Source organism: Peromyscus californicus, unplaced genomic scaffold, assembly GCF_007827085.1.
Source record: "Peromyscus californicus insignis strain IS unplaced genomic scaffold, ASM782708v3 Scaffold_14__1_contigs__length_90479793_seg_1, whole genome shotgun sequence".
NCBI classification, from domain to species: domain Eukaryota; kingdom Metazoa; phylum Chordata; class Mammalia; order Rodentia; family Cricetidae; genus Peromyscus; species Peromyscus californicus.
In genome coordinates, this window is record NW_026294435.1 from 6,548,352 (window position 1) to 6,692,530 (window position 144,179).

At 42.4% G+C, this 144,179-nt stretch overlaps 2 protein-coding genes across 12 annotated transcripts; both read right to left on the reverse strand.

Moving 5' to 3' along the window:
- Positions 1-65,169: 65,169 nt before the first annotated feature.
- Zcchc2 (zinc finger CCHC-type containing 2) lies at positions 65,170-115,841 on the reverse strand. 11 transcript variants are annotated; one of them, XM_052736470.1, is made up of 16 exons: positions 114,801-115,841; positions 104,303-104,411; positions 101,004-101,080; positions 99,119-99,190; positions 92,267-92,379; positions 87,606-87,700; positions 85,074-85,157; positions 83,561-83,618; positions 81,359-81,491; positions 79,870-79,934; positions 79,350-79,444; positions 75,721-75,864; positions 71,821-73,308; positions 67,559-70,959; positions 66,994-67,102; positions 65,170-66,855 (listed from the first exon to the last, which is right to left on the reverse strand). In XM_052736470.1, exons 1-14 carry the CDS (start codon positions 115,731-115,733, stop codon positions 70,892-70,894), a joined length of 3,534 nt encoding a protein of 1,177 aa, XP_052592430.1. In that variant the 5' UTR covers positions 115,734-115,841; the 3' UTR covers positions 65,170-66,855; positions 66,994-67,102; positions 67,559-70,891. The 11 variants fall into 11 exon arrangements, with proteins under 11 accessions (XP_052592430.1, XP_052592433.1, XP_052592431.1 ...); XM_052736473.1 differs by having other exon boundaries at positions 66,994-70,959; positions 75,721-75,849; positions 81,359-81,488; XM_052736471.1 differs by having other exon boundaries at positions 66,994-70,959; positions 81,359-81,488.
- Positions 115,842-123,327: 7,486 nt separating this feature from the next.
- On the reverse strand, positions 123,328-133,186 carry LOC128109261 (uncharacterized). The gene is made up of 3 exons (XM_052736422.1): positions 132,653-133,186; positions 128,885-130,670; positions 123,328-124,574 (listed from the first exon to the last, which is right to left on the reverse strand). Exons 1-3 carry the CDS (start codon positions 133,184-133,186, stop codon positions 124,504-124,506), a joined length of 2,391 nt encoding a protein of 796 aa, XP_052592382.1. The 3' UTR covers positions 123,328-124,503.
- Between the last annotated feature and the right edge of the window lie 10,993 nt (positions 133,187-144,179).

Consider the following 144,179-nt stretch of genomic DNA (forward strand, 5'->3'; position numbering starts at 1 on the left):
CTCATCCATGAAACACTCTCCTGACAGCTGATTAGAACAGTTGGCTGGCACAGAAGTGACCTGATCCAGACAGCAGGCAAGATGATCACTGGGTCATGTGAATTGTAACACCAACACCCCCCTCCCACCCCATGCTGAAGCTGTAATCCATAAAGTCTGTGAGCAGGACTTCATCTGAAAATGGGAAAAATTCCTCTACAGCTCTCAAAGGGAGTTTGCCCAAGGTGATCCTTTATCTTGGACCTCCAGCCTCCAAAACTGGGGGACTTTACACTTGTTTTTCAGTAAAATAAAGATCATTTAATAAATGGTGTTGTAGCAATGGGGTACAACAAGGAGCTACGTAGAACATTCTATATGTACCAAATTAAATGCTAGACAACTAAGTTAACATTAAAGAATGCCACCTTGGAAAACTTTAAAGTTTTTTTTAATTAATTTATTTATTTTACATCCTGGTCATAGTTTCCCCTCGTTCCTCTCCTCCCAATTCCTCCCCCCACTCCCCTTTATTCCCACCCCCCCACTCCACTCCTCCTTCATTTCTGTTCAGGAAAGGGAAGGTCTCCTGTATAATAAATAAATAAAACAGGGCATATCAAGTTGTAGTAAGGCTAAGCACCTCGCCTTACAATAAGGCCGGGCAAGGCAGCCCAGTATGAGGAGTAGAGTTCCAAAAGCCGGTAAAGGAGTCACAGACAGCCCTGCTCCCACTGTTAGGAGCCCCACAAGAAGACCAGGCTACACAACCCTCACATCTATGCAGAGGGCCTGGGTCAGGCCCATGTGGGCTCCCTGGTTGTCAGTTCAGTTTCTCTGAGCCCCTATGAGCCCAGGTTAGTTATTCTCCGGGTTTTCCTGTGGTGTCCTTGACCCATCTGGCTCTTACAGTCCTTTCTCCCCTTCTTTAAAACAAAACAAAACAAAAAAACAAAACTTTTTATTGATTCTTTTTGGATTTCACATCATGCATCCTGATTCCACTCATCTTCTGTGCCCTCATTCTACCCTCTGCCATTGCAAACTCCCCAGAAAGCAAACACAAAATTTAAAAATAAAACCAAAACAAACAAAAGTTTCTCAGCATGGAAGCTGTAGTGTGGCCTACTGAGTTCCACACTTCTTAGTCCATACTTCTTAGCTTGTGAGTGCTCGTTGCCATGAGTCATTGGTCTGGTTCAAGGCCTCTGGCTTCTGCTACACTGTTGATGCTGGGTGCTCACTGGGACTCCTCTTGGTTATCCTGTTGTTGCCTTGTGTTGTGGAGATCCTGCAGCCCTGGGTCCACAGAACTGACCTGCCCCCCACCTCCTACCCCCGTGCTCCAGCAGATCACAGATGGGGTGGATGTTGAGGTGGGCCAACACATAACCCTGATTCTGGGCCTGAGTAGTTGCTGGGTTGGTCAGCCTACCAGCTCTCCCTTGTCCTCACCACCGAGGTGAGCTCTCCTGCATTGCTCTGGTGAGTTCACCCCTTGCAGCAGTCCTCAGGGTGGGATCTCACACACCTACACCTTCAGGGTCAGCTCTACTGTGTTGCCCAGGCGTGGCATAGGTGCCACTCTCCCGAATGCTGCAGCCAATGAGGGGCAGAACTAACTCTTCTGCTCTCATGACCTCAGGCGTTGATGGGATGGTGGGGAGCTCTTTCCCCTGCCTGTGTTGCCACATGACAGATGTGTAAGGTTTTGGTCCTTATTTACGTCCTTTAATTACGTCATCAGCCTTCGCCGGCTTCCCAGCCTAAAAAGCGGTTGAGCCCTCTGTGGGCTCTCTCTCTGTCCCCTCTCCTTTGCGCTCCTTCCCCCCCCCCCCGTCGGTCCCCCTCTCTCTCTCTCCCCCCTTCTCTCTCTCTCTCTCTCTCTCTCTCTCTCTTTCTTTGTCCCCCCCCCTCCCCCCGCAATAAAGCTCTAAAAAGGTAACCATGGCTAAGATTCTTTCAATCAGCACGCTCCTCCGCGGGCACGCTCCTCCGCGGGCATGGCCGCCGCGGGCGGTGACCAGCCACGAGGGGCAGCTCGGTGGCATAACCAACAAGATGAGTAACAGCTCTCCTGTGCTCACAACTTCAGGGCTGGCTCCGCCAATGGGTTGGCTCTATTGTGCTGCTCATCCAGGTGCAGGGCCTGCTCTCCTGAGCACACTCCTGTTTTAAGCCACTGAGTCTGTTGTAATTTGTTCTAGAAGTCCAGGGGAATGAAAAGAGCCACCCCAAAAAGCAAGCTGATTCCAGAAGTTGGGTTAGAACTGTTATGAGTTTAACTGTATCCCACAAGTTCCTACATAGATGTTATAACTCCTATTTGAGGGTTATTACAGGTGCAGTATGAATGTAGTCCTTACAAAAAAGCAAATCTCAACTTGTAGACAGAGACAGAGGGACAATGGCATGAGAAGAATTCAGCAGTTTAGATTCACAAGGAAAGAATGGGGTAAGATTGTGGACAGATCGTCAAAAACTAGGAAAGAGGCCCAGTGTGGAGTCCCCCCCCACCCTACTGCCATCTAATTATTATTTATCTATTAGTTAGTTAGTATGTCATGTTCCGCCTGTATGTTTGTCTGCAGGCCCGAAGAGGGCACAGGATCTCTTTACGAATGGTTGTGAGCCACCATGCAGTTGCTGGGAACTGAACTCAGGACCTCTGGAAGAGCAGCCAGTGCTCTTAACTGCTGAGCCATCTTGCCAGCCCTCCCCCTCCCTCCCCCAACACACACACACTGCCATCTTGATCTTGGATTTTCCAGCTTCTAAAACTCAGAAACAACACACTCCTTTTGTTTAACCCATCCTGTGTGTGTAACTCTGCTGTCTGGCTAGAGGAGCCAGGAAATGCCATGAGAATAAAGCAGATCAAGGTGGATGGAGAGCCCTTGAGGTTGCGGTATGCAGAGTGTGGAGAGCAGCAGCGTCTCAGCTGGGCTGAGCAAGAGGATGAGGTGAGCTACTTCCCTGACTCCTCAGGGAAAAGTGGCTGCCATCAGGCTGCAGAACCCTCAGCATGACCTGACAGTGTGCTGCTCTGGCTGTCAGTCATCATGGGATCCACAAAGTGCACCTCCCTTTTTGGAGAAACTTTATGTGTCGACTTTGAGCTGGGGATGTAGCTCAGTTTATAGTTACGTTCTGCATGAACTGGCAGTGGTGCCGGGTGCTTTATAATCTCAAGAGGGTCAAAGTCATTCTTAACTACATAGTCAGTTTGAGACCAGTCTGGGATATAAGAGACTTTGTCTTTAAAAAGATGCTGACTTCAAAAGGGGTGCAACTGGAGTAAATAATTCTGACTAAATTGGCATAAAAATGATAATAATCTATGTGGAACAGGAGTCTGGTGATACAGCAACTGCCCAGGAATTGGGCTTTCTGTGTTGTTATAACAGGAGAGTCCTGGAGTCTTAGCATATCAGCCTAGGACACGCTGCACAAAGGACTGACATGGGTACTCCTCAGCCTTGTCACTACCAGTAAAATCAGGAAAGCATTTATTGCGGCTTCTATCCAGAGAGTTTCCAAGGTGACAGAGGGAGGAAGAAGAGAAGAATAAAGACGGCGTTTCCTTCTCAGGCAAAGACTAAAGCTGGGAATGAGGGCTGGACCTCACCAGCATAAAATGAAAAGAGTGTCATGCTTGTGTGAGCTGGAGAAAGGGCACTTCTGCTGGGGGCAAAGTCAAGGTTCTGTTAGCTATCCCCATGGGATGTTTGCTGCAAGACTTCCCAGAGACCCCTGGAACCTCCTAGAGCCCCACTTCCTTGTTCTAGGGAATCTCATCACATAGCAACTCCAGGACCAGGTGCTGCAGAGAAGGGCACAGAGCTTACAGCAGATGCTAGTCTGGAAGGGAGGGGGCCCAGTCCTGAGGTCCCCATTTTCAAGCCTTTGGGAAGGTTAGGAATTAGGGGTGACACGAAGAGATCTGAGTTTCCTAGGAGCTCAAGTTGGGTGGTCTGGTGTTTTGACACAAGGTGGAGGTGATAAAACCCTAATGGCACCTATTCTTAAGGGCAAGGCACTCCAGAATGTGCCACATTCCTCTGGAATGAGAAAGAGAACAGGAGGAAAGCAAGACAGAGTCACTGATTGATGGCAACTGCCTGTTGCCATAGTGACAGATAATTGTCCTTGGAGCTCTGTTTCACTTAGACCACTTCCTTTCTTCTCTGTTAGCAGGCCTAAGCAAGGACTAGTATTTGAGGGTGTTTGTGCATGTAGAGAGTAGAAAAAGAGCCAAGGAGTCCTTGCTGTGGCCATCCTGTATAAGTTGGGGCAGGGCAGAAGTACCAGATCTATCTCAGACCAGGCCTGGGTTTTAGGACTTACGTTAGGTATGTACAGAAGAGGAGCCTGTGGGAGTGTCCCAGACAGAGCTAAATAACTGGATTGATGATGCTCTTCTCAAAGGCTTATTAGCAGGCAAGGAATATGTGCTTTGAGGAGCCCTAAGGAGGAACTGGATAGCACATAGTCAGGCCACATCCTGGCTCCTCTGGGGACCTGGCTCTGATTGGTTTTGCTGCTCTTTCCCTGGAGTGGGAATGCATTGCAGGGTATGAACTGGAGACTCTGCTGCCACCTGCTGAAGTCTGTGCCAGTGGTGAGAGCCCACAGTGGTGAGAGCCCACAGTGGTGAGAGCCCACAGTGGTGAGGGCCCACAGTGGTGAGGGCCCACAGTGGTGAGAGCCCACAGTGGTGAGAGAGAGCCCACAGTGGTGAGAGAGAGCCCACAGTGGTGAGAGAGAGCCCACAGTGGTGAGAGAGAGCCCACAGTGGTGAGAGAGAGCCCACAGTGGTGAGAGAGAGCCCACAGTGGTGAGAGAGAGCCCACAGTGGTGAGAGAGAGCCCACAGTGGTGAGGAGGCAAACACTGTCATCAAAGGCATCAAAGATGGCAAGCTGTCTTGTGAGATAGCAAAACTTTGGTAACACTGTTTTCTGTGATTACTCTAGGGGTGGACCATAGGCCTGCTGAGCAGTGGAGTCCAGGTGGTGAATAGGATGGAAGAAAAAAATAAGAAAAATATTGTGGTTGTCATAGCAATATTTGACCAGTTGTTAGAAGAGCAAGCCAGGAGGGATGACCCTGCTGTACAGGAGCACCCAGGAGGGATGAGCCTGCCATACAGGAGCACCCAGGAGGGATGAGCCTGCCATACAGGAGCACCCAGGAGGGATGAGTCTGTCCTACAGGAGCACCCATGAGGGATGAGCCTGCCATACAGGAGCACCCATGAGGGATGAGCCTGCCATACAGGAGCACCCATGAGGGATGAGCCTGCCATACAGGAGCACCCATGAGGGATGAGCCTGCCATACAGGAGCACCCAGGAGGGATGAGCCTGCCATACAGGAGCACCCAGGAGGGATGAGCCTGCCATACAGGAGCACCCAGGAGGGATGAGCCTGCTGTACAGGAGCACCCAGGAGGGATGAGCCTGCCGTACAGGAGCACCCAGGAGGGATGAGCCTGTTATATGCAGAAATGGGAAGAAGAAGCTTGAGAGACTTGGAGCTGCGGCATTAGCCAGGTTGGAAAAGCCTTCGGCTTCTGTATCCAAAGGAGACTGAAATGAGTGTTGATTGGGCCTGGAACTCGGCTCAGTGGTAGGAGTACTTACTCATGGTGTACAAGGTACTGGGCTCCACTCCTAAAAAGAAGGAAAGTTGTGTATAAAAAATAAATTTGAATGGCAAAGTTCAGGGAGACTTCTTTTTCCAAGACAGGGTTTCTCTGTGTAGCCTTGGTTGTTCTGGAACTAGCTCTGTAAACCAGGCTGGCCTTGAACTCGCATAAATCCACCTGCCCCTGCCTTGCAAGTGCTGGGATTAAAGGCATGTACTGCCACCACCTGGCTCTCTGGAAGACCTCTTAATTGGGCACTGATGTTAAGCCCTGGTGGCTGGCTATGCAGCTTAGTCGGTAGAGTGCTTACTTGGCATGCTTGAAGCCCTAGGTTGGATCCCAGCACCTTAACTACTTGGTGTTATTATTCCTAGCCACTTCTGGAGTCACATGACTGTGCATGTGCTGCCAGCAGTCAGCCAACATGCTTAGTCACTCCAGGGCCTTATGTTCTATGTAATCAGTGTACAGCATGGTCACATAATCTGCACGCAGTGTGATCACATAATCTATGAGCATGTGTGGCTTAGCTCCGTAAGCCCTTATACACATGTGCAAGGTAACCCATGAAAGCAGGCTCTACCACTCCCCACCCTCTCTCACTCTTGCCAGTGTAGCATCTCTCTCTCTCTCTCTCTCTCTCTCTCTCTCTCTCTCTCTCTCTCTCTCTCTCTCTCCCTCCCTCCCTCCCAAACATACCTTGCTTTTCAGTAGGCCTACCCACCTCTACCTTTTCCCTTCCCTAATAAAACTTTTATAGTGGGTTCCATTGTACCTTGTGTTTTCTCATGCCCAGGAAATAATGTCACCAAATAAATAACATTGGTGCCATGATCAAACAGGCCCTCCTGGCACTCTGTGCTGGGATCCTGAACCAAGGTTGGTTCATGTGCAACTGCCCACTTTTCATCTGCCCAGCTGCCAGATCACTTTGGACAACACCAGCTACTTCGATTGGTTGAGTTTTCCTGTACCAGTCAGCATAAACAGTCCCCTGGACCCATGGGAATGACTGTCAATCATCCAGTGTCCCTCTGGTGTCCTTGGAACTGGGGGTACCCCTGTCCATGGTCTTTAGTGGCTACGGTTGGCCCCCACTGCTGACTATCACTCTTAGCCGTTCCCCATGAATGTGGTCTGAGGCCTCATTTTCATTCATTTCTCATCTCTCAGACCCTCGTCCTCAGGCTACCGCCCCAGCCCTCGCTCTTTGCTCGATGGAACACTGAGTGACTTGTGTCATTATTAATCCTCGCTTCATCTCTGGGGTGCCTGAGACATTATAGCCATTGGATCTTGTTTATTCTATTTTCTTTTTTTCTCTCTGCCACAGTCATGGAAAATAAGGCCTCCAACCCCATAAGCCCCACCATTCCTCTGGGATGCCTTTTAGAAACCCTAAAACCTCTCAGCTTAATGCCCTACTTACAGACTTCTAAGCTTATCCACCTCTGCACAAAAAAAAGCCTAAATAACCCTTAGATAACAATAAAATATGGCCACCTCATGGCTTGCTGGACCCTGATACTTTACAGGAGTTATCTAACTTCTGCCAGTGAGTGGCAAGTGGAAAGTTACCTTATATCCAGGCTTTATTCTATCTCAGCTCCAAACCCGCTCTCCTTGATTCATACTCATCTGCCCATGTGTTCCTAGCTATGCAACCCGAACCAGAGGAATCTCTCACTGCTACTCTAGACCCTGCTAATGGGCCCCGCCTTTCCGACCTCCCACTCCTTCTCTCCAGTGACTGTTCCTTCAGCTCCTCCAGCCCCTTCCTCCTCTTCAATACCAGGCCGCTCCAACTGCCCCACTCTGGCTCCCACCTCTACTCCTCCTGTCACGTGTTCTCGAGCTGCTAAGGGACGCCATCCTAGTCACACCAACCCAGCAACCATCCTCCCTTTGTGAGAGGTAGCCAGGGTGGATGGACTGGTGAAGGTACATGTCCCTTTCTCACTGGCAGAACTCTCTCAGATAGAAAAGAAACTGGGTTCTTACACATCAAACCCACTTCTTTTATTAAACAATTCCAGTATATCACCTAATCCTATAGTTTCGCCTTTCATGACATACACAAGGTCCTTACTAACCACCTACTTCCTGAGGAGCGCAGACAAGTCTGGGAACAGGCTGGGATACATGCAGATGAGGTCCACCAGACTAATAATGCAGCACATCCTCCTGGAGCTGAGGCGGTCCCCAGTTGGGATCCATGGTAGGATTATAACACCCCAGGTGGCTCCCTAGCTAGGGATCAGTTTATGCCCTGTCCCCTAGCAGGTCTTTGTAAGGCTGCCCTCAAACCAGTAAACTATGAAAAGCTTTAAGACATAGTTCAGGACAGGCAAGAGAATCCATCTCAATTTCTAGAATGATTTACAAAGGCCCTCTTACAGTATACTAATCTAGGTCCTGAGAGCCCAGAGGGAACACAGCACCTTATGAGCCATTTCTTTTTGCAGAACTTCCCCAACATTAGGGCCAAACTTAAGTGTTTGGAGAGAGGGCCTCTGACCCCACAGGCAGAAGTCTTAGCACTGGCTTTGAAGGTGTACCATGGGAGAGTTGAGAAAGCCCATAAATAGGAATACCAAATGCTGGCCAAGGCCAACCAACTGGCCACCCAAGGTTCCCCAGGTCCTTGTTTTAAATGTGGTCAAGAAGGCCATTGGGCATATACTTGCCCTGCCCCATGTGGGCCACTGGGACCATGTCCAAAGTGCCACCAAGAAGGACATTGGTCAGTTGCCTGCCTCCGTGCACCTTATGGCATAGGGACATCAAATGCAGACCACCCTCAAGCCAACCTTCTAGGCTTGGCCATGGATGATTGAAGATGCCCAGCCTCTGGCCTGACAACTGTCATCTCCCACAGGGAGCCTCGGGTAGCCATTACAGTATGGGGTGATCAATTTCCTTCCTTGTGGATGACAGGGCCACTTACTCAGTCCTGAGGGAGTTTTGGGGTCCCACCTCTCCTTCTCTTCTCCCTATTGTTAGGGTAGGGGGACAGCCTTACCTACCTCACCAGACCTCACCACTTAATTGTATTTTCAGGGGTATCCCTTTTACCCACACATTTTTGGTCATGCTAACTTGCCCTGTGCCCCTAATGGGAAGAGATTTTTTTAGCCAAGGTAAGAGCTTCCATTTCATTTGCTCCCCCCATTCGCCTCACCCTTGTCAGCAATTCCTCTTCTCCTCCTCCTAGCCTTTTACCCCATCCCCAACCCAGGGGAATTCCTCCTCATACATGGTAACACAAACAGGTTCCCGCTTTCTTAAGTTCCAGAGGACACTGAGATCAACTGCCTGTCTCCAATTCCAGAAGAATAAAGTTTTATCCCACAACCATACTCAATCCCACTGGATTAGGAACCCCATATGTTTTTCTTCCTGACTCCCCCTCCAAATTCTTCTCTCTCTACCAACCACATTCTGCTTCATCAGTTTCCTTCTGTGTCTCTAACAACACATCCAAATTTTTAATTAACTACTCAGTTAACTGTTACAGGACCACCATCAGCCATACAGCTGGAGGCACAAGGACTATCAAATATACCCAGGTGGTAAGAAGCAGTAACGCTCCAGAGGTATTCATACCCCCAGACTCAATAGGGTCTGGACTCTGCAAAAACAGACTTCAATATAATCGTTTATTACTGTTAAATGCCCTCAGCAATCAATCACCTGTGTCTCCTGAATGCTGAAGTGATACTGAGATACTAAAAGGAAACAGGTGCCTTACGTTTTGTCTCTGGTGAGGATAAGAAGCCTAATTGATAATAACACAAAAAAAGAAAGCATGTTCCAGATTTCTCTCTCTCTCCCTCTTGCTATATGACTCCATAATTTTAACACTAACCAATAAAATTTTGATAGCAGAGTACTAAACACTATAATATCATAGCTACCAGCTCAGGATTTTAAATTCCCTTTGGTTGCTTCTTAATATGTCAAAATTTGTCTCCTTCATAAACTTAAAAATTCTTCTGAGCTCCAGGGAGTTGGCTTGGACCCACCTGACAGGTCAGATCCACTTCAGCTTGTTGGATTCCAGCTGTCAGATACAATCAGTGCTGGATGATTCCACAGGGCTCAAAAGAGCAGCAAAGACAATCAGCTACCTCAGAACATCTGGCTACCTCAAGAAAAGCCCTTCCCCACCCCACAAAAAATTAACCAACACCCACCAAATCAGCTGGAAGCAGTTCTAAGATACACAGAGCCCCCATTCCTGTTCGCCGAAACCCCTAACCCCTTACTTTTTATAACAAAAAGGGTAGAATAGTATTATTCCTAGCCACTTCTGGAATCACATGACCACACATGCACTGTCAGCAGTCAGGCAAAATGCTTAGTCACTCCAGAGCCTTACATCCTATGTAATCCATGCGCAGCATTGTCATGTACTTGGCTCACAGCATGGTCATGTAATCTGCATGCAGCATGATCATGTAATCTATGAGCATGCATGGCTTAGCTACGTAAGCCCTTATATGCATGCATGAGGTGACCTATAAAAGCAGACTCTACCACTCGCCACTCTCTCCCTATCACCAGAGGTAGCTCACACCTCTCTCTCTCTCCTTCTCTGTTTCTCTCCCCTCCCCACCCCCACACCTTTCTTTTTGGTAGGCCTACCCACCTCCACCCTTTCCCTTCCCTAATAAAAACTCTTATAGTGGATTCCATCATACTTTGTGGGTTTTTTTTTTGTACCCAGGAAATAATGTCAACAAATAAATAACACTTGGTGTGATAGCATGTGCCTGTAAATATAGCACCAGTTAGGTAGCAACAGGAGGAGCAGGAGTTCAAGATCATACTCAGCCTTGTTTGCAGCCAGTGTAGGCTACATGAGATCTTGTCTTTAAAAATAAACAACTGCCTTTTCAGTAGCTTATACCCTTATAGCCTCAAGGTGTCTCACTGAAGTGAGAGCAGATGATATTCAATGAAAAAATTAAAAAAATCTACATCTAAAGAAGAATTTTTTGTAATATGTATTTATGTGTATGGATGTATGTCTGAGTATCTGCAGAGCCAAGAGGAGGGCTTCAGGTTCCTTCGAGCTGGAGTTACAGGTGGTTGTGAGCTGCCTGATGTGGATTCTGGGAATCAAACTTGGATCTTCTAGAACAGTAAGCTCTCTTAGCCACTGAGCCATTGCTTCAGCTTCTAGTGGAAAATTTGCACATGGCTAGTGGCAAGGAGCCTGGCCAGAAACAAACACATAAGAAGCTTAACGAATTTCTGTGAAAATTATTGCTAGAGAAACCACAAAGTTGACCTTACCCTTCTCAAATCTTTGACTGAGTCAGGCTTAACAAGACCCTTTGGATTCAACACCCAGGAAGGAAGTTCACAGACCTAGAATGTGCTAAGGAGAAATTTGTGCCCAGGAAGAGTTCAGAGAAAAACCAAGGCTGTGCAGGAAATTGAGGTGGGGTGCCTGAGGCAGACAGGTCACAGAGAACTTCGGCTGTTGAAAATGTACTGGCAGGAGTAGGATTTTCTAGAGGCACTGTAAGGATTATGTCCTTATTATGTCACCAGCCTGTGACAGCATCCCAGCCTAAAAAGTAGGCATCTCCTCTCCCCGTATTCCCTCTGTCCTCCACGTGCTCTCTCTCTCTCTCTCTCTCTCTCTCCTAATAAAGCTCTAGAAAGGTAACCATGGCTCGGGATTCTTCCGTTGGCATGGCTGCCGCAGGTGGCAGCCAGCCATGAGCGCCACCGCTTAACCAACAGTCACCTGTGCCCATAGTCCTTTGACTGTCAGACTCCTGAAACAGCAGATCCCAAGGAGTGCAAATTCCTCCAAGTATGTCACGCAGGGGAAAGGGAAAGGCTGAATCCCGGCACCAGCCAGAGGAGGAACTTGCCCCTCAAACCCCAGGAAGAGATTCTTCAGAGTTCTGACAACTTATTAGACCACCTTGTAGGACAGACCAAGGGCAGAAAATGACGAGTCGATGATGGGCAGGGCTACCTGGCCCAGCACTGCTTAGCTTTTTGGTTCTATTTAAACTAAACCTTAGCTCTGTTACCCCAGACACAGTTCTCAGGATCACCCCTAGAGCTACAACAGGACCCCAGCTGCAGCCTCCCTCCCCTTTGTCCATGCCTCCTGTGGATCCCCCAGGCCATTTCCCCCTGGCCTCCCCTCCCCCAGCCTCCAATACCAGCAAGCATTCTTATGAACACACCAGGCCAGTAAAACAGGCAACATTCAGCCAACACACTCTCTGAAAATCCAGAGAGGAAAGAGAAATCAAGGAACAAAACACCCACCCCACCAAGACAAACCCAGAAATCAACACCTAATCTTATAATCACCCAAACCCAGATGCCTAGACACCAGTATAAGAACACAATGAGTAACAGCCAGGGCAATATGTCTCCAGTAGAGTCCAGCTACCCTATCACATCAGGCCCTGAATATCCCAACATAGCTGAAGCACAAGAAAAAGATTATAAAATCAACTACATGAAAATGATAGAGGTCCTTAAAGAAGAAATCAATAAATCCTTAAAGAAATCAAGGAAAACATAAACAAACAATTGGAAATGAATAAGTCCCTCAAAGAAATGCAGGAAAACAAACAACTGGAGGAAATAAATAAATCCCTTAGAGAAAGCCAAGAAAAAACAAACAAACAAATATAGAAGGAAGCAAATAAAACTGTTCAAGATCTGAAAATAGAAAGAGAAGCAATAAAGAAACACAAATGGAGGGAATCCTGGAAATGAAAAATGTAGGGATGGGAGCAGGCACTGCAGAGACAGCTTCACCAACAGAACACGAGAGATGAAAAAGAGGCTCTCAGGCGTGTGATATGATAGAAGACGTGACAGAAGAAATGGATACATTGGTCAAAGAAAATGTTAAATCTAAAAAATTCCTGACACGAAACATCCAGGAAATCTGAGACACTATGAAAGGACCAACCCTACAACTAATAGGAATGAAGGATGGCAAACACAAGCTCAACGGCCTAGAAAATATCTTCAACAAAACCATAGAAAAAAATTTTCTTAGCCTAAAGAAGGACATGCGTATAAAGGTACAAGAAGCTTACAGAACACCAAATAGTTTAAAACAAAAAGAAAGTCCCTTCACCACATAATACTCAAAACACTAAACATACAGAACAAAGAAAGAAAGCTGCAAGAGAAAAAGACGAAGCAACATACAAAGGCAGACCTATTAGAATTACACCTGACTTCTCAATGGAGACTCTCAAAGCCAGAAGGGCTTGAAGAGATGTGCTGCAGACTCTAAGAGATCACAAATGCCAGCCCAGAATACTATACTCAGCAAAATTTTCAATTACCATAGATGGAGAAAATAAGATATTCCATGATAAAGTCAAATTAGATATTGTTTAATATTGTAGATAGATACTGTAAACAGTACAATAAAGTCAAATTTAAACAATATCTATCTATAAATCTAGCCCTAAAGAAGGTGCTAGAAGGAAAAATCCAAATGAAGGAGGTTAACTACACCCATGAAAACACAGGAAATAAGTCAGGCGGTGGTGACTATTCCCAAAGAGGCAGGCAGATCTCTGAGTTCAGGGCTAGCGTGATCTACAGAGCAAGTTACAGGACAGCCAAGGTTACACAGAGAAACTATATCTTGAAAAATCAAAACAAACAAACAAACACACAAAAAATACAGGAATAAATAATTTCACATCATCAAAACCAAAAGAAGGGAAGCTCTCCTCTCTCTCTCTCTCTCTCTCTCTCTCTCTCTCTCTCTCTCTCTCTCTCTCTCTCTCTTTCTCTCTTTCTCTCTCTCTGTCTTTGTCTCTCTCTCATACACACACACATACACACCACCACTAGCAACAAAATAACAGGAATTAACAATCACTGGTCATTGATATCTCTCAATATCAATGGCCTCAATCCCCCAATAAAAAGACACAGACTAACAGAATGAATATGAAAACATCCTTTTACTGCATACAAGAAACATACCTTAACATGAAGTATAGATAATACCTCCAGGCAAAGAGTTGGACAAAGATATCCCAAGCAAATGGACCTAAGAAGCAAGTTGAAGTAGCCATTTTAATATCTAACAAAATAGACTTCAAACCAAAATTAATCAAAAGAGGTAGAGAAGGACACTATATATTCATCAAAGGAAAAAATTCACTAAGATGACATTTAAATTGTTTACATCTATGCTCCAAACACAAGAGCACCCACTTTTGTAAAAGAAACACTAATACAGCTTGAGTCACATATTGACCCACACACTGACAGTGGGAGACTTCAGTACCTTACTCTCATCAGTGGATGGGTCATCCAGACAAAAACTAAACAAAAGTGCTGGAGCTAACTGACATTATAAACCAAATGAACATAACAGACATCTACAGAACATTTCACCCAAACACAAGAGAATATACCTTCTTCTCAGCACCTCATGGAACTTTCTCCAAAATTGACTACATACTTGGACACAAAGAAATTCTCAGTAGATACAAGAAAACTGAAGTAACTCCTGGCATCCTATCAGACCACCACAGATTAAACTTGGATTTCAAAAATAACAGAAACAACAGAAAGCCCACAAACTCGTGGAAACTGAACAACACTCAACTGAATCACTGCTGGGTCAAGGAAGAAATAAAGAAAGAAATTAAATACTTTCTAGAATTCAATGAAAATGAATGCACAACATACCTAAACTTATGAGACACAATGAAAGCTGTGCTAAGAGGAAAGTTCATAGCACTATGTGTCTCCATAAAGAAATTAAAGAGATTTCATACTAGCTACTTAACAGCACACCTGAAAGCTCTAGAACAAAAAGAAGTGAACACATGCAAGAGGAGTAGACAGCAGGAAATATTCAAACTGAGGGCTGAAATCAATAAAATAGAAACAAAGAGAACAATACAAAGAATCAATGAAACAAAGAGTTTGTTCTTGGAGAAAACCAACAAGATAGGCAAACCCTTATCCAAACTAACCAAGAGACACAGAGTGAATATCCAAATTAACAAAATCATAAACAAAAAAAGGGGACATAACAGCAGACACTGAGGAAATCCAGAGAATTATAAGGATATACATTAAAAACCTGTAATACACCAAAATGAAAAATCTAAAAGAAATAGATAATTTGGTACCACTTACCAAAGTTAAATCAAGATCAGATAAACCAATTAATTAGACCTATAATCACTAGTGAAGTAGAAGCAGACATTAAAAGTCAACCAGCCAACAAAAGCCCAGGGCCAGATGGTTTTAGTGCAGAATTCTACCAGACTTTCAAAGAAGAGTTAATGCCAAGACTCCTCAAATTATTCCACAAAATAGAAACAGATGAACATTGCCGAATTCATTTTATGAAACCACAGTTACCCTGATACCCAAACCACACAAAAACTCAACAAAGAAAGAGAGTTACAGGCCAATTTCCCTCATGACCATCGATGCAAAAATACTCAATAAAATGTTCACAAACTGAACCCAAGAACACAACAAAAAGATCACCCCCCATAATCAAGTGGGCTTTATCCGAGAGATGCAGGGATGGTTCAATATATAAAAATATGTCAGTGTAATCCACCATATAAACAAACTGAAAGAAAAAAAACACTATCATCTCATTAGATGCTAAAAAAGTCTTTGACAAAATCCAACACCCCTTCATGATAAAAAGTCTTGGAGAGATCAGGGATACAAGGAACATGCCTAAACATAATAAAAAGCAATATACAACACCCTGATAAACCAACATCAAATTAAATGGAAAGAAACTCAAAGCAATTCCTAAAATCAGGAACAAGATAAGGCTGTCCACTCTCTCCACATCTATTCAATGTAATACTTGAAGTTCTAGCTAGAGCAATAAGACAACTAAAGGAGATCAAGGGGATACAAACTGGAAAAGAAGAAGTCAAAGTATTTCTATTTGCAGATGGTATTCTAGTATAGATAAGCAAACCCCAAAATTCTACCAGGGAACTCCTACAGCTGATATACACCTTCAGAAAAGTGACTGCATACAAGATTAACTAAAAAAAATCAGTAATCCTCCTACATACAAACAACAAATGAGATAAGAAATCAATCAGAGAAACAACACCCTTTACAAAAGCCACAAATAATATAAAATAGTTTGGTGCAACTCTAACCAAGCAAGTGAAAGACCTGTATGATTAAAAGATTCCAGTCTTTGAAGAAAGAAATTGTAGAAGATATCAGAAGATGAAAAGATCTCCTATGTTTATGGATTGGTAGGATTAGCATAGTAAAAATGGCCATCTTACCAAAAGCAATCTACAGATTCATTGCAATCCCCATCAAAATTCCAACACAATTCTTTACAGACCTTGAAATAACAATATTCAATTTCATATGAAAAAAACAAAAAGCCCATGTAGCTAGAGTTTTCCTGCCTGGCCCACAGTCAGGACAAATCTCTGTCACCCGCCAGTCCCACAGCCGCTCAGACCCAACCAAGTAAACACAGAGTCTTACATTGCTTACAAACTGTATGACCGTGGCAGGCTTCTTGCTAACTGTTCTTATATCTTAAATTAATCAATTTCTATAAATCTATACCTTGCCACGTGGCTCATAGCTTACCAGCATCTTCACATGCGGCTTGTCATGGTGGCGGCTGGCAGTGTCTCTTTCCGCCTTCCTGTTCTCTCAATTCTCCTCTCTGTTAGTCCTGCCTATACTTTCTGCCTGGCCACTGGCTAATCAGTGTTTTATTTATTGACCAATCAGAGCAACAGATTTGACATACAGACCATCCCACAGCAAACCCAGAATGGTTAAAACAATTCTGAACAATAAAAGAACTTTGGGAAGTATCACTATCCCTGAATTCAAGCTGTATTACAGAGCTATACTGATAAAAACCACATAGTATTGGCATATGCTGATCAATGGAGACCCAGATATAAATCCACACATCTATGGACACTTGAGGATTTTTTAAAAAACAAAAAAGGAAATTCACATTGGAAAAAAGAAAGCATCTTCAATAATGATGCTGTTCAAACTGGTTGTCTGCATGTAGAAGAATGCAAATAGATCCATATCTGTTACCCTGCACAAAACTCAAGTCCAAGTGGGTCAAAGATCTCAGTACAAATCCAGATACACTGAACCCAATAGAAGAGAAAGTGGGAAGTAGCTTTGAGCGAATGGGCACTGGAGTCAACTTCCTGAACAGAACACTGATAGCACAAGCACTAAGATCAACAATTAACAAATGGGACTTTATGAACTTGAAAGGCTTTTGTAAGGCAAAGGACACCATCAATAGGACAAAGAGCAGCCTACAGAATTCCACATCCAACAGATGGCTAATATCCAAAATACGGAAAGATCTTAAGAAATTGGACATCACCAAATCAAATAACCTGATTTAAAAAATGGGGTACAGCTCTAAACAGAAAATTCTCAATAGAGGAATTGCAAATGGCTGAGACACACTTAAAGATAATTTTCAACATCGTTAGCCATCAGGGAAATGCAAATCAAAATGACTTTGAGATTCCATTTTGCACCTGTCAGAATGGCTAAAATCAAAAATACAAGTGACAGCTCATACTGGGAAGGATGTGGAACAAGGGGAACATTCCTCCATTGCTGGTGGGTGTGCAAACTTGAAGAGCCACTATGGAAACCAATATGGGAAACCAATGGAAATCAATTTCAGAAAATTGGGAATTGATCTACCTCAAGACCCAGCCATACCACTCTTGACTATATACCCAAAGGATGCTCCATCCTATCACAAGGACACGTGCTCAACTCTGTTCATAGCAGCTTTACAGAAACAACCTAGACGCCTCTCAATGAAGAATGGATAAATAAAATGTGGTACATTTACACAATGGAGTATTACTTAGCTGTTGTTGCTTGTTTTTGCTCTTTTTTTGGGGACCCACCACACAGCTCCCAAATAAATCACACACAGGGGCTTATTTTTATTATGATTGCCCAGCCTTAGTTTGGCTTAGTTTCTAGTCAGCTTTCCTTAACTTATCCCATCTATTTCTTGCCTCTGGGCTTTTCCCATTCTCTTACTTCTGTGACTCTTACTCTTACTCTGTGGCTTGCTGTGTAGCTGGGTGGCTGACCCCTGGAGTCAACTTCCTTCCCTGGCTACTTCTTTCTTTACTCCATCTCTTTTCTTCCCAGATTTCTCCTTCTATATATTTTTCTCTGCCTGCCAGCCTCACCTCTCCTCTCTCCTGCCTTGCTATTGGCCATTCAGTTCTTTATTAGACCATCAGGTGTTTTAGACAGGAGAAGTAACACTGCTTCATAGAGTTAAACAAATGCAAGATAAACAAAACTAACACACCTTAAAATAATATTCTACAACATTTCCTCCTTTTTGTCTAAATAAAAGAAAGGTTTTAACTTTAACATAGCAAAACTACATACAACAAAAACAATTATCAAGTAGGAATTACATTTACAATATTATGTCCATTTGTAGTTAGCATATTCAAGGAAAATAATGCATTATCTATCCTATTATTTACCTTAAAGTAATAGTCTACAACACTCAGCTATTAAAAAAATGACATCATGCAATTTACAGGCAAATGGATAGAACTAGAAAAAAATTATCCTGAATGAGATAACCCACACCCTGAAAGACAAACATTGCATGTACTCACTTTTAAGTGGATATTAGCTGTTAACTAAATGATAATTAAGCTACAATCCACAGACCTAGATTGGTTAGGTAAAGAGGAGAGCTCTAGAAAGGACACATGGACCTTCTTGGGAAGGGGAACTAGAATAATTTTTGCAGGTGGACTGGGAGCAGGTGGGGATGGAAGTGAGAAGGATTAGCTGAGGGGTGGAGGAAGGAATGGAGGAATACAATGCAAAGAGAGACAGCTGGAATAGGGGAGCATTTTGGGAGTGGTGTGGAAACTTCCTGAATTTTATGAGGGTGACCATAGAGAGGACTCCTAATAATGAAGGATGCAGAGTCTGAACTGGCCATCTTTTGTACCCAGGCAAGGCTCCCAGGGGTGGGACTGGGTTACATTTCTTTGAGCTGTTGGCTTAGGGGGTCCTGTGTAGAACCCCAAACAATCCAGGCTGGTGTTAGGACAAAGGGTCACTCTCTGAAGACTGAAAGTGGGGCCCCATTGCCAAGGATAATATCCACACAGCTCATGGAACAGAGAAGTGGAGCTGGTGCCTGCATGGAGCCTTCACCCCTATGTTCTAGTCTCTTCAGTGTGAGAAGATACTCTGCAGGCTATGGAAACCTGGACACCAGCGTAGCCACAAAACCCTAGACCTACAACACTCTGTCCTGCCTGCAAGATGTGCTGGGGCAATGGTGGCACAGAACTTGTAGGCATGTCCCAACAAATGTTTTATATAACTTGAGGCCCACATCATGAGAGGGAGCCCATGCCCTACACTGCCTAGATGGCCAGGAACTGGAGACTGGATAGCTGAGTGACCTAGGGTAGGACCAAAATGACTGATCAAAAAGAAAGAAAGAAAGAAAGAAAGAGAGAGAGAGAGAGAGAGGGAGGGAGGGAGGGAGGGAGGGAGGAAGGAAGGGAGGGAGGCAGAAAAGAAAGAAAATTCAGTGAAAATGATTCCTAATGATATTCTGCTATACTTATAGATCAGTGCCTTCTCTAGTCATCATTAAAAAGGTTTCTTCTGGCAACGGATGGAGCAGGTGCAGAGACACACAGCTGGACGTTATTCAGACAAAGAGTCTAAATTGGAAGTCTGCATCAGTTCCTTCCCTTGGAGATCTGGAAACACCATTGAAGAGGGGGAGGAAGAGTGTGGGAATAAGAGGGGATGGAGGACATCAGGATAACATGACCCATCCAATCAACTAGTCAGGGCTCATGTGGACTCACAGAGACTGAATTCAGCAAGCACGGGGCCTGCACGCGTCTGTACCAGGTCCTCTGCATCTATGTTATGGCTGTTAGCTTGGTGTTTTTGTGAGACTCCTAACAGAGGAATGGGTGTTTCTCTACCTCTTTTGTCTGCTCTGGGACTCTTCCTCCTGCTGGGTTGCTTTGTCCATCCTCAGTAGAAGAGCATTTGCCTAGTCTTATCATATCTCATTTTGTCCCGTCTGGCATTGTCTCTTGGAGGCTTGCTCTTTTCTCATGGAAGAGGGAGGGGGTGAATCTGGGGGAGAGATGAGATAGTGGGAAGCTGGAATGAGGGAGAGCAAACTGTGGTTGGGATGTATTGCATGAAAGAATTTCTATTTTCAATAAAAATAGAATATAACACACCTCATGTCAGGACCCTGAAAACCCACTTGGAAGGTCACTGGTCTTATGTCCATCTCTTCCTAATGTGGCTATACAAATACATCTCCTTTCTCTGCTTCCCAGTATTCCAGAGATAACAAATAGCCATGAGCCTATGAAAATATGTCTGACAGCAGTGACCATTAGGGAAATACAAATCAAAGCACAGTGTATATTCAGGAAGATGGCCATTATTGAGAAACAGACATTAATAAAGAATAAAAATTGGCAAAGATGTGAAGAAATTGGAACCCTTGTGAACTGCTGGTGGAAACGTAAAATAGTGCAGTAACTATAGAAAAGAGTATGGCAACTCCTCAAAAGTCACAGGACCAGTTACTGTAGGGGTACAACTCCACCTCCTCCAAGAGGCACCCCAAACTGATGGGGGGGTCTTGAAAAAGGTATTTACAGTTCAACATTCATGACAATATTTTACTGCAAGTCAAAAGGCAGGAGCAACTCAAATGTCTGTTCATGGATGAACTGATAAGTAAAATATGAGACATACATGCAGTGGGGTCTAAGACAGTCTCAAAAGAGAAATCCTGGCATATATCACAAATATATCATATAAATGTACTCTGAGGACACTTCATTTTGCTAAATGAAATAAGCTAGTTTCAAAAAAGTAAATTCTGTATGATTCTACTAGTCCAGAGTATCATGAGTAGTGAAATTCAGACAGAGCACACAGATGGTGGGGGCTGGCAAGATGGCTTAGGGGTAAAGGGACTTACTATATAAGCTTGGCAGCCTGGTTCAACTCCTGGATCCTGTCTGGTGGAGAGAGAACAGACTCCTGAAGCTGCCCTCTGACCTCCACAAGTGCACTGTGACATGTGGTGCACCCTCCACACTAAAAATTAATAAAATATTTTTTAAAAATGAAATAGCCCAGGCCTGGTTACCTTTAATCCCTGGACTCAGGAGGCTGAGACAAGTAGATCTCTGAGGTGGAGGCCATAATTAATTTTTAATTAAAAAAGTAACATGTATATCATTAAAACATGACAAAGTATAGAGGAAGTTAAAAAATCATCCCCCAGAAGCCCAGTAACATTCTTTGTCACATAGTCAAAGTAGACTTCCATTATAAAGCATTCTCAGGGGCTGGGGCTGGACTTCACATAGTACAGTGTTCGCCTAGCATGCATGAGGCCCTTGCCTCCCTGTCACTGCTGTGTGGGGACACATGCTGTAATCCCAAGAGTGGGAGGCTAAGACAAGCATGTGTACCTTAATGTTTGACTGTTACACCTTAATAAACGGAAAATACCCCTTCTCAAAAAAAAAAAACATAGGAAAGGGGAGTAAGCCCCCCAACCAGGTGCAAGGAATAAGCTCCAGGGCCTGTGGGGAACAGTTTGGAACAGCAGGAGACCCACACATGGAGTGCAGGAGGTGAGTTATCCCCAGGAGAGAACATTTTAGCATTTTAATATTTAACTCTATCAAAATACTGTTATGAGCATGCCATGTTTTATGTGTTACATTTAAAAATAAATAAGGAAGCCATCTGTTTTTCTTTTCAGAAAGTCCTTCCTGCCCTTCCCACCCTGTGTTAAAGGAAATCTAAGAGCTTTGAAGGTCCTTTTCTTGCCTCAAGTAGGAAAAGCTGGCTCACAGATCTCCTGTAGACCCCCATAATTCCATCTCATAAGAGATGTCGTTCTCAAACATCCACTAGGAATGAACGCCATTTCATTTTTTAAAATTCTTTTTTAATTTAATTTAATTTTTCAAACAAGGTTTCTCTGAGTAACCTTGGCTGTCCTGGAACTCATTCTGTAGACCAAGCAGGCCTCAAACTTGGAGATCCACCTGCCTCTGCATCCTGAGTGCTGGGATTAAAGGTGCGCGCATGCCACCACTTCCTGGCAACCATTTCATTTGAAAAATATTTATTTAATTATTTTAAATTATATGCATGGGGGGAGGTCTGTGGACATGAGTGCCAATGTCCATAGAGGTTAGAGGCCTTGGATCTCCTGGAGCCGAGTTACAGGTGGTTGTGAACTTACTGATGTAGGTGAGGAGAGCTGAACTCCAGTTCTCCAGAAGAGCAATGCACTCACCTTTAGAGAGCCTAGAGAGGTGCTCCGCAGTTAGAGCATTGCTGGTCCCCCAGAAGGCCAGGGTTAGATTCCCAGCACCTTCTTGGCAGCTCATAGTCATCTACAGTCCTCCGGCATCCACAGACGTTACACAAGTACAGTGCATAGACTGCACACAGGCAAAATACCTATGCACATTGTCTTAGGGTTTCTGTTGCTGTGAAGAGACACCACAGCTACAGCAACTCTTCTAAAGGTGGCTTACATTTTCAGAGGTTTAGACCATGGTGTCATGCAGGCAGACATGGTGCTGGAGAAGTAGCTGAGTGTCCTACATCTTGGCTTGCAGGCAAGAAGTGGTCTGAAACACTGGGCATGGCTTGAGCATATATGAGACCTCAAGCCCACACCCACAGTGACATACTTCTCCAACAAGGCCACACCTCCTAATAGTGTCACTCCCTTTGGGGGCCCTTTACTTCCAAACCACCACACCAATAAAACTTTATTTATTTATTTATTTATTTATTTATTTATTTATTTATTTATTTATTTCACGTTCTGGCCACAGTTTCCACCTCCTCCTCTCCTCTCATTCCCCCCTTGAGCCTTCCTTGTTACTTAGCTTTTCTGGGTTTGTTGATTGTAGCATGGTTTTCCTTTACTTTACAGCTAATATCCATTTATAAGTGAGTACATACCATGTTTGTCTTTCTGGGTCTGGGTTACCTCACTCAGGATGATCTTTTCTAGTTTCATTCATTTGCCAGCAAATTTCATGATAACATTTTCAGTCATCAGGGAAATGCAAACCAAAAGACTCTGAGATCCCATCTCATACCTGTCAGAATGGCTAAGATCAAAAGCACAAGTGACAGGTCATGCTGGTAAGGATGTGGAGCAAGGGAAACACTCCTCCACTGCTGGTGGGAATGCAAATTTGTACAGCTGTTGGGGTCCACAGAGGTTCCTAGTGAGACCTGAGCTTGCTTTACACAGCAGGGCTGTATTAGGGGATGACTTGAACATGTGCAAGGTCACCAGGTGGCTGGAATGTTCTGCACTTGGCTGTACTGGGGGGAGATATTTTGCTCTACCTCTTAGCATTCATTTAAAAGCCCTTTGGAAGAGACAGTCAGGCCCTGATGGATTAGGATCCAGGCCTTCCTGGGGCTATTCTGTGTTTCTGTCTCTCTCTCTGTCTCTCTCTATATATACATATATACATATACATATATATATATATATATGTATATATATATATTCTGCTTCTCCTACTCAAGAGCACCCTGGGGGAAAGTGGGGGTGAGATGGCCCCCCACAGATGGCACCAGTGTACAGGGAAAAAGAAAAAGACAAAAAGACAAAAAGAAATCAGGTACTAGGCAAAAATAGGAGTTTGGCCCTGCCAGAAAGCAGTTGGACCAGTCCAGTTTTGTAGTGAACAAAAGATAAATGAGGCAGGGGGTTTTATCCTCAGGAGAAAAAGAAAAAGGGACTGAAAGGATGTCCAAAAGAAGGCTGCAGATTAGAATCTTCTCTATTAAGGTTTCTTTTTCTCTCCACTCTATCTTTCTATCTTAAGGAAAAAAATGTAAAGTAGTATAGAAAAAATTAAGAAAAGTATGACATAGGAATATAGGGTAAGAAAAAATATGAAATAGAGTTTCTGTAGGGTTAATATAGTATAGAAAAACTGAGAGAAATAGAATATAGGAATATAACATAAAGAAAACTTAGAATATGATAAGCAACATGACAGAGAAACTATGTCCTTGATTTTCTAACTATGGGGCTGTGAACACAAACTGGAAAAGATCATAGGAAAACTTAGTGGTCTTTCTCAAAAACTGAAAGCTTCCTTGGGAAAAAACTTAATCTCTCTCTCTAAAAATCTAATAGCCTTTCAGAACTTTCTTTCACAGTTTCTCTTTCTGTAAGGACAAAATTAGATTCACCTGGACCTCTGTGGGAAAATCACCTGTGGTTCACTCTAAGAAAAAACAAATCTCTTTAAACAGGGCAAAAACTCTCTGCTAAGTTCTGTCTTTCTTTCAAGCCAGGAAAAACAACAGTCAGAATGCCCTGAGGCTAGCTAGAACTTAGCCATAGAGCTTGAAAGAGTGCAGGTAGAAAACGGAGCAGGCACAGATTCCTCCCCAAAAGGTGCAGGCCCTGGGGAAAGCTGCTAGAGTTAAAAAAAAAAAAAAAAAAGGCAGGGCTTAAGTTCCAAGTGGTGGCTGCAATGGCAGTGCAGGAAAAGCTGAGGCAGATTCGGGGAGAGAAATCCCTACCTCCAGAAACAGTTAGCAGAGGAACAAAGCTGCAGTCTGAGACATCTGAGGCTCTGCATCTGGGGGAAGGAGCAAGTGGGATGAGATAAAGGTCTATCAGGGAAAAAGTCTCTCTGAAAGGGCTGTGAAAAAGCTTTGTTTCAAGTACTTTCATTTTTTCACTAACCCAGTAACGGGGAAGAGCAAGCTCCAAGGGAATTTTGGTACCAGGGGTACCTGTCTCTATGTGCACTAATGGGTGGGTACAACTCTGATCTGGGGCCAGTATTGGATGAAAGAAAAACTCCTGTTAATGCCAGCTCAGGGAGAACAGAAATCTTTTGACTCAAGAAACCTCCTGTAGTGAAGAAAAAAGCTCGTTGGTTCTTTATTTTCAATACGAGAACAAGCCTGGTAAACAGAACTGGAAGTTGACTCTTTGACCCAAAAAGAATTCTGGGAAATAGAGTCCAAAAGGTAGCTCATAACAGTGGGGCAATATCGAAAAGAGAATTATGGGAGATGTACTTTTCTGCTAGAAATGGCAGTACTGCCCAAAACTTGTTTTTTTCAACTCAAAATGAAGTTTCTCTCCTAAGCACTGCTAGAAAGCTTCGATTTACTTCCCCAAAGCTGAGAGCAAACCAACAACTTGCCTCATGGGAAATAATAAAAATGCTAACATTGTGGATCAACAAGCCACTTTAAAACCCTTTAGAGAGTACTTCAGATGTTAAAAAAAAAAAGTGATTTAGATACACTTAAGATTCAAGAGAGGAACATTAACATTATCAAAAAATGCTCATGGTAAACTTAACAGCTGGCAGTTTTAAAAAAATAAAGTGGAAAATTGTCTGAGAGTTTGGTGATGAGTGTGGAATAGAGGAATATCAGCTCCAATGAAAACCTGAAAGGAAATGGAGCTTGGAGCTGTGCCGCTTTTGACCAGCTGGTAGATTGATACAGGCTCCTTTGAGAAAGTGCCTTATATTGCCTAATAGCTGCACAGAGTGTTTTTTACGGAAGCTGGGTGAAGTTAGCAATGGCCATCTGAATTGGGGTGATGGGGGAGATGCAATAAGCTTGGTAAAATGAGTCTCTCACTAAGAAGCCATCTACCACAGGGTATTTCTCTGCTGCTTCTGGAATGGCTGGGAGAACCTTGTGGGAAAGGTGACTGGGGAAAAATAGCTTTAACCCAAGGATTACAGCCTTAGCAATGACACTATGCTGTACAAAGGGCAGTGAAGTCACATAGAAAAACATTAAGCTCTTAAGGCAAATAGTCTAGCAGGGGAACCCGCCAAATGAGGCAGGTTTGGAACCCCACTCCAACTTAGACAATCATGGGAAATGGACTGTTGTGCAGTTGCTACCTGAGCAATTCAGAAACAGAATGTTCCTTAGGAGGTTTTTCTTCTCATCCTCTTTTCTTCCTTTTTGGGTTTGCTGTAAATGAACATAACTCCTAATAGAGGTTTTTATAAGATATCTGGAATGCATAAAGCACTGTTTAGCAACAACACTCACTAAATCTCATGGTTGAGGGAGAGTCATTAAAGAATTAGGCTCTTGTTTCCAACTGTCAGGAGGACTTTAAGAATGACTATAAACTCCGAATTTACTATAAACTCTGACCTTTAGAAATGATTTTTATACTTCTTGTCTTGATAATGGTTTAGCTAAGAAATCTCTTGTAGGTGTTAAGAAATATCATGTAGATGTTTACTAAGTTAGATGTTTGCTAATGGTAGCTAAGAGATTCTTCCTAGTGTAAGCTAGTTCTGTTAAGAAAGTCTTCCTAATAGTTCTTATAAATATAAGTTTGTAAAATAGAAAATAGACCTATAGAATTTCCTTAAGAATATAAGCTTGTAAGAAGTATAAATAAGTATATGTTGAATGTAAGTTTGTGAACAGTGTAAATGTTGAATGTAAGTTAGCAAAAAGGTGTAAATATATATTGAAATAATAGTTCAATTAAGAGAGCTGTAAATATGTATGGTGATGTTTATACCAGAATTATGTTGAGGTTAGTGAACCAGAGTTTGGTAAAAAACTAAGGGAATCTTTAAGTTGGATGTAGTTTATTAGATGCAATTTGCATCAATAATTTAAGTTGAAAAAGGGTTGGCACAGCTAAAATTGTTATGGACATCTTAAGACCCATTCCAAAAAAGATATGCCATCTTTATCATCCTCTACTCCTGTACTAGGAGCTGTGGTAACTATGGAGATCACTGTGGTGGTTGTAAGCTCAATAGGAAGCTAGTCCAGAGCTGAGTTAAGCTCAGTACTCCCTCCTACCAGAGGCTGAGGGTCAATGATGGGCAAATTTCTCTTGATAGCTTCCAGCCTAAAACAGAGTATGCTTGATGGAAAGCATATCTCCATGATAGGTAATGGAAGAAATAATCATGGAGACATTTCTTAGATAGACCTCCGTCTATCTGATGGGGCCTGAGGGGCTCTTAAAAATTTAAGAGGGAATTGTTTGAGTTCACAGAGGTTTCCTAGTGAGACCTGAGCTTGCTTTACACAGCAGGGCTGCATTAGGGGGTGGCTTGACCATATGCAAAGTCACCAGGTAGTTGGAATGGTCTACAGTTGTCTGTGCTGAGGGGAGGTCTTTTGCTCCACCCCTTAGTATCTCTTTAAAAGCCCTTTGGCAGAGACAGTCAGGGCCTGATGGATTAGGATCCAGGCCCTCCAGAGGCTATTCTGTGTTTCTGTCTGTCTGTCTGTCTGTCTGTCTGTCTGTCTCTCTCTCTCTCTCTCTCTCTCTCTCTCTCTCTCTCTCTCTCTTTCTAGCTATATTTCTACCTAATATTTCCTGCTGCTCCTACTCAAGAGTACCCTGGGGAAAAGTGGGGGTGGGATAGCCCCCCACATACAGCCACTTTGGAAATCAATATGGTAATTCTTCAGAAAACTGGTAACCAACCTACGACAAGACCCAGCTATACCAATCTTGGGCATGTACCCAAAAGATGCTCCACCACAGCACAGGACACTTGCTTAACTACGTTCATAGCAGCATTATTCTTAATAGCCAGAATCTGGAAAAAAACAAACAAACAACTAGATGTTCCTCAACTGAAGCATGGGTAAAGAAAATGTGGTACATTTACACAATGGAGTATTATTCAGCTGCTAAAAACATTTTTAATGAAAAAAATAAGGTGGAGCATTCACAAGGTAACTTAATGAGTAAAGTGCTTGCTGTAAAACCCTGGCAAACTAAGTGAATTCCTTGGTACCCACTGATGATGGGGGAAAACACTTGTAAAGTTATTATCTGACCTCTGCATGTACATTGAGGCACAAATATGTCCACACTCACATATGCACATCACACACACACACACACACACACACACACACACACACACACACACACACACACAAGCAGCAACAACAATAAATTATTTAATTTTTTTAAACATTGACCTCTGACCTTCACATACATGTGAACATACATGGATACAGTCATGTACAGATACACACACACATCACAAGGGAGCCAGGGGTAGAAGGTGCCTCATTTCATTAACAATACATTGTCACAGAAAGAAGGTTTGCTAAATACCTACCAGAAACCTGGCATCCCTTCTTTTGGAGATATTTCCCAATTTTCTAAATCTCTAGTTTGTGATGAAACAAAACCAAGCTGCAGCAACTGAAATTAGGTTCTTGGGCAGCTGCAGAAAGGGTGAAGGCATCCAGGAGGAAAGGAGTTTCCACAGGTATAGGGCACTGCCTGACCATCTTGGGCCCAAGGCCTTCCAGATCAGGCCCCAGAGAACCAGATGAAGGAGGCAGACATAGGAGCAATGTGGTGAGCGTGCGATGCCAGAAACATAGACACAACTGTGTCTTTCCACAGGTTGGCTGTGATTTGTAAACAGTCCCAATTTTCATTTGTAGCTGGCAAATACAGGTTCCTTTACTCCAATTTTAATTACTAATACAAACTCTCAGGTCACGCAGAACACATCACACAGTAATTGTATTTGTATCTAGATGTACACATGTCACTTACACACTGTTAAAGAAGGACCAAAGAGGCTTCAGCAGCTGACAGAGGCCTTGCTGGAGGCAGAGCAGAGAGTTGACACAGATGCAGGAAGTCACTGCCATGATCAGACAGCCTAACAGACTCAGGTGAGAGAAGCTGGAGACCAAAGTCAGGCTGCAGGGTGGCAAGACCACAGCAGTGGTCCAGGCCTCTGGGTTGAGTTGAGCTGAGGACCTTCATAGACAGAGTAGCCTGTGTCAGAGTGAGGAGCAAGCTGATCAGAAGCCCCGAGAGTCAGGAGCTCTCTGCCTGTCGGTCCTTTCAGGCACAGATTGGTGGGGCCACTGCCATCTCTGGAGCCTTGGGGAGAGTGCTGCCACGCCTCCTCAGTCTGGTGTGGTCACTGAGTTCCTGGGCCTAGTGTTCCTGGAGCTCACATAGATGGTCCCCACATAGTTTGGTAACTTTATAGGGTGGCGTGGTGGTTAATGTTGACTGTCAACTAAATGGGACAGGGATGAATTGAGAGATGCCTGTGGGTGGGTCTGCGAGGGCATTTCTAGGCAGGATCAACCAAGTGGGGACGACACTCCCCCAGAGTGGGCAGCACCTCTGGTGGCAGCATAAGCATAAAGAGAGGAAGAATTGCTTGCCTGTCTGCCCTTCTGGCTCGCTTGTGAGTCTGTCCCACTGTGTTGCTGCTGTTATCCTTTGCTGCCGTTGGAACCCGCCTCATTAAGCCCTTCAATGTGGACCGAGGCCATAGGCTGTCCAGTAACCTCACTATGTGGAACAATCTGTTCTTAAACTCACTGTCCTACCAACTGTGTGTTCCACCATTCTTGCAAGCCTCTTTCTGACAGCGAAATTCCTTCCAGATTTATCATGTTATTGTGGGTTTCATAGCTCATACCTGCTATGGGATAACGCTTTTGTACACTGATTTAATAAAGCACCGATTAGCCAGTAGCCAGGCAGGAAGTATAGATGGGATAAGCAGACAAGGAGAATTCTGGGAAGAGGAAGGCTGAGTCAGGAGACACCAGCCCACCATCCAGGGAGCAGCATGTAATGACACACAGGTAAAGCCACAGAACACATGGCAACATATAGATTAACAGAAATGGGCTGAGTTTAAGTGTAAGAGCTAGTCAGTAGTAAGCCTGAGCTAATGGCTGAGCAGTTTTAGTTAATATAAGCTTCTGTGTGTTTACTCAGGTCTGAGTGGCTGCAGACTGGGCAGGACACAGAAAAACTTTCAACTACACATACCTTTCCATTGTTAAGTAATAAACCACTATTCACCTCCAAAAGGAAATTTAAATTGTTTCTGCTTTCTGCCTAATACAAATAAAGCTATGACGGACATTCCTTGTATTGACACAATTTTCACGTTTGGTGAGTAAACTATTGCCTAAGGGTAGGACAGCTGGATCATGGGTAAGCATGTATTTAACTTAAGAAATTACTGGACTTTCCAAAGTGGTCACAGCAGCTTATATTCACATTGTCCCACATCATGGGCAATGTTTTCTGTTGCTACATCTGCCCTGGCATAACTGACTGTGGTTTTAATTCTCATGTCCCCAGTGACTGATGCTACCATCTTTCTATTGACTTGGTTGCCTTTTGTATGGCCTTCCTTGCTGACATGTTCAGATCTTTTGCCCACTTTGGTTTATCTTTCCTTCCCTTTCCTCCCCATTTCTTCCCTCTCTCCCTTTCTCCTTCCCTCCCTCCCCCTTTCCCTTCCCCCCACCTTTTTTGGATAGTGTTTGCCCAGGTTGGCTTTGAAGTTTGAGCTACTGCCTCTGCCTTCTGAGTGCTGTGTTATATGTGTGTACCAACATGCCTAGGAATTGTGGGGAGTTGGGGGTTTTTTGTTTTTGATTTTTTGAGACAGGGTTTCTCTGTGTAGCCATGGCTATCCTGGAACTCACTATGTAGACCAGGCTGATCTCAAGCTCAGAGATCTGTCTGCCTCTGCCTCCCAAGTGCTGGAATTAAAGGCATACACCACCATGCTTTGAATTGTGTATGTTTTTTAATCACTAAGTTTTGAGGGTACTTTATATATTCCGCACACAAGTCCCTTATGAATGAATGATGTGTCAATATTTTCTCACATGCTACAACCTAAGAAGAGAGTTCTGTGATCAAGTCTAATTCATTCATTCCTTCATTGTCCTGTGGACATGATTCAGTGTGATCATTAAGACATCTTGGGAACCCTAAGCCACCAAGGTTTTCCCTTACGGAGTTCTGAGGTTTTCTTCCTCCTTTCAGATCTAGAAGCCACCATGAGCTGATTTTTACTCACAGTGAATGGTGTGGTGATGTTTGGTTTTCTTATAATTATTTCCACTTTACAGAAAAGAGCAAAGGCATTCAAACATTTGCCCAAAGGTAGCAGGGTCCACATCCAAACTCAGGTTCTTGGTCTCTGATGTTTGCAGGTATTTGCTTTGATTCTTTGTTTTGTTTTTGAGGTCTCATGATGTAGCACAATTTGTTATTAAATTCCTTATCCTCCTAAATGTGTGGACTACAGCTGGGAAAGTTTATGCTTTTTTTTTTTTTTTTTTTTTTTTTTTTTGGTTTTTCGAGACAGGGTTTCTCTGTGTAGCTTTGCGCCTTTCCTGGGACTCACTTGGTAGCCCAGGCTGGCCTCGAACTCACAGAGATCCGCCTGGCTCTGCCTCCCGAGTGCTGGGATTAAAGGCGTGCGCCACCACCGCCCGGCAGTTTATGCTTTTGACTGAAAGACTGCCAAGTGTCATAAACGTCATGCATCTGAGTGGCCTGGGCTCTTGTGAAATGTAATTCAGGCTGTGTAAGGGAGGTGGGCACTCTCAGAGTCACTGCAGGACATACCCAGACAGCAAATTGTTAGCACAAAGGAGATTAATTACCCCAGAGGGGGAGGGGGAGGGGAAGAGAGAGGGAGGGGTGGGGGGAGAGCTGCAAAGGAGAGCAGGTGTTTCTGCAGGAGTCGGTTTTTAAAGAGAAAAGGGGGAGTCTATGTTAGGTAAGTCCTGATTGGACACATTGGCCAAATAATAAATTTTCGATCATTGGACCTTTGTGTTTTGTCTCAGGAATGAGTCAGTGGCCCAACAAGGGAATGGACCTTGGGGGCTAGCTTTAGGAATGTGATCTGATGGTTTTTAGAAAGGGAGAGAAGAGTAAGAGGCAAAATCTGTCTATGCCACATCTGCCATGCATGCCTGCTAGAGCCCTTCAGGCTACCCTTTGCTTTTCCTCCCCAACAGACAATAGAAATGTATTGGTTCTGTCCCATTGATAAAAATGGCTTAGTTCTTCCTTTTACTAGTTTTTATTAGTTCTCTGAGAATTTTGTAGAATGTGTTTTGATCATATTTATATCCATTTTTCTTCCATCAAGGACACCAAATATTCTTGGATGTGTGACCTTCCACTGGAGTGATTGACTTGATGATTGATTTTTGAGACAGGGTCTCACTATGTAGCCCTAGCTGTCCTGGAACTTACTATGTAGACCTGGCTGCCTGAAACTTACAAAGATTCACCCGTTTCTGCCTCACAAGTGCTGGGATTAAAGGTGTGAGTCACCACTCCCATCTCCAAACATTTTCAATCAAGAATCATTATCATTCTTTTCTGGAGTTGACTCAAAGCTCTTTTTTTTTTTTTTTTTTTTTTTTTTTTTTTTTTTTTTTTTTTTTGGTTTTTCGAGACAGGGTTTCTCTGTGTAGCTTTGCGCCTTTCCTGGAACTCACTTGGTAGTCCAGGCTGGCCTCGAACTCACAGAGATCTGCCTGGCTCTGCCTCCCAAGTGCTGGGATTAAAGGCGTGCACCACTACCACTCGGCAAAGCTCTTCTTTGTACTAGGTGGGAACAGTGATTTAGGAGGCAGCTGCCAATTAGAACAAGCTGGGCACAGCACTTTCTTTTTATTGGATTGGAGAAACCTTCCTGTATGCTTTCTAACATACTTCTATCACAACTGAGCTCTGGAGAAAATGTGACTCCATTCTAAAGGACTGTGACATGAAATAACTTGCTAAGATGTGGGTGGAATAGAAGGAATGTCCTGGAAACCCACAGGAAGAGCCCTCTATGGGATGAACTTCTTTCTCACTGCCACAGAATAATTTTCCATCTTGTGAGACACAGATATGAGGAACAGTCTCAGACTACTTGTCCCACCAAGGTCCTGCCAAGATCTGCCTGTGATTCCCAGAAAAGAAACATCTCTGCATGGACAGCATAGGCAAGCCCTACAGCCCTTCATGAGACCAGTGTTTGATGGCTTGCACACTTGATCATTTAAGACCCACACCAGTCATATGTGTCAGTTATAAGGTGGGAAAAACTTAAAGGGGAAGTTCCCACAGGCTCCCTGTCTCTGTTCCCCCTGAGTCATCAGGAGTAAGTGCTGGGTCTGACCCTGACAGTGCCTGACTGTCCCTACCAGGAGGAAGCCCCGAGTGTCCGTGTGTTCTGCCAAGTAAGCTGTGCCAGCTCTGGGCAAAGAACTTGGCAACCTTTGAGGAATCTCACTTTTGGCAAGATGCTGCATGCATAAGGTAGCCCTCGTGGAGGCTGCTCACATTTCCTGAGATAAGAATAAAATAGGCTGCTTTCTGTCCTGTGGTATCCATGATTTTCTGTTTCATTACAATTTGGGAAAAAAAAAAGCACTGAACACTGGGTCACAGGCTGAGGGGAAAACATCTTCAAAATACATGTCTTACAGACTGGTGTCCAAAATAACATCCAAAGAATTGTTAGAATTCACCAGTAGGAAAATAATTCCCATGCTGGCAAGTGGGTAAAGGCACTTGCTAAGCCCAATACCCAGCTTTGGTCCCTGGCACATACTTGGTGGAAAAAGAAAAGTAACTCCCATAAGTTATCCTCTGAATTCCACATACACAGCATGGCATGAGCATATATGTGTGTGCTTACACACATGATAAATATACTAAATAAAAATAAAAAAAGAAAGAGAAACAACCCAATAAAAAATCAGCAGAAACCTATCTGGTTTACCTTACCAAACACAGCAAATTAGCATATGAAAAGATGTATAACTTCATATATCACTGGGGAGTCAAAAATTAAGGCAACAGTGGGATGCTGTTGCATACCTGCTACAGAGGTTACACTCTACACTGACATCATCTATTGCTAGCAAGGATGTGGAGCAACAGGAACTCCCACATATGACTGGTGTGTACACAGAATGGTACAGCCACTTTGGAAGAGGTTTAATGGCTTATAGAACTGAGCCTATCACATAACCCAGCAGTTATAACCTTTGTACATTTTCAAAGAAGCTGAAAACTTAATATCAGCTCAAAAACTTCCACATCGACATCTATGACAACTTTATTTACCATGCCAAAACTTAAAAGCAATGAAGATGTCCTCCAACAGAGATGGATGGAGAATCCTGTATAGCCATACAATGGAATATTACTTGTAAAACAGCTATGAAAACACATGGAGCAATTATATTTGCATACTGCTAAGCAAAAGTCAATCTGAAAAGCTACATGTATGTTTCTGACTAGAGGCAGTCCCCATCCTATGATGGTTCCACGTAGATCTTACTCATGGTGTAAGTGGGATAAATTCAGTAGGAAGCACACATTGAATGTCTATTTGACCAGGCTGACACAGTGCAGTATGATTCTCTCCTGTCACACTGGACAGGGCAGCATTCCAAAGCTTCCACTGAGCCATCCATTCACAGAAAGCAGTTGATTCTCCATAGTGTGTCACAGTGCTACGCTGTGGTGTTCGGCAGGCTATGTGAGTCAAGTACATTTTAAAATTTATGAAGTGTTTGGTTTATGATGTGTTTACAAAGATGTAGCCTTATGATGAGTGCATGTGATTTGTATGTGTGTGTTCTGACAAATTAAGCTTGCTTGGAGTCAGAGGGCAGAGCTATCCACTAGTTAACCACAGAGATCTGGAGGTCTGTACAGAGAGAAAACAGGAAGTGGTAAGGCAGGTTAGAGAGAGGATTTCAGCCTTTTTGGACTTAAGAATGGAAGAGCTAGGAAGTGACTGTGGCTGCTCTGCTGCTTCTCCAGTTTTTCAGGTTTCTAGGATATCTGACTCCTAGTTTTTATTGATAAGATTAATTAGATTTATGCTTCATCTGGCATCCAACTTGTGGGGCACAAATTCACATAATGGCCTGTTGCCTATGGCTTTGCAGCCACCGGCACTCACTGGATCTGCACTCGGGAACTACATCTGGCAGAGTCACTGCACCACTGGCTGGCTTTCCCTTTCTTCCCCAAGGCCTCTGAGTGAGTCTGGGATTTTCCTGTTGCAGTCTCTCTACAGTAATCTCCACAAGCCCCAAACTCCACAGGTGCCTGGGCTCCAAAAGCCACTGGAGTTAGTCCCTCACCACAAGCCAGCTCTGCCTTCAGGCAGCTCTGTGCTTTCACTTCCTAATGGTCACATGTGCTGCTTTCCTACATTCCCTGTGTCCACTGTTCATATGGCTGGCTCTTTGGTTTCTTTCCCCTGTGGGTTGTGGGCTTTCCTTGGACCCCCTCCTTGGGCTGGGACCACACTAGGTAGCTGCCTTGACACCCACTCAGGCTTCTACTGTTCTATGCAGCAGCAACCAGCCTCACACTTCACCATCATTATCAGCAGATTTGGTGAGACAATGGGGAATTCTTAAAGGGGGGAATAAGTTTAAAAGAGACAGAGTTTTCTCCCTACATTAAAAAATGGGAAACACTATTAGGATGGAGGGCATAGGTCTCTGTATGATTACACAAAGGATTGTTTAAAAATGGAACAACAAAATAAGGGAATAATTAACTTAGCTGTAATTTACATAATGTTAATTTTAAGCATTATTAGTTTGATAATTCTTGTTTTATTCCTAAAAATGTTGGTTGATATGAAAGCCAAAATACAAGCCTTAGAAAAGATTACTACTAATAATATGCAAGCTCTATAACTAATTACTAAAGAAAATAATTCAATTTTGACTGATAAGTAACAAGCCATAGAAAAACTTATTAAAACAGATAATAGAGATATTCAGACACAGACAGAGGAATTTAAAGGAGAACCAACCTCACCTTTACATTATAAAATTAGAGAGGAACAGCCTAAGGATATCAAACAACAAACCTTAATTTATCCAGTTTCCTTACAGGAACAACTGCCAAATGACAGGCATCCCCAAGGCTCTGTAAGAGCTGATTGGAATTCTGTGGAAATATTAGATTGAGGAGATTTAAGGAAGTGATAGTCTCAAATGTTAGCATTCACCTTTTGTGAAGCAGGTGTTAAATTCATGGTCAACTAGTAACAGAATTGTCCCACAAGACTGTAGAGATTTGGTTACAGCAGTCTTGGAACCTGGTCCTCAATTACAGTGGAGGACCTGGCGGAAAGATGAGGCTAGGACCATTGAACAATGAAGTAGGTCTAGAGGTATTGACATTTCCCAAGACCAACTTCTTGGGGAGGGCAATTATGCTGATGTATGAAGACAGTCTCTATATGATGACCACACCCTGGCTCTATGCCATGCAGCAGCTTTGAATGCTTTGGACAGAATTGAAGAAATCAGAAAGAGAACTGAGTCATTTACTAAAGTTATATAGGGCCCAGAAGAAACCTTCACTGATTTTTTTACAAAGACTGACTTCAGCTGTAAATAGAATGATACCAAAATCAGAAGCTATGCAAATAATAATTGAATCTTTGGTTTTTGAAAATGCTAATTCACAATGCAAAATGGTAACTAAGCCTTTAAAGGCAACATCAGTGCCCATAGAGGAATGGATCTGAGATACAGTCAATATTGAATCTCATAATTATGATTCTTGGATAGGAGAGGTGATTTCCAGAGGCTTGAAAAAAAATAAAATTTCAGGTGTTTTAAATTGTGGAAAACAAGGTCACCAAAACCATATACCCTACCTATTGAGAAAGTGGGAATCATGTTTTTAAAATTACTTCCTGCTGTCTGGGGGGTGATGGTATCTCTAGGGGACCCTGTAAAAACCAAAACAATGGTTAAGTCTTGGGAGAACTAGCTGCATCATTTGTTACTAGTTTATGAGTAATGGAAAAATTCTGACTGGAGTGGTGCTTGAGGTTGGACCATTTTAGCTACCCACTTTGGAATTGTCCTGAGCAGTTTGTTAGTCCAAAGCTTGTATTTAAGTGGTGTTTATCAGCTTAATGGCATTATAACTATCCAGGTACAATCATCATTGTGGGGCCCCATCATCTTATAGTAGACTTCAGAGATTTTCTAAGGAAAGCTTATTGTTCACTATGGAAAACTTAAACATTACTAGTTTCAAAAAAGAAAGTTTAAATTTTAAGATAGTACTATGCCTAAAGAAAAGTTTTAAAGAGTCAAAATAAATTTGAGGGGTAAGAGATTTATGACAATAACAGTCCCTAGATTTTAGTTTTCTTCTGTCCCATACCAAGTGGTTCTTCTGATATAAGAAAGAGACTCTGAATTTTCTTTTAACAACATGCTTGGGTTTAGAGGAGAGAGCCACACTCCAACTCCAAAGCCAGCTTTAGTTTTGTTGTTGTTTTGTTTGTTTTTTTTTCAAGACAGGGTTTCTCTGTGTAGCTTTGGAGCCTATCCTGGACCTTGCTCTGTAGACTAGGCCTTGAACTCATAGAGATCCACCTGCCTTTGTCTCCCAAGTGCTGGGATTAAAAGTGTGCACCACCACTGCCCAGCCAGCTTTAGCTTTTAATTGAGTCAGGACTACAACATTTTGAGAGGTATATGAGATTTTACCCTAATGAAAGTAATTATACCATCAGGCCAGATTATTTCTTTTCTTGGTAATTTTTTCTGGACAGCTTTCCCTTCTTCTTTAGATGTCTATCTGTCCAAGTGTCTTTGACTCCTTTAAGATGGATATTTTTATTTTTCTGTAAAGACAAAAATGGAACCCTGCCCCAACCCTAATTTGGTGAGTTCTTCCTTTTGACATGCTGGATCACCACATCACTTGATGAACTATCACCTCTCATAATCAAGAGGTCTCTCCTGTTCAAATCTAATCTTTATTAATTTTGATGGTATCCATAGCTTTTCTTCTCCCATGGAAACAAAAGCAAAACCTCTTCCCCAATGTAACACATATCCTGGTTTCAATTCTGAGGTCAATACATTTTAAAAGTATACAGGCTGATTTAATCCAGTAGTTTTTGTTTTCTACTGTCCAATATCTCTCTGCAGCTTTTGTTCCTTTTTCATTAACATTTAGAAAATTTTAAGTTAATAAGGCATTATGCAATCTATCTTTGGGTGTCTTTTTACTCCTTTCTGTTTATTTAGCATTTTAAAACTGCTTGTCCTGTTGGATTGTGTGGTATACCTGCAATATGCTCTATGTTGTAATATGCAAAAAATGTTCCATTTTACTAGAGACATATGCTGGAGCATTGTCAGTCTTAATTTGTACATGTATTCCCATGATGGCCATGACTTCTAATAGATTTGAAATTACAGAATCAGCCTTTTCAGAACTCAAAGCAGTTGCCCATTGAAATCCACAATATGTATCTATGGTATGGTTTACATATTTTAATTTTCTATATCCTGCTAATGAAACACATTCATTTACCAAATTTCTTTTGTTTGAGTAGTCCTTTGGGTTACTTCCTGCAGGTAGTAGAATTTGGTTATAAAAGGAACAAATAGGACATTTTCTTATAATTTCTTTGGCTTGTCAAATGATGGAAAAATCCTTTTGCAAACTCTTGCTGTTGACATGGTGTTTTTTTTTATGAAATACTAAGGCCTCCAGCATATTTCCTACTAATAACTGATCAATTTCATCATTACCTTGTGCTAGAGGACCTGGCAGACCTGTATGGGATCTAATATGCATTATATATATGGAATGATTCCTGTTTCTATTTCCTGTAATTGTATAAATAACAAAGTTAATATGAATCATCAAGAATAAGTTCAGCAGTTTCAATATGTAAAACAACTCTTTCTTCATATTGAGAGTCAGTAACTATATTAAGAGGGTCTGAAAAATTGAATACCATGAAAATAGCATATAATTCTGACTTTTAGACAGAATAATAAGGGCTTTGAGCCAATGTATTCAAGTTCCCTGATTTATAACCTGCCTTTCCAGATTTATTTGCATCAATATAGAATGTAGGGACTCCAGATATTGGTGTTCTCATTACAATGTGAGCAAGAACCCAATTTATTTTTTAAATGAATTGAAGTCTTTTGAGATACTTGTTGCTAATCTCTCCAAAGAAATTACTACAAGCTCTTTGGCAATGTTCATTTTCTGCCCATCAAGAAGAAATTTCAGCATTAGTAAAAGATACTACAATTACTGTTGTGATCATTCCTGTCAATTGATTAAGTCTTAAATTTCCTTTTAGAATCAACTCAGAAACCTTTTCTATATAGTTCTTTAATTTTTGCTCTATTTGTGTGGTAAAAATACCCATTCTAAGATAGCATCTTCCCTCTGCATTAAAATTTGTGTAGGGGAATGCATAGAGGATAAAATAACCAGAAGGCAATCAAGCTCTGGATCCAAACAATTCCCATATGCATCCTGTAATTTCTTTTCTACCAAAGCCATCTCTCACTCAGCTTCTGCTGATAATTCTCTTATACTATTTAAGTCCTTGTCACCTTTTAAGGTTTGAAACAAATCACTCAGTTCTTGAATTGTTAATCCAATTGTGGGCCATAGCCAAGGAAATTTGAAAGTCATTAAGAATCTGAAATTGATCTCACCTGATTTGTACCTTTAGGAGTTGAAATTTTTGTTAATCTTTTTTATATCCTAGGTAATTAACAGAATCTCCTCTTTGTATTTTCTTGGGAGCAATTTATAACCCCCAACAAGGCAAAATTTTCTTTACTTCTTCAAACATTTTCTCTAAAGTATCTACATTTGAATCAGCTAATAAAATATCATCCATATAATGGTAAATTATAAATTGAGGAAACTGTACATGAATCATTTCCAGCAGCTGTCATATAAAATATTAGCATAGGGTGGGGTTGTTTAACATCCGTTGTAGGAGAACCTTCCATTGATATCTCTTAACAGGCTGAAAATTATAAGTAGGCACTATGAAGGCAAATTTTTCTCTATCTTTTTCTTGTAAAGGTATAGTGAAGAAATAACCTTTTAAATCAATAACTCTAATAGACCATCCTTTAGGTATTAGAGAAGGAAGGGGAATTCCAGGCTGTAAAGAGCCCATTGACGGAATCACCTTTTTAGTAGTGCTTAGGTCTGTTGCCATTCTCCATTTTCCAGATTTCTTTTTTTTTTTTTTTTTTTTTTTTTTTTTTTTTTTTTTGATTTTTCGAGACAGGGTTTCTCTGTGTAGCTTTGCGCCTCTCCTGGAACTCACTTGGTAGCCCAGGCTGGCCTCGAACTCACAGAGATCCGCCTGGCTCTGCCTCCCGAGTGCTGGGATTAAAGGCGTGCGCCACCACCGCCCGGCCCAGATTTCTTTTTAATAACAAACACAGGAGGATTCCAAGGACTGGTTGATTCTTCAATATGTTGAGCACTTTGCTGTTCCTGTACCAGCTGTTCTAAGGCCTGCAACGTTTCTGATGTGAAAGGCCATTGTTTCACCCAGACAAGTTTGCCAGTTAGCCATTTTAAAGGTAGGGCTGTTGGTACCTTTGAAATATCAACAGCTGTTGTGCCCTATTTTTGTACAACTTGAATGATCAGTGACTGTTCTTTATAATATCTTTTAATAGTTTTTCCAGAAACATATATTAGCTTATGGTTTGTTTCTGAGATTGGAAGAATGATAATCAGGGTATTCCATTTCTGTAAAAAATCATATCCCTATAAATTCATTGCTATATTAACCACATATGGCTTTAATTTTCCTTCTTGTCCTTCTAGAACTATACATTTGACCCTCTCATGCTTTGTTTTTACCTGAGATAGGGTTCTAGTCCCTAAAAGCTGTACATTTTCGTCCTGAAGTGGCCAATTTAGATGCTGTGATTCTGGTGCAAGTATTGTTATATCTGCTCTTGTGTCTAAAGACCTTAAATTACAATGTCATTCATTCATATTTTTAGCTTTGTTCTTTGATCATTATAGAAGTTTGCCAAAATATTTGCTTCATGGTTTCTCCTGAAATTTTTATTTTCTAAAACCATTTTACCATCCAGAGCAATATGGTTTTTTACAATAGGCATTAGGTCCTTTAATTGTTCTGGGGAGGAGTTTCCCCCATGGTGACCGGGAATGATTGAACCAAAATTGACATGGGGGCCTGCAAAAGGCCCTTGCCTTGCCTGTCCCTTGTTAATTTGCATTCAAAGGTCCAATGTCTGCCTTTGCCACATCTTCTGCATAATCCATGAGGCAGGGGCCTTCTGTTTGGATTATTCTGAGAAAAAACATTGTTTCTAGAAATACCCTGCCTACAATCCCTTTTTAAGTGACCTTGTTCACAACAATTAAAACATTTGACATTTTTATTTTTCCTTAGGCCATTGGCTATTACCTCTCCTATCCATGCATCACCACAGTTAAGAGACTCAATATTGACTGTGTGTTGGATCCATTCTTCTATGGACGCTGATCTGATCTTTAAAGGCTCACTTATCCCTCTGCATTGTAAATTAGCATTTTCAAAAGCCAAAGATTGAATTACTATTCAACTAGCTTCTGGATCTGATATCATTATATTTACAGCTGAAGTCAGCCTCTGCAAAAATTCAGTGAAGGTTTCTTTGGGGCCTTGTATGACTTTAGTAAATGGCTCAGTACTCTTTTCTGATTCTTGAATCTTGTCCCACTGCACGACATAGGGACAAAGTGTGTTCGTCAAATGTATCCTGACTATCCATATCAGAATAATGACCCTCACCAAGGATTTGATCTTGGGAAATCTGATAACCTCTAACCCTACCCTGCTGTTTGAGGGCCTCAGCTTCTTCTCTCAACCAAATGCTCTAGTCTAACCAAGGACCATATTCCAACACTGTTGCAACTAAACCTTTCCAGTCCTTTGGAGTAATTTTGTTCTGAGAAGACCATGTATTCAACATCTGCCTCACATAAGCTGAATGCATATCACATATCACTATTGTTTCCTTAATTCTCTTTAAATCCAACATTTCTATAGGATCCCATTTAAATTTTCTATATTCTTGGGGATACTTATCTATTGGTAGTCTCTCATGATAGTAATTGAATAAATCATGGTTGGTGTTTTAACAACCATAGGCCACTCTTCTCTAATTTCATAAGGTAATGATGAGGGTGGTTCTCCTTTGAATTCTTCTATCTGTGTCTGAATGATTTTATTATTAGTTTTAATAAATTTTTCTAAGGCTTGTAATTTACCAGTAGTAGCTTTTTCTAAGGTTAGTATATTTTGAGTAGTCAGCTGTTCTAAGGCTCACATTTTATCAGTCACTTTCTTGTTCTCTTCATTGATAAATACTTCTAAAGCCTTTATCTTATCAGCCCAAATTGTCTTATTCTCCTTACTATTTGTAAGGTTTATATACCTTTTTCTAAGGTCTGTATCTTTTCAGTTAATCTCTCATATCTGACACTTTTATCAAACAATTTTTAAAGATAAGATATGAATTGCCAGACTAATAACAATTATGACCAAAATTGTATTGATCCCAGCTAAGTTGTTTATCTCCTCGGTTAATTTTTCTAGAAACCCTTCCATTGTAGCAGTGAGCAGGGTCCTAATTGCCTGCACTGTAATATTTCCAGTCATTGACCTTGGAAAGGTTTTTAAATTGTACTTTCCCCTTATTCCTTACCACCTTTTTAATTATTCATTAGTGTACCATTTAAAAGTTGTCTCATCCATTGTCAAGTGACTCAAGAGAATTGTTGTAGATGTAGTAATGATTTTTGACCAGCAGATGGAGCAAGTGCTACACCAAAGCAGCTCAGACTCTGGATGTGGAGTGAATGTTCACGAACCAGAACTTACCCAGCGCTTGTGCCCAGAGAGCAGAGCCAATTCAGGAAGACACCTGGTGTCTATAAGCACCCAGACCTTGGAGCAGGCTGGTGCGAGGAGCATCAGAGCTGCCAGCACATATGGGAATTACTAGAGTGTCAGGCTTGGGGATTGCAAAGGCTGAACTCGAGGGTAGTGGCACACAGCACAAATGTGCAAGGAGACAGACCTGAACCTGCCCAGGGAGACAGTGCCTGTGTGTGCCAAGCAGAACCTACTCTGGGATGGCAGCTGTGACCGAGAGTCTTTGCCCAGGGAAGCAGAAACTCAAAGCAGGGTATTCACCCTGAGAAGATTCCTCTAGACTGCGGAGTAGTTGTGCCAGACTGGGAGTGCTCCTGCATTTTTTGGCTACAAGCACCCAGACCATGGAGCAAGTAATGCCCCCACAAGCAGGGATTGCTAAAGTGGGGGCATGTAGTGCATCCCTGGGGATAGGGTGACCAGGCTGCATGGGTGGGCACAGGCAGCCATTGGACACCAGGTAAAGAAGTAAGTCAAGGGAATGCATTACCTTTTATTAATAGGCAAAATCCATGCACAATAATTATAAGACAGAAACAAGATTCTGGGCCACATCCCCAGCTGCTGTGCTGTTCCCACTGGGGATCCAGTTCTCCATTACTGCCACTGCCTCTTTCTCCTTCCCAAGTGGAATGGGGAACCTCACCAAGCTGTGCTTTTTCCCATGGCTCATTGCCAGTTCTTCCACCTTCTAAGATAATGTGCTTCACCCTGCCCAGCTTTTTATCTGGTATTCAGGTCATGCATCCTCCAATAAAAACTTCATCCTTTGAGTGAAGCCACTCCTTACAATTGGCTACTGGACCAGTGACAGAATTTCCCTAACAGGTAGAAAAAAAATTGCTTTCACAGTGCCTACTTATAATAATTCTCAGCCTGTTAAGAGATATCAATGGAAGGTTCTCCCACAAGGGATGTTAAACAGCCCCACCCTGTGCTGGTATCTTGTATGATAGCTGTTGGAAATGATTCATGTACAATTTCCTCAATTTATAATTTACATTATATGGACGATATTTTATTAGCTGACTCAAATGTAGATACTTTAGAGAAAATGTCTGAAGAAGTAAAAAAAAAAATTTGCCTTCTTGGGGATTATAAATTGCTCCCAAGAAAATCAAAGAGGAGATTCTATTAATTACCTAGGATATAAAATAGGTTTACAAAAATTCAACCCCCAGGTACAAATCAGGTGAGATCAATTTCTGACTCTTAATGACTTTCAAAAATTGCTGGGAGACATTAACTGGCTATGGCCCACAAACAACTCAAGAACTGGGTAATTTGTTTCAAACCTTAAAAGGTGACAAGGACTTGAATAGTTCAAGAGAATCAGCAGCAGAAGCTGAGTGAGAATTGGCTTTAGTAGAAAAGAAATTACAGGATGTACATGTGGATCATTTGGATATAGAGCTTGATTGCATTATGGTTATCATACTTTCTATACATCCCCTACACAAATTTTAATGCAGAGTGAAGATACTATCTTAGAATGGATATTTTTACCACACAAACAGAGTGAAAAATTAAAGACCTATGTATAAAAGTTTTTATGTTGATTTCTAAAAAAAAATTGAGACTTTGTCAATTAGCAGGAATAGACCCAGCAGAAATTGTAGTATCTTTTACTAATGCTGAAATTTCTTCTTTATGGGTAGAAAATGAATGTTAGCGAAGAACTTGCAGTAATTTTTTGGTAGAGATTAACAACAAATATCCCCAAAGAAAGAGACTTCAATTTATAAAGAGAACTAATTGGATCCTTCCTCACATTGTATGGGGAACATCAATTTCTGGAGCCACTACATTCTATACTGATGTGAACAAATCAGAAAAGGCAGGTTATAAGTCAGGAAATTTGAATACAGTGGCTCAAAGCCCGTATGATTCTGTCCAAAAGTCAGAATTATATCCTATTCTCATGGCATCATTAGATTTCCCAGAACCTCTTAATATAGTTACTGACTCCCAATATGCAGAAACAGTTGTTTTACATATTAAAGCTGCTGAATTTATTCTGGATGATACAGAATTGACTTTGTTACTTATTCAGTTGCAAGAAATAATCAAAAATAGAAATCATCCCTTATATATAATACATATTATATCTCATATGGGTCTACCAGGCCCTCTAGCACAAGGTAATGATGAAATTGATCAGTTATTAGTAGGAAAGGTACTAAAACCCTCAGAATTTCATAAGAAACACCGTGTCAATTGCAAGGCCTTGAAAAAAGATTTTCCATCACTTGGCAACAAGCCAAGGAGATTATAAGGAAATGTCCTACTTTTTCCTTGCATAACCAAACTCTACTACCTGCAGAAAGTACCCCAAAGGGCTACTTAAAAAATGAAATTTGGCAAATGGATATGTTTTATTTTGCAGTTTGAAAAATTAAAATATATACACTACACCATAGATACATATTACAGATTTCAATGGGCAACAGCTTTGAGTTCTGAAAAGGCTAATTCTGTAATCATACATTTGTTAGAAGTTATGGTTGGGGTAGGATTTTTTTTTGTGTGTGTGTGTCTTTTCAGGAGAATGAAGGCATCCAGCTGAGGAATCTGAAGACTAGTGGACAAATGAGACATCTGAAGGAAAAGGATGAATCATTCAGAAAAAATGTCCCAAGAAAAAGAGTAAATTAGCCTATGGGCATATCACATTTACAACAAGATAAAATTTCATAAATCTTCCAAAATGTTTGTTTCTGCTGTTTTCTACAGACACATAATGCAAACGGTCTTTTTGTAGTCCCAATTCAATTAAATAATTAAAGCTGGCTTTGGAGTTGGAGCGTGGCTCTCTCCTTCTCTAACCCCAAGCATGCTTGTTAAAAGGAAAATCCAAAAATCTCTATCTTATGTCAGAAAAGCCACCTGATATGGGACAAAAGAAAAAACAAATTAAGAGACTATTCTATTGCCACTAATCTCATAATCTTTGGGTTTTATTTTGACTCTTTAAAACCTTTGTTAAGGTATAAATATTATCTCAAAATTAATAAAATTAATATATATATATATTTTTTCAACTTTTTATCATCATATTAATGATCATATGGAATACTAACTGACTCTAGAAAAGGGCTTCATCTAACTTCCTGTATATGCTTTCAGGTTTAAATCTCCATCAGGTAACTAGGAATTAGTTTTGGTATTCTAGATGTACATAACAAATATTGACCCTTTAAGCTCTTTGAGATCTACTGCATATGACACATAAAATGTTTAAGTTTTCTGCAGTGACCCATGATCATGCCTAACAGTAACCTCTGAAGTCTCCAAAGGAGGATGGGGCCCCAAAAAGATGATTTTACCAGGACTATGTTATAGCTGAAGTTTATCTGTGTCCTGCCTGGCCCATGGTCAGGACAAAACTCTCACCTACAGTCCCGCAGCCTTTTATAAAATAATCACCACAGAGGCTTATATTAAGTAAAACTGCTTGGCCATTAGCTCAGGCCTACCACTGACTAGCTCTTACACTTAAACTCAGTCCATTTCTGTTAATCTATATGTTGCAACATGTTGCGTGGCTTTACTTGTGTGCCATTACGTGCTGCTCCTTGGATGGTGGGCTGGCATCTCCTGACTCAACCTTCCTTCCCCAGAATTCTCCTTGGTCATGTATTCACCTATACTTTCTGCCTGACTACTAGCCAATCAGCATTTTATTTATCAACCAATCAGAGCAGCACATTCACAGCATATAGAACATCCCACAGCACCTCCCATTTTTCTGTCTAATCAAAAAGAAAGAGTTTAACTTTAACATAGCAAATTACATATAACAAACATTTATAAAGCAAGAATTAGTTATAATATCTAGTCTATTTGTATTTGGCAAAATTAAAGAAAATATTCTATCCCATATTTGTGAGTCTAAAGTTTTATATCTAATTTATCTTTTATCATAAACAAAGATATTGGTGAAATTATTAAGGCCATTCCACGTAGTTAAAAGGAGATTTATTTAGTGGCGTAACTTACAAATTAAGGGATAGGTAGGTGGCGGGGTCTGGGGAAGGTGTATCACAGTCCAGCGGTGTTCTCTGGAGCTCTGCTTGGCCCACCTCCACTGTCCAGGGTCCTGGAACCGAGTGAGAGCGCAGGCCCATCCAGATCTCCAGTCTTCAGGCGCCTCCCTTGGCCCTGCCTTGTAGGTGTGATAGTTGCCAAAGTCTCAATGGGGCTTGGAACTTCCAGATCAAAGCTGGAATGGCTACCCACTACATCTCCCCCTTTTTGTCTAAATAAGAAGGTTCTAACCTAATACAAGACTATATACAAAGGAATGGTTATCAAATATTGTCCAGGAATAATAAGGGATAATGACCTAGATAAGATGGAACTACAACCAATGCGAACAATATCAAGCAAGAAAAACATACTAAAATCCAGAGAAGTATAGAGCATAGGTAAATGGCATGTTACAAAGATCATTCCAAAAGGTGTCCTATCCTAAAGAACCTGAATCTAATACTTAATATGTTCTATCTACTAAGTTGTAACTTAACTGCTAGTCTTCAATCCCATCAAAGACCTGAGAAGGAATATAACGGTACCTGAGAAATGGTAGATGGATGCAAGCAACTTTCGGGAATCTTGCAAGAGTAGACTGAGACAGCTGGCAGCCTGGACAGTCACCTAATGTTTCTCAGCATTGTTGGTGCATTCAAATTGGCTACAGGCCTAAAGTATCTGACAGACCATTTTCAGAAGCAGGAATTCTGAAAGACCATCTTACCCTGTCTTGGCAGAGTACAGTGGTCGCTTTCCTTGTGTCCCGCTTGTCCAGAAAGGACAGCATTGCATTCGTATTGTCAGCTGTCAAGGCAAGGGCAGTTCTTTGCCCAGTAGGCCATTTTGTGTCAAGAAGACAAACTTCCAAATGGAAATGTCTTAGAAGCCCCCAACATTCTCTCGGGATCAAATTGGTGCAGCCAGGAGCAATTGTGTCTCACGTCAACAGAATTCTAAGTTATTTAAATGCCATATTCTCTAGGTCTATGAAGTGTTTGAAGATTACCTGTCCATCTGACCTATGTATCTGTAAATCTGGATAACCTAACTAATGTAAGTATAGAGATGACAAGCATAGGTGATTATAAATCTATAAGTCTTATCTACCGAAATAACCTAAGGACTAAGGCTTCACGTAAACAAGGTAAACAGTCTATAAGCAAATGTATGGTAAAGAACGATGACTTCAAAATTGTGACAATACACAAGATATTTATAACAGAGGTAGGAGTATATAGTGCGATATGCAATATGACAATAATCTTAAATATATATCAATATACCGAATATCCTAAACAGAAGTAGAACATACATAAAGTATGACAGATATAAATTTACATTTGTATCAATATACAAATATTTCAAATAAGAGTAGAAATATATGTACAAAGTAACAAATATAGTTCTGTATTTGTAGCAATATACAAATTATCTTAAACAGGAATATAAAAATAGTTTACATTTGTATCAACATATAAGAATCCATAACAGTGCAAATTATCTAAGGCTGCTATTTTACTAAATTTGTTTACTAGTATATACAATAATCTACCATAATATCTTATACCTATACCTATCCATTCCATTTCTTCTTTTCCCTTTTTTCTCTCTCTCATTTTTTTTTTTTTTTTTTTTTGGTTTTTCGAGACAGGGTTTCTCTGTGTAGCTTTGCGCCTTTCCTGGAACTCACTTGGTAGCCCAGGCTGGCCTCAAACTCACAGAGATCCGCCTGGCTCTGCCTCCCGAGTGCTGGGATTAAAGGTGTGCACCACCACCGCCCGGCTCTCTCTCTTATTTTAAGAATACTGAGTCTAATATTTTCTTCCACCCCCAACCCTATAACCATCATCCACAACCCTGAGAATTATGAAACCGAAGGGAGAAGGGGCGTCGTTTTCTTAGAATTGCTTCCTGCTGTTTAGGGGGTGATGTTATCTCTGTTGGGTATGTGAGAAAGCTCAGATAGTTAAATCTCAGTTAGACTAACTGTAGGTTCTGCAGCAAGTCTTTGAGTAATGGGTAAGATTGTCTGAAATTCTGGCAAGAAGTGTAGTATGATGATGATTACCATGGCATCATTCTGGATTGGATAGAGTTGTTGTTGTTGGGGCCCCATCTTCCTTCTGGAGACTTCCAAAATTGCTATTGGAAAAACTTATTTGTTATCAAAATGGAAGGTTTGGATTTAAAGAGGACATAGCATGTAAGAAAGGATTCTGAGAAATCAAGAGTAAGCATGGAGAGAATTAGAATCTAGAAGACAATGGTCCCTTTTTATTGGTTTCCTTCTGTCCCACACCAGAAGGCTCTTCTGATATGGGACTGAAGAATCTCTCAAACTTTTCTTTTAGCAATGTGCTTGGGTTTAGAGAAGGAGTGAGCCAATTCCATCTCCAAAGCCAGCTTGGCTTATAATTGAATTGGAACCACAACTTTTCTAGATTGATAGAGATATAGATGTTAGACAGTGAGATTTTACCATGTGTAGATTGGTACCAATAGATTCTTTCTGCTGTAAACATCCGGATATCCAAGGCCTTATGATTTTTGGAAGATGGGTATTTCCATTATCCTGGAAAGACAAAAACAGAACCCTACCCCAACGTTTGATTGTTAAATTTTTCTTACAACTTGTAGAGATGTCACATTGGTGGATGATCTTTTACTTCACCTCATCAAGGGGTTTTTCCTGTTCAAATCGAATTTTTATTAATTTTGTTGGTATCCATAGCTTTTCTTCTCCTGCAGAAACAAAGGCAAAACCCCTTCCCCAACGTAGAACATATCCCGGTTTCCATTCTGAGGTCAACACATCCTTGAAATAAACCGGTTGGTTTAGCTCAGGAGTTTTGTCTGTCGTCCAATGTCTCTCTGCAGCTGTTGTTCCTTTCTCATCAGCATTGAGAAAATTCAAGGTTAATAAAGCACTATGCAATCTATTTCTAGGAGTCATTGTTACCTGTTGCTGTTTATTTAGCATATCCTTTAAAGTTCGATTGGATCTTTCTATGACTGCTTGGCCTGTGGGATTGTGTGGTATACCTGTAACATGTTTTACATTGTAATAAGCAAAGAATTGTCTCATTTTATTGGAGACATATGCTGGGGCATTGTCTGTCTTAATTTGTACAGGTATTCCCATGATGGCCATAACTTCTAATAGGTGTGTAATCACAGAATCAGCCTTTTCAGAACTCATAGGAGTTGCCCATTGATATCCTGAATAGGTGTCAATGGTATGATGTACATACTTTAATCTTCCAAATTCTGCAAAATGAAACACATCCATCTGCCAAATTTCATTTCTTTGTATACCTTTAGGATTGCTCCCTGCAGGTAATGGAAGTTGGTTGTAGATGGAACAAGTAGGACATATTTTTCATAATATCCTTAGCCTGTTGCCAAGTGATGGAGAAATCCTTCTTCAAACCTTTGCTATTTACATGGTATTTCTTATGAAATTCTGAAGCTTCTAGCACATTACCTATTAGTAACTGATCAATCTCATCATTACCTTGTGCTAGAGGTCCTGGCAGACCTGTATGGGATCTGATATGTGTTTTATATATAGGATGTTCCCTTTTTCTGATGATTTCCTGCAATTGTATGAATAATGAAGTTATTTCTGTATTATCAGGAATAAATTCAGCAGTTTCAATATGTAAAACAACTCTCTCTGCATATTGAGAGTCAGTGACTATATTGAGGGGTTCTGTGAAGTCCATCAGTACCATAAGAATGGCATACACTTCTGCCTTTTGTACAGAGCTGTATGGACTTTGTACCACTTTACTTAAGCCTCCTGATTTATATCCTGCTTTCCCTGATTTATTTGCATCAGTATAGAATGTGAGGACTCCAGAAATTGGCTTTTGTCGTACAATGTGAGGAAGGATCCATTCAGTCTGCTTTATGAATTCTATTCTCTTGCTTTTGGGATAGTGGTTGTTAATCTCTCCCAAAAAGTTACTGCAGGCTCTCTGCCAGTATTCATTATCTTTCCATAGTGATGAAATTTCCTCATTAGTTAAAGGTACTACAATTTCTGCTGGGTCCATTCCTGTCAACTGGTGAAGTCTTAGTTTACCTTTTTGAATCAAATCAGAAATCTTTTCTATATAAGTCTTTAATTTCTTATTTGGTTTACGTGGTAGGAATATCCATTCCAATATAATATCTTCCCTCTGCATCAAAATACCTGTTGGGGAATGTCTGGAGGGGAATATGACAAGAATGCATTTAAGTTCTGGATCCACACAATCCACATGTGCTTCTCGAATTGTCTTTTCTACTAGAGCCAATTCCTTCTCAGCTTTGGTTGATAATTCTCTTTGACTATTTAATTCTTTGTCCCCTTCTAGAGTATTAGCCAAATTTTGTAGTCCATCTTTGGGTATTCCCATGATGCCCAGTAAGTTGGAAATGCTTCCTAATAACTTTTGAAAATCATTAAGAGTCTTCAATCGATCTCTCCTTAGTTGTACCTTTTGGGGTCTAATTTTTTGTAGCTCTATCTTATATCCTATGTAATTAATAGAATCTCCTCTTTGTATTTTTTTCAGGAGCAATTTGCAGTCCCCCACAAGGCAAAACTTTTTTTACTTCTTCAAACATGCTTTCTAATGTGTCTAACTTTGGATCAGCTAATAGGATATCATCCATATAGTGATAAATTATGGATTGTGGAAACTTTACATGAATTATCTCCAATGGTTTCTGCACAAAGTATTGGCACAAAGTAGGGCTGTTTAACATTCCCTGTGAGAGGACCGTCCATTGATATCTCTTGACTGACTGAGAATTGTTATAATTAGGTACTGTGAAGGCAAATTTTTCTCAATCATTTTCCTGTAAGGGTATGGTAAAGAAACAGTCTTTTAAGTCAATAACTATTATAGGCCATTCTTTAGATAGCAGAGAGGGCAAGGGCATCCCAGTCTGTAGGGAGCCCATTGGCTGAATTACTTTATTAATAGCTCTCAGATCTGTCAGCATTCTCCAATTACCAGACTTTTTTTTAATAACAAATACAGGAGAACTCCAAGGGCTGGTAGATTCTTCAATGTGTTGAGCATTTAACTGTTCTTGAACCAGCTGTTCTAAAGCTTGTAGCTTCTCTTTTGTCAAAGGCCATTGTCCAACACAGACAGGTTTATTAGTTAGCCATTTTAAAGGTAAGGAAGTTGGTACTTCTGAGAGTTCAACAGCAGTCGTGCTCTGTGAACAGCCTGCATGGTTGGTGACTGATTTTTATAGCATGTCATGATATTATTCCTAGAAACATGCATTGGTCTGTATTACTTTTCTGAAAGTGTAGGAATTTTAATCTGGGTATTCCACTGTTGTAACAGATCTCGGCCCCAAAGATTTACTGCTACATTTGCTACATATGGCTTCAGCCTTCCTCTCTGTCCTTCTGACCCTATGCATTCAACCCATCCCGAACTCTGTTTTATCTGAGATAGGGTGCCAATCCCTAAAAGTTGGACATCTACCTCTTGAAGAGGCCAATTCGCATGCCATGATTTTGGTGTAATTATAGTCACATCTGCACCTGTGTCTACCAGGCCCTCCAGAACCAGGCCATTAATTCGAATTCTAAGCTTTGGTCTTTGTTCATTTACGGAAGTCTTCCAAAATATTTGTTTTATAGTGTTCTTTGTAAACTGTGATCCACCTATGAGAGCTGTTTTATCATCCACTGCAGTATCGATTTTTACATTAGGCATTGGTTTATTCAGTTGTCCTGGAGAGGAATTTCTTCCACAGTGGCTGGGAATGTTTGTACTACATTTGATTTGGGGGCCTGCAAGAGGCCCCCTGAGGCATTTCCCTCCAGTAAAGGGTTGCCTCGTATATCTATTTTTGATCTGCACTCACTGGTCCAATGTTGGCCTTTGCCACACCTTCTACATAATCCGGGAGGTGGTTGGGGTCTCCTGTTTAGGCTACTCCTAAAACGAGTATTACTTCTAGGAGTACCCCACATACAGTTTTTACTTATATGACCTGGTGTACCACATTTAAAACATTTGGTAACACAGGGCCTTCTTTCACCTCTGGGATTTGTCTCTCCTATCCAAGCCTCATTACTGTAGTTACGAGACTCAACACCATTAGTACACTGAATCCATTCTTCCAAAGGAGCTGATCTGATCTTTAATGGTGTAAGTATTCTTCTGCATTCTGCATTAGCATTGTCGAATGCCAAGGACTCAGTTAATACTTTTCTTTATTCTTTATCTGATACAGCTTTTGTTATAGCTGTGTTCAGTCTTTGTAAAAAATTGGTGAAGGGTTCGTGCGGTCCCTGAAATATCTTTGTGTATACCTCAGTTGGTTTTCCAGGTTCTGGAATTTTTTCCCAAGCATTTAGAGCTGCTGTACAGCATAGGGATATTGTATGCTCATCATAAGTGGCTTGTACATTCCTGTCAGTGAAACATCCCTCACCAAGTATTTGATCTTGGGAGATCACAAAACCTCTGGTTTTACCTTGTTGTTCTAAATTTTTTGCCTCTTCTCTCAACCAGCTTTTCCACTGTAGCTGCTGGCTATATTCTAGAACAGCTGAAATTAGCTGATGCCAGTCATCTGGGATGATTCTATGTGAGGTAGACCACGAATTTAACATCTGTCTTACATATGTGGAGTGTATCCCATACCTAACTACTGCTTCCTTTATATTTTTAAAGTCCCTTGTTGAAATTGGTTGTAATGTGTATGTAGTATATGGCTCGGGGTGTGTGTCATCCGCTGGCTTCTCATGGATGATAACAGGATAAGCCATTGTATGAGAGCCATTTGGAGACGTTACAACCTCTATGGTCTTGCCCTTCTGCTTATTAGGTCCCTTGTCATGCTTACTGAGAGTTTCTTCTAAGGCTTGCAAATGAGCACCTAGGGTCTGTTCTAGGGAGTGAACCTCCTCTCTGGCAAGGGACTCCAGATTTCTCATGGAATCATAGAAGTTTTCATGTTCCTCAGAAACACATGATTCCATGGACCTTATCTTATCAATTAATGATAATCTTTCTTCCTTATATAGTGTCTGGAGAGTTAGTGTTCTGTCCATTAAATATTCACATTTATTATCAATAAGATCAATTTTTGGTACAAGCCTGTTTTGTAAATCCTGATCAGCAGATTCCAGAGAAAGAATCTTTTTCTGTAAGCCTTCATTGCTATCTTTTAAAGCCTGTAAATCCTGGTTAGCAGATTCCAGAGAGAATCTTTTTCTGTAAGCTTTCATTGCTATCTTTTAAAGCCTGAAAATCCTGGTTAGCAGATTCCAGAGAGAGAATCTTTTTCTGTAAGCCTTCATTGCTATCTCTTAAAGCCTGTATCAGTCCCAATAATGACTCTTTTTTGTTCTTGTTATTAAACCAGTGTTTGAACACTGTGTGAATTATTACAATGAATGCCAAAATGGTACAGGCCAGATATGCCTTAGGAAGGTCATATATTTCCAGGAAGATGTCATTCATCATACAGGCAAACAGGTTTTCAAATTCTTGTAAGGTAATGTTGTCGGCCATATTACAAGAATTACTCAAAATCTGTTAGTCAATTTTAAGGTGTAAAATTATCAAGTACTTTTACTTGAAACAATATGCTTACCTTTCGTGGTTTGGGGGGGTGTAGTAGCACTTTTCAGCCAGCAGGTGGCGTTGGTACAGCTCCAAAGCAGGGCCTGCTGGTGATCTTGGCTGACTGACGCTCACTGGAGTCAAGATGGCAGGAGCCGGAGCCAGCGCCGGCACTCAGGAAGCCGGGGAGTGCCTCTTTTGCTGGTCTCGGGGCTAAGCAGGGGAACTGAGACCGGACTAGCTGCTCCCTTTTTCTGGAATGGAACCATGTAGGTGTTCCCTGGTTATATGGAACTTTGCAGGCAAGTTTAGGTACCCGCCAGCCGGGGAGGAGGCTGAGGGCAGAAGCCACCCAGGCCTTTGGAATTTGCCCCACGTGAGCGCCAGATATTGGTGAAATTATTAAGGCCACTCCACGTAGTTAAAAGGAGATTTATTTAGTGGCATAACTTACAAATTAAGGGATAGGTAGGTCGCGGGGTCTGGGGAAGGTATATCACAGTTCAGCGGGGGTTCTCTGGAGCTCTGCTTGGCCCATCTCCACCGTCCAGGGTCCCGGAACCAAGTGAGAGCGCAGGCCCATCCAGATCTCAGGTCTCCAGGCACCTCCCTTGGCCCCGCCTTGTAGGCATGACAGCTGCCGAAGTCTCAATGGGGGTTGGAACTTCCAGATCAAAGCTGAAATGGCTACCCACTATACAAAGAAAACCATAATTATAACTATCTAGTCATCAACTACATCAAAGACCCCAGAAGGATATAATATTACCTAAGTAAACAGGAAGAACATTGTAAGTAGCTTCCAGAAATCTAGAATGACAGAGACAGCTGGGTGCCTGGACAGTCACCTAGAGTTCTGCAATGTTGGGGCATCCATTCTTCAGCCTACAGGCCTAGAGTCTCTCAGTCACTTTTCTCTGTGTCCTGTAGAACGTCTGGCAGTTTCTTCTGTGAAGCAGGTGCCTGAAGGACCATTTTGTCTTGCAAAGTTCAGTGGTCTCCTTCCTATGGGTCTTGCATGTCCACTTTATACTGCATATTATCAAGCAGTTGATGCAAGGGCACTTTTTTTCCCAGTGGCTAACTTTTGCCACAAAGAAAGCAAACTCCATATGAGTTTCTTCAATGCCCATTATCTTCTCTGAAGTAGATTGGTGCTGCCAGGAGCAGACATGTCTCAATGTCCAAAAAGTCAAAGTTCTTAAAACATTTTCAATGACATATTCTGTAGGTCTTTGAAGTGTTTAAAGATTACCTACCTAACTGAAATATATCTATGTGTATCTAGAAAACTTAACTAACATGACTATAAGTTTGAATATCATAGATGATTAACTATTAATCTGTATTTCTTAATTATCCATTACAATTTAAATGAGTTACATAAACATAATACCTTAAACAAGAGTAGAAGATATAAAGTATAACAAAATTAACTTTAAATTTGTATCAATAAACTAAAATCTATAGCAATGTAAAAATTTTATTCTATATTTCTATATCATATCTCCCTTTCTTTTTAGAAAGTAATTGACTATGACCAATAACAATTTGTAACCAACAACCTAAATAAAGACAAACATCCATAATCCAGTTTTGGGGGAATGTTGGCATAGTTTTTCTAGACTACTTCCTGCTGATAGAGGGTGCTGGTAATCTTATGGGGGACATAAAGAAAATTTTAGAATTATGGTCAAGTCCTGACTGGAGTAGTCTGTAAGGCTATATATTCTTTGAGCCAGTTGCCTTGAAGTTAATTTTGGATGTTGTTGGATGATCTGGGCCATGGTGTCATTGGAGACCTTTCCGGTGGTCTTGGCTGGTCAAACCTGATGTATCTTAATCTGGAACAAATCCATAGCCTCTTGCTTCCTATGGAAACATAAGCAGAGCCTCCTTTCCAAAGCAACATATCCTTAGATCAAAATTTTGAAGTCAAGCCGGGCGGTGGTGGCGCACGCCTTTAATCCCAGCACTCGGGAGGCAGAGCCAGGCGGATCTCTGTGAGTTCGAGGCCAGCCTGGGCTACCAAGTGAGTTCCAGGAGAGGCGCAAAGCTACACAGAGAAACCCTGTCTCGAAAAACCAAAAAAAAAAAAATTTTTGAAGTCAAGATAATATATATATACATATATACATATATATATATATATATATGCTTAATTTAGCAACCTTTACAACCAAATGTCTTTCTGCAGTTAAAAATATCAAATACAACACAATCCAGATTCTCTGTGTAATATTCATCTTTACATGGCTTATTTTTATACTACCTTTACTATCTCTTTAAAGACTTTATTTTTTAAAACTATTTCTTTATATAACTGTCTATATTTATTTTCTTCTCTCTTCCAAGCCAGTGTACATTTTTACACACATTGTAAACCATTTAAAGTCTTATTCCATCTGAATCTGCCTTGTGAATCTATTGCTTTAAACTGTAGTGGTTAGTACTGAAGCAGCAGCTTTGGCTGCTGGCTCCACCCACCCCAGCTTTCCAACATGGCAGTGGTACATTTACCGACAGCTCTGTGAGCCATGCGTATCATCAGCTCTTGGAAGCAGTGGGTCCATGCCTCCATTAAAGCAGTGTATAGCCCAGAGACTTTTTTTTATCTGTACTAGCAAAAACTATATCCACCATGCAGCTTACTGCGCAGCTTGAAAATGCCTCTGTGTACCATGTTGGATATCCATCATACACTCAAGCCCACACGCCACTGCAAACCTGCTATACTGTAGCTCACAGCTTGCCTGAAAGACACAACCAGGAAGCTGTTTTTAGCTCCGTTTTATAATTTTTTTTTTATAGCTTTCTCAGGTTTTAGGTGGAAACTCTTGCCCCAGGCTTTGGCACCATTTATAGGTGAAGTTTTTCTGCATCCCCCTGGCCCATGGTCGGGACAAAACTCTCACCCACAGTCCCACAGCCTTTTATAAAATAATCACCACAGAGGCTTATATTAAGTAAAACTGATTGGCCATTAGCTCAGGCCTACCACTGACTAGCTCTTACACTTAAACTAACCCATTTCTGTTAATCTATATGTCGCCACATGTTTCGTGGCTTTACCTGTGTGCCATTACATGCTACTCCCTGGACAGCAGGGTTGGCATCTCCTTACTCAACCTTCCTCTCCCTAGAATTCTCCTTGTTCAAGTATCCTGCCTATACTTCCTGCCTGGCTACTGGCCAATCAGCATTTTATTTACTAACCAATCAGAGCAACACATTCACAGCATATAGAACATCCCACAGCAGTACAGTAATGCCATTAAGTGGAGAAACATCATTCAAAGATTGGCTTTGGACTACAAACTGCTCAGGACAATTTCAAGGTGGCTGGATGAGATAGTCCAGCCTCGCAGAATATTCTAGCCAGAACTTGAGACAAGCCCTGCACTTTCCCATTACACAGAGACTGGACAACAAATGATACAGCTAGCTTTCCCTGGACTTGACAATTAAACCAATTTATTTCTGGGTCCCCTAAAGATGCTGTTACCCCTAGACAGTGGGAAGTAATTTTAAGAATGCAATGCCCACATTCCCAAGAGGTGGGGTGGGTGTTTTTGGTCATTCAGTGAGTTATGGATATTTGTCATTTGTAGCATGAATCTTAGAAAGTTTTATTAATAAGATCAAACCTGAGGCCAGTTATTAGGGTGAAGCTGGAAGATCAGTGAGACAGAACAAGCCACAGCTAACCTCACCTGGCCAACTTCTCAACTGATCTTGTTTCCTCAGACTGGAAGCCTCTGTGTCCTCATATCTGAATGGTGCTCAGCTGAACTGTACTGCTAGAAGCCTGAAAGCTTAAGCAGCCAAATGCTTCTAGTTTCTGGTCTTCACTCCTTATATACCTTTCTGCCTTCTACTACCACTCCCTGGGATTAAAGGCTCGCGTTCTGGGATTAACGCCGTGTGTCACCATGACTGGCCATTTCCAATGTGGCCTTGAACTCACAGAGATCCAGAGGGATTTCTGTTTCTGGAATGCTAGGATTAAAAGTGTGAGTGCCACCATTTTCTAGCCTTTGTATCTAGTGGCTGTTCTGTCTCTGACCCCAGATAAGTTTATTAGGGTGCACAATATTTTGGGGAACACAATACCACCACAGTCATTGTTTAGGCATTTGATTACAAGTTGTTATTGGTAATGATCAGGAAAAAAAGCTCAACAAAGGAGATTAGATTCAGGGATCTTGTTCTGGATAAAAAGTGGGGGGAAGGGGATATAGTAATGATAGAATAAAAGGGTAGATTATTGAATCTACTTTTAAACTAAAAAAGCAACTCCTTGTCTTAAATATTTTATATTGGTATGGATTTTTGTATATTGATACAAATTTGAGGTTATTTTTGTTAGAACTTACTGTACATACATTTTTACTCTTGTTCAAGGTATTGTACCTATAAAGCTCATTTAACGATGTAATGTAAATTTCTAGTCCTTGAAAATTATTATTACAAACTATTTAGGATAATAAAGAAATGTAGGTTAATAGTCACCTATTACAATCAAACTTGTAGTTATGTTAGGTATGTTTTCAAAGTCAAACAGATGTATTTTAGATAGACAGGTGGTCTTCAAACACTTCAGAGACCTACAAAATATGGCATTTAAGATGTTTTAATAACATAAGGTTCTTTTTTTATTTTTCATGACAATGAGACATGTCTGCTACAGTCAGCACCAATCTACTTCAGAGAAGATGATGGATATTGAAAAATTTCATATGGAATTAACTTTCTTTGTGGCAAAATTTAGCCACTGGGCAAGAAACTGACCTTGCCCTGACTGCTGACAGTATGCTGCCCAAATTGAACAAGGACACAAAAGAAAATGACTGCTGAACCTTGCCAAGGTGGGACAGTCCTTCAAAAAACCTGCTTCACAGAAAAGTCTGTCACATATTCTAGGCCTGTGGACTGAAGATGGATGCCCAAACATTACAGAGGAACCTTGAGTGACTGTCCAGGTAGCCAGCAGTTTTTGCCATTTCTTAGTTTTGGAAGTTGTTTGCTCTGCACTTCCTGTTTACTCAGGTAATAGTATATCCCTCTCAGGTCTCTGATGTAGTTGAAGACTAGATAGTTATAGTTTTCTTTGTTAACAGACTCAGAAAAGAAACTCACTAAAAATAGGTGTAAAGTGTATAAGATTGAAAGACATAAAAAGATTGTTTTGGTTGGTAATGCAAGTTAGGAATAGAAAGTGAATTAGGTACAACACTTTGGACCCACCAAGATAGGATAGTTAAATAAGGAGTATTTTCCCTAAATTTGTCAAATGCTAATGGACTAGACATTGTTAATATTATTGCCTGTATGTATTTGTATATAGTTATTGCACTTATTGTATATAGTTTTTCTGTGTTAGTTAAAAACTTTGCTCTTTATTTAGACAAAAGGGGGAAATGTCTGAGGTTTTGTTTATATTCTGACAAAGCTTGCTTGGAGTCAGAGGGAGGAGCTAGCCACTAGTTAACCATAGAGATCTGAAGGTCTGTACAGAGAGGAGCAGGAAGTGATAAGGTGTGGCAGAGAGAGGATCTCGGCCCTTTGGGGCTGAGAAATGGAAAAGGTAGGAGCAACTGTGACTGCTCCCCTGCTTCTCCAGTTTTTCAGGTTTTTACTTGGATATCTGAGTCCTATAATCTTTTATTGATAAGATTAATTAGATTTACACTTCAGGATATCCCATGATTCTATAATAGTAATACCCACTATACATCTGTCAATTCCACAGAACTGGAGGGGTGAACCCTAATCATATGGACTTTAGTAAGGATAGTATCAATAGAGTTATCAACTTTAAGGACAGATAATGCCAGTATAGGATGTTTATACTGAAAATAAAAAGAGTTCACTCCAACAAAAGGACAAAGTACCCACTGCTGGGTGCTGTGGCACATGAACTCTCACGAGGATGAAGCAAGAGGATTGCCATGAGTTCCAGGCCATCTAGGCTGCAGTAAGACCCCATCTAAGTAAAACAAGATACAATAGGGCTGGGTGTGTATGTGTGTAGCATAGCTGGTAAGTGGTTGTCACAGAGCATGAGGACTCAAGTTTGATGGTAGATCTTGTGTTAAAAACAGCTGAGTCTGATGGCTCTGTTTCTAATCCAGTGCCAACAAGCAGAGACAAGTCAGTCACCCTAGCCTATCTGGTAAGAGAGCAAGAATGAGAGAGAACAAGACATTGTGTAGTTCAAAGAGGGACATTCCTGATTTCCACAGGCCTTAAGATAGGAAATCAGATTTAGAATGTGTCAAAGGGAAGAATAACTATGCCTTAATAATCCTGATATGTTATCTTACTGAACTCTACACACACCTAGGATGTGGATGTTGTCATCACCTTTATGGATAGGCAAGGGAGCTCAGGTAGGTCCTGTGGCCTTAGGATCCTAAGGGAAAGTCCCTTTCTTTCTCTGTGGTTTGATATTTGAGTCAATGAGCTAAACTGGCTACTACTCATATTCATTTGCTGTGAGCAAGAGCACATGAGCCAAGCAAAATCTGAGACTCAAAACAAAGCCCAGCAGACTGCAGGTCTTCTGTGCAGAGAAGAGTAGGGCTGTGAGAGGGTGGAGGCCTGTGAAAGGGGCAAAGGTTCTTAGCATGTAGTTTCTCAGAGGAGAGCCCTCAGAGCAACAGGTGACAAGACACTCCATGGTCATCTTAGGGAAGGGGGTCCTCGACCAGAAAAAGCAAGAGGAGGGGGCCTTGAAGGAAGCCCGTCTGCAGGACTCACTTCACCAGTATGAGTTAAGACAGGGACAGGCTCGCTCCTGTGCCTGAAGTCACTTGGAAGAGCCATCTCAAAAAGATGCTGAGGAGGAAGAGGTACATTTTGGAGCAGCTTATTCTAATTCTCACACCAATAACCCTATGTTAATTGCTTAAAAGAATTACCCCCAGACTATGTTCGTTAACAGGCCTTTGGGAAGTAGTTTATCTTGGAGTTTCACACATTCTCCAGAATTAGATTCTCAGTTCCATGTTTAGGAACCTCCTTGCTGTTCCTTGACCTCCTGGCAGCAGGAGGCCAATTCCATCCATCATCCATGTTAGCAAAGTTCAAGTGAATTCTGTTACATGTACAGAGTCTAGTGGGCTGCCTGCTGTGCACACTCGGTTTGTCTACGCATAGACAATCCTGAAGGGCCAGGGCCACTCTCCTGCCTGCCCACGGTTTGTGAACTGATAGAGGCTGGTCATTAACTAGTAGGGAAGGTTTGAGTCTCTGGAGGTGTCTCTTTTCACAGTGCCCTGGAAGCTTGGCCAGGAAGTAGATCTTGGGTGAGTGAAGCCTGCAGAGGTGGGGGCAGGATCCGGGGCAAGGGTGGATGACATGAAATGATGGACTCAGCAGGAACAGCCCTGTTCAGCAAGGCACTCTGGAAGGTAAAGGAAGGCAAAAGGGGTTTGCTGGGACAGCAAGGGGTTGAGAAGCTGAAAGGCCCCAAAGAGGTTGATGACTTCAAACACTTAAATCAACACAGACTCTACAGGGAGTCCACAAATCCCTACCCTTAACCTTAAGCCATTGTCCTACATCATTAAAGAGAAAAGCAATAAACAAAATCCTTAAAGTGTGCTGTGTGATTGGCCACACCAGTCGACCCTGGGGGTAAGGGAGGGGTAGGGTGGGCCTCTTACTAGCTGCTTCTGGGCAGCTAATTCTGCACAGTAGTTCCAGGCCTGGGACTCTTAAGGTCACTTCCCACTACATCACCAGGAAAAAAAGAGGCCATCGGGTCATTTTCCTCCTCCTGCATTGACTCCACCAGCCCTGCGTGACAATGGTCTGCAGGTCTCCTCCAGCTCTCAGTGCTCTTCCAGCACTCTTCCAGTGACTGCCTTGTTACCAGTGACCTCACAGAACCATCCCTTACCACCACTGTCCACGGTGCTGCTATTTCATTCTTGAACTATTTATTATGTATTTATTTTGTCTTCAGGGAACAGTCTCTTGCCCTTCAGTGTCTGAATTCTTATTTTCAGTCTTCTTTGAAGACCCTGATTTCTGGACATTTCCTTCCAGTAGGAATGCCTCGTGTGTGTGTGTGTGTGTGTGTGTGTGTGTGTGTGTGTGTGTGTGTGTGCGCGCGCGCGTGGGGGGGCTGGCAGTGGTGGTTTTGTTGCAGGAGACCAAAGCATCCCACTTTGAGAAACAGCCCTAATGGATGCCACACTGCCACAAACTCAGCATGCAGAGGAACCCATTTCTTACAAAGCTGTGAGGCCTCATGCCTCTCCACCCCAGGGCTGGACTCAGCCTGTCCTTGGGCCTGGATCTGGTCCTGTCCTTCCAGTTTCTCATCTTCCCCACCCAACACTTCCCAGGGCATCTTGAAACCCAACGTTGATTAGTCCACTCTCGGCCATCTCCTGAAAGTCTCCACTCAGGAAACCTCCCTTCTTCCTTCCCAGTCCAATTAAAATGTGGCCTTTATGAACCTTTCCCAATTCCGTGCTCATTCTCCAGTCCTGGAGAACCTGGGCCGTTTACTCTAGTGCTGATGTGCCCACCCCTGGACAGAGGCTCCCTGACAGCATCTGCTTAGAGATGGAACATGTACAAGTACCATTAAGAACGGGCACGGATGTCTGCTCCACACCACCAGGCTTTAAAGGAAACAGAAAACACATTTTTATTTTACAAAAGCAAGTAAAGTGTACGTGCAGCTCAGCAAGCTTTCCTTGTAAGGAAACAGGCAATACCTGCTTCCGCTTTAAGGGCCATGGGTGCTTGTGACAATGACTCGGTCACAGTTACAGGTGGCAAACAGGCGTCTGCTCTAACACACTTTACCACGGACACTGAAACACTAAGTATCTGTTTTTAGACAGGGTCTCACTATGCAGCTCAGTCTGGTCTTAAACTCAATCCACCTGCATCAGTATTTCTTTTTCAATTATTTAGAGGTTAAACCATCTTAGCTTGCAGAATCATGGCTTTCTGACTTTGGCAATTTATTGTCAATCTTCAAATCACAGGTAATTTCACACCAATCAGCACAAGCCTCGCGTTGCCAGTACTTGGCTCTTCTCCCAAATGAAAACTATACTTCTGAGAAAAGCCTAGAGACTGTGACAGAGGAACCTGTCTATGCGGTCTGCAGTCTGTCCTGCCATCTACTGGCGGTCCTTCCTAATGCCAGTCTTTCCTCAGTTCTTGCCTTTTCAAAGCTCCCTCTCAGTGCCTGTCCACTCTCTCAGCCGTGTGTATCACTCCAAAGGAGTGCAAAATCATTGAACCAAACACAAACCCAGGGATACAAATGACAACCTCAGCAAATCACTGGAAGGGGCAGTCAAGCTTGAAGCCACACAGCCCTGAGCTGAAGGAGACTCCTGAGATGGTACCGCTCAGTTCCCTCCACCCTTCCTGATCATCTGCACAGCACTCGGTGAGTGCTGGCTTAGCGTGCAGGAGGGCCTGGGTTCCATCACTGGCATTGGAAGGAGGAGGGAGGAGTGTAGGCATGGTGGTGCTTGTGAGTTTGAGGCCTGAGACCCTGTCTAATAAAACAAAAGGCCCAGGAAGAACTAGTGCTTAAGATGGCCTGCCCAAAACATCCCATTGGCCTGATCCCACAGCAGGCTTGTCTACGTCTCAGTGACTTATCTCTAACATGGACACAGATGAGTGGGACAGCACCCCTGACACCTCACTGCCTGGACTGTCCCTTCACTGCTCTGTGTTTGGGGATCCTTACCCTTAGTGAGTCCTGTTGCTTGAGTTTTCCTGCCTGGCCCATAGTCAGGACAAATCTCTCTCACCTGCCAGTCCCACAGCCGCTCAAACCCGACCAAGTAAACACAGAGACTTATATTGGTTACAAACTGTATGGCCATGGCAGGCTTCTTGCTAACTGTTCTTACAGCTTAAATTAATCCATTTCTATAAGTCTGTACCTTGCCACATGGCTTGTGGCTTACCGGCATCTTCACATGCTGTTTGTCATCGTGGCGGCTGGCAGTGTCTCTCTGACTCAGCCTTCCACTTCCCAGCTTTATTCTCCTCCTTGCCCCGCCTACACTTCCTGCCTAGCCAACGGCCAATCAGTGTTTTATTTATTGACTAATTAGCAACACATTTGCCATACAGAACATCCCACAGCAGAGTCCATGTCCATAAAACGGAAGCACAGTTCCTACCTGGAAGTGTTGCTGTGAGACTGACATCCGACCTATACTGAGCATCCAGGTATTGTGAGTTCAGACTAGGAGTCTACAATGTGTCAGAAATTGAGTGCTTGAGTGAGTGCCGCCACTCCCATTTGTCATTCTGTCAATCAGCCTGACAGGGTCAAATGTGGCATGGGTGGGCACTCAGAACAAAGCCAGGACTGGCACCGCCTCTGGCACAGCTGATTTTGTGTCTGTATTTAGGGCACAGTTAAGTTCCATAGCTCCAGGATGCCAGCAAGAATGAGTATTGGGTAACTGTAGTTACAGCAGTAGGTCACCTGGTGGCACTCTTGCCATTTGGCAGGCCTTTGGGGGTGGGGTGGAGTGATTGCCATCACCATTCCTGGGGCTTCAGATGGCTTGGGAGACCATCTATAGGTACCTGGTGACATGACGGCCACTTGCTCTTCCTGCTTGTACCACTACTTCACTTTTAAACGTTTGGCTTCTTCGAAATGGTCTTGCTATGTAGCTCTGGCTGGCTTGGGACCATTATGTAAACCAGGCTGGTCTTGAACCAGATCCTGTCCCCGCTTCCTCGAGTGCTGGGATTGCAAGGGTGTCGTTATAGCTGACCTCACGTTTACAATTCTTAACGGAATAGTCACTTAATGCTCAAGATGCACAGGTATTGTTTGCAGCTTAGTGGCTACACCTGCATCCACTGATGTTTTAACTACTGTCTGCAGCCCCGTCTTGCTGGTGCCAGCCCTGTCATGGCCACCAAATGCAGTTTTAACTAAGTCTCTACGGTTCTATCTACCAATAAAGACTCAGAATTCAGATGCTGGAAAGAAAACCTGTTAGATCAGAGAAGCTGAGAAACAGCCAGCTGACTTTCCTTTTCAGCCGGAGGCCCAGCAAGAGAACATCTCTGTCCTCCCAAATCCTCGAATCTCCAAGTCCCTCTCTACTCCTTCCTGTGTGTCTTCTCTATCTACACTCCTGGCTTCTCTATGGCTAGTTCTTTGTCAAGTAGTCACTGGCTCCATCCCGATCCAAGGTTCATTTATTAAGTCTCAGAGAGTTTCACAGTGCGATCAAGTATCCCACAACACACAGGACAATCGAAACCTTTGTAAAGTTAAGCAGTCCTCTGCTAGTGGAGCTCCGTGGACATTTAAAACCTTCACTTATGGGTAAGGCTTGCCGTTGCAGCAACTTAATACAAATACAAATGCTTAAAGCCTGGTTGTCAAGATTCTAAGGCTCCTATTTGTGGACATGTTTCCCCATCCCATGTCCTCCAACCCTTCAGCACAAGAGAACAGACCCGGCTTGACTGGGACATGGCCTGTGTGGCATGCCTACCACCAGGCCCGGGCCTCTTACAGGAAGCACCCTACAGATACATACCATTTTGTTTCAGTTCAGTGTTGCAGTGGGGGTGGGCGATGGTGCAGGGGTGAACACTGAAGTAGAGGCCCGGCCTTAATCACTGATGTGTTTGTGGCACTTCACGTCCCTGAAGCTCCAATTCCCAACCCTTAAAATAGGAAGATGGCACTCCTCTCAGAGCTAGTACAGAGTAAGCACTGGAGAGGGAAACATCACTGCCAGCCAAGCCTTGACACACACTCCACTCAGAGGCACCACCTCCAATCACTTTATGGCCAGATGCGATTACAATTTTCTACCAATTAGGTCAGTAGGAAACGACATGCTTGCACTGTTTTTGTCTCCCACCAGGTGGCACTGCTTTCCAACGAGTATTTTTTCCTGGCGAGTGGTGCTGGGACCCCCCTTCACAGTGGCTCTGAATTGGAGCTCCAAGAGGAAAACCAATGAAGCACCTTGAGTCCAGTGCACCCTACCTCAACCTCCCGTCCCCCTGCACCCCTACCCCACCTACCTCCCACCCCACACGACAAACGCTGCAACAGCATTTGGGGATGAAGAGCTTCTGGTGACAATGGGCAGTGGCTGGGCCTGTGACTTGGAGGAAAGGGCGGGCCTTTGGAACCCGGGTGCTGGGCATTCAGCACTTCACAGAAGAGCTGATATACTTGTCCGTCCACACACCTTGAGCCAGGCGTGACATTTTCAATAGGGTGGCATTGGGGGAACTATACACTTCTGAGATTTGGCAAAAAATTACTTCTACATGAATAGGCACAGTAGCTGTGATTTATACACAGTAACAACCAAAGTACTGGTGTTAAAGTGACTTTAGGAATCCAAGCTATGCAAACCAGTAATGAAGCCAGACAAGAAAGGATGGGCTGGCTAGCACAGCCGGCTGTCTCTGCCGAGTTCCCAGTGAAAGTCAATAGCACAGCTCTTCACTCAGGGTCCCCTGGTCACGGCTGCAGCTCCTCGGGGACACCAGAACCCTCCTCATTGTGGCTGTCCTTGCTCCCCGAAGAGAAGGAAGACAGATGCAGGTCCACATTTCCAGTCAGAGTTCATTTTATCCCATCTCGTGTCTCAACCACTGTTCTGAAAATGAATGGGTGTGCTGTATGTGTACACGCATTTGCATTATCTTGAGAAGAAATTCCCGAGGGTTATGGGGTTGGATTTTTGTAGAAGCGTGCTTCTATGTGCTTCATTGCCTCGGCCTTAGAATGCTGTCATAAGCATACAGAACTGAGTAAAGAAGTCTCCCAAGCTTGAGTGGATGTGGCTCTTGAGTAACAGATGCTATTAAAACTTGAAGTCTTTTAAAAGCTGGAACCTTTTAAAAAAAAAAAAAGTATATTTTTAGTATATAAAAAATTACATGTTAAATTCACCTACTAAGCAGACTTATTTTATGGAGTAATGACGGAATAACAGACATACACCTTGGCTATGTAAAACTGTGCATATCTACCATTAACTGGGAGGTTTCCAACTAGACAAACTCTTCAAGGTAGGTAAATTTTGTTGGCACATGGGGCAGACAACCAGCTCTTCCGACAGGTTTCTAGGTCCTCTTCCTCCTGTTGATAGAAAAGTCACTGCCTGAGGCCCTCAGTGCTATTACACAGATCCTTCTCTTTCTTCACATGATCCTCTGAACACCGTTTAAAAGAAAACATCTCACTTCATACCTCCCTTCTCCTTGGACTAAGTTGGTTTTTACGGCAATGACTTAGCCGTAAAATGTCTAGCCCCTCTGACCAAACTCTGAGCTTCCAGGCTTTCTTTAACCACTGAGCAGTTTTCTCAGACACCAGAGGCAATGTTTTTCCTGTTTAAAACCTGGTGACTTCCAACTTCAGTCCACTCCTGTTCTCACCCCATTCTACTGTGGGCACACCTACCCTCCTTGTTACAACACCCTTTACCACTAATGTTGGGCTCCTTCTTTCCTGACCCACACCACAGCCATTTGTCTAATTTTCTGTCACATGCTTCCTGTTCCCCATGCAGTCATGAATCTGGGCTCAACTCACCTCTCCCAAAGGCCTACAAAACCCCTCTGGAGTCACGTCCTGTGACAGCATCTTGGGAGACAGTCAGGATAGCATTTCAGGAGCCCTTAGTGCACAGCAGGAGCGTATCACTTGGAAGGAGCTATGGAGAATCTTGGAAAGCCAATGTATCTGCATGTAACGGTATGACTGCCCGCCTAGTTAGATGCTCTGACAAGCTCTGACACACAAACCAGGGCAGCACAAATCAGTGTTCCTGGCATCAATCACTGACTTAAGTTGAAAAGAAAAAGAGAAGCCACCGGGATGTCCATCGACAGAACAATGGATCCATTTATCAATACTCATCCTTTTGAGACTATTTCAAGGTGTGAAAATGAGTGTCAGGAGTGCAGCATGGGCCCCAAACCACATGAGCAGAGCTAGGCCCAGCGGGCTGTGTGAGAAGACTCCCTTTCAGACAGGTCAAGAAGAGCACAAGCAGATGGACTGGTGGGTGAAGGGTGAGAGCAGTGGGAGGCTGGTTAATGCAAAAGTTCATCCCTCCTGGGAGGGAAGCTGGTGCCTGTTGTGGCTTGAATGATAATATCCTCCAGTCTCAGGCACTGGTGACTAGTGACAGTCTGGGAGGCTTCGGTGGAGAAGTGCGTCACTGGAGGCAGGCTGTGGGAGTTCAAAGCCTCCTGCCACTCCCAGTTTGCTCTACTTCCCGCTTGCAGTTGAAGACAGCCCTCAGCATCACATCCTGTTCTGGCCTCCACACCTTCAAGGCTCCACCATTATGGATTCTAACTCTGTGGAATCATTAAGTTCAAAGAAGTTTTTCTTCTATAGGTTGCCTTGGCCATGTGTTTTATCATGACAGTAGTACAGTAACTAACATAGTGCTCTATGAACAACCAAACACACATGTGGCCAGGCAATAGTCTAATACCCTTCACAGTCTCCTGCCCACGCTGAATACCGGGGGTAGAGGCACTTCAGAAAAATCTTGTCAGCACAGCGGGCACACTGGTCTCCAACGTGTTAGAAATGTCTGATGGCTTTAAGACTTTGACTTAAACTGGATTATAGAAGAACAAACAACAAGAAAAAAACTCAATACTGAGCTATGATAGTTGTGTGCCTCCCACAGACAAAAAAGAAAAAAAATCAACAAAACGGAAAAATTGGGTCCTTTGTGCTGTGATTAAGGGGGATCCTAAAGCAGATCTAGTTTCTCGGGAGACGGGCTTCACCCTGTTTACGAAGATGGCCATGACATAGTGTTCCCTTCCTTTGGAGGCTGCACTGCTGACCTGCACCAGGGAAAGACTGAGGAACATCCAGGCGGCAAGTTACGCTGGGAGACACTGTCTATGTGAGGAGGGAAAGGAACTGATTCTTTAAAAGACAAATTACCATGAAAATCACTTCCAAGTTTATAAAACTTGCAATAAGGCACAATTCTTAAGCTGTTTTCATTTTTTTTATTGCTGTTAATTCAAGGAAAAAGGTTGCATAAAATCCAATCTGTCCTAGAAATATAAGTGGCCTTTCCAGTACACATCTCAAATATCAAAGTATACGGTAGACATACAAATGAAGAGGAGGAGGTGGCACACCTCCTGTGTACAGTACAGTATCTGAAACCATAAAACAAGCCCGTAAAGTACACCCAGCAAGTGAGCACAACGACCTACACAAGGCTTACTCTCCCCTGAACAACTCAACTGCAGCTTAACAAGTTAATAATGTGGTCCAAAAATACCCAGATCAAATAAAATATATTTAATCAAAATAATTTCCTTTACTTGAACTTTTTCTTTCTAAATTAAAGCTTTCATCTACCCGGTCACACTCCCCACTTCTCTCCCCATAGCGCCTCCATAGCGCCTCCCCCTGAAAGTTTCAGAATGTACATTGGTGCTATAAATATAAATGCTACTTCTGAAGTGTTGAACTAGCTTCTTTTTCTTCAAGTTTTTTTTTTTTTCCTTTGTCTCACAATGTCAGGCTTCCAAACCCAGACCAAACATTTCAGTGCCTCTGCCACAGCCCGACTGCATTCCCCATTACACCAGCCAATCCTTTCTCCTCTTTACCGAGGAATGGAAACCTCTTACCCTTTAAGCTTATGACTATGTGGTGGTACTTTCTCACTGCTCTTGACAGTAGCAGTCACTGAAGATACATCCAATCTCCCAGATAACCTCAGTGCACTTCAGGAAATCAAACAATTACCTGGAAGCAATTTAGTACATAGATTGGCTTTTTAAAAAAGTTAAAAAACAGAAAAACAGCAGCATTAAACTTAGTGACACAACACTGACATGATTAAGACCATCTCAACACACTCAGTCTCACATTATAGTCAAGCATAGTGGTCAACGGTCAGGAAAGTGACTGGCTTATGGTTAGGGAGCAGACAGACACCTGACTTTTGTAGAAACCCAGAGCTTCGGTTCAGCTGCGACAAACCACACACATGGAAACAAGGTGTAACACTGTGACAGCTGCTGCGGCAGAAGATGACATCTTCACTCAGGTAGTGTCTGATCAGGTCAAGGTGGTAGACAACAAGTAAACTGGCTGCTGACTGTCGTCACAGACACACGCGTACAGAGAACAGCATTCACACCAGTGTGTTCACCGTGTCTCTGAAGCAACAGGCTACAAGAGTCTGCTGGAAGGAAAAGTTCTCTCCTCTCAAGGAAACAAGGTTTGTCCAGGTCACATTCTCGGCTTCTCGCAGGCTGACTTCCTCTCTCCCACTTGTTTTCATGTTATGTGGACAAGTGCTGCGTGTATGTATTTGCGTGAGGTTTGTGTGACATATATACACATCTTGGGAATCTGACTTCTCCACGTATGGTGAAACACGTTGCCCTTGGTTCATTTCGTACACAGAGCAGGTTACAGAGTGCGGCAAGGACACTGCTGAGCACTCCCGCAGCAGGCCGGGAACAGGGTCCGAGTGAGCAAGCCACAAGCAGCACAGCTTTTTTCCAAACCATACAACTGTCACCAGTGTCGTGAGAACAAATAAGGTCAACACACAGTCTAAAGATTCAGTAAACATTGCACACAGCAAGTATTCAGTGTAAAAAAGCACACATCAATATTGTTTGTTCGAGAGTCTGTCTGAAATTTAAGTTACACGTATCATACAAGCCTGCTGTGGAACCAGGGGACCAGAGGCTCAGGAGCATCGCATTCTTTCTTATTTTGGACACTGGTACAAGAGAAATGAAAACGCTCAACTGCATAGAAATTTAGGAAATGTACAAAGAAACAAAATACCTTTCCTTTCCTCCCCTCCACACCCCATGACTCCCCACACTTGAATGCATTAAGTAGGCAAGCTTTACTCGTTCAGTCTGCAGAATCCAACGTATCATTAGAAGGGGGGAGGGGAGGTGCGTATCTCAGTCTGTAAGTGCCTAAAACAGGAAAGACAGATGGCTAAGTCACCGCTCATGACTGCACATCACAAACCACTACACAAGACTGCAAATGGGCATGCTTTCAAAGGCCCTTCCTTCCTCAGCACTAACTCTGGTCCAAAATGGCAAGTAAAGTACTCTCCCAAAAGCAATGGCCAGCCTGTGCTTCAAGGATAACCTGAAGCTGTTGAACTGGATTTTCCTTTGAGGATGCCTAATAGTTTCCTGATTCAAGACGACCTTTCCTGGGTAACATCTGGCACAGTGACAAAGCTGGCCCACACCCACACCTAGTTAAGCTCTTCTTTCTGGAGTTAGCACTTCTCAACTTCACTCTTGTTTCCTAACTCCTAAACTGGTGTTCAAATTATTTTGTTCCTGTAAAAATTCAATGGACTCTTGGAATTTCTTCTCTTCTGTGTACTGAACTAAAGGGCAGCTGGTTGACTCTAATCAGACTAAAAACGTTTTATGCCTGATAACCAGCTTACATCTCGTTTTCAATATTTGAAAACTTTGCTTCCTCTGTGAAAGAGGATTATAACTCTTAAAATACAGCATTGCAAGCAAGGGACTTAACATTTTAGAATTTAGATTTCCATGATATCCCTTGAACCCTTGAAAAGTGCCTCTGGCGTTTATTCCTTAGTGACAAACTAAACTTCCTCTGACCTTTGTTGTGCTACGTGGATCTACACTAGAGTTTCTCTGGTTGCACTGTGATTTGTCACTGAAAATACAACCTCTGTAAACAAACACACAAACGGATCTTTCTGCTAAGACAGAATCACATAATCAAGAAGGAAGAAGAAACGGGGGGACCTCAGAAACAAGTCCTCTGGGAGTTAGTGTGATTACCTTGTTGACTGGCCTCCATGGATGACTGCTTACAGTCCTGTGCATAATGTCCGCTCACACCACAATTGTAACATGAGACATTCCCATTCTTCTTGGGCCCAGAACCACTGGTGTTGGCAACTACATTAGGTGCTGGATATACAGGGTACAATCTCCCAAATCCTGCCATCTGCTGCATGCCATAGTTGGCTTGGCTCCCCATGACTGGGTCATGCACCAGTCCATTTGCATATGGAGTCTGAGGCAGAAAAAAAGGAAGTTGGTTCCCATTGCTCTGATGTGCTTGGTTGAGGTAGCTGCCATTGCAAATGGATGGCAGAGTAAAGAATGATGGGACTCGGTACACTGGTCCAGGCATCGGATTGGGATAATAGTAACTACTTAGCTGAAGGTTTCCATTGGTCCCACAGCTGCACCTTCGCCCACACGAACCACAAGGACCTGAGCCCATCTGCTGTGGTGGCACTAGGGTCCCATTAGCGTTCGTGTTCCCCACAGCATTGATGTAAGATGTGCTATCGCTCTGAGCAGTGCTGTGTGTCAAGGCAGGGCTGGGGCTTGGGGCAGGGCCCGGGGTGTGGGTAGGAACAGCAGGAGGAACTGTGGACTGGGCTTGACTGATGCCTGCACTTGTTGGCTGGGCAGAAGTGGCTGTGTTGAGCACACTGGAATTCTGGGTGGGTAGCACACTGGCAGCAAGGGGTGAGCCTGGAAAGGTGTAGGAAGCTGGTGGCTGTGCAGCTGAGAGGCCAGCCGCTGGAAGAACTACCTTCACATTGGTAGGCTGAGGGACTGTTCCTGGGTTTCCCTCAATCTGAGGCACCATTTGATTTAGTCCTACCAGTTGGGATGCAGATTTTGTGATGGGGTCCGTGGTAGCCACAGGAGATCCTGGGAAACTACCTGGGTTATGGACAGGAATAAAGGCAGTGTTTGGTGATCCAATGCTCAGACTTCCGCTTGGCTGTTGTGGAATATTAACTGCGCAACTCTCAGATGATCCCTGTGGTGGTGGCAATTTTAGTCTCTGCAATGTTAGCTGCAAAGCAGGAGTACTACTGTGTGGAAGGAAGGAGGATGGGATAGGTAAAGGGGAAGCCAACAATTCCAGGTGTTTCTCTGATTCTCCAGAAGCTGTGGGGCCCAGGATTCCAACAGGGCTTGAATTTGTGGGCTCCATCACTGTAGAAATCGCCATAGGGTTAGGAACAAGCATCCCTATTGCTTTGCCATCTGCAGATTTGGGTGAAGGAATGACAACTTCTGACTTCTGGGCACCATTGTGCATGACACAGTGTAGAGTTGGCATAAAGGGAATATGTGGATACTTGTGTGAGGACAGCGGGGCTTCTAAAAGGCTTCCATTCTCGGTCCCCAGGGAGACAATCTGAACAGGTGGCTTGACAGTGACAGTCTGGTGGACAGAGCCATAATCTGTAAACCTGGCTGCTGATGGGCTCCCAGAATCTTCAGAATTGCTGTCAGTATCTAAAGAAAACAGCAAACGTGGATTAACCCAGGCTAAATTCCTACTTTTCTTACTAGCACTAAAATTTCAGTCTATCTAAAATTAATTCAAGTCTGCTATGTTTTGCTCTGTCACAATTTTCAACTGCCCGAGCTTTCAGTATGCTTTAATCTCTAAAAACAACAACAAAGGTCACTGGAGTGTGAGACATAAGAGATATGCATGCACTACTACTTGACTGCTGAGAAAAGCATTAAACAACAATTTTAGGTAATCTACTTAATTCTGTACCATCAAAAACTCGATTTTAAATTTATCTCATGAATGATTCAATTTAAAGAGTATGATCAGAACAATATTTAACTCAAATGCTTAAGGTAGGAAATGGACTATGTACTTGTGCTACTATCTATTCAATAGGGAGCATTTAAAGCTACTTGTATTAGTCCTACAATGAATATTCCGGAACACAAAAGGCGGATAAGAAAGAAAACACCACCATTTCTCCACAACTACACAGAGACACAACACTGTGCTTCACCTATGTACTCCTGTAGCACACCACAGTACACACACAAGTCACTCCAGCTCCCAGACAGGGCAGAGAGGAGCCAAGGCACTACCTGGTGCAGTGTTTACACATGGTAAATACTGCACTGCAGTCTGCACAGCTTATCAGTTAGACGGAGCACTAACTGTAAAAATCTTTTTGCTCGTGAATTAAGCAGGATTACACTTGGGACTTAGTGTTCATTAAGTCAAGAACTGGTTACATGTAGCTAGCAATGCTAAACATCCTTGAAACAATTAATTAACCTTCCTACAGAAAAGCTAAACAGAACCCACTTGACACAGAATATCAAGTATTATTAACTGAATTGTCTCAATTTATATTAGAGGGGAGCCGAATTAATGAGTGAATGGTTTTATCAAATATGGCCCCTAACATAAATTATTATACTACTCATTATTAACGTTAGAAAGAATCTCCCTAAATTAATAACCTCTTCAAGGCACTGGATGTGTACTATCCATCAGTGCAGAGTTCAGAACAAAAATCAAGTCCAAAAAGAAAAAAGAAGCCATCTTTCAGATGCTCAGTTAAATTTCCACATGAATTCAAACCTCTAGTCTCAGGCACAGTGATAACTGATTTTTGGAGCACTATAGGGATCAGGGGGAAGGATGTTTGTGTACTGACTTGGGAAAGCAGAAAGTCTGAGCATCATTACAACAACAGAGCCACACGCTTCTGAAGGCCTTTGTGTGCACTCAAAGCTTTGCATCCCAGTGTGTGCCTGGGAGCACCCTGAGGGACTTTGTCTCTGGGGAAGCCACCATGAATAAAGGGCAATGTCCTCCACACAGGCCTATCAACTACAGATCTGAGAACAAGAAGGGATGCTATCAGAGTTACCCACAGTTCCGACAACCAGGTGAAATCTGCTCAAGACTCACAGAATTATCTGCACACTCCACAGAACCAAGTACAATGTGCACCACAATATACTGAAAGCCCGTCTACTCTAGATAAGGCAAAAAGATCCTCTCAATGTCCCATAGCTCTGAGGTTATTTTTTCCTTTGAGGAAACTATGCAGAAGTGCAGTGTGGTCGCACATCTGTAGCACTGACCACTGCAGGCTTCATTTGATCTGACCGTGAAACAACCCAAGGTAAAGACTGACTTCAACTGTCTGAAAAGTCGTAGTATCCTGACATGCTATGACAGTGACACAGAAGCTCAGGTCCCAGCAAGCTCAAAACTGTGCAGCAAGAAGCCACATCTGGCTGAAATACCATGGTGTTAAGAATTTAACAGAAAAACTGTCTGAGACTACGCTCAGCATGGTACCCTCACTGTCATGAGGTCAGCCTTTGGTTGTGGTTGGCATATCTGAAGGACAGCATCCTCATTAAACACAGACTTTTCAAGGGTGTCTTACTGTCAGACCAGAATGGTAAGTCTCTCCAACGAGAATAGCAGAAATGTCAAAATCAACTTTCTCAGAAAGGTGAAAACTAACTAAAGGCCTGGAGCGATCATAGGGTGTGTAAGAGATATCGGTCAATCTCTTATGAATGGAGATCCTTGCCCTACCCTCATCCCATCTCCTCCCCAGTCCACAGACAGTAGCTTTGGAGACCACTAACACAGCCATCACTAGAAAGATGTAGTGTGGAGTCCCCCCAAACACTACCCCACAAGACCCGCCCCCATGTGAGCTGAGTGGTTGCTGTGCTGACCATGCCAGTCCCCATCCATAAGACAACCCTGTTTTGTTATAATCCCTTTCCCTGTCTACTGACTTCATATGCAGTGAATGGTCTTTAAATACCTTTAATAACAAATTTTAAGTCAACAGCGGGTTGTTTAGGAGATAACAGTTTCATCTGCCCCCACCTCTTTCTATCCCTCTGCTAAAAGCAAACCTCTGTCCTTTTCTTCTTCACTTTCAAAACTTTCTCTTCCATCATGTCGTGGACTAGACGGAGAACTGTAACTCTCTGAAGATGTTTCTCCACATGTGTCATGTCCAGATCCAATGTCCAAATTCATATCTAAAAACAACAGCTCTAAAGTTATATTAAACAGTTATATTAATTTTCAAACGGAACCATTAGAAATTTGTCTTTGATCTGTGTTAAAATTCATTATTAAGTAGCTGATAAATACATATTTAAAACAAAGGCATACAACAAGTCAATTTTACTAACTTAATCAGAATTAGTTTCTTGTAGGGACAGTCCAATATCACCACTTTGAGCTATGTTCTAAGTCTACAGAGTCTATCTCCCTAGAGCTTGCTAAAGAAATCCTCCAAGAGTAGGTGGTATATCATAATATATGTTCTGTTAAAACCACTAGCCATGCCAGAGTATTTAAAACAACAGCATGCTTCTCATCTAGCGGACTAGGCAGCCCCTTAACTTCTACCCAGAGGCCATTCCTATGCCAAGACAAGGCAGGGTGACTGCAGTAAGGGCAAGTGTCAGTTAGTGGCGTCTGCTGTGGGCATAGTAGGACAGAAGATTCTCGTGTCCACTGTGAGTCACTCCTACACCAACCCAGACTGTAAACTTCACTTCTGTAAACCCCACTGCTAACACAGCTTCGGTTACAGCATGTTTACTGCACAAATCCAAACGAGCAGCTATGTGTGTGTGTACATGTATGTGTATGGGCATGTGCCTGTGCACATAGGCGGAGACCAGGAGGGCGCCATGGCTTCTATCACTCTCCACTTATGTCCCCGAAATGTAGTCTCTCCCTGGTCTGAGGGCTCAGGTTTTCTGTGAGGCTGGAAGTCAGAAGCCTCAGCAGCTGCCCCTGCTCCTGCCCCCCATTTCCAGGGTTAAAGGCTCCTGCAAGATCATATCCAGTTCATTTTGTGGGTGCTGCAATAAGAACTCGAATCCTCATCATTGTGCATCCAGTGTTCCTAACCACTGAGCCATCTGTCCAGCCCCCAAAGCATAGGGTCTTAGTAAGTTCTTAATGGTCTCTGTGTGGTAATAATCTATCTCTTAGAACGGAGTTATAAAGTGATTTTTTTTTAAAGGACATGATTTTACTGAGTAGTCTAGTCTGGTCTTGAATTGATAATATTTGTGCTTCAGCCTATAAAGCCCTGGGATTTCAGGAGTGTGCACTACCATCGCTACCACTGAGACATCCAAGTTTTCAAAGAAAATACACTGCCAACAGAGGTGACTAATAGCACGGGCTGTTTCCTGGAAGCAGAAAACACAGAAGGAGCAGTGAGAAATCTCTATTTTGTTCCCTTTCCTATTTCTGAGATGCACGAATAACATACTGTCAGTCAAAGGAGAAATTAAAATTTAAAATAAAATTTTAAAAATTAAATGACACCCATCTTAGATGGACCCACTGTTTAACGCCGAACAGTGCACTAATCAGAAGGACCCACTCTCTCAGCTCTTACACACTATCTGCATTTCATGACAGCAGCTGCTCCGTACGGGTAGAAAATAATTATTTCCAGTTTATTGAATTCTTAAAGGCTGTTCTTTGTTGGCACTGTAATCCTTCAGAGGAAAATAAACGGGTTTGTTTTCTTAGGTTGGGGTTGTCATACATCTGAATTACATAAAGACATCAATGAGACAAGATGCTCAGAGTACACTTTATTCATAGTCCTACCTGATAAGTGTGAGTCAATTACACATATCTGTACACATAAACATACTGAAAACAAAACAAAACACACCCAAAACAACTCCCAAATAGGACAAGGTTTGACTTACTCAAAAAGCCTGATTATTATAAAACTTGAAAATTAGAGAGATAAAGGGGAAAGGAATTGGAGTTTGGGATGCTTCAAGGCTTGTAATAACTTAAAAATGTGTATTTTCTTCTGATTTAGTAGCACAAGGAGCAAGAAGTAAATCATTGAGCATCTCTTCAGTCAGTGCTAAGTCTGTTCACAGGCTGTTACATGTGATTTACAATTAGGGGAGGAAGACGTTATTTCTGGCTTATACACAACAATGATACAACTTGAGCGGCCACACATCTAAGAAACAAGGACACAGAACCAAACCCAGGGATGGCTCTGACCAAAGTCCATGAGATGTTTTCTGGATATCTGGGCCAAAAAAAGATAACAGCTGCATTGCAGCATCTGGGGGAGGCCCGAGTTCTAGAAGTGTGTGAAATCAGAGTGGGACCTCATAAATGGTGGTGCACACAGGACCTGCCCAGGAGAGTACCTCAGCTAAACACATTCTTTGAAAACAAACATGGAAGCAATATGGAGAATGAGCCAGGGGAACAGGACAGGAAGCCCTGGCAGGAGTGATTTCTAGTCAGCCACCAGCAGACCAACCTTTTTCACCATTTGGAACATCAGATAACAAAGTGCTACCACATGCTCCTGGACTACATCCTTATGTAGGCAGGATGGGTTTTTCTAGCTCATCTTTCCCCCTTATGGAGGTCTGAATGAGAATGGCCCTCATAGGCTCAAACGTTTGAATGCTTGGTCCCCAGTTAGTGGAACTGTCTGGGAACAATTAAGAAGTGTGGCCTTTTTGGAGGAGGTGTGTCACTGGAGGTAGGCTTTGAAGTTTCAAAAAGTCTACACCACTTCACGTTAGCTCTCTCTGCCTCTGCTTGGGACCAGGATGTGAGCTCTCACCTACTGCTCCAGCACCATGTCTGCCTGCCTGCTGCCCTGCTCCCCCGCCACTGTAGTCACAACCCACCCTTTGAAACGGCACGCCCTAAATAAAACACTTTTATAAGTTCCCGTGGTCATAGTGTTTAATCACAGCAACAGAAAAGTGAAGTCACTCCCAATTTAGCTAATACAACAAACTGGCATAATCTGAGATTCAAAATACAATCATTTTTCTTTCTATACTATTTACTCTGTCTCTATGATCACCTAGCTGAAAATACATCCTAATTTAGAAATATTCTTGTTACTTTTGTTATATCACAAATTAATATGCTGCAAGGACAGTAAGATTTAAAAAACAAAACCAAACCAAACCCAAACCAACCATTTGTGGAATCAGCTAGTTACTGTCAGGTGCACACACAGAATATTTTCCTAGAGGTCTATGGTTTTTCCCTCTTTTTCGATTTTTACAATTAATACTACAGGCAAACAAAACACAAAAAGCAACTGATGTACTAGAAAAAGAGGGCTTTTCCATCAGATGAACCTTAATCCTAAACAGAGGGACTTCAAGTCCCTATCTTAAAGATGGTTGGTAAATGGAAACTAAACAACCTAGTCCAACAAAGCTCCGTAAGTTAAGTCATCAAATATAAAAATGTCAGTAACATTCTAAAATTGATTCTGCAAGAGTATGTCTAGATTTCCCTGAGGGTGCTCCACAACGCTGAGAGAAGACTGCCGTAATGTCAGAGCCAGCCAGCTCCACAGTGGAGACTGGCTACTGCTGACACGACCCCTAAGTTACCGTTTTACCTTCAGGAATATCTAACAACGGCCTGGCGACAGCTCAGGGTCCACCGAGATGTTACATTGCAGATGTAGAGAGGACACTGGAGAGGAAGCCTTCCTTACCTTTCCCAGGACTGCCATGAGCGTGCTGAGGAGCAGAGAGTCTAACACCATTTATTCTACTGCTCAATCTGTTCTCCGTTTTCTTAATTTTCTCCCTAAACCAAACCGATATATATATATATATAGAAAATCAACACTTGTAAGACCCTCTATCAAAAACATTAAACACAGTATTACTAAAATCCTCCAGATATTTGTATCATTAAAAACAAACTCTATGAAAACCTAGAGTGTCACCATTCAGTGTGCTTCTGAGAGCTCTGCCCTCCACACCAAACACATTCTTTGATAGGAGCTTTCCTTCCACCACGTGTATGGTGATAATTTCAACTACAAATGTTAACCCCAAAACTAAAAGAAAAGTAAAAATCAATGGAATATACTGTACACACACACACACACACACACACACACACACACACACACACACACACACACACACACTAAATACATCCATAACCAGATACTGAATGCTTATCTTTCCTAATTTTTATTACTGAAAACATTAAATTGAACCTACTTTTCTATCTGTGGCTTCCCTTTCTTCTTATTTACTGAAGATAAGCTCCGTTTTTCAGCAGAGTGCTAGTAGAAATAAAAAAAAAAAAAGACCTCAGCTACACCACACATTGCTGTAGGTATCCTTATTCTAGTACCAAACACAACAAAGACCATTCTCCATCACAAACTAACAAATTTTGATTTCCAGCCCACTTCTGAAGTTACCTACAGAAGCACTAAATAAAATGTACACATTCTATGACAAATACTTAACATTAATCATGAGAAAACTGTTCTAAAACAGATCTCGACTTTCCTTTATCTGACTGCAGGTCTCCTTAATTGCACCCTGACTTTCCAAAGTCAAGCAGTCAAAAGCACACTAATGCATACTTCCAGAGGTGAACATGCCCTGTGTCTTACACTCCTGCTCTGAGCAGCGTGGTGAAATCTCACTCTGTTCCACCCTCCTGGGACACAAGCACATCTATGCCACATTCACTGCTGGCCTGAGAGCAGCTAAGCACATGAACACAAGCACATAAATTATGATACTCTACTGTTACAACTTATTTTATAATGTTACTGTTGAGAACCTTGTACTAGGCCCACTTATAAAGTTTATCATAGCTCTGCATTCATGTATAGGAAGATACAGGGTTTTCAGGTACTCTACTGAGTTCTGGAAACGTTACCTCTGTGGACAAGGGAGACTACTGCCCCAAACAGACTATGATCCAGTGACTGGTATTTGCTATGGGTCTTCACATGCAGCTCAGGTCAATGAAACTGACATATTTGTCACACTTAAGGGAAGCCACAGACATTGGAGTAGAGAGAACGAAGAATCAGGGGGCTTTAACAAGGAGACCATTAATTATGACAGTGATAACTTAAAACTTCCCAAAATATGCTTTTGTCCATAAAAAGAGGTATGAAGCTGTGTATTGGTCAGAAACATAATAAAGTTCACAAATCAATCTTCCAGACAGAACACACTAGCAACACGGGAGTTTCCTGGCCCAGTATGTGGTGGTATATGATATAAATGCACCACTAGCAGCCTCCTCTCATCACAGCAGTTCATAAGGAAGCAAACATTCGCTTAGCATATGCAAGAAAGTGGGTAACCTGCCTCAACACTACAAGGAAAGGTCAGTGTGAAAATTCCTATCATCGTATCAAGATAGTGATTTAACAGGTGAATAATCCTTTTGAGACCAAAATAATAATAATAATGATGATAATAATAATAATAGTAATAATAAATTGGAACAAATTAATGAACCCCTAGAACTAGAATAAAGACTTGAAGTGTCTTATTAAATTGTGGTAGTCTTTCAGACGTCAGGAATCCAATTACATATACGGATAAAGGCTCCCACAGAAACATTTCCTCACTTCTTACCAGAGAAGCCACCTGACCAAGGCTCACAGCACTCACTCCTTAGGAAAGAGAGAGCAGCAATGCTTTTGCCAAATGGCCCCAAAGCCACCCTGACACATACCTGGTCAGCCGAGGCTGTGGGCTCTGGGTGCTGGATGGTGGCACAGCCTTGGCTCCTCCAATCCACAGTTCCATTCTGTTCTGCATACTGCAAGGTAAGCCCATCCAACGGAGAACAGCTCGTACCAACACTGCTAACACAAGGAAAGACAATGACAGTGTCAAGTCTGTCCCCTAACTCAACCTACTCTCCACCTCAAGGAAGAAGCTACAGGAGCCTTTCTCTAAACCTCTCCTTTCTGTTTGTGGAGTGCCCAGTCATCAGCATATAGGCATACGGAAACGAGTATACTCGAAGAAGTAAGTGACATCTCTATAATTTATCAGCAAGAGTCTACTTGCCATTAGTGCCTGTGTGACTGGGGTGTCCCTGCGTCCACTGTCAGTCAGCTCAACAGAGACACTGCACAGCCTGGATCAGGCAAGAACTGCTGAGTGAAGAGCTGTATGAACAGGTACATGAAGGATCAACAGTGTGACGGGGAACCCCCTCAAAATACAGACAACAGGACGGGCCTAACGCATCCAGAGAATGAAATTATTGGGGACAGACTGGGTGTTGAACACTGTTAACCAATACAGAAGACTGAGGATTCTTCAGAGTGTCTGAAAAAAACAAATGTAAAGTCTTCAACTGCAAAAATGGGGAGAAGAATTCAGGGGATGGGGAGCTGAACAGGAGAACTGACAGGACAAGAAAAAACTCACATAAAAACATCAAAGACAAGCAGAATGTGTGAACAGCCCAACTCATAAGGACTTCAGTGACTTTTACAAGATGGCTCAAGAGAACAGAATAGAAGGAATATCTGAAAACATAAGCTGGGAATTTTGTAAAACCAAGACATAAGTTACAGATTCTAGAAGCAGAATGCAAAAGCAGCTACAAAGTCTATCACAGACAACTGAGAAAAACCCAAAAGCCAGGAGGAAAACACCAAAAGAACAGCAGAGATTGGTTCAACAATGGGGTGACAACTCCAGATCTAAGAGCAGGCTAAGTGACAGCCTTGATTTGAGAGGGGCTCTCCGAGAGAAGGACCAAGGGAGGCCATAAGCCAAGGAGCTCCAAGACCATCTACAAAACCAGGAAGCAGGCACCCCCAGAACCAGCAAGGGCCCTGGTGCAGAAAGCAGGAAGCCTTGTGGCACTCGAGTGAGCAGGGCAGTATTGTTGCTATGTGAGCTCGAAATCACATAATGATTTTATGTGGTCTGCCAGAGATCAGAGGTGGCTGATGGGATTTGTACACAACAGGTGAAAACTATATGACCAGAAGAAAGTCAAGTATAGACTCAAAAAGCTAACAGCAAATAACTGCCAACCTAGAATCATTATCAAGCAAAAAGACTTTAAAAAAAAAATGAAGGCACATGTTTTGCTGACTCCCGTGGGGGTCCTGTCCCTTTCTGAATGGGGACAACAGAGATGGAGGAAGAGTGGATGGGGTGGGCGGAGGGAGGGAGGGAAGACTGTGGTTGATATGTAAAATAAATGAAAAAATTTAATAACGAAATTTTAAAAATGAAGGCAAGCTACATTTTTTTTCCTTCAGATTAAAAACAAACTGCACTCAGGGTTAAGTGTAGCTTAGTGGTAGAGGGCTTGCCTAGCATTTGTGAGTAGCTATGTCCAACATCTAGTAATACAACACACACACACACACACACACACACACACACACACACACACACACACATACACACACAACTGCATTTACCATATACAGATGTATTTCAGGAAACAGTGCTTTCATTTAAAAGGAAAGCCATCATGGGTGGGTGCTTGGGGACAAGAAGGAGCAAAAAGGGACCAAAATGAACACTGGAAAAGGGTGTCACAAAATTTAAAGCTATGAAGAGAATGAAAATGCATGATGATTGTGATTTACAACTCAGAAAAAAAAAATGAAGTCACAGCGCTCCAAGTTGCTCAGATTATCTGAGGAATGCTGCAAGCACAAATTTACACTAGACTTGAAGAGGTGAACGACGCACAATTTGGGGAGCAACCACCAGAAAACAAAGTACATTAACTGTGACAGCTGCCACAGGAGAATTCCTCCAGAAGGCTGCAAGGAAGAGGACAAAAGAAACAGCAGGCAAGACAGCTGGACAGACCGTCAAGAAACACACCGGAAGCTTCACTCAGTGTTAGGTTAAGGTGCACGAAGGCATTCTCGCTTTATTATCAGATACCTACTTCCCAGCGGGGCTCTTCCCAGCGTGTTTCTTGTGGATTATGGTGTGCTGTAACACATCTAGGGCAGAAAAAACCAGAATTATTTCAGGGCACTATATGCTCTCCTAACTGCAGCAGCTCCCCAGTGGTGGTCCCTGCCGAGCACTGCCACCCAGTTCCCAGCACAAGGGGAGCTTGTGCTTGTTTCTGTGAGACAGGGTCTACTACACAGTCCAGGCTGACTCAGATTCCAGATCTGCCTCACACTCCTGGATGCTGGACTACAGGTGTGCACCACTACACCCAGCTTACAGAAGATACCTTAACACATCTTCAATTACCTAATATGCTACCAAATAACCTCAAATGTGCATACCAATCTTGCTCAAAATTATGCAAATTTAATATGAGCATATTACTTCAAACTGTATTTACTTCAGGTAAAACTCTTTATTTCCATTTTAAAAAGGATGCCCATATTTTTAAGTCTGTAAGAAACACACATATCCATGTACCAGACCACTCTCCAGTTGCTTAAAAAAGGAAACAACTTGTGAGATAACGCTGAGGGTCCCCCTTTACTCCACTCCTCCCCTCTACAGAGGTTAACTATCTCTAACTTGTTAAGCACTCCAGTGAAAGCTCCATTTTAACTACTTGCATATGTATGTACATTCATAAACTCATATGGGGCTGTGGAGTGAATATGCTACAAACATCCTTTAACTCCTGCCCAGCACACATATCACTATTTAGTTGAAACACTCAGGCAACTCTGCATCTGTGGCAGCCAGCACATGGGCAGGTTTCAGAGATGCGGAATCAGCAGGCAGCAGCCACGATCTCCAGCTTCACTGCATCTTGTCAAATTCTGTGCAAACACGTTGGCAATTTACATCTCGTCCATAATGTCTGCGCTCTCACTGCCATTGTGTGTGGCGTCAGACTTGAAAATGACTCACAGGCCTCAAGAATGTGCACTGTTGTCTGTCTGTCCTTTCCTTCAATTTCTCAATTACCTGTGAGGCTATACGCCTATCAGCTTGAGGGGTTCGTCATCCCCTCACATTTCTCACATTTCTGTTAGGATGCCTTTTTCACTGATTTCTGTTCAAGGATCCTTCTATTGTCTTCTTCCTGTCAAATCCTCGCTAGTATCTCATCTGTGGACTGTCTTCTAAAATTATCTGGGCTCTTTGGTCATATACTAAGTTCTTGCTTAGATTAGTCAAATGTATGCTCAGGATCTGCTTATTAAAGAAAGCATTCTCTCCCCAGGTTTACATACCAAACTTTAAACTTTACATTTTACAAAGAGTCAAAGTTTTGTGCGTGACAAACGGTGGGGTCTGACTAACACATACGTCACACAGAAAGCCAGCTGTGCCAACCATGGAGTGAGCAGCCTCTTCCTTGCCCACTGTACTGTAATGCCACTAACACACCCCAGGCCCTGTCTGTAACTGGGCTCTCTTTACTCTGTTCTGACCCTGTGTCAGTGTAGGCAGACTTAGTCTAGTGAGTCTACGATTACCTTCTTCTTGACTTGAAGCTTCTGAGCTGTCTTCTTTTAAGTGTTCTAATATCTTAGAAGTCTTCAGAGAGGACTGTAAGTTATCTGCAGGAAATAATTCAATACTACTAACTCTAGGAAAATTATAATGGTGAGATAAAGAAAGTAAGTATAATGACTATCCCTCTGCCCCAAGAAGAGGAGAGCGAAGGGTCACTGGAGAAAAACCTTTCTTCAAGAGTGCACAGGTCTGTTTGAGTGGAGTCCTGGAGCAAGCTGCTCCCCGAGGCTCCACTTGGCTGGAGCAAACCATCCACACCTGTCAGTCCCAGGATGCTCACTCACCAGAGGACCAAATGGAGAGTGTGCCTCTGCTATCTACTGTCTAAACTTTTTGAGACTTCCAGTTTGTTGTACACTTACTTTTTAAAACCCCGTAACAACACTGTGGTGATACTGAACTGCTACAACACCCCAAATTTCTGTTTTGTTACAGAGCAATGACTGTGGGTCAGCCGTAACCCACGGGACACACTCTAACAGCAGTGGATCCCAGACAAGGAAGACTTAAGTCACTGAAGAGTGAAATACTGTTTGCTCAATAGTTATCTATCAGCATATGGGACACTGTTCTCTGCCCCAGGGTAACAAAAGGTAGAGGTGTTTTTTTTTTAAAGGTGTGCAAATGAACCCTGACAACACTGTGTTATTATTTAGCAAAACAACTCACACATGTATAGACTGCTGACAAGTTTCCCCACAATCCAAGATGTGTACATTCAACAGCATTTTACATGTTCAATCTTCAGACAAAATCTGCCAGGCTCCTTAGCATTGCTCATGAATTTAAAACCTTGCCAAGCCTCAAGAGACTTTGCCTTATGTATATGCATACTTCCCATGTGGGTAGCTTTCCTGGGCAGGGTGATAATCTGGGGTAGAAGCTTAACTTTCTGTTTCAACGCCTTTTTAGAATGAACCAGGTGCTACTGGTAAGAGACTATTAAAAAAAAAACTCACACTTTGACTTGGGGAGAAGTGTTGACTGTTAAGTATACAGAGTTCTAGAATAACCATGACTTTAAAAAACACTGTCACTATTCAGACATAAATTCAGCCATGGAGCCACACAGCTATACATCTTATTTCAGTCAACTAGTCACAGAACTATACTTTTGATCCTCACTGCTAACGAGGTTCCAAACATTTAAGGCATACACATGCACACTACATGTGCTGCTCCAGCAGTCAGTGAAATCTTGAAAGTTAATACACTGTTTAATCGTTAGTCACACTTTTCATCTCTAAAACTAGCATGCATTTTCTTTTTCCTTTAGGTATAGGAAAATGACAACTAAAAACAAAAGGAAAGGTTTAAAGAAAAAAATGTTCCTCAAAATATTGGCTGTGCTTAAAGTGAGTAGAAAATACCTATGGGACCTATCAGCATTATTGGCAAAATATGTGTTTAAAAGTCAGGCTGAGGAGACTTTGTAGAAAACTGAACACAAGACAGGACTGATGAGCGCTGCAACAGGAAAGCAAAACGACACTTAGAAGCAAGACTGTGGACCTTCCCAGAGAGGTGACGTTTCGGCCTGTACTCAGCAGCTGTGGGTTGAAGGGCGGTGCCGGACAGCGGTGGACAGACACCACAACAGTAAGCCGCAGGCTCTAGAAAGAGCTGGGCTTTCAAGCAGCTGCAGTCTAAGGGTCCAAGGGAAGCTCAAAGACTTTCACTAACACCGGGGTTTCTCACCAATTTTCAAGTTTTTAATCACAGAATTAACAAATACAACTTATCCCCAGAATAGTCCTGGATAAGGTTGCGGGTTGCGTTTATGTGAACAGCAGTGGGTTATTTTTTTTTGGGGGGGGGGGTTTCCAGACAGGATTTCTCTGTGTAGCTTTGGAGCCTGTCCTGGATCTTGCTCTGTAGACCAGGCTAGCCTCAAACTCACAAAGATCCACCTGCCTCTGCCTCCTGAGTGCTGGGATTAAAGGCCTGCACCACCACCATCCAGCAGTATTTTTAAGTAGTAGTTCATGAACAAAACAAAACCTATCTAAAAACAACAGAAAGGTGGGGAAGGGGCAAGAAAGGACAGCATGCGCTGTCTGACACGGGCTAGTCTTTAAATGTTGACTATCTAGAGTTGCATGAGATGGGTAAGGCTAAGGGACTCAACTGCCAGCGCCGGATAGCACAGAGGAGGAAGGAACACTGCACAATAGTGTAGCCAGCAGCTCTGCAGCCAGAACTGAAGCTCTGCCAGGGAACTGAAGGGCCGACTGTCCTGGTGGCCAGTCTGGTGGTTCTACAGCTCCTGCTGCACCATCTTCAACAGTGCAGTGTAAAGTTCACTAAAGAGGCCAAACATTTCTTAACGGCATGTCTCTATTCCTCAACTTTTAACTAAAATTCTTCAAGTCTGAACAACAAGATGGCACAGTAAGACACAAAAACCAAGCAAACAAACTCCATAAAAAAACGAAACACAAAACACACAGAAACACTTCCCAGATCTCCACGGAGGAACAGAGGGCACTTACTGAGGCTGTGTTGAGACTCCGAGGATATTGACCGGAAAAAGCTGCGTACTTTCTGACTCTGAAGAAAAGCCTGGGATGAAGTTGAAAATAGCTGCCTGCGTCAGAAGAAGAGTTACATGAACTACCACGACATATCTGTAGTCTCCTTCAGATTACAAAGCCAACTTAAGTGACGGCTGCATCCAAGCAGCGTGTGCGTGTGTTCGTGTATGAGGGTGTGCGTGTGTCTGCTGGGGGGGGTGGTCAAGCACCAGTATGTGGGGGGGGGTTGGGGGGTTGTAAGCCAAACCTTCCCCCAAAGAAAGCATTATTTTCTGATGTATTTCCATAGGAGTGAGGAAACTTTAACAAAACCTATTTGTAAGAATCTACTAAAAAGATTTATTTTTTATGGGGAAGTTTCAACCTGACCCCACCCCAACCCAAATAAAGGTTTTATTTCAGCTGTTTGCTTAGATGGTCCAAAAGCTACCTTTCTACTCAGAAAAAGGCCTGCAAAGCCTCCCTCTTCCTCATGCATGCTACTGTTCATCATCTGGTTGTTCTATCAAGGGACCTCCTCACATTCTGAGGAGAGGCTGGGAAACTTAGGATGTTAGGAGTTCTGGAAGATAGGGAGCACAGTGTGACAGGTCACCACCACATCACAAGGCATGGTAAGTCTGCACCACCCCGTGACTCTAATTTGCCTTAGCAAACAAGGGTCCTGCAGGAGGGCCGGAACCGGATCTGCAGCCCTCAGTTAGGGAAGAATCGGCCACTGACTGTCCCAGCCCTCTTTTTACTTACTTTTCCTAATTCTTTTTTGAGACAGGGTTTCTCTGTGTAGTTTTGGTGCCTGTCCGAGATCTCGGTCTGTAGACCAGACTGGCCTTGAACTCACAGAAATCCGCCTGGCTCTGCCTCCCAAGTGCTGGGATTAAAGGCGTGTACCACAGCTGCCCGGCTATTCTTGGTAATCCTTATTTTGAGACAGGGTCTCAATAACAGTCCAGAACTGCCCTGAACTCTTGTAGCTCATGCTAGCCTGGGTGACTGCAGGTCCATGCTGCTGGACTGGGCTCTTCTTGCTTCTGTTTATTTAGATTCTGTTTTCAATGTCCTACTCGTAGAAGTTAATTAAAAAACAAAACAAAACAACAACAACAAAAAACTATTCTAAGTACTTTTTTGGAGATAGGGTCTCGTGTTGAACTCCTGAGCTCAAGTAATCTTCCTGTCTCAGGGTCCCAGTGCTGAGGACTATAGGTGCATACCATCCATGTCCAGCTTTTATAACTAACTTTGAAGTAAGAAATGGCGTAACATTCCAAATGTCCTTTTTCCTACATGGCTACCGAGCTATCCCTGACAGTTAACCAACAACCTGGAAATTATCTTCCAATCTTAAAAGACATAAATGGGACACAAAAACAGACTGATATACCTAGCATCTGAAATTTCATTTTAACCATCACAGCTAAATAACACAAAGACAAATTGTCACTGTTAATTCCTATTTCATTAACAGCTACGAAAGTAATAAAAATCTAAGCAGATATATAGATAAAAATTCATGATTCCACCAAACAAACAAACAAAAACCCTGCTAGCCTTATAGGAAAATAGAATGAAAGAAAACTTAAGCCATGACACAATTACCCATCTATGAAACCAGCCAGTTCTTAAAAATGGGGCTCAAAGCTTGCCCAGCTATGGAAAGCCCTGCTCTGAGCAGGCACGGCTCTGAACATGACGATCTTACTATTTTAGAAAGTAAGCCAACTTCCAATCATCTCTCCTCAGCAACTAGCCATAAATCTGGGAATGTTTTTTTAGGTACAAACACTGGGTTACAAGGCAGAAGGGACAGACTTTACAGCCACTCAAAATGGTGTGAAGATGAATGTGCCGGTGCTACCTGTAGTCTTGGTACTTGAAGAGCACCAGGAGGAGGAATGCTAGCATCTGACGCCCTGCACTGGTCTACACAGTAAGTTTCAGGCCAGCCAGGATTACACTGTATGACTGTCACAAAGCAAAACAAGAACATTTTAAAGAACTAAATAATTTTAATTTGAGAGGTAACTTAACTGCAGATCTTAATTAGAGGGCAAAGAATAAATTAAAATGTCAACAAAACTTATCTGGGCAAGAGGGATCTTTTTCTTTCTCTTCTGAATTTCCTCATGGTCTTTATTGAGTACCTGGTAGATTTATCATAAACCACAAGACTATCCAAGGACAGAGTCATTGTACATTGAGCACTATGCATTAAGACATACCAAATTGAGATTATGAAGCTGCATCTCTCTCCACTGAGAAGCAAAACAGTGGAGCTTCTGTTCACTACTAGTTAGTATAGATGGTCTAGCTAGGTTCCAAGCACATACTGAAGCCAATACAGACAGGGACCAGTGCACACCAACCTTGCGGTCCATTTAAGGGTCATATCTGTTACCATTCATACACTAGAGGCTGTCATCTGGCTGGTCCATGCTCAGTCCCAGGCAGGCCCTAGGCCCACGCCACTAGACACACCCTAGCCTACAGTTCAGCTGGATGCAGTTCTCTGAGTACTGGATCAGCTGCAGAGGCCCTCTGTGAACCATCAGCACCTCCTGGAGCTTGCTGGAATCAGAATCCTCTGCCCCCCCCCCACTCCCCACCCCCAGTACTGGAGAATAAGGACCCACACTTTCACAAGGTCCCCCAGAAGTATACAAGCCCTCTGAAGTCTGAACACACAGGCACTGAAGAATTCAATTATCCACCTGCTAAACCTTTCCAGGGTGTCATCTGAGACTTCACAAATTAGCTGTAGAGCTTGTATGTCCTTATTCTTAAACTCAAGGCTGCAGCTTTCTTCACAGCTGTCCTGGTGGAAGGTGTACTCATGTGCCTCTAAGCCCTTGACCTGCCAATCAACCTCTCCTTCTCCACTGTACCCAGTCTACAGCCATTAAGTCCCCTGCCAACTTTTAGATCCACCTTCCACATTCACGTTCAGTTTTGGAACCAGCCTCAGTTTCTCTCCCTCTCTAAGTCATGGATCACTTGGTAATGACGTGGGTGTCTGCAAGGGTAATCACTCTGGGATCCATCTCATCCCAGTCTTTTTCTCCCAGTCACACTCTGGATTTCATGATTCAATGGCAATAGGTCCCATTCCAGATTCTTGCCTATCTCTATTGGGGAGCAAGCACTCTTGCCTTCCTCCTCCTTGGCCATACCGATCCCAACAACACTCTGGGACACAGCTGCAATTAGGAAGGCAAACCAGAGGGGCCTCACTTAAGCCTGACCCTGAGCCATGTGGTCATACTTTCACTTAGTCTTTTAATAACTAAGTTTCCAGTGAAACACCTACTGTTTCCTTGGCACCTTGAAGGGGTAAGCTGGTAACTGTCACAACCATGCTCTAACCCCCAGCATGTAAGCAACTGCTCCACTCCAGGACGTATGTCTCAGACATCCCATGCCAATACTCGATGTGACTCTTTGTGCTTTATGACCTGGAACATTCCCATGATTCTCAGCACTGTATGTTCTACATAACCGATTCACTTACTCCACTCTTCTCTGTTCAGCTCAGATTTGAACGCTCACTTTTCCAAAACTGAACTACTGTCCTAAAATCGCTTGCCTTGTGCTACTGTTCTACCTAGGAAAGCCTCCATTTAGGACAAATGCAACCATCCACTTTCCTTATACTTAGACTGGAATTGCTGAAAAATGTCTTCTAATAAATACAACAGGGAAGCTAATGTCATTACAGACCTACTTACTTGACCTTCAGGTAATCCCCATTCCCGCGTAGCTTCTCAGTTTCCTTCACTCAGTTATTCTCTTAGCTTTTGTACATGGTGCGTTTTTTGTTTTGTGTTAAAGACAAGGTCTTCCTATGCAGCCCTGACTGGCCTCAAATTCTCTAAGTAGACAAAGCTCGCCTCGAATTCAGAGATCCATGTGTCCAAGTTCTGGGATTAAAGGTGTGGGCCACCACATCCTGCCTACAGAACTGTAAGTCCCCTTTCCTCTCCAGCATTTGATCCTTCAGTCTCTCCACTCCCATGCAAACCTTGTATGTCAATATAAGACACCTTTCAAATTCCCATCATAAAACACATTAACTTGTTTATACCTACACCCGTGCATTTGTGGGGGAAGGGGAGCACCCTGTATCACTATTGCCCTGTTGACCCCTAACCCTTGGGACATGGCTCTGGGAGTGAACACAGGGAGGGTTTAAACACACCAGCCACCATATTTAACCTTCATCTAGGCAACACATAAACTTCCAGTGGTGCAGCAGCTTCACGAGAGTAAAGACCTGACCTTAACCAGCACTGGGTTCCAAGAAAGCAATGGCAGTGAACACGTGCTGGGGAAGGTCACTTCCTTCCACTCCCTGGATTACTCAGTCTCTCCCAAGCCTAGCTACTAGACAAGGACATCTGCAATAAAAGTTTATGGAAAAACAACAACAAAAACCTAAGAGGTTTAACTCACAATTCTTCAGGTTAAAACAATCAAATTTATGCTGTTAGAGAAAGAAAGAACACAGTAACAAACGGGGCTGCTACCTTCGGCTTTGAGCCCAGGCCTATGCAGAGGAACGGCCTCTGACCTCCCTCAACAGCCTGTCCTAAGCACTGTGGCCAGAGGCTGGTGGCTGTTACCTTAGGATGGGCTCCAGGTCAGGGTGCCGCCGCTCTTCCCTTTTTAAAGAACCCTGATTCAGGGCTCTTAAGATGGTCTTGTCAAAAGTCTCAGAAGACAATTCCTTTGGAAGCTACAAGAGAAAAACACAATATCCAATGCTGAGTATCTTCACTTAAATATATGAACAAACATAAATAAACTTTAAAAGAAATGTCTTCTCCTCATTAGCCATCCCAAAGCACTCTTTCCAAGGCATCAGGCTGAAGTGGTAGAGGTCTGCTCTACAGGAAGCAGACCTCATGGGGCTTACCCAGGTGCACAGCCTGCCTTCAGTGTACAGCAGCTGGATCTCACACTCAAGGCCCTCTCCCCCATCGGCGACATCCATACAGCTGCCTGCTGTGGGATGTTCTGTATGGCAAATGTGTTGCTGATTAGTCAATAAATAAAACACTGATTGGCCATTGGCTAGGCAGGAAGTGTAGGCGGGACAAGGAGGAGAATAAAGCTGGGAAGTGGAAGGCTGAGTCAGAGACACTGCCAGCCACCATGATGAGAAACAGCATGTGAAGATGCCGGTAAGCCACGAGCCACGTGGCAAGGTATAGATTAATAAAAATGGGTTAATTTAAGCTATAAGCAAGAAGCCTGCCACGGCCATACAGTTTGTAAGCAATATAAGTGTCTTGTGTTTACTTGGTTGGGTCTGAGTGGCTGTGGGACTGGCGGGTGACAAAGATTTGTCCTGACTGTGGGCCAGGCAGGAAAACTCTAGCTACAGCTGCCAGCTAACCAGGCATTCTGCACAGTACAGCCAGCACTTTAATCCCGGAGCACTATTCTGGAAAGTGTTATCTCTGCCTCTATAGTTACCAGTTTTGTGCTTCCTGCTTCTCACATTTTAATCTCAGGCAATGTTGGACCATTAAATGCTACATGCCAAATAAAGAACAAAGTTATGAAAGCTGGGTCAAATTCTTGCAGTTTTACTGACATCAAAAACACCCATCAGAGCTCGTGGTGGTTCAGCAGGTAAAGTATTTATTTGCTGCTCAAGTACAAAGACTTGAGTTCAGTCCCTAGAACCCAGGTGAAGTGGATGGGGAGAAATGACTCTTCTGTCCACGCTGTCCTCTGACCTCTCCATGTACCAGACACTGCACGACCCACACCCATAATTATAAAAAACCAAACAAAAAACACGGCGGACATGTCCAATAAGCAGCTGTGCTAGACTCTGTAAGAAAGTATCATTTGGCCAAGAAAAATATTTAAATGAAACCAAACTCTTATCACATTATTTAATTTGTTTAACTAAAAATATTCCTAAAAACTGGGTTCTAAAACTAACTTTCTAAGTTTGTCAAGAACTCAGTTTTGGTTTTCGTGATTAACTTCTGAACTACTGTCACTTCCACTAGAATCAAGACTAACTGAAGTTAGAGCACAGTGATAACCTAAGGAGCCAGAGACATGAATCTACAGAACTTGGTTTACAAAGTAAACATTCTGCTAGGAAACACAGTGCTCAAACACAGCCACAGAGAGGGCAAAGGTGGCGGTCCTGAGGTCGGGCACAGCGACTAGGGCACTGGGATGTTTGGACAATGTCTGCTAACCACTATGGGGAATCACAAAACCAACAGCATCTACACCCTACTATGGAAATCATGTCCTCCAGCCACCAGCCTGAAGAAACAAATTCTGAAGCAACACATTTTCTAAATAAAGAAACACACTATTAATTTCAAAATTGACACTTTGACCTTAACATACTAATAGAGATTTTTGACGGTAGGTATTTATTACAAATTTGGAACATTAGTAAAAAATGTTCTTTAGTGTGTGTGTATAGTGTGTGTGCAAGTACATGTATGAACATGTACGTATGCAAGTGTGTGTACACACAGGGACGCCACAAGTTGACACCAATGTCTTCCACTACTGCTTCCCACCTCATCTTTTGAGACAGGGTCTCTCTCACTGAATCCAGAGTTCACCAATGAGCTAGACTGTGTGGCCAGTGATCTCAGAGTACTCACCTGTCCTTCAACACTCCAACACTAGGGCCACAGACATGGCTGACTACACTCAGCTTTTACATGGGTGTCCTTGCTTATGTGGCAAACACATCTACAAGAAAACTATCTCCCCAGTACACTGACAAAGAACATCAGCCTTGGCAGAGAAATCTATTTCAGCTGAGGACTCTATCATGCAAAGTGCCACCGAGTTAACGACAAAGTTCACATTACTGGGCTGAGTAATGGACATGCAGTCATTAGTATGCAATCTAGTTTATTTTCATGTTGCTTTTGTCTTTTTTCCAGGGCCCACTCAGTTGGAAGGGAAGTTTATTTGCTAAAAATAAGGCGTTAAAGTGTGTCTTTTATATTCTATTTTATATTGGATTTTTCTCTTTATATCTTAGTTTTTAACAGATCTAGTCCTGCATTGGCCTCTGCACAATCTCAGAGTAATGAAAGGTTTTGTATCTAGATACAAATTTATCTTTGAAAATGCCAAAGCCTAATGTGCAGCCATTTATCATTATTTGATTTTTCTTGTTAACAAAGTTAGCAAGAATAAATGGTTGATTCACATCAGGGAGTTGCAGCCTTCACCTCAAGGAGTCTCCTAAAAGGGTCAGTGGTACAAGTGGGAGAGAAGTGTCCTTATTTGCAACCATCTTAATGTCCCGTTTTGTGGCTTTGGATCTAACCTTGATGGCAATTTTCTTGGTCAACACACATCTCTTGATTAGAAGCCTCAAGATCATCACTGACATCACGGGAAGGTCAACTGACAGTCTTTGCATGTATGATCCGCTATCCTCTCCTGTGTATTAGCAGCTTTGCCGGAACTAGCTCATCATGACTTTGGCATCCAAGGATCTTCAACACAATAACCTAAGTTGATCAGTCTTATCTCCATATTAACGAAAGCCTGTATCTCTTCCCTTACTTCATTAAGTAGTGCACCATAAGGCCAGCCCTCACTGAAGAAGTCCTTTACTCTGAAAAGGAGCCATTCAAAATAACTGTGCTATAAACGCCAAACCTGTCTTTCCGATTGATCCATCGCCTACACACTTTAATAGCCTACAACTGCAATGTCAAGACCCTGAACTGAAAGCCAGGTTGCCACCTTTCAACATTTGGAAGAGAGACCTCGGACTGAGGGCAACACTGTCAGCTGGACCACAGGATTCTGATTTGGTTTCTAAGCCACACAGTAGGTTGGATCCAATGCAGCCTTGCCAATCCTATTCTTCAGCTCAGGGGTCTCTAAAGTAGACTCCAGATGCCATGGAGTAGTTTTCTCCTTGTTAGACATGGCTGGGTCCGGTGTGATGAGTTGTCTCAATCTGGGAACTGCTGTTCAGCTGAGGAAAACACTACACGTGCACCAGCAGTTGGTCCATTCTAATGCCAGGACAGTGAGTTTTGATACTCTTTTAGATGGACTGCAGTTTGTCTACAACTGTTCCTGTACAGTCATTATAAAACCCCTCCAATGTACAGTACATCCCACTCACTCTAGTTAGCAAGCATCCAGACTCCTACTCTGTTCTCAGAAACTGTGGATAAGACAGTAAAGGAAGAAATAAAAACTGGGCTGCTGTGGTAATATGAAAAACAAAACTGGAAGGGGCCAGGACATGGAGGGCAGAAGCTGCTGTTCCCCAAAGAGAGAACTCGGCAACCCCCAACACCAACCCCACATTTCTGGAAACTAGTGCAGGTCAACAATAAGCACGCCCATTCACAGTACACTACACAGGTGCTCAGAAGGACAGGTTCTGCTCTGGATTTCTACAAACAATGTTGAAGACGGGAGCAGGCAACTTGAAGAATATTTGACAATATGTTACTATATGAATGGCAATTCATTTCTATAAAGACAGTGAAGATTATCCCGGGTAAGAGTGGTGTTCACACATTTAAGAAAAGCGCTTTAAGAAATGCTGGCTAAGCAGAGGGATTAATTATCACAACCCTGAAGAATGAATTAGGCACTTGGGGGTTTTGTTGTTGTTAAGCACTTAGCTTTTAGAAAAACTATGTGACAGAAGAAATGTAATCTGTCAAAACACACCACTGCTGAAGCTTGGGGAGACACAGAAGAAAGGAGACTGCCAGAAGCCAGGCCACAGCCTGGCAGAGGGGTCTGTGCTGCTCACTGAACTCTTGCAGGAAGAGAGAGAAAGAGGTGTCACCCTCACACAAGCTGGCATCAAGGACCCTGGCCTTGACCGGTGGCAGTGTCTTTAGCCCCGCTCTGTATCCCGTGGAGCTCCCTCTCCAGCACTGGAGCTGTGCCACTGAAGAAGAAGACAGAAGACAGAAGGAGACAAGAGCATCCTGTTGCCAAATCCAACCGCTGGCTGCTCATAGGTGCTTATTTAACTTACATTAAACCCTGGTAAATGTATCCTACCAAGACACAAGAGAGCTAGCGATAAGCAGAAGAGGTTCACAGGTGTATGCAAAGGAAAGCGGGCCAACCCAAGGCCTCTGCTTAGTCATCAGAAGCCCCAGCGGCCACTCTCCCTGCGGCCAGCTCTCAGCACCCGGCGGCAGGGCCACGGCCATCCGCTTCCCTGACATCTTTCTGACTGTTCCCCTAAGTCTGGCAGGAAGAGGCCAGTGGTCAGAATGCCCACCCTTCCATCACAGGCTTCTTTCCCACCAAACTGTAGGACTGATAAGCTGGAGGAGGGACACAGGCCCCGGTGACTAGAAATGAATGAAGCTCACTCCATCTTTACATGCCATCAGTAACTTGAATGGGTCAGGGAGTTCTCAGCCATTAACTGAGAGAACCCAGAAACCTACGTAAAACTAAGTACTACTGGTCAAAACAAACAAACATATAAACAAAGAAAAACAAGAAACAAACAAACACCAATAAAACGACTTCTAAGGGCATTCTGCTATACTCATAGATGAGTGCCTTATACAGTCAGCATCAGAGAAGCTTCCTCCTTCAGCAGATGGGAACTAATACCCACAACCAGACATTATGCACAGAGACCTTGGAATACACAGTTCTAAATGGAATTTCTCCATCTAATCCCTCTTCCCTGAGTTCAGGGAACCTCACAGAAGAGGAGATAGAAAAATATTTAAGAGCCAGAGGGGACAGAGGACACAAGAGAGCAAGGCTCATATGAACTCAGAGATGAAGCAGCACACACAGGCCAACACGGGTCTGCACCAGGTCTTCTGCATATATGTTACAGCTTTCAGTTTAGTGTTTCTATGGGATTCCCGGGTGTGTGAACAATGGGTCTCTGATTCTCGTGCCTTCTCTTGGGACACTCTCCTTCTGTTGCTTTGCCTTATCCAACTTCAATGTGATGGCTTTTATTTTTTTTATTTTTTTATTTTTTTTGGTTTTTCGAGACAGGGTTTCTCTGTGTAGCTTTGCGCCTTTCCTGGATCTCGCTCTGTAGACCAGGCTGGCCTCGAACTCACAGAGATTCGCCTGCCTCTGCCTCCCGAGTGCTGGGATTAAAGGCGTGCGCCACCACTGCCCGGCGATGGCTTTTATTTTATTTTATTTTGTTATGTTTGGTTGGTATCTCTTAGAAGCCTGTTCTTTTCTAATGAGAGACAGAAAAGGCATGGATCTGGATGGAAGGGAAGGTGGGAAGGAACTGTAGCAAACGGAGGGAGGGGAAACTAATCAGGTTATATAGTATGAGGGAAAAAAAATCTTTTTGTTTTGTTTGTTTTGTTTTTTGAGACAGGGTTTCTCCGTGCAGTTTTGGTGCCTGTCCTGGATCTCGCTCTGTAGACCAGCCTGGCCTCGAACTCTCAGAGATCTGCCTGGCTCTGCCTCTGAAACGCTGGGATTAAAGGAGTGTGCCACTGCTGCCCAGCCCAAAAAAATCTATTTTTAATAGCAGGGGAGGAAAAAAAGAGAGAAAATTCAGTTTAAAATAAGCCACAGGAAAAAGAAACTATTCAATTGACTTAATCTAGACAGACTAACAAATCCAGCAAACTAACATTTTGACAGTGTATCAGAGAATCAGTCATCAGGATTCTGCTCAAAGTCCTCAGACTGGTGAAAACTCAGTCCCTTGCAGAGTTAAGAACCAAGTCACACACATGATCTGAACAGAAGACACACAGAGTGACAAGCACACAGTGTGAAACCAGCAAAATCCTCAAGTGTCAGGTGCTATCAGTTCAGTAATGACACTCTCACACAAAACTTGGTAACTGAGTTAGGACTATTTCCTGTTTCCGGATTTTGCAGTTTTATCTCCCTGTTAACAAACTGTAAAGTATTTGCTTACTGAGCAATAGTAATTTATTGATCACACAGACCTAGTTCCCCTTTTACTGTTTCTTTCATTTTTCAATTAAATCTAATTAGAAGACTTTATTCAATGGAACAGGTAAGGATGTGCACAAAACACATCTGCAGGAGACAATTCCATCATCATCTCTTGTTCTGGATGGAGTGGGAGAAGGATAGACTCCAAGGAAGAAAAGGAACAAGATTTAAGAAAAGCCCACAGATGGAGAGCTTCACACAGTTGTTAGGTACCGCAGGAAATAAGCCTCATAAGTCTCATTGCAGACAGCTGTCTCAGGGGAAGAGTCCGTACCTTATGAAGAAACATCTCTGCAGTGAGCTAGGAACGGGGACCCATTTCCTAAAGTGAATCCCTTTGCCATTTATGCTGGCAATGTAAGGTGAGAGATACACAATGTAACATTTGCTACAACTCATATTCTTTCAGTTTGGAGTCAACTATGTGTGTTTTCATTTCTTGCTGATTCCTTTGACACTGAAATTTTAGGAATCTGTATATCATATACAAATCTTAACAACAAAATCTATAATTTTACCTTCAGTAGAAATTCCTGTAGCTCTTGGTAGGTTTTTGTTACTGTTGTGACTGAAAGGTCAGACCAATTTACCTGATTTAAGAAAACACACATATTGTATGGTTATTGCTTAGGCAGGAACTGGCTAGGGAAAAAGCCATGTGTAAAATAAAAGGCCTTACTTAAAATTTTAAGATTAGCAATTAGAAATATAAAGTTCATCCAGCATTATCACAGCTTCTATAAATGTACATTGACGTTCTACTGAAAAAAGTTTTCCAATAATTTCTTTTAAATTGCACTTTAAAAAAAGCAGTGTTAAAACGTAACTATATTTTAGTAATTTTCAGGAACGTTTTGCTTTTCTGGTTAAGTACAAAAATGATACAATGACAGGGTAAAGCCAAAAGATAAACTCCTGTCCCTGATGCTCACTAATGTACACTTCCAGGAGAAACAGTCAAGGCAGACTGTCCCTCTTTGGTACCATTTTACGGCTGAGGGAGATTTATCTTCTGAAAAGATATCACTTTGATTCCAGATGTTTTAAATCCTAGCAAGACGCTTTATCAAATCTGATTACCTCCATTTTCAGATGGAGAAAATGAGCTAAGTGTGACCTGAATGAACACAGGATCTAAGACTGGGCTCGGCTGTGCTGGCTCCTGGACACTAAGAATTCTGTGGGCTTTAGTTTCTACTGTACAACTGTTTGACTGAAGCAACTACCTGAGATATGCTAATATCTAAGTCTTATCATTAATCATATCACAATTAGATAATGCACACAAAATTCCACCTAGCAACCCTGTTTATTTGCTGGTACATTTCTTAAATGATGATCACCTACATGGGTAGGTAGATACCAGGGTAGGCATGACAACTGAGTCTGAGTTCAGTCTCATGTCAGAGTCACATAAAGCCCAGCAAACATGCAAGAGTTTCTACCAGTCACCATTACTTCAAAGACTGGGACTTGGGCCTGAAACAAGAGTAGCTGGGTGTTAAGAAGGCTCTCTAGAGAGGGAGCATTTGAGCCAGATGTTAGCTGTGCTTTAGTCCAGGGTAAAGAGAAAAGTCTTACAGAAAAGCTGTGCACTCCAACAACTAAAGGAGAAGCCAGCATGCAGAGCTTCAAGGGCAAAGAGCCAAATATGCCAAAAGTGAGACAAATGGAAATTGGAAATGGAAACCATAAAGTCAAGGATTTTTCTCCTTCAAAGTAGAAGTTAAAGTTTTAAAATCCATTCAACAAATGTACTGAGCAAGGCAGACACTGTAGGATGGCAGGAGATGAGGATGAGTGCTTCCAGAAGATGATCTATTCAAGGATGGGTGGGAGCTGTAGTGGTAGCAGTCTGCAGAGGAAAGAGAAAACATTCTACCAGAGGACTAGAAGAGTCTTCAGGAAAGAGGGACAGCCAGAACGTGGTAAGCAGTGCCTGTGGGAAGACCTGAGTGAAACTGCAGAGAACCCTGGCTTCACTCCATGGAGCTGCAGAGTACGTGAGAGCCGATCTCAGAAGACTCCACAGTGAAGCTGCAGCCCAGAGGAAGCAGGTGGAAAGTCTTACCCTGGCAGGAACAGAATCTGACCAGACCGGGGTTCACAGCCAACAAGATGACAAAGCCACAAAGCAGGGATGAGAAACTCCACGAGGAACAGGGAAGCGGGGCAGTGATGCCAGGGCAGAGAAGGGCAGTGGTCTGCAAATACTTTTAAAGATACACCTTACACCTTTAATAGTCCTCCCCAAGTCTAAGGTTCTTATTTTTAAAAACTACCATATCTGTCTGTCTACCTGCCTGCCTATCTTTTGTCTTTAAAGTCATAAACTGGCTAGCAGTTAGTTCTTCTAACTTATTGGGGCAAACAGTGCATCTTTTGGGGGTGAGCATAGCTTACTTTGAAAGTGTACTCCCAATATTTGTCAGCCCTCTTTCTCTGGACTCCTTTCAACATTATCTTCTCAATGTGTACAGCTGAAAGAAAAAAAAACACACATTCTGACTGTGTTAGAGATCACACACATGTTCAGTTACGTAAAGTAATCCTGTAACTTGACAAATGCTAGTAATTAAGCTACTTACTTAAGCTTCACAACTGGCCTTAACTCACGAAACAAACAGATACACACCAATACGCCACATATCCATGAGTGGACGTTTCCTATGTATGTTAAGACACTGAATGCCCAAGAGTGTCAAACAGTCAACAACAAAAACAAACAAAATACCCAAAGACATTTCACTGAAGATTTTTCTTTAAAGGGTAATAATGAAAATCCTTATTCAGATTATCACAATACAGTACTTTGGGGTCAACTAAATATGTATGGCTTATTCAATTATTTATATATAATAGATTAAGTTAGAAAATATCTAGTTTCTTGCTTTTTATTTGTGTAAGTGTTTTGCCTGCATATATGTGTGTGTGTACCACAAGCATGCCTGGTGCCCACAGAGGCCAGAGGGGATTTTGTAGATCCCGGAACTGGTAAAATGTACTACAAACTGAGCACTGTAAGGAACAAGGAAGAGTTACTACAGAGATGGAACAGTGGACACAGGTGACAGTGAACATGAAAACAAACAGTCTATTCACAAACTCAGTAACCATACAACCCCCCAGCCACTCACTTTATAGTTCCTTCAGTAAACTGTCATCATAGAAAATAAAACAAATGGGGGTGTGACCTAAAAAGGCCACTCGATAGTACAACACGAGGACTTGAAGACAACAGACAGACCAGGGAAACAATACTTACTTGATGCTGAGACTGCAGCATCAGAAGCTGACAAGAATGAACTTGATAATGGTGGCAGAGAAGAGGCTGGGAAAGGAATGCACTGGGGTGGGGTGGGGTCGGGGTCACTGACGGATTCAGGGGAAGGATGACAAAGGGACAGGGTGGTTCACTGTGCTTTAGAAGTGTGAGACTGTTACACAGCATGGAAGGGGAGCAAGCAGAGAGCATGAGGCACAACACAAACGCAGCCGGGAACGCATTTAGAATGAGCAGCGAGAGTAGTAACAGCACTTTGTCCAACTTTCAAAACCTACGATTTGAGGGCCTGCTTCAGGCCAGCCTATCCTTTGTGCTTCAGAAATATTGAGGGTGAAGGGAGGGAAAAAATTCTCAAATACCAGATGGTAACTCTCAGACCTGTGTAATGTTACAATGAGCGGAGAGGGATGGAAAGGTCTGTGTTTCCAAACACTGCTGTATGAAATCACATAAAGGATGAAGAAAATAAAACCTTCCTGAACTAATCTGTGTTGAGAAACAGAACAGCCGGGGCTGTGGATGGAACTGCCCTGGCAGAGTGCCTGTCTAGGAAGTACTAAGTCCTGGGTTTGTTTGATCCCAGAACAGCACAGGCGAAGGCATGTGGACTGTGGACAAGGCCAGCTTGGATCATTTAGTATGCTGTTTCAAAAAAAAAGAAAACAAAAGAAAAGAAACAAGACAAGAACAGAGGCGAGTGTGATTCCATTTCTGCAAACCGTTGGGTTCTTGGCTTTCTGTCTGTCTGTCTGTCTGTCTCTCTGTATGGTTGTCTGTGTCTGTGTGTGTGTAGGGCAGAGGTCAATGTGGGCTGTCTTCGTTAATCATTGTCCACCTCATTTTGAAATGTTATTTTACCGAACCTGGAGCTCACTGGTTCAGCTAAGTGTCTCAATGGTCAGCTAGCTCCAGGGACCCTCTGTCTTTATCTCCCAGCACGAGAATCATAGGCTGTGCCTTGCTTTTTGCATGGGTGCTAGGGATCAGATTTCCAAGTCCTCATACTTGCAAAACACTTGATCAACTGAGCCATCTACGTTCTGAGCCCTTAGTGTTCACTGTTTAGTGGAGGGGGGCAAGATGCTGTTCCTCAATGGCAATGTGGCTTTAGCTTCATCTTGGATTTCAAGTTATACCTGCTGTCACCTCTCTTAACACTCATTAACTAAAACCAGAGCATGTATTACATATCATGCTTTTAATAGAAATGAAGGAACATACACATTTTCACCTTAAAACTAACTGCTATCATTTTAAATAGTCTTCATTTTTCTCAATTGTTTTATGAGAACAAAATATTATAAAATCAAGTTCTACATTAGGTCACTCTATGTTCAGTGAGCTGAACTGAAGTAGTTTATGGTTGAAGCTTAGTTGGGGGAGTACTATGACTGTCTTAAACAGAGGTGGTCATTTGATAAACATTCCTTCATAACTAAACAGACGTAGTTCTACCCAGGAACACCGCACATCAAAAAGATTGTAACTAAAAGGAAGTATACTGACACAGATTCAGAGTTGTGACTGAGTATGTCTTAAGCATCCTTGGCTCATCTACAACCTACGTACATGGCAGCCCACATTTTGTTTCAAATTTTCTCTTAGTATGGGCTTATGGACTTCCCAAATGCAAAGAAAAAGAGCACTCAAGCTCATTTCTTTTTAGATGAAAATGTGCTTTCATTCCCACATTAATGTGGGATATGAAAATGTGCCATTCCTCTTTAAAACTGCATGGAAAATGGATTTGTGAACAAGTTCTTCATCCTCTTACTCTGAACTCTGTTAATTTTCTTTCTTTTTTTTTTTTTCGTAGACACTGACCACGTTCCGTAGATGAAACACTTTACTAAGTACTTAAGGAGTAGGATAAAGTCTTTGCCCTCCAGAAACACACAGAGGTTTAAGAGAGAGCCAAAAAGACAACTGTCTGTGACACAGGCCAGCACATGTGAGAGCACGTTCCAAGGCTGCAGAGAAAGGAGACTTCACAACACTGAAGGTAGAACACTGAGAGCATTGCTTTTGGGCAAAAGTCCAGGGCCAATAGTAAATAGGATTTCTCTAAAAAGAAAAGAGTTAAGAATTAAATAGTATTGGGGCTAGTGATGCAGCTCTGTTGACAGAGTGCTTACCTGGCATGTATGAGCCTGAATTTGCTCCTGAGCACCACATAAACCAGGTTTGGTAGCACAGGCCTGTAATCCTAGCACTTGGGAGATGGAGGCAGAAGGATCAGAAGTTCAAGGCCAGCTTTATTATATAGTAAGTCTGGGGCCACCTTGAGCTATGTGAGACCCTGTCTCAACCAACCAACCAATCAACCAACCATCACCAGCAGCAGGAACTGCAACAACAAAACCCTGAGTGTAAACAATGCCCTGCCATAAGTTCACAACAACTAAAACAAGCATACCTTCCCGCTGAGCTCTGTGAGGGGCCACGGTGAGTCCACCTTGAGGTATTTGAGCTTGTTCTAAGCCAGCCTCATTACTCTGTATATAATCACCACAAGCAGAGTTGTTCTAGAAGAGAAGATGATGTGTTAGTCTCTATGAGAGTAGAAATTTCTGAGTCAAGTCCTACCATCTGAATAATGACTGTACTAGTTACCAGTGATCAAACATTAAGGGAGAGAGACACCAACTTTTAGAGTCACAAGTAGCAGTATCAATGTTCATTGTTATTTAACAGTAATAATCGTTTCAAATATTTACTTTCCCAGCTACTTTAACACACAAAATCAAATGTTGCTAATCAGAGCTGACAGTAGTGTTCATTCTATACCACATGAAACAGAAATCAAAAGGACATATAAAATGAATGGTATATTTTATGTTAATTTCCCAAGGTAAGTGCATTGGTACTTTGTATGTTAATCACTATATAAAATTTATTTACTGATTGGTTTTAATGACAGTCTATCAGGATGCTCTGTTAGGAAAAAGTATTACCAACAGCACCATTAACATATACCAAATCTTTCTAAGAAGCACTATGTATGGATAGTTTACCATCAAAGTCAAGTCACTCAGAAACTATTGGGAGCGCTGACCCTGAGTCCACTCAGCCCATTAGTAGTGAACTACAGGTGTGTGCCTCAGAGACTGAATGTTTACAATAATAATAAGCAGGCCAAGCTTACAACTCTCCAGAATTAAAGCAGTGTTATGTGTCTGTTTTTATTATAAGATGCTGGAAAAGCCAAACCCCAGAAAACAGCCCTGTCATTTCTCTGTCCTAACACCTTACCTCATCTTCTCACCCAGAATCTCAAAATACCACTTACATCAAGATCCCTTGTTTCAAGAGCCAAACATGGTAAATAACACACTGACTTTTTAATTGTGTAAAGAAACAACACAAATAGAGGACCTTCAACTTCCCAAGGATCTCATGTAAGGTATATCATCCTGCTGCCTAATGCCACAAACTGGTCTGACAATGAGTGTGGGATTCCAGCTGACAGCTCTACTTATGTGTATAAACTACATTAAGTACTCTTGGGAACTAAGACTTACATCTGCTTTCTAGAAACCTGAGGCACTAGGGTTGTTTACAAAGAACCACGTAATGAGGTGAGCACAGATCTCTTCAGTGCCAACAGCTGAAACATTTGGGCCTCATAGTCTTTACCAACATGCAATATTATCAGTTTTTAACAATAAACTCGTATTTATCCTAACTCAGATCATAAAATCATTCTTACAGTCAGCATTTGCCAGGGAGATTTTGGTAATTAAAAATTCAACACTGTTCTACATACTTTAAAAAACAACAGCAATAGAGTGCTGATGATATGACTCAGTGGCAGAGTACCTGCTTAGCATGTGCAAGGTCTTAGGTTTCATCCTCAGCACCACAAAAAACAAACAAAAGCAGAATGAAGCATTCTAATCTTCTCAAACAGCTATTACTTCAAAGAGCCTTTCAGTTTCAATTACTTCTTCTCCTTTTTATTCCTTACAATTTTATTTTTAATTCCATGTCTGTATGTATGGGTATGTGCACATGAGAACAGGGGCCTGAGGGGACCAGAGGTAGAAGATATCCCTAGAGGTGGAGTTACAGATGACTTGGGTCCTCTGAAGGAGCAGTATGTACTCTTAACCACTGAACCACCTCTCCACCCTCACTCCTTTTCTTATAGCGGATTATTTTTCTAAGTTGGTTTAAGTTTAAAAACTATATACTTTCAAATGTAAACAAAGGAAAAATATGCAACAGTAAGTTTCTACAAAGAAATGCAAATCAGAACCACAATGAGATCATTTTACTTCTACCAAAATGGTTATTGTCTAAAATAGGGGGAGAAGAGTTGATGAAGATGTGGTATAATCAATGCCACCAAACCAAACACTCTAGAAAGAGTAAGGCAGCAAATCTGTAACAAATATCTTAGAATAGTTCATTAACAATACTGCTTCCACAAGCATTATACTCAAACCACAGGAAAGTAGTTTGCTTCCCAACTGAAGTCACAAGTCTAAAAAGTTAATTTTAAGAACAAAAATGTCAGCCATGGTGGCACACACCTATAATCCTAGCTGCACAGGAAGTCGAAGCAGAAGGAGCGTAGTTTCAAGGCCAGCCTGAGCAACTTAGCAATACTCTGCCTCAAAATAAAGCGAAAAGGGGCCAAAGAGTTTAAGTGCCAGATAGAGGGCTTATGCAGCCCTGTTTAATAAATTAGGACCTAAGTCTATCAACCCATGAAATATCTGCAAATCATTTCTTTTTATCCCCAAGTCTCAGGAGTTTCACCAATACTGTGAAAATCATTCAGATTAAATTTAGAAACGATTTCTAAAGTTTACAATGAGCTATGGAAGAACATAATTGTGGAGTTTATTAGCACCAGATGTGAAAGGCTGTCAGTCAGGCTGTCTCCATCTTCACATGTCACACAATATGACATTCAGTGGAGGAAAGATGCCATGTAATCTGAGAACTACTGTTTGATGTCACTGTATATATAGGAACAACAGCTACCTCCCCCATTAAATTCTGGTTCCAACCTTTGTGGAAGAAATAAGCCAAGGAGAAGCTGAGAAGGACTTACTGCCTTTCTGTTCTCCCCAGCAGCCATGGCACAGGAGGCAAGGGTAAGTCTAACCTTAGCTCAACCACAGGCAGTCTTGAGAACCCACAGCATCGTATCTTAATTGAGCTGCGACCGTAAAATGGACACATCTCAGAACAGGCATGATATGGACTTCTGCTACGACTGTGGACTCTTCTTCTGGTGGCTTATTAACTAGCTCTCAGATGACTCAGCAAGCAGGTGGCAGAACTGCTACTTCAAAGCTTGGGTAAATACACCAACTACTGGAGAGTATCGACGACATATATCTGCCAGCACAGTCCACACCAGACAAAGCCACAATAGCTTCGTTGTATGTGCATTCTTCTCGACGTGAACCCTGGGATAACAATGGCAAGCTATGCAGGACTGGAGGGGAACAGGATGGCAGGGAAACTGTCACTATCACTCTCTATGCACCTTGGGGGACTCTGTGCACTTATTACTAATTTAAAAATTAAAACTGTTGATCTCAATCCATCAGGTGGGGGGAACAGAATGTGTTAAACTGAACCATTAAGAAAGCTCCAGCACAATAATGCTGATACAGAAGCTTATGGTGAGAAGGAAGAGGGAAATCAGGGCAGCAGGTTTTACCCAAGAATTGGCCTTGATGTTTCCCTTGTATCACTCTTCATGCTTCTGCTCCTTCAATCTAAATCCTGCCAGCTATTAAGATGTCTACCCTGGACACAAGACGACAAAGACACAGGAAACCAACAGATAGTGAGTCCTCTACTGTACCAGGAACGAGGAACACGGACCAAGGGTTGCTTCGCTCCTGTGCCAATTTGATCCCCACAGCAAGATGTTCTGGTGAGGTGACAAGAACAATCTTAGGAGTACAAAAGGACCTAGACACGCACACATCCCCTCCCTAGTCCACACCTACGTTCCAACTTTATCTTCCCAACCTTACCCTAGGAGAGAGGAGAATGCAGAAGAAGCCCAAGGAGTCCTAAGTAGGAAGCAAACTAAACTCAGAGCATTGGCAGCACAGGGACCACCAGGCCTTCTAGGCCCCCAGCAGAGCCACAGCTCCCCACCACTTCAGTCCAGATGAGTTCTTGGAATCATGTAGACATTTAAGCTTATAAATTTAAGGGGGCCTTGACCATGATACACAGACAGTTAAGTGTGTACAGTTTGGGGAAATTGTATTAGGATTGGACACTTAAGCACAACTGTGAGAACAACCACTTACTCCCCAACAAGGGAAACAAACCATTTCCCTAAAGCAACAGCTTTTCTGTTCACCACTGCTCTGAGAACCTCATTTCAGATGGGCTTGTTCTCAAGCAGTACTTTGGTTCACACGGCCACACTTTCCCCTCCAGGACCATTTAAAACAAAAATCTATTTTGTTGTAGAAAACTATCCCAATTTAGACTGTCTTAATAATAACCCTAAAAATCCCACATGACTTCCCAGAGTGCTCATTTCAGTGACCAAAGTCAAGTTTTTCGCTTTCTAAGCACAAGCATTCCCCATCTCGGCCCCTCTGCCGCTCATATACACACCACAGCTGGAGAGCAAACACTGTGGAGACCCTCTATACAGTCAATCACCCAAACAGTGAGACAAGTTCAGAACTAGGACCTCTCCCACTAGTAAACCACCACTTTCAGGGCAGCCCCCATTTGTGCATCAATACAAATAAGACCAAAAAAAAAATCACTGTTCAATGCTTCCAGTCTTAAAGCAATACGTTAATAGCTATATTTGAAAGCAAAGCTTAAGAAATTATGACTGAGCAGATTATGATACAAGAAATGCTGACAAAAAATAAATAAATAAATAAAAACGGAAAATTTAAAGACCTAGCAAGGAAGGTCAATTACATAAGCTTAAAATAATAGTAAGAATTCTAGAAGTACCCAAACTCCAAGAAAATATATGTCCTAGTGGAATTCTGAATTGACAGACTCTCAGAAGACTGGTAATCCAAGAACACCACAGGAATGGAGACAGCATGAACCCTGACCTGAATGAAAGGCAGGATGTGTGAACAGAGATTGGGCAGCTGGGACTTTAGTTAAGCACCTATTAAAGCCCAGGGTCCATCAGTCACTGAAAGCAAATGTAGTGTGACTAAAGGCTGATTTACAAAGATGTATCTGGTGGCAATGCCCCAAAGTGAGGTGGGAAGCCAAAACCAAAGGAACCAGTTTGGGTATTATAGTAGATACCCTGCATCAAGACCCAAAAGAACAAGGCATCAGTCCTTCATGAGCAGGATAAAGAGGAAAGACAACGAGGGGCCCAGGTACCTTAACACAGCATGGGGACTGAAGTACAACAGGACCACTGGGTGAGTCTGGAAGTTCTTTGAATCAGTAAGTGCTATTATTACTTAATTAATGTGTATTAAGTTAAAAAAAAGTGACAGCTGGCCTTCAGGGGGATATACAGCACAAACTCGCACATACAGTTATTTTCATTAGCTCCCATGCAAACTGGTGACAACCCAGTCCTTTAATCTGACCTTCAAAGCCTTCTGTAGACCAACGCTTATTACCTCTCCAGATTTCTCTTCATCCACAATTCCTGTGCTAACCAATCTCTGACTAACCCGTGTTATTTCATACATTTTCCTCACATCACACCCATCTTCAGGACAGTTACACTAAACAAGAGGAGGACAGCTTGATCTTATGGAGGGCACTGTGAAGCTCGGAAAGTGACCTTTTCAAAATCTCAATGTGGACTGGAGAGATGGCTCAGTGGTTAAGAGCACTTACTGCTCTTGCAGAGGATGGGGGTTTGATTCTCAGCAACCACATGGCAGCTCACAACCACCTCTAACTCGTTTCAGGGGATCTGATGCCCTCTTCTGGCCTCCAAGGACACTAGGCACACACATGGTACCCAAACATACAGGCAGTGAAACATAAAATATACACATAAAGTAAGACCTCAGTGGCACTACTCCTGGATGAGCACAAACACTGCTAACGAGCTACACGGCAGGGAATTGAAGGTCAAATACTCTCTAGAGCACAGGAACAAGAGGAAATGGACCCAGGGCTGCGTTCCACTGCCTGTAACAAACACCCCACCAACAGGCAACTTCCCTTTCACGTTGACTGCTTACAAACACAAACCAGAATTACCACAGGAGCAGAGAACTCTATAAAAGCACCGTCACACAGTGCTCCATCATGAGAGATAGAGCCGGTAACATGAAAAACATTGCAATATGGTCTCACTATAAAACCCTGGCTCCCTCACACTTAACTGCTTCAATCCCAAACACTGGGATTACAAGCATGAGCCACAATGACTGGCTTTGAGGGGGGGAAAAAAGTTAGCTTAACATTTCTCAAGGAATGGAAAATATTAGACAAGCTAAAACAATTATACAATAGCTTTGATGCAGAAATGCTCTTAAGTACACAGAGATCCCAACCTGTGCTCCGAACTGATGAACTATGTAACTTAACCAAACTATAAAATAGCTTTTTTTGGTACAGGCCAGCCTGCCTAAGCCTCCTGAGTTGCTAGCTTATAGGCATGCACCACCATGCTTCACTCCACATAAATTTAAATTAAAATTTCCTAGTTAAATGTGAAAACTGATGAAAAATATAAGTAGATTACAGATGCACAGGAGTTAATAACTAACTCAAATTATGTATTTCCTTCCATTTATAGTCTCAAATTCAACACTTAAAGAAATGATTAGTAAGAGGATTTCATCTTTGGGGTTTTAAAAGATTTTTTTACAATGTAAGTATTAAGAAAACAGTTTTCCTAAATAAACCTCTCTCAAATACTATCTTTTCAACTATGTAACCTTCTTGAAAACAAAATACTATCTTTCAACAATGTATCCCTCTTGAAAACCAATCTATTTAGAATCAGAGCAATAAGAATACAAGAGCACTGTACCTTGTGGGTTTTAAGTATTAAAAACAAAAAGACCCCACTTTCCTGAAAATAAAAAATCATGATGTAGTGTTCAAGAAAACTGCACTAGCCTAAGAATGTGTTCAAAATAGTATGTAAATTATTTTGCAACTTGCTACTTAATCCGATCACCACAACCTCAAAAGGAAGTCACTCTCCGTTTCATAGACAATATGAAGCTCAGGTTTAGGTTGGCTGACTAAAGTCCCTGAGCTGGGAAGGCAAGCCCCCTCCCCGTAAACGGCTTTTATGGAGCATGATCTCCTGCCCCCTCCTCTCTCTGTCTCTGACACCAAACTCCCATCCCTCTCCACAGAACAAAGGTGCAGTGCAGGTGTGGAGGGGTCTTATTAGCTGGAGGGAGAGCACTTGCTTCCTTCTACACCTCCCGCATCCCAGGAGAAAAATCACTGCATAAGGAACCATGTACTTATCTTGGTAATTATCTGCCAACTAAAATAATGACTATTTGAATGTAAAAAGTCTCTTCCAACAGAGTTTCTATATCACAGCTGCTGCTTTTATTCTTTGCTGCAGCCAAGCAGACCAAATGATAACCAACGTGGTTTGTTTCTTACACCTTTGCATGCCTAGTTAAGGGATAAACCTCTAAAATCAGGCAGTGAATGCTCATGAATAGTTTGAGTGCCTTTAATCACTCAGACACAGGAGCATACCTGTCTTTTCAATGAACTAATACTAAAGCTAGTACCTTTAAAGCTACACTGGGTTTTGTTCCTAAGTCTTTATGGTTTACCTTCCTAATAGCAGGAAAGACTTATGTTTAACATCATGTGTTTTCAGTTATTTTCCACTTATGAGAACTCCAACAAAGAACTATACAAGTTCCCTAGGACACCGTTAATAAGTATTCCTACTACCGTTCCTTGGCCTATTTTATTTGTGAAATCACATACGAGTTAATGGCTGTCCACTGCAGCTGGGAAGAAAGTGAGATTTACGTGCAAGTCTCCTAAAAGGAACACCAATACTGAAATTTTAATACTAGTAACAGAATTATCCAAATCCCATTTTAAAAGCTATGAACTGTCACTTCTAGGAGTAAAACCACACTGTACTTGTTTCTCTGATATGGACTAGTGTGCACACTCTGGGGATAGCTTGGGGACTTGTCACCAAGTACTAACACAGCTCATGATAAGACACTGTGTGCTGGACTTGATCGCCTTCAGGCACAGAACTAATATAAAGCTGGCATTAAAGCACATGTTCTACCCATAAATGTCATTAGCTTTAAAAAAAAAATAAACAAATCCACTATATAGTTATTAGGTACAATTCTAAAACTAGGTTCAGTATTCTAGACCAGTATACTTAAGCAAAAAAATTAAGAGTTCATTTTTTTTTCTTCATCCATTGAGGGCAGGTAAACACACTTCCCTTGGTCACAAACACTAATAAAAGGCAAATATGGTTCTTAAGCAATGAGACGCTGCATACCTGTAACCGAAGTTACTTCCGGGGCAATTAAATGCATCCCCACGAACTTCCCCTTTCCCGGTTATCGGGTCTAAACCTTCACCAACCTTGGGCCCACGTGGTTCTCCACCTCCACCACCGGCCCGGGCCGAGGCTCCGGGCCAGGGCGGGGCCAGCGCTAGTCACGTGGGCTGCGCGGGCGCCATCTTGCCGGGCGGAGGCGGGGCAGCCCTGCGGGGCCGCGGTCCGTGGGCCGCGACCGCGCGCGACCCCAGCGCCCTCGGGCGGGCGGGCGGGCGGACGGGCCCTGCGCCCCACGGGCGGCCGGCGCGCGCGCCAGCCTTCTCCCTGCGGAATCCGCCCGCGCCCTACCACGCGAGCGCTTTGGCCAGCGAGGGCCGAGCAACAGCTGGGCTGGACCGCGGGAATCCGCACGTAAACCAGCCCACCTGCACCGGCAGCCTCAAGAATGACAGCCTGAGAGCATGGAGGTCCGCCCAAACGTCAGGGCCGAACCAAGCGTCCGGGAGGGCTTGGAGACCGACCACACAGTAACTCCCCCACTTCCAAAAGGTGGGATCTTAGCAGTTTCATCAGACATAAACGGCTTGTTCACCAACCCTAAACAACTGCTGGAGAAATAGGCTCAGCATACCACCAAGTGCTAAGCAACAGCCCCAGTGTCTCCTGTAGCACATACAAATCCCTGTAGGATTTATTCCCTACTCCCACTTCCTGAGAAGTGATGATGTGCTGAAATTAATGGCAGCATGCCCAATCTTTGTCCACTCCTCCCAGCATTCACTGGTGGCCAGAAAAGGCCATGCTCTGCAGTCAAGATAAAAATCTCATTACTCTGATTAGCACATACCTATCCCCTCAGTCTGCTTTACAACACTCACTTTAAAAGCAAAGGAAGGAGACTCCTGGCAGTTAAAATCCTACAATCAGTAATGTACCTGTGTTGGTGTAGTGTGAATGGAATGATGTAAATTGTTCCATTGTGGGGCATTTTCATCCGACCAAATTTAAGGTTATCTTTATATTGTCACAAGAAAGCAAATTAAAACATTTGCACATTGATCCTGAATTCATGCTTTCTTCTCTAAATTTAGCAGCTCAGTGGCGAATCTTTTCAGGCATATTTAGTGAGTAGGCTTAAGAGTGAATTAAGCTTTTACCATTACTACACACACGTGTATGCTGGTAATAGAAGATGGTATTTTATAATCACCAAGAAAATGCACAGTACTAGCTTTAGTACATCTGGCTTTTGTAACATTTATAATAAATCATGAACTTGTCGCTTCACAAAAGCGTCGTGGATAAAATGAAGAACGTGGCCTACTAGATTGTCCCTAAGGCCTTTTGAGATTGGTCCTAAATGCCCTGGGTCCTTAAGTAATGAGTCTATCCAACCATTACTGAAACACAATGCTCAATGTGAGTTCTAGGATACTGAATGATTTCAGATACATGTTAACTTTCAAGCAAGGAGGGAAGGGAAATCACCCTTCTTAAAGTGGAAAAGCATGACATCCAAATCTATACCTTTCAAAAGAGCTGATCCACAAAAATAAGACCTTAATCGAGTTTTTACTGCAACTGAAACCTATCACCGTCCTCCATTAAATCGCATCCTTACGCAGTTTATTGGGCCTAAACTGCTTTCAAAACTGTAAAAATTCTATAATGTTTGCGACAAGTGGATTCCTATGTACTAAATGTGGTGTTTTAATAACTCTTTTAGACATCGTTCATGCCTATAGTAAAGATCTAAGATCACCAGACCCAAATCTGGAAGAAGTCAAGCCCCTTAGGAAAGCTTACTTGGCAGTTTTGTTAAAGGCTTGGTCAGGCGATCCTGGGATAGCCTTTTACCCAGATGACCAGTGTTAGACCTAGGTCTCCATAGAGTCCCCCCACCCCCACCCCCAGGGAATAACAAAGTTCTATGAGTAGAAGCCAAAAGACCTATTCGAACTTTTTTAAACTGGTACACACTAATCATTAAAAGTCCCTTATGGCATAGGCAAGGTCAGTATCCTGGGAGTGCCAAGGGGTAAGGCGGTTTTAAGCAGGCTGACAGACTAGACCACCCAGGACTAGACTGCGGATGACAGGCCCCTCTAGCGCTTCGTTTTTCCCTTGCACCTAGCGCCCACAATGCTCAAAGCCCAAAACGTTCCACAAGCCTCCTCATCCGCGGTGTCGAGTCAGGGAGCTCCACGTTTTCCGTGGCAACTCGTGCACGTAGAGACTTCTAGAGCATTCTGTTATGGCGGGTGGCTTGTATGTGTATGCGGGTGACTGGAATTGAGCCGCCCAAGAAAATGAGAGGGCTACCCCGGGCCGAGGGCCGTGGCCTGGTTATTCCAAGACACCTGCAGAGGCTGGGGTCGGAGCTGGATTCTGGGGGCTCCGAGGGCGCGGCCGGAGCCGCGACCGCACCGCCACTCCTAGGCATCTCTGAGTGCCTTACCTGGGCCCTGGAGCCCGCAAAGTTGCACGGCTCCACCTCCGCGTCCTCGGGCTCCACGCGGAGCGCGCTGCGGAGCCTCTCCAGGTGCTCCCTCAGGGTGACCCGCTGGTGGAAGGAGAAAGCCGGGTGCAGCGAAGCCATGGTGAAGAGCAGCAGCAGTTCCTCCTGGGCCCTGAAGCCAAGCCCGCCTCCAGTCCCCAGCTCGGCACAGCCGCCGCCTTCCGGGCCGAGGCCGTCCTTCTCCGCGTCCTGCTCGCCATCGCCACCCGGCTCGTCCTCCACGCTGCCCCGCGAGCCCTCGGCCCCAGTGGCGCGCAGGCTCCTGAGCACCGCGTCCACCTGGGGCAGGAGGCGGTGCAGGCGGCCGGCGGCCTCCCGGTTCTCCGAGCCCAGCAGCGCCAGGTAAACGACGAGGCGCGAACGCACGGCGGGATCTCGGAAGTCGGACAGCGACCCTGGGTCCGAGAGGCCGTTGGCCTTGGCCTCGGAGTCGCGCAGGTAGTGGTAGTCCTTGCGCGCCAGGTCCTCCAGGCACGAGCCGAGAAAGCGCAGCTCCAGCGGGTTGCACAGGTCCAGCAGCCCGCACATGAACTCCAGGCGCTGCGCCGAGCCCAGCACCAGCCCGAACCACTCGTACACCCGCTCCTGCTCGCGCAGCGCCGCCGCGTGCCCGCCGCCGCCCGGCATGCCCGCGCCCGCCGTCGGCCCGTCAGCAACAGGCGGCTCGAGCCCCCGGGGCGGCGGCAGCGACGGCGGCGGCGGAGGGGGGCCCCGCGACAGGCCCGTGGGCGGCGGCGGCGGCGGCGGGCGGCAATCACGGCGGCGGCGCAGCGGCGCCTTTGCGCCCGGCCTCGCGTCCGCCTCGGGCTCCTCCGCGTCGGGTGGCGGCTCGCTGGGGTGCGTCGACTTCGGCGGCAGCTTCATCCTCAGCATCCTCGGCTACGGCGGCGCGGACATGCGAGCGAGGGAGCGCGGGCGGCGGGAGGAGCCGAGAGCCCGGGCGGCGGCACGGCCGTCAAGAACGCGGCCCCTCCATGCCGCCGGGGCGGGCCGGGGGCGGGTCTCGCCGGCGAGGGGGGCGGTGGCCGGCCGGCGTCGTCGCCCCCGGCGGGCGGCGGGGCGTGCCCGCGGCGGCGGCTCCTCCCCTGGGCGCCGCGCCTGCTGGGGAGCCGGGTGCGGGAGGAGCAAGCCGGCGAGCGCGACCTCCTTCCGCCTCCTTCGCGTCCGCACTGGGCAGGCGGCGACGGCCTGAGCGGTTCCTTCTCGAGCCGGCGCCGCTGAGCGGCTTGGAGAGGAGGTGGAGCTGCGGGGCTGGGCGGAGACGCTGGCGGGCTCCGCGCACCGCACTCAGCCAATCAACGTCCAGAGTCGGCGTGACGTAACCCCCGTTCCTCTTCCCGGGAGCCGCCCTCTCCGAGAAGCCACGCCCAGCTTAGGCTAGGCTGCGGGGCTCCGGCGGCTCCCGCGCGGTCCTAATGCTGGGTGTGTTCCAGCGGACTGAGGACTTGGGCATGGGACCCGGGAGGGGTGAGCTCTGCCGGGAGCGGCGAGAAGCGTGCGGCGTTCACGTCGGAGGAGAGACATCGGCTTGGCTTTTCTTGAGGGATCTGTCCCTGTCCTGGCTGCTGACCATGTCGCGTCAGCCGCCGCCCGGGAGCAGGACCAGTGGGTTCCGCCTGGTGGACTTGGCGAATGTGAGCCCCGGAAATTCCCACATTCTAAAACTTCACCAGGACCTTCGGTGTGCACGCCGGGACGCAGACCCGGGAGCTGGGCTGGCGTGCGAGCGGTCTGGGCAGCCAGCGCCACGCTCAGGCTGGTTGCAAGGTGTTGATTTGAACCTGGCACCCAGCAGAGGCGACCTTGCGGCCAGGGATGCCTGGGCCTAAAGGTTGCTTCTGGCTTGCAAGGTTCAGTTTAAGAACACCCTCCTGCCCCAAGTCTATGATTTAAAAAGAACATGTATTGGCTACGTTTTAATTTCTGTCAGCGAACATTGGAAATCCTTGTGCTGGGTGTGAATTTTCTGTAACTCAAAGAATTTACTAAGATACGGTCAAGACAAGGCTTTTTAACTTTTCAAGTAATATTACATTTTTAGGGTTTGAGACCTCCGAAATGTCTCTCTTGTGGTGATATATGCTATCAAGAGGCCTTGATTCCTCTCAGAGTCCTCAGGGCCACCCCCACCCCACCCCCCGCGGTGCTCTCTCTGGTGCTGGGGCCTAAACTCCCACCAGAGTTCCTGCAATGCTTTTTTTTTTTTTTTTTTTTTTTTTTTTTTGTCAGCAGTAAATAAATCTTGTGTGTCCTTTAGGGAGGGAAATCAGGATTTTTTTTTTTTGAGGGTTAATAAAAATGCAGGCTTTTTTTTTTTAATCCCTACTGTTTTAAATTAAGAACTCATACTACATAGTCTTAATAGGAGTGTGAGAAAAGTAAAATCCACACTAAGGCTCTCTCAGAGTGCAGGGACATCTACTGGGCATGTAGAATCGTTATCTCACAACTCTGCAACTTTACCATTCCGGACAAAGCCAAGCTGAACCCTGAGTCAGCTTCAGTGATAAAACTGGGAAATGGAGAATTACGCAGCACATTTTAGGTTGACAAAAATAACTGAAAGCTATCCTGTCATGTAAATTTTCTGTTCCCTTGTGCTTCTTAGGTATAACTTAAATGGAGTAAAATGTCAGCTTCAGCTCCCAGCTGCCCTCGAATATACTCTTCCTGCTTGATCTCTTGGTCACATTTCTGAAGCTTAGGATGGAATGCTTTAAGTGACAAATGGTGTGAGGACCCCCCACACCCTACATTTGGATGCTTTGTGTAATGAGCAAATGCTGCACCTCCAAACTGAGTTTTACATGTGGCAAAAGCTTTGGATTTTTTACATCTTTACCTTTTCCTTGACATCAGAAGCTACTTGATATCAACTTACAATGCCCAATCCACATTTTCATTGAAGTTAACTTTGTGTTTAGTAATAATTTCATCTTTCTCGTTTTGGCCAGCAATAGAAAACACAGTTGATAATAACACTTATAAATAGCATATACAACAGTTTAATGATTCAGGTTATCCTCCACCAGCGTGAAGATTTTATCTTCACAGGGTGTTGCTTCAAGGCCCTTTTTCAACCCTGTAAATCACACACAGGTCTAAGTGTTTTTTCCACCCTGTGATAAGTGAGAGAACACACTGAGCAAGAGCACAGGATGGCTGCTGTGTTTGTAAGGGAGAACCCAGGGCAAAGGAGGAGTGTGTTCACCAGGGGAATCTAATGACTCTTTAGAAATACATTCTCTCAGCTGGTTGCAAAAACCTGCTCTAAATTCTCAGATTTAGAATTTTACGTTCCATGTGTAATCCAATCAGATGGGTAGTAATGGTGAGTGTGTGGTTTGTATGCAGATTTTTCAAACTGGGATTGTGATGGTGAAACTTGGTTGTCAGAAGCATGCTTCTGAGCCAATCCATCAGGATAATTCTTAGAAGGATTGACTGAGGCAGGAAGACCCTCCTTTATGGTGGTACCCCATTAAGGAAGGCAGATCTGCCAGAAAGTGGCCCAGATAAAAAGTGGTCTGAGGGGGAAAGTTGTGGGCCTGCCTTCCCCTCATCTCTGGTGAGAGCATCTCCTCTGCTCCTGCCGATGCTGTTGCATCCTTCCCTGACTTCTGAGCCCCGTTTTACCCTTCTAGTAAGAACTGAAGACCAGCAGTTCTCCAGGTCTTCTAGTCCTTCGTTGCCAGACTGAGGCTGCGGAGACAGTTAGCTCTAGACTGAAACTACTAGGTTATCCTCTCGACAGTGTGAAGACAGCCATTTTAACTACCTGGTAATCCCATACTGTATAAGCCAATCCACTAAATCTTCTTATACATATTCCATTGCTTCTGTTTCTCTGGAGTTAGTCCCTGAGAAGCAGTTTCAGGGCACAAGGTGCTATTATGTCTTGTCCTTAAGATGATCTTGATACTCATTTAGTGTAACATAAAAGATGCTATTATTTTTAATATTCAAGTATGTATTTCTCTGCAATAAGAAACCTGGATTCAAGGGAAGGTTGCACTCTGGATTTAGATACCAGCAGTGATGGAAGAAACTTTTAAATCCTACCTTTTGCGATTGGGTTACAGCAAGTAGTTTTACCCAAACCCCAGATAGTTGAGTGGTTTGGAATAAACTGATATACTTAACATTATCTGCTCTATTAAAAAGATACATTTGGGGTCTGGGTGGTTCACCAGTTAGGCATGTGTACTCAAAGACCCAAGATCAGGAGTTCACCTCCCAGCACCCACATCAGGAGGCTCACAACTGCCTGTAACTCCAGCCCCAGAGAAGCTGATGCCTCTGTCCTTCATGGGCACCATGTTCATATGCACAGACATATATGTACCATAATTTAAAGGGGTTGTATGTTTAAGCACTCTACTTAGCTAAGATTTTATCCAAAACAGCCAGTCTGATCCATCTCTAAAGTCATGTGAGTCATGAATATTGACCTACGGATCTTCTAACATGTTTCCTCCACTGGATAACCTTTTTTCTTTTTAAAAGATTTGTTCTCACAAGTAGTAGGATTATAAGTGTGAACCACCGAGCACACTTGGCTGGGATATAAATATCAATTAATTGGTCATGTTTTATTCAGCTTCGTATTTAAACAGCTGTTAGCTTGTTCATCCCATTTAGCACGTGGTAGATATTCGTAAATGATTGTGAAATAAACAGATGAATGAACAATAGAACAGAGGTAAAGGTCAGAAGTCTTTGGGGCAGTGAGTCTTTGTCCGTGTCTAGCAGGAAAGACAAAATGTATATACCAGTATCTTCAGGCCAGGCCTGAGGTTCTCCCTCACTCCACTTGCCGAAGTTACATGTCCACCCTTGATCTAGCTCTGGGTCCAGAAAAGTGGAGTCAGCTTCTTCAGACTTATAAGGATCCCCAGAAAAGACATCAAGGGCTGTCTCAGAGGAGGAAGGGAAGCGTGGATGCCAAAGAAGCAAATTCGTATGTCAATGTCATTGTACTTTAGCCTGCCCTTTTTTATCATTTAAATGGCCATGAATATTTTAAAAATCATTTTCTGTTCAGCCAGGTCACACACAGCACTATATGTGGATGTTAATTTTTAAAATATATTTGAAAAGTTGTTCAAAAGTTCTTGGATATAACACAAGCAAATTATTTGTTGAGATTCAAGTTAAAATTACATATTAAAATTTAAAAGGTAACTTTTTGTCATGGTTTCTAAAAATACAGGACAGTTGAGGAAAAGATAACCACAAGTACTGTTTCTGTGACAGTATTTTCACTGGTAGCCTGGGACTCTGTGTTCAACTGTGGTGGAAGACATCTTTGCTGGAAGCCTAGCCTTGAACTGTATTCAGAGTTTCCCTAGAGTTTTGATTCTATTTGTCAGAAAGATTCCTTGGGCCTAACTTGACCAGAATGACTATGTACATTGAAATTTTTGGAAAATGAAATCCATGATCTTTGACTATTGAAAAGTAAACTTGATACTAAAATGGTTTGGTTTGGAAAGTTCTCGAAACTGCTGACTTCTGTTAGAAATCTACAAATCTAAAAGTCAGCTACTTGGTTTGAAATAGGACAGATGAACTCCAGCTTGCTAAGTTTGAGAAATTTTGAGTGTCAAAAATAATGCAATAATATTAATGGATTTAAAAAAATCTAACCCCTTGGAGTAAAAAAACAGTGGGTGTGGTGCTGGGAAAGCTTTATTGGAAAGGGTAGAAAATACTGAGGGTAACATTTTGTAACTGTCAATTGTAACTATTGGTGTTGGCATGCTTACTATTGGATAGAGAGCTGCTGGGAAACAAAATATATGTTCTCCAACACCTCAGCTAAAAACAGAGAATAGAAGCTAGAGAGATGACTGAGCCCTTCAGAATACTTCCTGTACTTGGAGAAGACCCGGGCTCAGTTTCCATCACCAACACGGCAGCTTACCACTCTCCATAACTCCTATGGAAAACATCTGATGCCCTCTGGTAACCTCTGTGCAGGCACCAGGCACAAGGAGCACAGACGTACATATAGTAAAACATTTGTATACATCAAATAAGTACATCTAAAAACTATTTTGAAACAAAGAAAATGTATTTTATAGGAATAAATCTAATGAATGCCACCAAAGCCAGGATGTCTTGGATAGTATTAGCAACAACGGAACACTAATATTTTCCTTTGTCATGTGAAGAGTGCTACTAGAAATACACACATCTTGTATTCTTGTCAAAATATGTAAAAATGAATCTAATCATAAAGAAATAAGATTAACTTAGACTTTGGGACATTATTTGGGATGACCTCAATATTTAAAAATATCAACACCATCAAAGTAAATACAGGGTGCTGTTTTAGATGAAAGGATTCTCAAGAGATATAACAACTAGATGGAATGCTTGATTTTATTGGTTCTGTAGATTAAAAATCTAAAAGGCATTTTGGGGGTAATTAGATAATTTGACTATGAGCTCACTAGACACTTTTTGCCTCAATGCTGACTTTCTTAGGTAAAGTAATAACATGGTGGTGTGTAGGGAAAAGCCTGTCTGTAAGAGATATGTATAGAAGTACCAAAGGTTGGAATGCTGTGGTACCTACAATTCATCTTCAGATAGCTCACGAAAAATTAATAGAAAAGGCAAAGTAAATGTAATAGAATCATAACACAGTCTAAAGGGGTAAACAATATACTGTTTCAGTTTCCTGTTGGTGTGAATTTTTTCCAAAATAAAATGGAAAAACTAGAGATCCCAAGTATACATCCAAAGGATTTGTGAAAACAGTACAGAGCCACGCACCATTTACACATGATCCAGTCACTAGCAGTCCATGTAATTGTAATGGAGCAGACACCTTCCTAAGAGTAATTTCATAGCCATTGTAATGGCAACACAATACATTCCTGACTTATGATTCTGGTGTAATAAGCCCGTGGTGCTGCCTGCCACCTGAAAGTGTAACACATGCCACTGTATGCAGTGTGTGCGGTACTTGAAGATAAGTGATTGCTCCCGGAGCATGTACCCTACTTAGACATAAAAAAAAGTGCTGTGTGTGGCACACTGGGGCCAGACTCATGTTTACTGTGTATTTTAGTTGTATTAAGAAGCCCTCTTGGCCGGGCGGTGGTGGCGCACGCCTTTAATCACAGCACTCGGGAGGCAGAGCCAGGAGGATCTCTGTGAGTTCGAGGCCAGCCTGGGCTACCAAGTGAGTTCCAGGAAAGGCGCAAAGCTACACAGAGAAACCCTGTCTTGAAAAAACCAAAAAAAAAAAAAAAAAAAAGAAGCCCTCTGAATGCATTCTGTGGCATTCAATCAGTAACATCAGTTGGCCATGCATTTCTCAGAATGTATCTCTGTTGCTAAGCGCACTTTGCCACAGTATCCAATATGCAAGTGTAGTTTAACACATGTAAAGTTGCTTAATTAACTAGTTTTCTAAATGGGACAAAATATGTATTCAAAGTCCCTTCAAAATCAAGATAAGATTTATCAAGGGGCTTAAAAACTTGGAGAGCTGTTTTTCTGAATGTGTTACCTCAAGTTATTGACCTTTTAAAAAATTTAGGGAGTAAAGCTAGTCAGAACCAACTGGTCATGACTTGTAGACTCACAAGGTGTCCCAAGAATAAGTTTGTCAATGTGTTACAAAGAAAACCTGAGCCAGAGCCAAGTCCAAGCAAGGTCACCCTGGGCAGAAACCTTCAGGGAGGCTGGAGAAAATCATAGTACAAAAAAGCACAGTGCAGTGCCAAGAGGATGCCATCCTGCATGGACTGTCAGAATTAATTGTCTTCATTAGTTGATTGTTTTATCTGCCTTCTTTCAAAAGAGATTCAGGAGACTGCTTATAATCTGAACCTGGGAAAATGGACAGAATGTGCACAGGGTACGGTTGATGCAACACGCCTCAGTGTGGACAGCTCCGACATCTGTGGATATAACTTTTTGTCACTGCAAACACCCACTCTGCCCTGGAGAGGAATCCATCTTTTTCTCTTTTCAGAATTTCACACTGTGATTCCAATTCAGAATCAGTCTTGACTAAGACTCCAACATCCTTGTGACCTACCTTCACTTATCTAGGATAAGTGATATGGCCTTTAACGATGACTCAGCCTGCTGTTCATGTTCTTTGAAATTATATATCATATAAATAATATTATATATTGGTCCCAAACGATACCATAACAGTACTACAAACTGGAACAGGCTGGGAATGTAGCTCACTTGAGACAGCAATTCTCTAGCATATATGAAGACCCAGGTTCAGTCCTCAGGAGTGCATAAAATCTGACATAGTAACACTCAGCTGTAATCCTAGCACTTGGGAGGCAGGAGGACCAAATCTTCAAGGTTATCCTCAGCTACATAGTAAGTCTGGGGCCAGCCTAGGATACATGAATCCCTTCCCTTTTCTTGAGACAGTGTCTGTAGCGAGCACATACCCCAGTTATGGGGGAGGAATAATCACTCTTGATTCAGACTTGGTATAACACTCATTTATTCACACAGTAAGATTACAAGCAATATTCATCCTGTCTTCCAAATGGAAGCAGGAGTACCTCTCCGGGTATACAGGTCCGGACTCGCCACGTCTGTTCCTCTGGATCTTGGGTCAGCCTTCCTCAGGTCAGCCACGTCTGCACTGGGGACAGGATCTCACGTCTCTGGCAGAGGAGAGTCGTCTCGCGCGAGGGCCTGACGAGCTCTGTTGGTCGGGTCTGAGGCTTCATCTTTTATATTCTTTCCTGGCTAGGTTTCTAGTCTTATCCCTACTTCCACACATAGCTTATAGCTTATCACTACTCCATTTGTGGTTTACTTACATCATTCTATTGCTTATCACTCCTGACCAGGGTTGTTCACCCTAGGCCTTACATGTGTTCCTTACATTCCATCCCCTGATGCCTGAAATGTCTTCAACATAAAAGGCATCACATGAGGTCGCAGCCTGGAGATTTACAATATGTTATCCTAATTTGTTAATCCTAGCATTCTTATCCTTCTCATTCTGGGTGGTTTATTTTTATGTTTTTTCTCTATATATGCATTATATAACTTCAACCAAGTGCTATAAGCTGCAAATTCTTTTAACACATCTATAACAAAATCTCTACACAATATTCTAGTACATATGCTTTGTAAATACATTGGTTCTCCTGTTTCCCACTGTGGGTCATTCAGGAAATCTTTATCAATGCTTATTATTGCTTCATCAGGATTATGTTTTAGCCATGTTCTATATGTTTCATATATTCTGTGATTACCGCGGCCCACATATGCTGCAGCTAAAGCTGCGCTTATATGTAGGGCTGCATCCATGTTATTTCTGTGTATTTTGTACATTCCATTCACTTTATATACACTAGATTGTATGGTTCCATAATATCTCATGTATCCATCTCCAATTAATCTCATATCATGTATACCTCCTTCTATTGTCAAGTGGAACGTTAAGTGCATCAAGAGCATTGGGAGGTTGTCTACCTCACCTGGTTCTGATAGGTAGAACATTGCATATTTATGGGTGCAGTATTTGCATCCCTGTATCGTTCCTGCCATAGATAATATACCTATTCTATAGAAAATATCAGACAATGGTTCCATATATTTTTGGTATGTGGTATATAGTAAATTACTCATTCCATTTTTACTAAGTAAATCGAAGCGTCTGCCTGACGGATTCCAAAGTGGGTTTCCTGTTACTTGATTCCTGTAAGACATCTTAAGCATGGAGTTATTATCAAGCATTTGATTTTTTTAGACAAACATAAAGCAATACTTATCCCTAAAATTACTAAAAACCAAAAGGTTGCTAACTTTATCCAGTGCCACCATGTGTAAATTGGTGTACATATTAGATCTAATCTGACTAGTCTGCCTAAATAATCCCAAAAGCTGCATTTCTGCATCTGTTTTGCCCAGTCTTTATGTATGTATGTATTTGTTCTTAACAGATTCACTAGATTGTGCGTTTGTGCTTGTGATGTATGTATGGCTGCATCTTGTTCTTTAATTTTGTTATGTATGGATTCCAGTTGTTTCTGATTGAAATCTGCAATGTGCTGTAACTCCATTGCTTGTTTTACAAATGTTTGGTGATGTTCTAATTCTGTTGGGTCATTAAATAAGTGTGAGCCATCAAAATAATGTTTTTCTTCTAGTGTTAATGTGGTCACTCTTTGTTTGGTTATGTTTTTACCATCATAATTAGTGAAATTCATTTGTAGGATGCTACAGTTGTGTACCATATAGCATCCTGATTCTGTAATATTGAATGTTGTGATATCATCATTCATTGTGGTTTCATTAAGATTTATGCAGCTAACTAAAGTAGGTAAATATTTAGCACATATCAAGAAAGTGTAATCTCCCGTATCTTCTAGTGACTGTGTGATAGTAGTTACTGCCAATTGACTAGTTTCAAGTGTGCTTTCTGGTAAATGTGGATAAACGTATGTATTTGCTCCTAATGATATGGAGTCTTCTAATGGTATGTACACTGGTGTGTCATTCATATTGGTCCATAAGTAATGGTCTATGGGTACTAAGTATTGGTGGTTCCATTCTGATACTCCTGTTCTTTCAGTATATAGCTGTGGTATCGCCTTGGAATGATATGCTGAAAATGAATTTTGTAAGAAGATCTGTACTAAATGTATATTGCATAATCCATCTGTGCATGAGCTTTCATATTCAGGGTTTAGTATACTTTGATATTCTCTTGTTCTTCTCCCTAACCCTGTGCTAAATAAACTATTTAATTCATTATTCATATTACTGACTTGAGTTCGATACATTTGACACATCATCATGTTATGGTTAGTATTAATAAGTTTTGCTTGATAGGAGAATTGTTCCTTATAAAGGTCTTGTGACATTTTTATCTCGCCTTGCATAGTTTGTATTAGTGTATGCATGCCATCTATAGAATTTGATATAGCTGCTAAAGCTTCTGCTGTTTTCTTATTTACTTCTTGTATGTGGTATATTTCTGCCTTTATTGGTTCTATCATTGCTGCTGATACTCCTCCACCCATTATTCCACCTAAAATTGCTCCTGCCATAAAGGCTGCTACTGCCATTGCTTGTAGTGGTTTTCTTCCTACTCTTGTTGGTGATGAGTAGTCTAAATCAAATCTAAAATTCACATCACTACAATATTCTATAGGTGGTTTCAGTGCTGTCAAATCTATTGTAATTTCAATTTTTCTAATCCTAGGGTATAAAACTAATTTAGCTGGACTTTTTAGGTCTGGTATAATAGCTGGTGCCTTGACTACTGTTGGGGTTCCTTCTGGTGGTATTAGGTATCCTTTTGGAAAATGAGCTGTATATAATCCAATATTTTCTTTATTTGGTCTGGTCATATTTCCTCTAAATATAATTAATGGTGTGTTGGAATGTTCGCTGAGAAAATCCTTATTTCTTGATATCGGGAGATAATATATTTTATCCCAATATTGTGTATGTGATTTCATTGATCCTCTAGGTTTGTGTGCTACCCATTCAGCCTTATTCCATTCTTTATATTGTGGATTTGGCATTAACATGTAGAAATAATATGGGAGATTATGGTGCTGTAATTCAATTACTCTATCCATTTCATAATCCAAAGTTTGCCAAAAACTCCCTGATCTAGTTATCCCATTTTTATAATGTACCATTAGGTCATCTGGATCCATAACCTTATTGATTCTCATAGCCTTTGTCATTTGTACATATGGTGGGATATATTCTACCTCCCTTATACCTGTGAAATTGTATGCCTTTTGTTCAATTGCCCTATTAAATATGAAAATATTTTTTGCTGCTACTTCATCTGTAGTAACATTGGCACTGACTTCCCAGGGTATGGGCATGTCCAGTAAGTCTTTAGATTCGTGAAACCAGCAAATTGATATCTTACTGCCACCTAGCATGTTATGTATTTTATGTTTTGGTTCATGTATCATGCCTATGGTTAATATTGGTGTGCTGTCAAATTTTACTAGTGATATATGTTTGTTTATTATGGTAATTTTACCATATATATTCAAATTTATTATTGTGGTTGCTTTATTTGTGGTACAGTTAGTCCGTACCGCTGTATTATTTGTTTCGGTAAAGCATGATAATTTGTTTCTCAAGCTTGTGGTACCTTGTGTTAGTGATTTTGCTAAGGTTAGGTTAAAAAATCCCAAATTACTTGCTTGCGTAAAATATGTTGGATATGACTGTTGGTCGTCATTAAATCTCATTATTGCCTGGACCTGTTTAGTAGCTGTTATATTTGCAGTACTGTCCACAAAAATTCCTAGCCATGGTATTTTCTGGCCTATTATATCTGTGATTGCTATTAAATCTTGTACTGACCTTGATGTTCTTCCAGTAAATAAAGGTCCTACATGTAGGTCCACTATAGTCTTTGTATTGTTGTTTTGTCTAATGTTTGTATTTGCTTCAGACATATTTATACATGCATATGCAAAAGAGTGTTTTTCCCTGTGTAATGTGGAATTTACTGTAAGTATGCAAATGTGTGTTATGGTGTCTGTGTTGCAATCATATTTAGGTTTCATTGTGTGTCTCATTGAAGCCCAAGGTTGTTGTATAATATCTGTAAGTATGATTGGGAATCTCCAATGTTCTACTCCTAATTGCAATATTTTTGTCCAGTCATCCCATTTCCATTCCTTTCCTTTTACTGATGGGTTATCTGTGCTATATAATACAGAGAAGTTACCATAGAATGGTAAATTGGGATAGTCTGCTACGCATAACCAGTTAGTATTATTTTGTCCTGGTACATCTAGCTTATGTTTTTGAATGTATCTCCATAAGTTATTGGGACATCTATTTCCCCAGGGTTTGGGTAATGGTATTATTCCAGATACTACTGGCCATGGTTTTACCATTTCACCATCATTGCATACTGTCCAATTCATAGGGTTGCATGGGTTTATAGGTGTTGTAGTTACTTTAGGTGTTGTACTAGCAGGGTAATCACCATCATAATAGTCATCATTGTAATTATACACTTGTTCTTCCCACCTTTCTGATGTCTTATTATACAGCATACCTATCTCCTCCATTTGTTGTGCTATTACTGGTGCGAAATATTGTCTCACAAAGGAGCTATTCATGCCTAGTTCGCAGTCAAATTCTGGTTCTGTCTCTATTCCCATTGTATTGGTCCTATAGTGTGAGTTTACCCTTAATGTGTTTGTTCTGATATGTGAATTCTTTGTCCAATACATGTTGTATATGGCTGCGTGATTGGTAATGTTGGTCCATAATTCATTGTAATGGCATTTTAACGGGTTCTGCTCATGTATGTTGGTGTTAACATCATCCCCTGATTCTAACATATATTCTTTGTTTGGATGGTATATGCTAAGTGCCATTCTATATTGATCGCAACCCTTATACCAGGCATATGTTAAACATGCTGCATATTTTTGCCAAAAACTGTGTGTTTTTCCTATGTAATGTGTAAATCTTCTCTCTGCTGACCAATATAGCGGTAATTTGCCTTCTAGATCATAAATTGTTGGTGTAGCAACGGTATTCTGTTTCCTAGTGCCCACTTGTATAACATGTGGTGTGGTGGTGGGTCTGTTTGTTGTGGGTGTACTGTCCAATAGGGCTGGCATTGGTATGCTGTTATTGCCATCACATCTGCTAACCTGAGACAGAAAAATGAGCACACAAAGGCTCCAATAGCATATAGCTTGCTTGCCTTCAATGTGCACATCACCTTTGCTATTCTTATTGCCTCCTGTGCAGATAGTGTATCCAGCATACCGTGAAGTTGGCTGTTCTGGATGCTGCAGAAGCATATCCAGGATTGGTATTGTTGACTATGTTGTATGAGTAGCTTCTTTGGTAAATGATGTTACAGAAGGGAAAAACAAATTCTAAGATTGGCAGTACTATGTATACTGCAATAGCTATTAGCCAAATCGTCAGGAGGATTGCCCTTATGAATATCACCTCCCTGACACACATTTATGCTATATCCTCCAGCCTGACTAATTTCAAGTCCTTTTTACCTTGAGTTATCCACACGTTGTTTCCTGTTCCTGGTGCTATTATTTCTGCTGGGGATAATTTGTTATTCTTCCGGTTCCTGTAAAGGCAATTAGGATTCCTTATTACTTCTCTATCTATAACTGTAGGATAATCTATTGTGTGTTGTTTTTGTATAGCTTCTTCTATTGGTGACTTCCTATTTATTCTGGGTCTGGTATTCAATTCATAAGTTGCTATTTTTATTGCTAATGACAGTGGTATTCCCTTATGCATCTCTAGCTGTTTTTTAATCATTCCGTTCCATCTTTCTATTGCTCCAGCTGCTGTCGGTGTATAGGCTCTATGGAAGTCCCATTGAATGTTTAAGTTTCTAGCCATTCTTTGTGTTTTGGCTCCTGTGAAATGAGTTCCTTGGTCTGATTGTATTATATCAGGTATTCCATATGCTGCACACCATCCCCAGACTGTAAGTATTGTTGTGTTTTGGTCTGGGTGTGTGCTTTCTCGGGCCATCCCGAGACCTATTGTTATGTCTACTAGGGTGCAGCAATATTTTCCCTTGAAGCTGTTTAACGGTCCTATGAAGTCTATTTGTAGGATTCTATTAAAATCCATTCGGTGTCCTATTATCCCTTGGTAATTGTGTGTTAATCTTGTAATAGCCTTTGGGCAATTGTTGCAACTATTGATTGCTTTCCTTATTGTCTGCCATGTTATCTTAAGATTTCTTTTATCGAACCAACTTTTTAGTGCATGTGTACCTATATGTCCTAACTGCTCATGGATTTTCAGTATCTCTTCTGTACTTATAGGTATGTCCTTAGTTGATGGTCTTACCTGTATCCATTCTCTCTGTATTTTACCTTTTCCTGTTTCTGGATTAATGTTTGCCTTCCATGTACCTTTTAACTTTATACTTAACGCTGAAGCTAGTTTGTCTACTACTTCATTGTTTTTACTTGTCTCATCCTGTTTCTTGGTATGTGCATCTACATGGTATACTATGATTTTGATTAGTCTGCTTGCTGCATCCAATTCCTGCCATGCTGCCTTTGACCATATGTCTTTACCATTAATTTTCCATCCATTATTTCTCCATTTACCTGACCATACTGCTATGCCATTTGCCACACACCATGAATCGGTGTATAAATAAATTTGTTTATAATTGTCCTTTATAGTTTGTCTTATCGCCAATAGTGCGGCTATAACTTCTGCATGTTGGGCTGATTTATCAGTGCCCTGGTCTGTAATGACCATTCCATCCCCAGGTCTATAAGCGGCTGCTCTCCATCTCACTTTGTTGTTCACCGTGGTTGCTGATCCATCGGTGAACCAGGCATTAACCAGAGAGGGATCGTACTCTCTAGTCCCCCAATGGCCCATTGGTACCTGTTTCTGGGGAGGGGTTGAGGTTGGGAAAATGTATCCCTCTGGAGTCATGGGCCTGTCGGACTGAAGTATCGACTCCGATACCGCTGGTACCGACCCCTTTGCTGACAGAGGTGTTGATCGAAGGAACTCCTGAAGGTACCATTTCCATTGAAGTATCTTTCCTTCCATGGGTAGTCCAGCCCATGCCTCTCCTGGTGCCTTTACCCAGTCCAAAATGGGTATATGTGATCGGAGAGTCACATGGTTCTCTTTGAGCAGTGAGTGGATTGTCCTGAATGCCTCGTAGGCTGTCCATATGGTTCTTTCGAACAGCGAATATTTGTTCTCTGACCATGGGAATTTCTTGCAGTAGAAGCCTATTGGCGTTTCCCTGTCTTTATTTTTTGAAAATATATTCCAATTACCATAACCCTGCATATACAAGATGTCCACAAATACGTGGTCACCGGGCTGTATATAATATAGGTGGCTATACTGGTTTATATATTCCAGTACCGATTTAACGGCATTTTCGCAGTTTTGGTCCCATTCAAAATCCTGTGCTTTCTTTGTTATTTTATATAAAGGCTGTAATATGATCTGTAAGTATGGAATATGCTGCCTCCAATATGCAAATAGGCCAATTAGATGTTGTACCTCAGTTTTATTCTGGGGTCGCTTAATTTGTTTTAATTTATCTATTATTGTTTCGGGTATTGTTGGTCCTTCTGTAGTCCAATGTACCCCTAAGAATTTTACTTCTGTTCCTGCTTTATTTACTTTTTCTAGGTTTATAGTCCATCCTTCATTTCTTAAATGTTGAATTAGTTTCTCTAATGTACTTTGTACTTTGTCAATGGCTTGTCCTACTATCATTATATCATCTACATAGGTATATATGTTACAGTCTGATTGTGGTTCGAAGTTCTTTAATGTAGTTGTTAAGGTGTTGTGTGCAATAATAGGACTGTTCAAATACCCTTGAGGGAGTCTCAAGAATTGATATTGCTGTCCTTGCCATGTAAATGTAGTAAGTTCCCTAGATGTTGGGTGTAATGGGATTCCAAAGAACATATCACTTAAGTCTATAGTTGCCATTGCCTTTGGAGCTGAATTTTTAATTCTAAGAAAGATGTCTTCCACATCAGGAAGTTGTCCTGGAAGTTTAGGTGTTTTTTCATTTATTCTCCTGAAGTCAACTGTAAATCTCCATTTGCCATTAGGTTTCAGCACCGGCCATACTGGGCTGTTATAATTGAATGATTGAGATTTCTCTATAATGCCTTCTTTTAGCAAAGTTTGTATAGTCTCTGTTATTTCCTTAATACCTCCTTTGATAGGGTATTGTGCCGTGAAGGTCGGGGGTGTGTGTGGTAATTTAATAGGTTGTATTTTTACTTCTGCTAGATTACATCTGACCTTAGCTATTCTCTTATTATTTAGAAAGTCTGGGAATAATTTTCTTATTTCTTTAATGCCTAGGATATTACAGGGTGCATTGAAGCTAGCTGCTTCAATCTCATATTCCTTATTATATAATTTGAGTCTTAATTTTATTACTGGTACTTCTGTTTCTCCTGCTACTCCCTGTATTATAATCCTTTTATCAGTTTTAAAATGTTCTGTAAATTCCGTTATTATACTAATTTCAGAACCTGTATCTATTAGCCATTTTACTATTCTCGGCCCTTTGTTAGTTATTATAGGTATAGCTACGAATGGTCTACCAGCCGGGTTGATCAAGTCCGTCTTGGTATGTAGCGTCTGGGGGGTCCTGCTCTTGGGGGCCTGTGATTGTTCTGATTGAAAAATTTTGGTCTGAAATTTGGTTTGAAATTTCGATTGCCTAAAAAAGGTTTTGGTTGGCATGTCTGTCTCCATGGGTTGCTCTGTGTCTCTCTCCATGGGATATTTTTCCTTCCTGTCAACCTTCTAATTGGGTTCCATGGTTTATTTGCATTCTGTCTTATGGGCATTTGATTAGCTTTCCCAAATGGTCTTATGTTCGAAAACCGCGGTGTAAATTTCTTCTTGTCCTGTTTCTTATTAACATTGAATGATACTACCTTGTCTATGTCCATTTCCCTGTAAGATTTAAAGAATTCCATGGCATCTGAGATGGTTTGACATGCCTGCAGGGGTCCAGCTAGGCTCATTTTAAGGTGTGCTGGAGCTCCTTTAATAATGATCTTTTTAAATTGTGGTGTAAAAGGTGCGGCTTGAGGTGTGGGTACCTGGTTGTATATGAAATACAATATGCCTAATTTTCTACATTGTTTTATGGCTTGTGCATATGTTGTCCACTGTGCTGCTGATTCAAATTGAGTGAGGTCTAATGTTGGAAATGCAAATCTCCAAGCTGCAGTAATCCAATCTAATAGTGGATGTGTATCGCCTTTTGATGTCTCAATTACATGCTCTAGAGCTTCTGATACTGAGGGGTTCTCTACTATGTTTCTGATCTTTCTCATTTCTAGATCAGTTAACATGACTGTGTCAGCTCCCTTTTCCCACAGTCGGCACATATATTCTGCGTCTTTCTGTCCATTTTGGGCATAATCTTTCCGTAATTCTGAGATCTCCTGAGGAGTATATGGCCTGATTTCCTCAAACTTCGTTCCCATTTCAAATTTGGGACGATTACTACCTCCTCCAGTGCTGAAGGGGTTCAGAGCTGATATAGTACTTCTAATAGGAGTTCTCTTACTTTGGGTAGAGACAGGAAATGATGGTACGGTGTTACATCCATTCCATCCAGGAGTAGCGCTACGCTCCTGTTCCTTCCTCACTATGTTTAAGGCTAGCCTTTTGCCCATTAATCTGTCCTTATCAATATCCTGCACCGTTTTCATAAGCAGTGCGGTAGTTTGTGCCTTGCTACATCCCTCTAATTCTTGTTCTACCACATCCGGATTTGTTAATGTGTTAGTTACATTTACTGATTTCATGCCGGCCTTATTTTTAACCTTGGAGGCTACTTTTCCCCACTGTTCTTCAACCTCATCTTGGTATTCTCTACCTGTCACTGGGGAGATGTTAGTCTTCTTAAATTTCTTAATTAATCTATTCATTGTAAGTGGTATACCAAGCCGTACAAAAATTTAATTAATTTTTTCCTACGGTACCACTCCCAGTCACTAATTCGTTTAGACTGATTCAAAGAATCAGTTATCAATTTTTCAAATTTCAAATCCGCAATCCTTTCTATCCTTTTGGCCAGCCAGCGCCTCATTTAGCTCTTTCCCAGCACCTTCCGCTCTTCCCCAGGGGTCTGGGTTGGCATCAAGGTGTCCGGTATTCTTTCGGTACTCCGCACCCTTAGGGAGGGTGGTGTTTCCCGTCTGCTTCTGATACTCTCTCTCCTACCAGTTCTTCCTCCTTGGACCTTCAGATTTTCTTTAGGTCCTCAGAGTTGACTTCGAGGAGTTGATTTCTCAGAGTGGCTTTGAGGTCACTTGCTAGTTTATTTGGTTTCCTGTAATTTGTTACTCCACCAGAGTAATAGCCAATTCTTTTGTATTACTTATTTTACATTCCTCAGTGCTCAGTGGTCAAGGAGGCTTTAAGCCCAAAATCCTGCCGACTATGCCAACTGTAGCGAGCACATACCCCAGTTACGGGGGAGGAATAATCACTCTTGATTCAGACTTGGTATAACACTCATTTATTCACACAGTAAGATTACAAGCAATATTCATCCTGTCTTCCAAATGGAAGCAGGAGTACCTCTCCGGGTATACAGGTCCGGACTCGCCACGTCTGTTCCTCTGGATCTTGGGTCAGCCTTCCTCAGGTCAGCCACGTCTGCACTGGGGACAGGATCTCACGTCTCTGGCAGAGGAGAGTCGTCTCGCGCGAGGGCCTGACGAGCTCTGTTGGTCGGGTCTGAGGCTTCATCTTTTATATTCTTTCCTGGCTAGGTTTCTAGTCTTATCCCTACTTCCACACATAGCTTATAGCTTATCACTACTCCATTTGTGGTTTACTTACATCATTCTATTGCTTATCACTCCTGACCAGGGTTGTTCACCCTAGGCCTTACATGTGTTCCTTACAGTGTCTCACAAGATAGCTCTGGCATTAGGGTCTCACCTCGGTAGCCCTGGCTGGCCTGGAGCTCAGTGTGCAAACAAGGCTGACCTTGAACTCACTCCCAAGGGCTGAGACCACACCAAGCCTGAAACCCTACTTTATAAAAATAGTTGGAGGAATTTTTTTAAATATACAGTTTTAAATGTTACTTATCAATTTTATAGGAATGGTTGCAAACCTTTGCACAAAGAAAATAAGAACTAGATGTATGTGTCCTAAGTAAATCTGATTACTTTTTAACATTATTTCTTTTATTTTTGAGATTATGATTACATCATTTCCCCCTTCCCTTTCCCTCCTCCAAATCCTCTCATATGCCCTACTTGCTCTCTTTCAAATTCATGACCTCTTTTTTCATTACATGCATGTATGTATATAATATATATATTCCTAAATATGATCTCAGCTTGTATAATGTTATTTGTATGTATGTAACTGATTACTTTAAAAAAATATACTCATTTAGGGGGCTGTGGGATATCTCATTGGGCAAACGCACTCGGCACACAAGCCTGATGACCTGAGTTTGATCGCCCTAACTGGGAACCCATGGTGAAAGGAGACCTCCAAGTCCTGCGAGTTATCCTCTGATGGCCATACCTCATAACAACCATAAATAAAAATGGGCTCTTAAAACTGAGTTTTAAATTTGGCTAAAATAAATGGTAAATCTATTTAGTCCATTTGAAAATTAAAGTCAGTCAATTTATTATTTATTATTTATTTATTTATTATTCTACATTTTTCAACTGATTATCATAATCAGCTAGAGCTATGCTCTTGTATAATAGTAGCGGGACCAGCCTTAATGTTATACATCCCAGGGGCTCAGGAGAGAGAACTACTAACAGCGAGGACTATTTTCAGGAAATAGAATCTCAGCACACCAAGCTCTATAGTCCACTTGCTTTAATTCCTCTGGCATAACATCCTATATACACAGCTTCACTTCTGTTCTCGTACCTAGCTCCTTTCTTGCCTGATTTCTCTCTGTTTGTCTACTGCTCCCTCTTAAGTTCTATCTTAATTCTCTCATCTTAATTCTGTCTCATCTAGTTCCTTTTTACCTTGTTCTTACCCAGCTAGGACTTTCCCATCTGACTCTTCCTCATCTTCCATCTCGTTCCTCTAGTCCTCTCTTCTAGCCCTGCAATCTAGTTCTTCCTCATCTCAGTTTGTTCCTCTCAAGTTCTTACCCATCTAGTTCTTCCATTCTCTTTTCTCTTCTCTGTCCTCTGTTCTCCACATTCTACCTAAGTCTCCCTGGAATCCAGTTATATCAAGCCCCTGGTCGAGCAAGGTCACCAGGCTTGAATTCTACAGGGTCATAAAGTCAGGTAAGAATTTTTCCTCAGGCAGTGACCACCAGGCTTTCTTTAACAATCCAAAATGGGAGTGGTAAAACAGAAGGTCAACTGAGTGCTAATGACCAGTTAGCATATCACTGTTAGTCCTTGAAAGTGGCTAAGGGAGATATCTGATTCCAGAGAAAGCCTTTCCTGGGGCTGTTCTGCAAATACCTGGAATGTGTATGTCCAGAGAGTGATCAGTCCACACTGTTAGCCCTTCTTAGGGAAAAGTCAATTGGGAAAACTATGAAGGCACACATGATTTTCAAAACAGAAGACAGCTGATATATAACAAGCCAAGTAACACCAAAAACTCCTTGGAATTTGGCTTCCTCTGGAGAAATTCCCTGATCCCTCCAGGTAGTGACTTTGCCATAACCAGCTGAGTTCTTATGATATATTCCTGCGGCCCTCAGCACTATGCAAATATAAGCTAAGCAAAAAAAAAAAAAAAAATCTTGCTGTATTTGCTTAAGAGTTTAGTTCAACGTGTGATACTGATTTTACAGTCTGATTCTATTTGAAACATTAACAGATACTTATTTTGTTACTAAACCTCAAATCGAGTTTCATTTTTCTACAAGTCGTAGTGGTATTTTAAATTTTCCATCACTCTTTGCTATGTTGATAGAGTTTTCAATCTCAGTCTCAAAGGTCTTACTGCTTTTAGGAAATTTTTCACTTGTGGTTTTATAAGATAGATGTAAGGTGAAAACTTTTTAATTTACACATGTCTACTGGTTTAACTCAGATTTAACTGCAAATATAAGATCAGTCAGCTCATGGTGGTGTCCTTGTTGCCACTGAGATTTGGGTAGCCTGCAGAACCGTTTTGGTTCTGTGAGAAGACTTTGGAGATGATGCCAGAAGACTCAGAAGTGACTAAAGAACATTTGCCATGTTGTCATTTGCTGGCCTCTGCCCTCTCAGAGTCTGGCCTGCAGCTGGTGGCTCAGGAAAGCTGGTCACATGTAGGAGATGATCACATGGGGCTAAATTAAGATTCATGCACGTGATCAGTTCTTCCAGATCCCACCCCAGCACGCTTTCTGCTTTGGCCAGTCCTTTGGCTGCAAGGTCCAGTAAGCATTTCAGGTCAAGGGATACAGCCAGCTCCCTGCTTACACCCCATCTCCCCTGGATGGCACCTGGTACCTGGACACTGGAGCTGTGACCTTAGGAACTGATGTTGTTTGTAGATCAGGTGCAGAGCTGTTCTTCTGATGATGAGAGTTACAGTGATGATTTCTGTTTTCTTCCCTGAACCCTCCTGGCCAGTGTGTTCTTTACTCTGGTGGTTTTAAGAAGTCACAGAAAGGAAGGAAATGACAGCCAAGGGAAAAAAAAAATCATTTCCTCAAGGAAAACAAGACTTCCTTAACAGAGCAACCCCAATGGCATGAATGGACGCATGCTGAGTGCTGAGCAGTGTCAATTTACTAGCGAGTCTGTGCAGCATCCATTCATCTTCATAACACTCTTCAGACGTGTGCCATTGTACAGATGAGGAAATGGAGGCTGGGAGGCTAGGTCACTTACCCTAGGTCTTGTGCTGGGAAGAAACCCAGACATTCAAACCCTGATTGGCCATTCCAAAGTCAAGCTTCAGCTAATACGCGATCAATGATGTGTGAGATACTTTCAATGAAACCAAAATGTTTAATGTTTACCATTTATTTCCTGACTATAAAATCCATATGTATTTACTACTGAAATTTTAATAGAGCAAAAAACTAAATCAGCCACAATTTCTCTGCATGTGGTTTGCCATTCATTTTGTCCACTCCCCATGGTACTAGGGGTTGAACATGGGGTCTCCTGCAGGGTAGGAAGGTGCTCTACCACTGAATCACCCCAGCCCACGAGTCCTTTTCAATGTTTTTCTGTGACTGAGTCTTGTAGAAAGTTCTGGGGCCTTGCACTTGTGGGAAGTACCTCACCACTGAGATACATAACTGAATATTTTTTTACATTTATTTATTATATGTGTGCGTGCACACATGCATGTCATGGACTGCCTGTGAAGGTCAGAGGGCAACTTGTGGGAGTTGATTTTCTCTTCTCTCCATGTGGGTTCCAGGCTTGTCGGCAGGAGGCTCTTACCCATTGAGCCATTGTGCAAGCCCCTGGGTGTGGGTTGTTGTAGAATACGTATTCCACTATAGTTTGGAGGTGCCACATTTTTCATTTAAAAATAGATTTCTAGTTTCAACTCTGGATTATTCATTAGAATATAGAAATATTATTGATTTTTGCATGTTAAAGTTTTATTCTACAACCTTATTAATTCCTTCAATAGTTCTAGTAGTTTTGTGCGTGCATGCGTGCATGCGCACACATGTGTAAATGTGTACTCATGCACATACATTCCTTCAGTTTTACATACAGGATAATCAGTCTATAAAGATGATTTTGTTAAAACTCTTATTACTGTGTCTTTTTTTTCTTCCCTGAACTGCCTAGAACTTCTGGAACAAAGCAAACAGAGACAGCAAGAGCTGGCGCTTTTGCCTGAGGCGCAATCTTACCAGGAGAAGAATGTAGCCTTTTACCATGTTGTAAATCCGTACATGCTTCTGAGACTTCATATTCATTTCTTTTGTGTGTTTGTGCTGTTTTTTTCCTTCATAGAAATGCTCAGCCACTGTCATGGACTCCCAGTCGTCCATGAAGGTTGAGGACCAGCACATCTGTCCCTTGAAGCTTTTCATGCCCAGGTCGAGAAGAGCTTTCTGACTTCTGGGAAAGGCAGAGGGTTTTATGCTTCCCATATTTAATAAATTGTACTTTGCATGTGTGGGTATTTTGTTTGCAGTTATATTTTTGTGCCACAGGAGTGCCTGGCACCCTCAGAGGCCAGAAGAGGGGTGCAGGGAACCCTCTGAACCCTCTGGTTGTGAGGAGCCATGTGGCTGCTGGGAATCACACTCTGGTCTTCTGGAAGAGTGCACCCAGTGCTCATAAGTCCCTGAGCCAACTTTCCAGCCCCTGTTATAATTTTCTAATCCCAAATAGATGTTGGATTTGGGAAAGAAATGCTTTCTAATTCTGTTCACATGATTGTGTGCTTTTTAAACTATTTTATTGAATGGTGCATTGTATTGGATACCATTCTGATATCAAACCAGCCTTGCACTCCTGGGATAGCTTCAGTTAGTAGAATCTTTTTGTACATTATTGGTTTCACCTTGCTGATGTTCTGCTGAGAGTTTTGCTGACCATTCTTCTGAGGAACATAAAAATACAAGTTTTTTTCCTTACAGTTACTTCCTCTGAAGTTGTGTGTATGTATGTATATTTGATGTCTTTAGTTTTGAGTACACATTAACATTATCACAGAATAATTTGAAAATATTCCCTCTGGCTCTGTTTTCTGGGAGAGCTGAAATTATTTTTCTTTTGTACATGACTTGTAGAATATGTCCCTGGAAAAATATCTGGGCCTTGGATTTTAACTGTGGGAGTATTTTAAATTACAAATTCAAGTGTTTCACTCTGGGTCTGTTCAGATGTCCTACTTCTTGTGGAATTCCGATTGTTATTTTTTCCTTCCTGGGAATTTGTCCGTCTCATTCTGCTGTCTGATCTGTTAGCCTAAAGGGCCTCACGGTGTTTCCTTTACCATTCCACCTTTTTTGTTTTTTTTGAGATGGGGTCTCACTGTGTAGCTTTGGCTACTCTGGAACTCACTCTGTAGACCAGGCTGGCCCCCAACTCAGAGAGATGCACCTGCCTCTGCCTCCTGAGCACTGGGATTAAGGCGTGCGTCACCACCGCCCAGCTTCCTTTAACCCTTTTAATTTAATTTTAAAATGTATAAGCTCAGTGGTGATGCCCTCCTTCATTCTTGTGTGTGTGTGTGTGTCTGTCTTCTCATTATTTTCTTTGTCAATTCACCTAGAGTTCTGACATATTCTGATATTCTCTCAAAACATTTCTGCCTTTATTTTTTCTCCATTGCCTTTCTGTTTCTCCTTCATTGACTCCCTTTCTGAAATCTATTATTTCCCTCTTTTTATTAGTTTGGGCTTATTTTTCTGTCTTGTTTTGTTTTGTTTTTCTAAATTTAAGATGATCATTCTTTTCTATTAACAGTGTTTCCACTGACTGGGTTCTTCTATGTACTGCCTTAGCTACAGCCCCTACATTCTGACACTTTTTTCTCTATGTCACTGAAAGTATTTCCCTTGAAATATTGACAGCAAATGATCTTGTTGGGCTTATCCTAAAATCATTTATTCTTTTGTAACAAAGAATATGTTACTGAGACCCCTCAGTGAATTTTTCATTTCACATTTCAATTACAAAATCTCTGTTGATTCTTTTAATCAATTTCTATACTTTTACTAATATTTTCTGTTTGGTGAGATATTGTCATTTCATTTATTGTCAACCTCCCCCCCTTTTTTAAACTATACTTCACCTTTGTCCACTGTCTCCAACGTCTGAGTCCCTCAGAGGCTGTCTCTGTCATCGGTCCTTTCTCTCCTATGTTCAAGTCACTGCTTTGTCATATACCTTGTGCTGTTTTCTTGAAGTCCAGACATTTAGAGAGTTTATTATAACAAAGCGTTAAGTTCTGCCATCTGAAGCTGTGGTTGTTACTGTGATCTTTTACTCACTTGTTTGATGATTTACCTAGACTGAGGAGGCTGGCTTTCTAAGTGCTCCACTTTATATCGACGTCATTAGATTGCTGTGAGCCTGACTTCCTAGGTTACCCTGCATAAGTACCGACCAGGAGGCAGCCAGAATTGGTCGGGGGCAGCACTTAAGCATATGATTTAATGAAGCTTCTGCCTTGTTCAGGTCGATTTGTTTTGGATTGGAATTCATCATTCACTATGCAAGAAGTTCACATTTCTACCCTGTATCATAAAGCCTTGTCTTCAGCTAGCTTCAGAGTTACACAAGACCTATGCTGGTCTCTTCTGAGCATGTGTACAATCATGTACCTGTAGGCAGTCTTCAGACCTGCTGGGAAAATTCAAGAGCCTCTCAAGGCCAGTATAGCTGATGCTGTCCCCCAGATCACACTGTTTAACTTCTGTTTGGTCTGACCCCAGCCAATGGTGTGATCTTAGGTTAACTGCAAGGTTTTTCCTGGTTGTTTGACACTGAATTCTCTATTGTTTTGGTCAGTGTTCTTGGGTATGGGTTGTTTGATGTGTATTTGCTTAGTTGATTTGTTGTTGTTTTTCTGATGTCTGGTCAGAACGACATTGGAACTTTCTGGTAGGTACAACTCATGACCTGCTCTTCCCAGCAGAACTGCCACATGCTGGAGACAGGGAGAAGGAACAGATGGCAGTTCCAGGTTAAAACAGCAGAGACATGCCCAAGTGGACAGGGAAAAGCCCATGAAGTCTCAACCTTACAACAAACTGTAGGCAACTGAGGAATGCTGGGAGTGAGAAAGGTGGTCTCTAGGGAATGACTTTGTAGGAGAGTGAGTGGGGAAGGGTATGTGGAGGACTTGGAGGGAGAAATGTTATATTGTAATCTCAAAAATTAAAGGAAAAAGCCAGCATCAAGCCAGATGACCTGAGTTCAGTCCCAGACCCACATAATACAAAGAGAGCGTATTCTCACAAGTTGTCCTCTGGCTCCATACACACTCATGCTGTGTGTGACAAACACACACACAGTGTGTGACCATACACAAACACAGACACACAAATAAAGTGTCCCAAAAACATTAAAAAGAAATAAAACCAAACCACAAGAACAGCTTCCTAGGGACCGTGCCTGAGACTTACCTCTGACCTCCACATGAATGCACGCATGCATGCATCACACACACACACACACACACACACACACACACACACACACACACACACCATGTGTGTAACTGCAAACACAGAAATACGCACACATACACAAAGCTTAGTTTCTTTAGAAATATAACATATCCCTTCAACTTTTCATCGTCCAGTTAATGTTGTTTCTGCTTCATGCAAAATGTAAGCCCTCCTTGAGAAAACACTTGTGGGAAAAAAGTGCCCACCTCCCGTCCTTTATGCTGTAGTTATCACATGTCTTACACAACTACAAACAGCTTCTAGGATCTGGGTTAAGTATTCAGAGAGGCTGGTTTCATTCCAAAGCAGGAATGCCTTCAGGAGAGAAAAAAAGTTCTAATAAAAATCCTTTGCATGTGTTCTGCATCTGTGAACAGTGCTGTCTTTTCTTGAAGTTTAGAATTCTCCAAACAGGAAATAAAGCCTTCATATTTTATGGAGGAGACTTAGAATAATGGGTCTAATTCTTTCACTGTGTACAGTATGCAGACGGTTATCCGTGGTAACTGTATTGTGTATAGACTGAGTGATCCATGCTCACATAAAACACCTTTGCCCTGTGCAGTCACACATACTGAGCCTACATATCTTCTACAGTGCGAGAAAGTCGCTCCTCTCCAGTCACAGGATTCACAACTATGTCACCATTAATCACTACCATCTCTCACAAGTGTGCACTTTCCATCCCTGACTATGCTAGTATATAGCATTACAGTTGGGGCACAGTTTTTAAGGTTGGATATCTGCTTAGAGTTGATTATTTTACTTTTTAGAGAATAGACAATAATTTACATGTCATCTTTTGGAATACATTTTATTCTCTTGCCCCACAATTATTTCTTGGTGAAGTGTACTGCTAACTTTATGTTATGTATGTATGTGTGTTAATATTATGCAATGGAAATGCTATTTTATGCTATGTGGCTGGCTCTACCACATTTGTCTATTTTGGAAAGTTAATTTTTAGCAACTAGAGAATGCATTTATCTAGCTTGCCAAGAATAGGCACTTCGGGCTTTTGTTTTATTCATTGTCTGGGATGGTTCTCATCCCTATTCCAAACCTGAACCAGTCTTGCTTTGAGTCACCAGTCATGCCGGACCTCCACACTGGCCTTTCCACCCGGGGACGGACCAGTCTCTTTTTCCTTCATTTATGTGAATTTTTGAGACTGGATCTCACTCTGTAGCCCAGGCAGACCTCTAGTGTGCAGCAGTCTTCTTCCCCAGCCTCCCAAATTCGAGCAAGCATGTGCCGAGTGCCCACTCTTTTAATGTTCTGATTAGGTTGCCGGTGTTATGTGAAAGTTGTCTGTGCCAATTGCTTCTCTGCATTTGTAGATAAACTGTGTGTTACTTGGTGATGCAGTCTCCCCTTACTGTTCGTTGGTTCCTCATAAAATTCAGCAGGGCGACTTGTGCGAAGTTAAAAAAAAGCACAAGAGAAAGTTCACTGGACATAATGCTTACATTTATGTATTTTCTTTAAATATGTAAATGAAAATAATATCACTGTTTAGTTACATTATTCATCATTCTGCACAAAACAACCTAGTAGGGACATGGAACTAACCTTAGAAGCTGTTCAAAACTCAGATACCTTTTCAAATCTGCATAATCATTTTTTATTGGCACCCTTGCCCAGTGACCATTATTTTTCTGATTCTCTTAAGAATTCTCTTTGTTTCTTGGTGTTTGTGTGGGAGGGAGGGGGAGCAGACAGAGACAGACAGAAACAGAGACAGAAAGAGAGAGGGCTTGATGTACATATGTGTGCAGATGTGCGTGTCCTTGACTGTATGGAGGCCAGGGTGACATCAGGTGTCCTGCTAGATCTCTTCTTGCCTCTCCCCATGACATGTTCTCTCACTGGGCTGGGTTGACAAGTCAGCAAACTCCACCAATCTTCCTGGTTTTTTCCTAGCACAGAGCTGGGGTTATAGGTGTGTCTACCTGCCTGTCTGTCTAAACATACATCAGGAGAAGCATCTGAGTGTCCTGGACTAGTTCTAAGGAACCAGCAGAAGGAGCAATGAATGTCCTTGGGATAAAGACATAAGACTTTTAACCCTGTGTTCACATCTACTTCCTTCTTCCCCCCCAAAAATGAATGATTTGGGAGACACTTAGCTGAATGGTTATTAGGGTTTTGCAGTTTTAAAACGATGTGGAATTTGCATTACATCACATTGTGTGGCTGACTCCTTTGCAGGAAATGGAGCATCTGAGTTTAGTGTATGCATTGTCACTTGCACTTCTCAGCTGTCTATGCCCCAGTGGCCTTGTGAACACTGCCCTCCTAGCCTGGAAGATCTCTCTCATCCCTCCCATTAATGCCAGTGGAGGCCTGCCATTCTCTAATGCCAGAAGGAAATAGCCTGTGTGCCCCAAACATACCAGTCTGTGAACTCTTCTCTTTTTGAGCTACAGTAACATCTGTCACCCAGCTCAGCAGCTGCTTTCTCTTGACTGTGTGCGATTCTCATCTGTTGAGGGGACCTAAACTATAACTTTTACTCTCATTATGCCTCTGTGTTAAATAGATATACCGACTAAAGCTTGGTTTTTAAATTCAAAGATGGCCACATGTGCAATTAAGGAATTTTTGGACAAATACAACGTCAAACTGCTTTTAATGATGTACTTCTTTTTGAACCAAAAATCGCTGATTTTGCCAGGGTTCATTGACATTAAACG

Excerpts from the sequence above, each read along its gene's own strand:
- LOC128109261 (XM_052736422.1), bottom strand. The coding sequence starts at position 133,186 with ATGAAATCAGTAAATGTAACTAACACATTAACAAATCCGGATGTGGTA. Across the intron at positions 130,671-132,652 it reads TATCAGAAGCTCTAGAGCAT|GGTTATGGTAATTGGAATAT; the intron begins GTAATTGAGACA and ends TTGTATATGCAG. Across the intron at positions 124,575-128,884 it reads CAACGTGTGGATAACTCAAG|ATGTCTTACAGGAATCAAGT; the intron begins GTAAAAAGGACT and ends TCCATGCTTAAG.
- Zcchc2 (XM_052736470.1), bottom strand. The coding sequence starts at position 115,733 with ATGCTGAGGATGAAGCTGCCGCCGAAGTCGACGCACCCCAGCGAGCCG. Across the intron at positions 92,380-99,118 it reads TACAGGAATTTCTACTGAAG|CTTCCAAAGGAATTGTCTTC; the intron begins GTAAAATTATAG and ends TTTCTCTTGTAG. Across the intron at positions 79,445-79,869 it reads GGGAAGCCACAGATAGAAAA|GGAGAAAATTAAGAAAACGG; the intron begins GTAGGTTCAATT and ends GGTTTGGTTTAG.